The sequence below is a fragment of the Pristiophorus japonicus genome, chromosome 11, assembly GCF_044704955.1.
Source record: "Pristiophorus japonicus isolate sPriJap1 chromosome 11, sPriJap1.hap1, whole genome shotgun sequence".
Taxonomy (NCBI): domain Eukaryota; kingdom Metazoa; phylum Chordata; class Chondrichthyes; family Pristiophoridae; genus Pristiophorus; species Pristiophorus japonicus.
Genome location: NC_091987.1, coordinates 85613340 through 85757518, shown reverse-complemented (window position 1 = coordinate 85757518; position 144179 = coordinate 85613340). Strand labels below are relative to the sequence as shown.

Here is a 144179-nt window from a genome sequence, read left to right as displayed (position 1 = left end):
TAAAACTAGTTTCTTACACCGGTCATATAATGTTAACAGTGTGTTGGAGCATAACAAATTGCATGCTCTATCAAAAGCCCTTTCCTGGCTGTCCCCGCAGACCCAGTCATGACCTTTGCGCAGGAGCACGCGTAGCGGCTCTAACAGCGTGCTCAATTTGGGAAGAAAGTTGCCAAAAAAGTTCAGGAACCCCAGGAACAAACGCAGCTCCATTGTGTTACGGGGTCTGGGTGCTCTCTGGATCGCTTCTGTTTTGGACGCAGTAGGTCTGATCCCACCAGCTGCTACCCTCCTCCCCAGGAATTCTACCTTAGGAGCTAAGAAGATGCACTTCGCCTTTTTCAGTCGCAGCCCTACCCGGTCCAGTCTGCGTCGCATCTCCTCCAGGTTGTGGAGATGTTCTTCAGTATCATGACCCATGATGAGGATATCGTCTGGAAAAACCACCGTCCTTGGAATCGACTTGAGGAGGCTTTCCATATTTCGCTGAAAGATCGCGGCGGCCGAGCGAATCCCGAACAGACATCTGTTGTACTCAAACAACCCCTTGTGTGTCGTGATAGTGATCAGCTTCTTCGACTCACTCGCCAGCTCCTGGGTCATATAAGCTGAGGTCATGTCCAATTTTGAAAAAAGTTTGCCACCGGGTAGCGTCGCAAAGAGGTCCTCTGCTCTCGGTAGCGGGTACTGGTCTTGGAGTGACACCCGATTGATGGTGGCCTTGTAATGGCCACATATCCTGACCGACCCATCTGCCTTGAGCACCGGCACAATCGGGCTCGCCCAGTCACTGAATTCGACTGGCGAGATGATGCCTTCCCTCATCAGGCGGTCCAATTTGCATTCTATCTTTTCCCGCATCACGTACGGCACCGCTCTGGCCTTGTGGTGTACTGGCCTGGCATCCGGGTTTATGAGAATCAATACCTTGGTCCCCATGAAAGTGCCGATGCCGGGTTGAAATAATGAGTCAAATTTGTCTAGGGCCTGTGAGCATGATACTCGCTCCACAGAAGAAATTGCATTGACATCGCCCCATTTCCAGTTCATGACAGCAAGCCAACTCCTCCCCAGTAGTGCGGGACCGTCCCCCGGGACAATCCAGAGTGGTAACCTGTTCTCCGAATCTTTGTGGGTCACGACTACCGTGGCGCTGCCTAGCACTGGAATGATCTCCTTTGTATATGTCCGTAGAAGGAGGCAATAATTTTGGCCTCTTGGCCAAACTGTTTGATACTCATCAGGGACTAGCTGGCCCCCGTGTCCAGCTCCATTAATACTGGGATGCCATTGAGAAGCACTTTTATCATTATCGGTGGTGTCCTGGTATATGAACTCTACATGTGCTCCACATGAACTCGCTGAACTTCAGCTTCCAGCGATTTCCCCCAGTATTCATTTGGCCTCGTAGGGCTTACATCTGGCCTGTCCTCCTCGTACATCAACCTGGCTGCAGGCTTCCTGCACATACGCGCCAAGTGACCGCTGACGTTGCAGTTTCTGCAGGTATATTGCTGATACCTGCAAGCTCTGGCTGGGTGTTTGCCTCCACACCTCCAGCATGAGGTCGAGGCCCTATTGTTGGAAACAAAAGGTCATTACCAGTCGATCATCTCTGACTGTCTCTGTAACTGTCCTTAAGCGCAACATTAACAGATGTTGATGGCCCCATTACTGGCCGCATTGTCCATTGCGATGGCTAGCCATTGTCTCTGTTGAATTCCCCCTTTGGGTTCGACTGCATGCTGGGCCATGTCCGATTGCCCTTGTCTGCCTAGAGAACTGTGTGCCGCGTTAACAATGTTGACTCCCTGGTCGTTTGTCGCATTTGAGCCAAGATTTTTGCCATAAATCATTCTGGTCTCTTCCTCCCCTGAGATAAATGTCTGGGCTATCAGAGCCACCGCTTCCAAGGTCAATTCTTTGGTCTCAATCAGTTTCCTGAAAACCCCAGCGTGCCCGATGCCCTCAATAAAAAAGTTTCACAGCATCTCCGCTCTGCATGCATCTGGGAACTTACATAGGCTCGCTAGTCGCAGGAGATCTGCCACGAAGTCTGGAACGCTTTGCTCTTCTCACCGCCGGTGTGTGTAAAACCGGTGTCTCGCCATGTGCATGCTGCTCGCCGGTTTAAGGTGTTCCTCGATCAACTTACTGAGCTCTTCGAACATCTTATCCGCCGGCTTCTCTGGCACTAGAAGGTCCTTCATCAGGGAGTGCGTTCTGGATCCACAAACCGTCAGGAGATGAGCCCTGCGTTTGTCGGCCGAATCCTGTCCCAACCATTCCTTAGTGACAAAACTTTGCTGTAGTCTCTCAATAAAGTCGTCCCAATCATCACCAACACAGTACCTCTCTTCTGTGCTGCTAGTGGCCATGCTCGCGTGGTTTAATTCCCAGTTTCTCGTCGCCAATAATATGTCCTAACTATACAGTATAAATGCACACGAGGCCCATACTTGAGAGAAGGTCACTCTGTGACCAGTTACCTTTATTACCAAGCACTAAAAGAGACAGACAGTGGGTGGAGCTTCCCCTTTTATACCAGAAAGTCCAGGTTAGGAGGGTCTCCCACAAGTTTGCCCCCTGTGGTCAGTGTTCTCAAGGTGTACAACTTAGGTCAGCTTATACATGGGTTATAATGACAGTTGAATACATGACACAAACCTTCCGAATGCTTTCGAGGATATCCTCATACCAAAAGGTTTCTTGCAGACACATCAGGTCAGTGCCTTTAAAACACTGCAACAACTGCTGCAATTTCTTCTCCCCCTTCATAGAAACATAGAAACATAGAAACATAGAAAATAGGTGCAGGAGTAGGCCATTCAGCCCTTCTAGCCTGCACCGCCATTCAGTGAGTTCATGGCTGAACATGCAACTTCAGTACCCCCTTCCTGCTTTCTCGCCATAACCCTTGAACCCCCGAGTAGTAAGGACTTCATCTAACTCCCTTTTGAATATATTTAGTGAATTGGCCTCAGCTACTTTCTGTGGTAGAGAATTCCACAGGTTCACCACTCTCTGGGTGAATAAGTTTCTCCTCATCTCGGTCCTAAATGGCTTACCCCTTATCCTTAGACTGTGACCCCTGGTTCTGGACTTCCCCAACATTGGGAACATTCTTCCTGCATCTAACCTGTCTAAACCCGTCAGAATTTTAAACGTTTCTATGAGGTCCCCTCTCATTCTTCTGAACTCCAGTGAATGCAAGCCCAGTTGATCCAGTCTTTCTTGATAGGTCAGTCCCACCATCCCGGGAATCAGTCTGATGTATCTTCGCTGCACTCCCTCAATAGCAAGAATGTCCTTCCTCAAGTTAGGAGACCAAAACTGTACACAATACTCCAGGTGTGGCCTCACCAAGGCCCTGTACAACTGTAGCAACACCTCCCTGCCCCTGTACTCAAATCCCCTCGCTACGAAGGCCAACATGCCATTTGCTTTCTTAACCGCCTGCTGTACCTGCATGCCAAACTTCAATGACTGATGTACCATGACACCCAGGTCTCGTTGCACCTCCCCTTTTCCTAATCTGTCACCATTCAGATAATAGTCTGTCTCTCTGTTTTTACCACCAAAGTGGATAACCTCACATTTATCCACATTATACTTCATCTGCCATGCATTTGCCCACTCACCTAACCTATCCAAGTCACTCTGCAGCCTCATAACATCCTCCTCGCAGCTCACACTGCCACCCAAATTAGTGTCATCCGCAAATTTGGAGATACTACATTTAATCCCCTCGTCTAAATCATTAATGTACAATGTAAACAGCTGGGGCCCCAGCACAAAACCTTGCGGTACCTCACTAGTCACTGCCTGCCATTCTGAAAAGTGCCCATTTACGCCTACTCTTTGCTTCCTGTCTGACAACCAGTTCTCAATCCACTTCAGCACACTACCCCCAATCCCATGTGCTTTAACTTTGCACATTAATCTCTTGTGTGGGACCTTGTCGAAAGCCCTCTGAAATCCAAATATACCACATCAACTGGTTCTCCCTTGTCCATTTTACTGGAAACATCCTCAAAAAATTCCAGCAGGTTTGTCAAGCATAATTTCCCTTTCACAAATCCATGCTGACTTGGACCTATCATGTCACCATTTTCCAAATGCACTGCTATGACATCCTTAATAATTGATTCCATCATTTTACCCACTACTGAGGTCAGGCTGACCGGTCTACAATTCCCTGTTTTCTCTCTCCCTCCTTTTTTAAAAAGTGGGGTTACATTGGCTATCCTCCACTCGATAGGAACTGATTCAGAGTCAATGGAATGTTGGAAAATGACTGTCAAAGCATCTGCTATTTCCAAGGCCACCTCCTTTAGTACTCTGGGATGCAGTCCATCAGGCCCTGGGGATTTATCGGCCTTCAATCCCATCAATTTCCCCAACACAATTTCCCGACTAATAAAGATTTCCCTCAGTTCCTCCTCCTTACTAGACCCTCTGACCCCTTTTTATATCCGGAAGGTTGTTGGTGTCCTCCTTAGTGAATACCGAACCAAAGTACTTGTTCAATTGGTCTGCCATTTCTTTGTTCCCCGTTATGACTTCCCCTGATTCTGACTGCAGGGGACCTACGTTTGTCTTTACTTACTTTTTTCTCTTTACATACCGATCGAAACTTTTGCAATCCGCCTTAATGTTCCCTGCAAGCTTCTTCTCGTACTCCATTTTCCCTGCCCTAATCAAACTCTTTGTCCTCCTCTGCTGAGTTCTAAATTTCTCCCAGTCCCCGGGTTCACTGCTATTTCTGGCCAATTTGTATGCCACTTCCTTGGCTTTAATACTATCACTGATTTCCCTTGATAGCCACGGTTGAGCCACCTTCCCTTTTTTATTTTTACGCCAGACAGGAATGTACAATTGTTGTAGTTCATCCATGCGGTCTCTAAATGTCTGTCATTGCCCATCCACAGTCAACCCCTTAAGTATCATTCGCCAATCTATCCTAGCCAATTCACGGCTCATACCTTCAAAGTTACCCTTCTTTAAGTTCTGGACCATGGTCTCTGAATTAACTGTTTCATTCTCCATCCTAATGCAGAATTCCACCATATTATGGCCACTCTTCCCCAAGGGGCCTCGCACAACGAGATTGCTAATTAATCCTCTCTCATTACACAACACCCAATCCGTTCACATTAATCGAGACCAATGTAATCATTGCTCCTAATAAAAGAAGTGTGCCTGATAATCCCCCCATCATTTAACCTCTGGCACTTCCCTCCTCTCATGCTCCTTCCCAACTTTTTGAGCTGCTGTTGCTTTCTCCTGCAGTCTCCGGATTTTTTCACCTCCTGTTTGAACTTTCCCTGCAGTTTCAGACTCTTCCTTACATTAGATTTAGGCCATGGAACTGCCCCTTCTCCCTCCCTCCTACCCCTCACTAACCTTTCACCATTCACATGATGCCCCCCTACCCCCCAATTCCATGTCTCCATCCTCCTCTGACTCCTCACTCTCGAGCTCTTCTGTAATCTCCTGTCCCTGTTCCCTGTCAGGTACATAATCTCCCTTAGAGAGTCCTCCTGCTAACATGGTGTCTCCAACAGTGCCACTCCCTTCGGCCTCACCTCCACCGCTGACCCTTGCCGCCGTTTCTTCTCTCTCTGGAAAAATGGTGCATCTCCACCCATCTTGCTTCCTTTTGACATCTTTGTCTCCCCACTCCCCTCCAGCTGCCCCTTTAAGGCTCCTGCCTCTTGCACCATCTCCTTGTCTTGCCCCCTCCTTCTCCTTGAGATGTACAACTCCCTGTCTTTCTTTGAAGTACTTATGCTTACCCTGCACCCCCCCATGGACACCTGATTCTTTAGGGAGAGGTGAGTTATATCATGGCTCAACTCTGTCCTTGACCCGTGATGTCCACTGCTGACTTTGTCCTTTTCCCCCATACTTGGTGTGTTTTCCACCATCTCCCTCCTGTTTTCTGCTCTGCAATTTTCTGTCTCTTCTTGCATTCTTTCCTCATTCCATTCGATGGCTGTGTCCTCCACCTGCTCCGCTTTTCTGGCCACTCCACTCATACCTCCTGCTCCTTCTCCCATCCCCTCATCACTCAAGGGGCTTCCTTCTGCCTCACACTCACAGCGGATGGGCTTTTGTGGTAAACCGCAGAGCTCTCAGCCTTGTAGTTCCGAGCGATGTGTCCAGACTCACCACAGTTAGAACAGTACTGGTCTGAACAGCTTCTTACTAGATGGGCATGTCCAAGGCGGTAATAGCAAAGCTTCACCTGGTTATCATGAGTACCTGTAAGTACTGCACTCCTTCCATTGTCTCGAATTTAATGCTGTAGGGTAATGACTTCACCCCCTCTGGAAACCGCACCTTTACATAACGGGTTCCATCGGCTACCCGTGTTCCTGGATAGTATCTCCTCTTTATTACTGAGCAAAGTTTAATCTCCCAAGACTCCAACTTTTTAGCAACACATCGTCCTCAACATTAACCAGCTGGTTTAAGAATGAGTACATCGCCTCTTCATAATACAGCACAGATGCGTCAATATGAAGGGACTGAGTGTAACGTAGCCAAGTTTGCTGACGATACAAAGATGGGAGGAAAAGCAATGTGTGAGGACACAAAAAATCTGCAAAAGGACATAGACAGGCTAAGTGAGTGAGCAAAAATTTGGCAGATGGAGTATAATGTTGGAAAGTGTGAGGTCATGCACTTTGGCAGAAAAAAATCAAAGAGCAAGTTATTATTTAAATGGAGAAAGATTGCAAAGTGCTGCAGTACAGCGGGACCTGGGGGTACTTGTGCATGAAACACAAAAGGATAGTATGCAGGTACAGCAAGTGATCAGGAAGGCCAATGGTATCTTGGCTTTTATTGCAAAGGGGATGAAGTATAAAAGCAGGGACGTATCACTATTGGTGAGGCCACACCTGGAATACTGCGTGCAGTTTTGGTTTCCATATTTACGAAAGGATATACTTGCTTTGGAGGCAGTTCAGAGAAGGTTCACTAGGTTGATTCCGGGGATAAGGGGGTTGACTTATGAGGAAAGGTTGAGTAGGTTGGGCCTCTACTCATTGGAATTCAGAAGAATGAGAGGTGATCTTATCGAAACGTATACAATTATGAGGGGGCTTGACAAGGTGGGTGCAGAGAGGATGTTTCCACTGATGGGGGAAACTAGAACTAGAGGGCACGATCTTAGAATAAGGAGCCACCCATTTAAAACAGAGATGAGGAGATGTTTCTTCTCTCAGAGGGTTGTAAATCTGTGGAATTCACTGCCTCGGAGAGCTGTGGAAGCTGGGACATTGAATAAATTTAAGACAGAAATAGACAGAAATAAACGATAAGGGGATAACGGGTTATGGGGAGCGGGTGAGGAAGTGAAGCTGATTCCATGATCAGATCAACCATGATCTTATTGAATGGCGGAACTGGCTCGAGGGGCCATATGGCCTACTCCTGTTCCTATTTCTTATGCTCTTACGTTCTTATATCATTCTCACCAACCTTCAGGCTCAGTAAAAGCCTTTCCACCTCCTTTCGGCCACTGACCGTCACTTCGAATCCAACATTCGGCTTTGGTCAGCAAGCAAAACAACTTCCCTCATCATGTACTGCCTGAATGATATCCCAAGCTCGTATCTCCTTATCCTACCAGTGAAGTACCACCGTGTTTTCTTTTCCAAACCTTCTGGGGTCCCTGTCCAAATCTTTGGGCTGTTTATTCTGCCTTCTCAAAACATTTTCTCCCCTGATTAAATTCATCCTGGGAGCATTGTCCTTGGAGTCGCCTGGCACTCCAGGCCCCTCAGCAGTCATCTAGCTGATGTTTATGGGCCAAAAAGGCCCTAAAATTTGAAAGAAACCAACCCAAAACCCATCACCAACTTTTTACAAACTCACTCCTGCAGTAATCAGCAGCACCTGCTCACTCCTAGCCCCTCCCCCCTAGAGAGTGCTACCCACTGAACCACAGCTGACAGGGAGGACTTAAGGGAGCTGAGATGAGGGATATACCAGGGGGAATGACTAGGGTGAGAGACTATAATGATTTTAGTGGGGACAAGGGCATCAAAGGTGTTGGAGAGGGTGAGATTTAGTAAGTCAATAGCTGCATTGATATGAGGGAGAATAGTAAGCCGAAGGCTAGATTGTTGGGAATTAGAAAGTGCAGGGTAAGGGACTTGAGGGAGAGTTTTTTCCAGCCTGCCATCACAGATGGAGTTGGGATTTGCAGGATGATCGAACCCACTGGAATTCTCACCAATGCTGCTTCTGGCACCACCGCAGGCTGAAGTGGGGCCCACAGATTGTTGAAGGTAATTTTAATCTCGACAGCCTATTGCAAAGTGATTGGAGAATGGCCTTTCTGCAATAGGTCCAATTTTCTCTTCTTGGATATTCCATCTGCCCGATCTACAAGCAGTGATAGACAGCAGCTTGCCAACACTGCAATTTTTGATTCCATCCCCCACAATGTGCTGATACTGGCAATTATTGCCTTTATCTGTAAAATACCAGAACCTTGGCATTTCACAGGGGTTAGCCACATAACTGAATGGCAGAAGGAGGTCCTGCCAGCCATTGTTAAGACAGCAGCATGGGATTGTGGCTTATTGGATCCAGATAAACAGCAGGATTTGTACCATGGAGGATATTACAGCTGAGCATTACGTTGTTCTGAGCTCATTGAGGAGTGCTTCAACTAACTCAGCCCTCCCATTCCCAATTCACCAACAATTCCACAACTTTTGTCACTCTTTTACAACCAATTGCATTCCTTCAACACAAACTTTAATTGTCTTGGCCTCACTTCCAATAACAACACCAAATCCAAATTTAAAAATGCTTATCACACAAGTGATGTCAAGAATGATAAATAAATGACTAATCACCCTTGTGCAAGTTTTTAGTACCTGTCCTATGTGCTGGTTTTCCTATCTTGGTGCTCCTACCAGGTGCATTCTCAATGTCTACAGCTTGGAGTCTTCAACAACAGAACCAATTTGCAAACTCACCTTCCGGCGAGCTGGCACCTATGGCATCCCATCCTCCTGCACTAACTCCTGCGCACTTGTGCCCGTTTAGTCACCACGTGCAAATTCCACACGGTGTCGGTATGTGAGCTGGTGCTTGAGAATCAGATCAAGTGACAGTGAATCTTCAGGAATACTGTGCTCTTTTCCTCCACTGGCGGAGGGCCGTTGATATTCTCAGGAGCTGAAATAAAAGAGTGGGACACGGAAGAGAAGAAAGAAAGAATTGGAAGCTTCTGCAGAGGTCAGAAGAGACAAAGGGGTTTAGGTGTAAAGAAACCCAGCATGGTGACTCCTCCAGAATCGCCACTGGCCAGGGCCTCCACTCTGCTCCTTTCCATGATGCCCAGCACAGTTTCTTCAAGGAGGCAGATGGGCTCTACCTCATCCAATAGCAGCCTGTTGCCTTGTATTGTTTGTGACCTTCTCCTGCAGGAAAGAGTGAAGTGTGTTAGTGGGAGTCTTGTGACGAGCTTGAAGAATGTTGCTGTTGTGGTAAAATAGCTGACAGTGTAGTTGTGAAATGTTTTTATGTGGGCGAGACTTGTAATAGTTGTGAGGCTGTAAGCATGAGGAGCAGGATGTTTTGTGAATTATTGTGCACTGACTGCAGGACAGTGCGGGGTGGGGTATGGGGGGGTGTGGGGGGGAGGGGCAGTGCTGTGTGATGCCAGTGTTGTAATTAATGGGGCAGTGAGTGGTGCAGCTATGATGAGAAAGGATTTTAGCAGCCTTCTTACCTGGAGAGGTTTCTGCCCACTGGTGGAAAATGATGTCCCTCCTCCTTTCCACTGCCTGCACCAAGGCCTTTAGTGCAGCATTGGAGACCCTTGGTGCTCGCTCGCTCACTCCCACCATCAGTCATTTGCTCAGCAACAAATGTCTTTTAATTTCTCCAGAAAGCACTTTTTTTTTTATTCGTTCATGGGATGTGGATGATGTTTGCAAGGGCAGCATTTATTGGCTATCCCTTTAAGAGTTTGCATAAATAACTATTCATCACAATGGAATTCTTATCAACTGGCAGGATCGTTAAATAACAACCCGGCAGCAAAAAAACCTGAATGTTGCCGAGGTGTGAGCAGGCTATTTTGTTCTCTTTGGAGTGAGGTTGATTGTATGATAAAAGATCATTGACCAGAAACATTACCTGTTTCTCACTCCAGAGATGCTGACTGTTCTACTGATTGTTTTCTAGCAGATTCTGTTGTTATTTAAGCATTTATACAACTAGTTTAACTTGTCGAGTGTAACTGCCTAACTAACAGCCAACAGCATTAATCGTCAGGTGAATCTCAACCCGCTTTGCTTCAGCGGCAGGTCAGCTCTGATACCAGCTTTTGGCTGCATTGTATTGTACCTAAGCCCATGTGGTGGCTGATGTGCAATGGTCACCACACGTTAAAAAAATCCACACACAGGCATCTTCCACCCCCTCAATTGGAGTTCAGGACTGGAACATCGGGTCCTTCATTGAAACATCTGTGAACTCATGTGGAAGCAAGGCATCCTCGTTCGAGGGAGCGCCTATGATGTATGATTGTTCGTTTGTAAATGTACCCCTACAGCACCTGAAAACTATCATTTTGAAATTAACTTGTGTTTGGAGATAAATATTGAATTAAGACATAGAAACCAAACTTAATGCAAATTTGCTTCCAATCTGTTTGACAGGGACTTTATTTGGCACTTTCTCCAAAATGGTAAAACTCAGCAAAGTTTTTGAATTTGCCAATAATGCAACGATTACTGATTCTCAAACAATTTGAAGGTTGTGCATTGAATTCCACTCCAGAGATTCAAGCACAAAATCTAGGCTGAGAGCCCAGTGCAACACGGCCCGAGAGCTGCTCTGCTGGAGATGAGACATTAAACTGAGGCACTGCCTGACTCTCAGATAAACATAAAATATCCCATGGTAAGATTTTGAAGAACAGGGGAGTTCACCCTGGTGTCCTGCCCAATATTTATCCATCAATCAACATCTCTAAAACAGAGCATCTGGTCATTATCATGTTGTTCTTTGTGGGAGCTTGCTGTGCATAAATTGTCTGCTGTGCTTCCTACATTACAACAGTGACTACACTTCAAAATACTTCATTGGCTGTAAAGCACTTTGGGACATCCTGAGGTCATAAAAGACGCGAAAATGCAAGCTCTTTCTTTCTATTTTTGCAGGTTTAAGAAGCAGGCATTGTGGATCGGGTTGACAATACTGGTGCACTGTGAGCTCCAAGCATGGATGAACAACCCCCAAAAGAATCATTCCTTTCATGCTCGATTTTCCAGTTCATTTTCGGGCTGTTGGTGCTGATGACGTCGGTGATGATGATTCTAAATATTCATCACATAAAGGTGTGCAGAATAATAAAATAGCGTGTTCAAAGGTATGAAGGCAGAGTTGGCTAAAGTGGACTGGGAAAATAGACTAAAGAATGGGATGGTCGATGGGCTGTGGCAGACATTTAAGTAGATATTTCGGGCCCAAGTTTCCACACGATAAAAAACGGGTGCCCCTCCGAGCTGGGCGCCCGTTTTTCGCGCCTAAAACGGCGCCTAAAAAAAAATCGCGATTCTGGAGCGCCCTGCAGCTCCTTGTCTGCCTGGCGCGGCGCCCAGGGGGGTGGAGCCTACACTCGCGCCGATTTTGTAAGTGGGAGGGGGCGGGTACTATTTAAATTAGTTTTTTTCCTGCCGGCAACGCTGCGCATGCGCGTTGGAGCGTTCGCGCATGCTCAGTGTGAAAAAAACATTGGCACTCGGCCATTTTTGTAGTTCTTTGTAGCTGTTTAATGTTTGAACATTTTTTTAATAAAAGCACATTAGCACTTGCAGCCTTCTCACTGTCTCATTCCCCCCCCCCCCACCGCGGGAAAGAACGGGCGCCTCCTACCCCCCCGCGGGAAGAACGGGCGCCTCCACCCCCCCCCGTGGGAAAGAACAGGCGCCTCCTCTCCCCTCCCCCCCCCCCGCGGGCAGGACGGGTGCCTCCCCCCCCCCGCGGGAAAGAACGGGCGCCTCCCCCCCCCCCGGGGAAAGAACAGGCGCCTCCTCTCCCCTCCCCCCACCCCCGCGGGCAGGACGGGTGCCTCCCCCCCCCGCGGGAAAGAACGGGCGCCTCCCCCCCCCCCCGGGGAAAGAACGGGCGCCTCCCCCCCCGCCGGGGAAAGAACAGGCGCCTCCTCTCCCCTCCCCCCACCCCCGCGGGCAGGACGGGTGCCTCCCCCCCCGCCGGGGAAAGAACAGGCGCCTCCTCTCCCCTCCCCCCACCCCCGCGGGCAGGACGGGTGCCTCCCCCCCCCCCGGGGAAAGAACGGGCGCCTCCTACCCCCCCGCGGGAAAGAACGGGCGCCTCCCCCCACCCCGGGGAAAGAACAGGCGCCTCCTCTCCCCTCCCCCCACCCCCGCGGGCAGGACGGGTGCCTCCCCCCCCCACCGCGGGAAAGAACGGGCGCCTCCTCCCCCCCCGCGGGAAAGAACGGGCGCCTCCCCCCCCCCCGGGGAAAGAACAGGCGCCTCCTCTCCCCTCCCCCCACCCCCGCGGGCAGGACGGGTGCCTCCCCCCCCCCCCCCGGGGAAAGAACGGGCGCCTCAGGCTGACTGCAGCATTCTCCCTGCCTGAAGCACTTTCACACAGGTAGGAAGATGGTTTATTTAATCTTTTCTCTGCTTATAAATGTTTATTCAGGTTGGATTTATTTGTATAATATTTGTAGAAGTATAAATAAGGATTTATTGTAGAATTTAATGAGTTCCCTTCCCCCCCCTCCCCCCCACCTCGTTCTGGACGCCTAATTTGTAACCTGCGCCTGATTTTTTAATGTGTAGAACAGGTTTTTTCAGTTCTACAAAAATCTTCACTGGCTCCATTCTAAGTTAGATTGGAGTACGTTTTCACTGTGGAAACTTTGAAATCAGGCGTCAGTGGCCGGACACGCCCCCTTTTGAAGAAAAATTTCTGTTCCAAAGTAGAACTGTTCTACCTGACTAGAACTGCAGAAAAAAAAATGTGGAGAATTGCGATTTCTAAGATAGTCCGTTCTCCACCAGTTGCTCCTAAAAATCAGGCGCAAATCATGTGGAAACTTGGGCCCTTCATAACTCGCAACAAAAATAGATCCCATTGGGAAGGAAAAACTGTAAGAGAAGAGGTAACCATCCCTGGCTAACTAACAAAATAAGGGATAGTATCAAATTGAAAACGTGGCCAAGACTAGTGTGAGGCCAGAGGATTGGGAAACTTTTAATAGCTAGCAAAGAACAACTAAAAATATGATAAAGAGAGGGAAGATAGATTATGAAAGTATACTAGCACGAAATATAAAAACAGATAATAAGAGTTTCTACAGGTCCATAAAAAGGAAACGAGTGGCGAAAGTAAATGTTGGTCCCCTGGAGGATGGGACAGGGGAATTAATAATGGGGAACAGGGAAATGGCTGAGATGGTGAACAAATATTTTCATGGTCTTCATGGTAGAAGACACTAAAAATATCCCAATAGTAGATAATCAAGGGGCTATAGGGAGGGAGGAATTTAATACAATCACTATCACTAAAGAAGTAGTACTCGGTAAAATAATGGGACGCAAGGCGGACAAGTCCCCTGGACCTGATGGTTTACATCCTAGGGTCTTGAAAGAAGTGGCTGCAGAGATAGTGGATGCATTGGTTGCGATCTACCAAAATTCCCTGGATTCTGGGGCGGTGCCAGCAGATTGGAAAACCGCAAATGTAAGGCTCTTATTTAAAAAAGGAGGCAGACAAAAAGCAGGAAACTATAGACCAGTTAGCTTAACATCTGTCATTGGGAAAATGCTGGAGTCCATTATTAAGGAAGCAGTAGCAGGACATTTGGAAAAACAGAATTCACATAAGCAGAGTCAGCATGGTTTTAGGAAAGGGAAATCATGTTTGACAAATTTGCTGGAGTTCTTTGAGGATGTAACGAGCAGGGTGGATAAAGGGGGAACCAGTGGATGTGGTGTATTTGGATTTCCAGAAGGCATTCAATAAGGTGCCACATAAAAGGTTACTGCACAAGATAAAAATTCATGAGGTTGGGGCTAATATATTAGCATGGATAGAGGATTGGCTAACTAGCAGAAAAGAGAGAGTCGGGATAAATGGGTCATTTTCTAGTTGGCAAACAGTAATAGTGGGGTGCTTCAGGGATCGGTGCTGGGGCCTCAACTATTTACAATCTATATTAATGACTTAGAGGAAGGGACCAAGTGTAATGTAGCCAAGCTTGCTGATGATAAAAGATGGATGGGAAAGCAAATTGTTAGGACACAAAAAATCTGCAAAGGGATATAGACAGGCTAAGTGAGTGGGCAAAAAATTGGCAGATGGAATATAATGTGGGAAAATATGAAGTTATCCACTTTGGCAGAAAATATAGAAAAGCAAATTAGAATTTAAATGGAGAAGAATTGCAAAGTGCTGCAGTACAGAGGCACCTGGGTTCTTTGTACATGAAACACAAAAAGTGAGCATTCATGTACAGCAAGTCATCAGGAAGGCAAATGAAATGTTGGCCTTTATTGCAAGGGGGGTAGGTTATAAAAGCAAAGAAGTTCTGCTCCAACTGTAAGGCCACACCTGGAGTACTGCATCCAGTTTTGGTCTCCGTATTTAAGGAAGGATATATTTGCATTGGAGGCTGTTCAGAGAAGGTTCCCTCGGTTGATTCTGGAGACGAGGGGGTTGACATGTGAAGATAAGTTGAGTAGGTTGGGCCTATACTCATCAAAAGAATCAGAGGTGATCTTATCGAAACATATAAGATAATGACAGGGCTAGACAAGGTGGATACAGAGAGGATATTTCCACTCATAGGGGAAACTAAAACTAGGGGACATAGTCTCAGAATAAGGGGCCGCCCAATTAAAACTGAGATGAGGAGGAATTTCTTCTCTGAGGGTTGTAAATCTATGGAATTCTCTGCCCCAAAGAGCTGTGGAGGCTGGATCTTTGAATATATTTAAGGCAGAGTTAGACAGATTTTTAAGTGATAAGGGAATAAAGGTTTATGGGGAGTGGGCAGGGAACTGGAGCTGAGTCCATGATCAGATCAGCCATGGTCTTATTAAATGGCGGAGCAGGTTCGAGGGGCCAGGTGGCCTCTCCTGCTCATATTTCTTATATTCTTATAGTGAGGGGACGGGGAGGAAGAGAGAGAGAGAGAGAGAGAGATGGGGGTGGGGAAGAGAGAGTGATGGGGGGGGCGGTAGAGAGAGAGAGAGAGAGAGACGGGAGGGAAGAGAGAGAGAGAGACGGGGGGGAAGAGAGAGAGAGAGATGGGGGCGGGGAAGAGAGAGAGAGAGATGGGGAGGCGGAGAGAGAGACGGGGGAGAGTGAGAGTCGGGAAAGAAGAGAGAGAGATGCGGGGAAGAAAGAGAGAGACGGTGGCAGGAAAAAGAGAGAGACGCGGGAAGGGAAAGAGAGGGGAAGGGAAAAGAGAGAGAGACGGGGGCGGGAAAGAGAGAGAGATGCGGGAGGGGAGAGGGACAGCGGGCAGTGGGGTGGGGGGGGGGGGGCGCTGGAGGGAGAGAGAAAGAGAGACCGGAGGAGGTGGATATAGAAATAGGGAGCGGGGGGAGAGACAAAGAGAGACCGGAGAAGGGAAGGGGGGAGAGAAAGAGAGAGAAGGGCTGGTTATAGATTGAGAGAGACTGGAGGGCAGGAGGGTGTGGAGGAGAGAGAGTGACAGGGGGGTAGAGAGACAGAGACCGGGGGAGGTGGGGTAGAGAGTGAGACAGGGAGGTGAAGAGAGTGAGTGGTGGGGCGGGAAAGAGAAGCGTGGAAAAGAGAGAGGGGGGGGGACGAGAGAGAGACGGGGAGGATGGGGATAGAGAGACAGAGTGAGGAGTGGAATAGAGAGATGGGATGGGGGGTATAGAGAGACAGGAAGGGAGGGGGGATAGAGGGATGGGGATGGAGGGGGGAAGGAGAGAGAGAGACTGGGAGTAGAGAGACAAAGATGGGGTAGAGAGAGACTGGGGGCAGGTTAGAGAGAGAGTTGGATGGAAGAGAGAGAGAGAGATGGGGGGAAGAGAGAGAGATGGGGGGAAGAGAGAGAGATGAGGGGATGAGAGAGAGACGCAGGGGGAAGAGATAGCGAGAAAGGGGGCGAAGAGAGAGAGAGATGGTAAAACCTGGTGCAGCCCTTCCGGCAGCGGTAAGTTGGAAAACCTGAAAAAAAGGTAAGTTCAAGTTTTTTTTGCAGCGATTTGTTAGGTAAGGGTCTTGGTAATGTTTTTGGAATGTTGTTTTGAATGTTTTTTTCTCCCCTTCCAAGGCCTCTCTCGCAGCACTCCTGGCCCCGCACTAAACATAGAAACATAGAAAATAGGTGCAGGAGTAGGCCATTTGGCCCTTTTAGCCTGCACCACCATTCAATAAGATCATGGCTGATCATTCACCTCAGTACCCCTTTCCTGCTCTCTCTCCATACCCCTTGATCCTTTAAGCCATAAGGGCTATATTTAACTCCCTCTTGAATATATCCAATGAACTGGCATCAATAACTCTCTGCGGTAGGGAATGCCACAGGTTATCAACTCTGTGAATGAAGAAGTTTCTCCTTATCTCAGTCCTAAATGGCCTACCCCTTATCCTAAGACTGTGTCCCCTTGTTCTGGACTTCCCCATCATCGGGAACATTCTTCCCGCATCTAACCTGTCCAGTCCCGTCAGAGAGTACTCCACTAGCTGGTGCTGTCTCTCACTGAAACATTGGGGAGCAGTTGCAAGCAATTTCAGGCAACAAGGATTGCATATGTGAAAATTGCAAACTTAGTTGAAATAACTTCTATCTATTTAAATAAAAAAGTTTCTGTCCTTTTCCAATTACATGATTTGTTACTGATAACACACTCGGCAGCTTTACCATTCCATATCTCTGAGGCAGCCTCCCCATTGCCTCATAGTCCCAGGTTCCAGTCCCTCGCCCCAACCTTCCTCCCACTCCCAGGACACCCTTCCTCCCACGCACCGAGTTTCTTTTCTTTTGCCTATATGTTTTGCCGTGCTTCCTACATGTCAGTAACAGTTGGGTCAATTACTGTGGAACCATTCTGATAGTGACAGAAAGATCTTCTGGTCCCAGATCCTGGCCCTGATCCCTACTCTTCCCCTCACTGCAGTGCCTCCCTCCCAGTACCAGCTTCCAATTTCTCTCATTCATGTGTGTTGTTGTAGCTCTCAGGCCACTATCTCCTTTCTCCATCCAGACTTAGCTTCTCCCTGATCCTGCCATCAACATCTGACCCAGTCCATATTGTCAGCTATTTTGGTGTTTGTCCTCAGATTTAAAGAAGGTTACATTTACAAATGAAATAAATAAGTAAAGTGGCATGTATGACAGATATGCAAAAAGATGAGAGACGAACAATGGAAGGAAAAGAGAAGACTTACAGAATAGATCAAAGAAAATCTGTATGACATAGGTGGTGGCATACTCTTACTTGCCAGTTTGTCAATCTGTGCTTACTGTAAAATTCCACGATAAGATTTATGTCACTTTCCGTATCTTTGGCACGCTGTTGATTCTGTGGCTCGGCTGTGTGAAATGATGTCACACCTCCCAGTTTCATACCTGTTAACATCAGCAATATTGTGGCTTTATCTTTTTCTCTCTAAGTTAGGACAGTGAAGTTTAGTTAGTAGTCAAATAATGGCATGGCAGCCAACTCCTGTGCCATGTGGGAAGTCCAGGATGCTTCTCGTGTCTCAATGCAGGAAGTGCCATCAGCTGGAGGAGCTCAAGCTCTGAGTATTGGAGCTTGAACAGCGGCTGGCATCACTACAGTGCCTCCGCCAGGCTGAGAGCTACGTTTCAGGAGGTGGTCACTGTGCAGCTTAAGAGTTTACAAGCAGATAGGGAATGGGTGACCACCAGAAAAGGAGGACCTGGCAGGTTGTGCATGGATCCCCTGAGTGCATCTCAGTCTCTAACCAGTATTTGAGTACTAGTGAATGCAATGGTTCTTCTAGGGAATGCAACCGCGCCAAGACCACAGCATCATGGGTGGCTCAGCTGTACAGCATTGGAGGAAGAAGGTCAATAATGCAATAGTGATAGGGGATTCAATAGTTAGAGCAACAGACCAGCATTTCTGCAGCCACAGACGAGATTCCAGGATGATGTTGCCTCCATGGTGCCAGGGTCAAGGATGTCACTGAGCGACTGCAGGACATTGTGAGGGGGGGGCGGGGTGAACATCCAGAAGCCATGGTCCATATCGGTATCAATGACATAGATAGAAAGAGGGGTGCGGTCCTGCAGGAAGAATTTAGGAAGCTAGGGAAAAGACTAGTAAGCAGGACTTCAAAGGTAATAATCTCCGGATTACATTCGGGGTGCCACACGTGAGTGAGTACAAAAATAGGTAGATAGAGCAGATGAATGTATAGCTGGAGAGATGGTGCAGGAGGGAAGGCTTTAGATTCCTGAGGAATTGGGACTGGTTCTGGAGAAGGTGGGACCTGCACAAGTTGGACGGGCTGCACCTCAACAGGGCTGGGACCAGTATCCTCGCGGGCGGGTTTGCTAGTTTGGTTGGGGAGGGTTTAAACTAGCTTGGCAGGGGGATGACAATCTGAGCATAGATTTAGATGGAAATGGAAGGCAATAAATTAGTAAGTGAGTTTGGATGGCAGAGGAAGCAAAGGCTAGAAAATAGACAACATAAATCATAACAAATAGGAGCAGGAGTTGGCCATTTGACCCCTTGAGCCTGCTCCACAATTTAATAAGATCATGGCTGATCATGGATTCAGTTCCACTTCCCTGCCCGCTCCCCATAACCCTTTATTCCCTTATCACTCAAAAATTTGTCTATCTCCACCTTAAATATATTCAGTGACCCAGCCTCCACAGCTCTCTGGAGCAGAGAATTCCACAGATTTACAACCTACGTATCGATTGGTCAACTCAAATCGCACGGGGTAGCCTGGAGGAGGAATTCATAGAACGCATACGGGATTGTTTCTTAGAACAGTATGTTACAGAACCTACAAGGGAGCAAGCTATCTTAGATCTGGTCCTGTGTAATGAGACAGGAAAAATAAACGATCTACTAGTAAAAGATCCTCTCGGAATGAGTGATCACAGTATGGTTGAATTTGTAATCCAGATTGAGGGTGAGGAAGTTGTGTCAGAAACGAGCGTACTATGCTGAAACAAAGGGAACTAGAGTGGGATGAGGGCAGAGTTGGCTAAAGTAGATTGGAAACACAGACTAAACGGTGGCACAATTGAGGAACAGTGGTGGACTTTTGAGGAGTTCTTTCATAGTGCGCAACAAAAATATATTCCAGTGAAAAAGAAGGGCGGTAAGAGAAGGGATAACCAGCCGTGGATAACCAAGGAAATAAAGGAGAGTATCAAATCAAAGACCAATGCATAGAAGGTGGCCAAGGTTAGTGGGAAACTAGAGGATTGGGAAAATTTTAAACAACAACAAAGAATGACTAAAAAAGCATTAAAGAAAGGAAAGATAGATTTCGAAGGTAAACTTGCGCAAAACATAAAAACAGATAGTAAAAGCTTTTACAGATATATAAAATGGAAAAGAGTGACTAAAGTAAATGTTGGTCCCTTAGAAGATGAGAAGGGGGATTTAATAATGGGAAATGTGGAAATGGCTGAGACCTTAAACAATTATTTTGCTTCGGTCTTCACAGTGGAAGACACAAAAACCATGCCAAAAATTGCTGGTCACGGGAATGTGGGAAGGGAGGACCTTGAGATGATCACTATCACTAGGGAGGTAGTGCTGGACAGACTAATGGGATTGAAGGTAGACAAGTCCCCTGGTCCTGATGAAATGCATCCCAGGGTATTAAAAGAGATGGCGGAAGTTATAGCAGATGCATTTGTTATAATCTACCAAAATTCTCTGGACTCTGGGGAGGTACCAGCGGATTGGAAAGCAGCTAATGTAACGCCTCTGTTTAAAAAAGGGGGCAGACAAAAGGCAGGTAACTATAGGCCGGTTAGTTTAACATCTGTAGTGGGGAAAATGCTTGAAACTATCATTAAGGAAGAAATAGTGGGACATCTACATAGGAATAGTGCAATCAAGCAGATGCAGCATGGATTGATGAAGGGGAAATCGTGTTTAACTAATTGACTGGAATTCTTTGAGGATATAACGAGCATGGTGGATAGAGGTGTACCGATGGATGTGGTGTATTTAGATTTCCAAAAGGCATTCGATAAGGTGCCACACAAAAGGTTACTGCAGAAGATAGAGGTACGCGGAGTCAGCGGAAATGTATTAGCATGGATAGAGAATTGGCTGGCGAACAGAAAGCAGAGAGTCGGGATAAATGGGTTCTTTTACGGTTAGAAATTGGTGGTTAGTGGTGTGCCACAGGGATCGGTGTTGGAACCACAACTGTTTACAATATACATAGATGACCTGGAAGAGGGGACAGAGTGTAGTGTAACAAAATTTGCAGATGACACTAAGATTAGTGGGAAAGCGGGTTGTGTAGAGGACACAGAGAGGCTGCAAAGAGATTTGGATAGGTTAAGCGAATGGGCAAAGGTTTGGCAGATGGAATACAATGTCGGAAAGTGTGAGGTCATCCAGCTTGGGAAAAAAACAGTAAAAGGGAATATTATTTGAATGGGGAGAAATTACAACATGCTGAGATGCAGAAGGACCTGGGGGTCCTTGTGCATGAATCCCAAAAAGTTAGTTTGCAGGTGCAGCAGGTAATCAGGAAGACGAATGGAATGGTGAGGGGAATAGATAGGCATTTCTGCGGCTGCAACCAACTCCAGGATGGTATGTTGCCTCCCTGGTGCAAGGGTCAAGGATGTCTCGGAGCGGGTGCAGGACATTCTAAAAAGGGAGGGAGAACAGCCAGTTGTCGTGGTGCACATTGGTACCAACGACATAGGTAAAAAAAGGGATGAGGTCCTACGAAACGAATTTAAGGAGCTAGGAGCTAAATTAAAAAGTAGGACCTCAAAAGTAGTAATCTCGGGATTGCTACCAGTGCCATGTGCTAGTCAGAGTAGGAATCGCAAGATAGTGCAGATCAATACGTGGCTTGAGCAGTGGTGCAACAGGGAGGGATTCAAATTCCTGGGGCATTGGAACCGGTTCTGGGGGAGGTGGGACCAGTACAAACCGGACGGTCTGCACCTGGGCAGGACCGGAACCAATGTCCTAGGGGGAGTGTTTGCTAGTGCTGTTGGGGAGGATTTAAACTGATATGGCAGGGGGATGGGAACCAATGCAGGGAGACAGAGGGAAACAAAAAGGAGGCAAAAGCAAAAGACAGAAAGGAGATGAGGAAAAGTGGAGGGCAGAGAAACCCAAGGCAAAGAACAAAAAGGGCCACTGTACAGCAAAATTCTAAAAGGACAAAGGGTGTTAAAAGAACAAGCCTGAAGGCTTTGTGTCTTAATGCAAGGAGTATCCGCAATAAAGTGGATGAATTAACTGTGCAAATAGATGTTAACAAATATGATGTGATTGGGATTACGGAGACGTGGCTCCAGGATGATCAGGGCTGGGAACTCAACATCCAGGGGCATTCAACATCTTTCAGGAAAGATAGAATAAAAGGAAAAGGAGGTGGGGTAGCATTGCTGGTTAAGGAGCAAATTAAGGCAATAGTTCGGAAGGACATTAGCTTGGATGATGCAGAATACCAAAGGACAAAAAACGTTAGTGGGAGTTGTGTACAGACCTCCAAACAGTAGTAGTGATGTTGGGGAGGGCATCAAACATGAAATTAGGGGTGCGTGCAATAAAGGTGCAGCAGTTATAATGGGTGACTTTAATATGCACATAGATTGGGTTAACCAAACTGGAAGCAATACGGTAGAGGAGGATTTCCTGGAGTGCATAAGGGATGGTTTTTTAGACCAATATGTCGAGGAACCAACTAGGGGGGAGGCCATCTTAGACTGGGTGTTGTGTAATGAGAGAGGATTAATTAGCAATCTCGTTGTGCGAGGCCCCTTGGGGAAGAGTGACCATAATATGGTGGAATTCTGCATTAGGATGGAGAATGAAACAGTTAATTCAGAGACCATGGTCCAGAACTTAAAGAAGGGTAACTTTGAAGGTATGAGGCGTGAATTGGCTAGGATAGATTGGCGAATTATACTGAAGGGGTTGACTGTGGATGGGCAATGGCAGACATTTAGAGACCGCATGGATGAACTACAACAATTGTACATTCCTGTCTGTCGTAAAAATAAAAAAGGGAAGGTGGCTCAACCGTGGCTATCGAGGGAAATCAGGGATAGCATTAAAGCCAAGGAAGTGGCATACAAATTGGCCAGAAATAGCAGAGAACCCGGGGACTGGGAGAAATTTAGAACTCAGCAGAGGAGGACAAAGGGTTTGATTAGGACAGGGAAAATGGAGTACGAGAAGAAGCTTGCAGGGAACATTAAGACGGATTGCAAAAGTTTCTATAGATATGTAAAGAGAAAAAGGTTAGTAAAGACAAACGTAGGTCCCCTGCAGTCAGAATCAGGGGAAGTCATAACGGGGAACAAAGAAATGGCGGACCAATTGAACAAGTACTTTGGTTCGGTATTCACTGAGGAGGACACAAACAACCTTCCGGATATAAAAGGGGTCGGAGGGTCTAGTAAGGAGGAGGAACTGAGGGAAATCCTTATTAGTCGGGAAATTGTGTTGGGGAAATTGATGGGATTGAAGGCCGATAAATCCCCAGGGCCTGATGGACTGCATCCCAGAGTACTTAAGGAGGTGGCCTTGGAAATAGTGGATGCATTGACAGTCATTTTCCAACATTCCATTGACTCTGGATCAGTTCCTATGGAGTGGAGGGTAGCCAATGTAACCCTACATTTTAAAAAAGTGGGGAGAGAGAAAACAGGGAATTACAGACCGGTCAGCCTGACATCGGTAGTGGGTAAAATGATGGAATCAATTATTAAGGATGTCATAGCAGTGCATTTGGAAAGAGGTAATATGATAGGTCCAAGTCAGCATGGATTTGTGAAAGGGAAATCATGCTTGACAAATCTTCTGGAATTTTTTGAGGATGTTTCCAGTAGAGTGGAGAACCAGTTGATGTGGTATATTTGGACTTTCAGAAGGCTTTCGACAAGGTCCCACACAAGAGATTAATGTGCAAAGTTAAAACACATGGATTTGGGGGTAGTGTGCTGACATGGATTGAGAACTGGTTGTCAGACAGGAAGCAAAGAGTAGGAGTAAATGGGGACTTTTCAGAATGGCAGGCAGTGACTAGTGGGGTACCGCAAGGTTCTGTGCTGGGGCCCCAGCTGTTTACACTGTACATTAATGATTTAGACGAGGGGATTAAATGTAGTATCTCCAAATTTGCGGATGACACTAAGTTGGGTGGCAGTGTGAGCTGCAAGGAGGATTCTATGAGGCTGCAGAGTGACTTGGATAGGTTAGGTGAGTGGGCAAATGCATGGCAGATGAAGTATAATGTGAATAAATGTGAGGTTATCCACTTTGGTGGTAAAAACAGAGAGACAGACTATTATCTGAATGGTGACAGATTAGGAAAAGGGCAGGTGCAAAGAGACCTGGGTGTCATGGTACATCAGTCATTGAAGGTTGGCATGCAGGTACAGCAGGCGGTTAAGAAAGCAAATGGCATGTTGGCCTTCATAGCGAGGGGATTTGAGTACAAGGGCAGGGAGGTGTTGCTACAATTGTACAGGGCCTTGGTGAGGCCACACCTGGAGTATTGTGTACAGTTTTGGTCTCCTAACCTGAGGAAGGACATTCTTGCTATTGAGGGAGTGCAGCGAAGGTTCACCAGACTGATTCCCGGGATGGCGGGACTGACCTATCAAGAAAGACTGGATCAACTGGGCTTGTATTTCCTGGAGTTCAGAAGAATGAGAGGGGACCTCATAGAAACGTTTAAAATTCTGACGGGGTTAGACAGGTTAGATGCAGGAAGAATGTTCCCAATGTTGGGGAAGTCCAGAACCAGGGGACACAGTCTAAGGATAAGGGGGAAGCCATTTAGGACCGAGATGAGGAGGAATTTCTTCACCCAGAGAGTGGTGAACCTGTGGAATTCTCTACCACAGAAAGTTGTTGAGGCCAATTCACTAAATATATTCAAAAAGGAGTTCGATGAAGTCCTTACTACTAGGGGAATCAAGGGGTATGGTGAGAAAGCAGGAATGGGGTACTGAAGTTGCATGTTCAGCCATGAACTCATTGAATGGCGGTGCAGGCTAGAAGGGCCGAATGGCCTACTCCTGCACCTATTTTCTATGTTTCTATGTCTATGTTTCTGTGTTGGCCTTCATTGCGAGAGGGATGGAGTACAAAAGCAGGGAGGTCCTGCTGCAACTATATAGGGTATTGGTAAGGCCGCACCTGGAGTACTGCGTGCAGTTTTGGTCACCTTACTTAAGGAAGGATATACTGGCTTTGGAGGGGGTACAGAGACGATTCACTAGGCTGATTCCGGAGATGAGGGGGTTACCTTATGACGATAGATTGAGTAGACTGGGTCTTTACTCGTTGGAGTTCAGAAGGATGAGGGGTGATCTTATAGAACCATTTAAAATCATGAAAGGGATAGACAAGATAGAGGCAGAGAGGTTGTTTCCACTGGTAGGGGAGGCTAGAACTAGGGGGCACAGCCTCAAAATACGGGGGAGCCAATTTAAAACCGAGTTGAGAAGGAATTTCTTCTCCCAGAGGGTTGTGAATCTGTGGAATTCTCTACCCAAGGAAGCAGTTGAGGCTAGCTCATTGAATGTATTCAAGTCACAGATAGATAGATTTTTAACCAATAAGGGAATTAAGGGTTACGGGGAGAGGGCGGGTAAGTGGAGCTGAGTCCACGGCCAGATCAGCCATGATCTTATTGAATGGCGGAGCAGGCTCGAGGGGCTAGATGGCCTACTCCTGTTCCTAATTCTTTTGTTCTTATTATGTTCCTCCGAGAGAAGAAATTCCTCCTCAACTCAGTTTTACATGGGCGACCCCTTATTTTGAGACTATGCCCCCTCATTATAGTTTCCCCTATGAGTGGAAATATCCTCTCTGCATCCACCTTGTCGAGCCCCCTCATTATATTATATGTTTCGATAAGATAATCTCTCATTCTCCTGAACTCCAATGAGTACAGGCCCAACCTACTAACCTATCTTCATGTCAACCCACTCATCTCCGGAATCAACCTCATGAACCTTCTCTGAACTATCTCCAATGCAACTATATCCTTCCTTAAATACGGAGGCCAAAACTGTATGCAGTACTCTCGGTGTGGCCTCACCAATACCCTGTATAATTGTAGCAGGACTTCTCTGCTTTTATACTCTAACCCCCTTGCAATAATGGCCAATATTTCATTTGTCTTCTTGATTATTTACTGTACCTGCATACTAACGTTTTGTATTTCATGCGTAAGGACCCCCAGGTCCCGCTGTACGACAGCACTTTGCAATTGTTCTCCATTTAAATTATAACTTGCTTTTCTATTTTTTCTGTCAAAGTGGATAACCTCACACTTTCACACATTGTACTCCATCTGCCAAATTTTTGCCCACTCACTTAGCTTGTCTATATCCCTTTACAGATTTTTTGTGTCCTCCTCATAAGTTGCTTTCCCACACATTTTTGTATTATCATCAAACTTAGCTACATAATACTCGGTCCCTTCTTCCAAGTCATTAATATAGATTGTAAATAGTTAAGGCCCCAGCACCGATCCCTGCGGCACCCCACTAGTTACAGTTTGTGAACCGGAATATGACGCATTCATCCTGACTCTCTGTTTTCTATTAATTAGCCAATCCTCTATTCATGCTAATATATTACCCCCCCACCCCGTGAACTTTTATCTTTTGCAGTAACCTTTTATGTGACACCACATTGAATGCCTTCTGGAAATCCAAATACACCACATCCACTGGTTCCCCCTTATCCACCCTGCTCATTACATCCTCAAAGAACTATCCCTCCTCGTCCTTCTTGCCTTGTCTGCAGCCTTTGACACGGTTGACCACTCTATCCTTCTCCAATGCCTCTCCATTGTCGTCCAGCTGGGTGGGACTGCACTCCCCTGGTTCCATTCTTATCTACGTAATCGTAGCCAGAGAATCACCTTCAACGGGTTCTCTTCCCACCCTGGCATCGTTACCTCTGGTGTCCCCAAGGATCTAGCGGTTCCCTCCTTTATCTCATCTACATGCTGCCCCATGGCGGCATCATCTGGAAACACAGCATCAGTTTCCACATGTACGCTGATGACACCCAGCTCAACCTTACGACCACTTCTCTCGACCCCTCCACGATCTCTAAATTGTCAGACTGCTTGTCCGACATCCAGTTCTGGATGAGCAGAAATTTTCACCAATTGTATATTGGGAGGACCGAAGCCATTGTTTTTGGTCTCCGCCACAAACTCCGTTCATTAGACATTCACTCCATCCCTCTCCCCATCTCCTGTCTGAGGCTGATCCACACTGTTCCATAGAAACATAGACAATAGGTGCAGGAGTAGGCCATTCGGCTCTTTGAGCCTGCACCACCATTCAATAAGATCATGGCTGATCATTCCCTCAGTACCCCTTTCCTGCTTTCTCTCCATACCCCTTGATCCCTTTAGCCGTAGGGGCCATATCTAACTGCCTCTTGAATATATCCAATGAACTGGCATCAACAAGTCTCTGCGGTAGGGAATCCCACAGGTTAACAACTTTCTGAGTGAAGAAGTTTCTCCTCATCTCAGTCCTAAACGGTCTACCCCTTATCCTCAGACTGTGTCCCCTGGTTCTGGACTTCCCCAACATCAGGAACAATCTACCTGCATCTAACCTGTCCCGTCCCGTCAGAATCTTGTATGTTTCTATGAGATCCCCTCTCATCCTTCTAAACTCCAATGTGTAAAGGTCCAGTTGATCCAACCTCTCCTCATATGTCAGTCCGGCCATCCCGGGAATCAGTCTGGTGAACCTTCGCTGCACTCCCTCAATAGCAAGAATGTCCTTCCTCAGATTAGGAGATCAAAACTGAACACAATATTCCAGGCGAGGCCTCACTAAGGCCCTGTACAACTGCAGTAAGACCTCCCTGCTCCTATTCTCAAATCCCCTAGCTATGAAGGCCAACATACCATTTGTCTTCTTCACCGCCTGCTTTACCTGCATGCCAACTTTCAATGACTGATGAACCATGACACACACCCAGGTCTCATTGCACCTCCCCTTTCCTAATCTGCCGCCATTCAGATAATATTCTGCCTTTGTGTTTTTGCCCCCAAAGTGGATCACCTCACATTTATCCACATTATACTGCATCTGCCATGCATTTGCCCACTCACCTAACCTGTCCAAGTCACCCTGCAGCCTTTTAGCATCCTCCTTACAGCTCACACCGCCACCCAATTTAGTTTCATCTGCAAACTTGGAGATATTACACTCAATTCCTTCATCTAAACGATTCATGTATTTTGTAAATAACTGGGGTCCCAATACTGCGGCACTCCACTAGTCACTGCCTGCCATTCTGAAAAGAACCCGTTTATCCCGACTCTCTGCTTCCTGTCTGCCAACCAGTTCTCTTTCCACGTCAGTACATTACCCCCAATAACATGTGGTTTGATTTTGCACACCAATCTCTTGTGTGGGACCTTGTCAAAAGCCTTTTGAAAGTCCAAATACACCACATCCACTGGTTCTCCCTTGTCCACTCTACTAGTTACATCCTCAAAAAATTCCAGAAGATTTGTTAAGCATGATTTCCCTTTCATAAATCCATGCTGACTTGGACTGATCCTGTCACTGCTTTCCAAATGCGCTGCTATTTCATCTTTAATAATTGATTCCAACATTTTCCCCACAACTGATGTCATGCTAACCGGTCTATAATTACCCGTTTTCTCACTACCTCCTTTTTTAAACAATGGTGTTACATTAGCTACCCTCCAGTCCAAAGGATCTGATCCAGAATTGATAGACTGTTGGAAAATGATCACCAATGCATCCGCTAATTCTATGGCCACTTCCTTAAGTACTCTGGGATGCAGCCTATTAGGCCCTGGGGATTTATTGGCCTTTAATCCCATCAATTTCCCTAACACAATTTCCCGCCAAATAAGGATTTCCTTCAGTTCCTCCTTCTCACTAGACCCTCGTTCCCCAATATTTCTGGAAGGTTATTTGTGTCTTCCTTCATGAAAACAGAACCAAAGTATTTGTTTAACTGGTCTGCCATTTCTTTGTTCCCCATTATAAATTCACCTGAATCTGACCGCAAGGGACCTATGTTTGTTTTCACTGATCTTTTTCTCTTCACATATCTATAGAAGCTTTTGCAGTCAATTTTTATGTTCCCAGCAAGCTTCCTTTCATACTAAATTCACTAAATATATTCAAAAAGGAGTTAGATGTAGTCCTTACTACTAGGGGGATCAAGGGATATGGCGAGGAAGCACGATGGGGTACTGAAGTTGAATGTTCAGCCATGAACTCATTGAATGGCGGTACAGGCTCGAAGGGCCTAATGGCCTACTCCTGCACCTATTTTCTATGTTTCTATGTTTCTGTACTCTATTTCCCCCCTTCTAATTAAACCCTTTGTCCTCCTCTGCTGTATTACAAAATTCTTCCAGTCCTCAGGTTTGCTACTTTTTCTGGCCAATTTATATGCCTCTTCCTTGGATTTAACACTATCCTTAATTTCCCTTGTTAGCCACGGTTGAGCCACCTTCCCCATTTTATTTTTACTCCAGACATGGATGTACAATTGTTGAAGTTCATCCATGTGATCTTTAAATGTTTGCCATTGCCTATCCACCATCAACCCTTTAATTGTCATTTGCCAGTCTATTCTAGCCAATTCAAGTCTCATACCATCGAAGTTACCTTTCACCCAAGTTCAGGACCCTAGTCTCTGAATTAACTGTCACTCTCCATCTTAATAAAGAATTCTAACATATTATGGTCACTCTTCCACAAGGGACCTCGCCAATTAGTCCTTTCTCATTACACATCACCCAGTCTAGTTGGTTCCTCGACATATTGGTCTCGAAAACCATCCCTAATACACTGCAGGAAATCTTCCTCCACCGCATTGCTACCAGTTTGCTTAGCCCAGTCAATATGTAGATTAAAGTCACCCATGAAAACTGCCGTACCTTTATTGCACGCATCCCTAATTTCTTGTTTGATGCTGTCCCCATCCTCATTTCTATTGTTTGGTGGTCTGTACACAACTCCCACTAGCGTTTTCTGCCATTTGGTATTCCGTAGCTCCACCCTTACAGATTCTACATCATCCAAGCTAATGTCCTTGCTTACCATTGTGTTAATTTCCTCTTTAACCAGCAACACCTCCTTTTCTTTTCTGTCTATCCTTCCTAAATGTTGAATACCCCTGGACGTTGAGTTCCCAGCCTTGGTCACCCTGGAGCCATGTCTCCGTGATGCCAATTACATCATATCCATTAATTGCTATCTGCGCAGTGAATTCGACCACCTTATTCCGAATATTCTTCGCATTGAGGCACAGAGCCTTCAGGCTTGTCTTTTTAACACCATTTGCCCATTTAGGATTTTGTTATAATGTGGCCCTTTTTGCTTTTTGCCTTGGGTTTCTCTGCCCTCTTGGTGAACATCAGGTTTTTGCGCCGTGAATAACTGTGCAACGCCTCTCTTTGCGATGTGCATACCCCAAAGGCCGAAGGTTAGGCCTTAAACGGTAATGGAGCAAAAACAGTAATTTTCCCACACAGCCTCTGTTTTCGCTCCAAAACAAAGAAACACGAAAATCCAGTCCTTTGTGTTTGAGGCACAGGGACCTCCAAATCCCTCCATACTGCAGCATTTTGTAATCTCTCCCCATTTAAATAATAATTTGCTTTTTAATTTCTCCTGCCTAACTGGATAACCTCACACTTTTCCACATTATACTCCATCTGCTAAATGTTTGCCCACTCACTTAGCCTGTCTATGTGTCCTCCTCACAACTTGCTTTCCCACCCATTTTTGTATCCTCAACAAACTTGGCTACATTATATTCGGTCCCTTCATCCAAGTCTTTAATATAGATTGTAAATATTTGAGGCCCCAGCACCGATCTCTGTATCACCCCACTAGTTACAGTTTGCCAACCAGAAAATGACCCATTTATCCCGACTCTCTGTTTTCTGTTAGTTAGCCAATCCTCTATCCATGCTAATATATAACCCCGACCCCCGTGAGCTCTTATCTTGTGCAGTAACTTCTTATGTGGCAACTTCGCGAATGCCTTCTGGAAATCCAAATACACTACATCCATTGGTTCCCCCTTATCCACCCTGCTTGTTACATCCTCAAAGAACTCCAGCAAATTTGTCAAACGTGCTTTCCCTTTCATAAAACCATGCTCACTGCTTGACTGCATTATGCTTTTCCAAATGTCCTGCTACTGCTTCTTTAATCATGGACACCAGCATTTTCCCAATGACAGATGTTAGGCTAACTGGTCTACAGTTTCCTGCCTTCTATCTCCCTCCTTTTTTAAACAGAGGTTTTACATTATGGTTTTCCAATCCACTGGGACCTCTCTAGAATCCAGGGAATTTTGGTAGATTGCAACCAATGCATCCATTATCTCCGCAGCTATTTCTTTAAGACCCTAGGATGCAGGCTATCAGGTCCAGGGGACTTGTCTGCTTTTAGTCCCATTATTTTACCGAGTTCTTTTTCTTTAGTGATAGTGATTGTTTTAAGTTCCCCCTTCCTATATCCCTTTGATTATCTATTATTGGGATGCTTTTAGTGTCTTTTACCATGAAGACTGATACAAAATATTTGTTCATAATCTCTGCCATTTCCCTGTTCCCCATTATTAATTCCCCAGTCTCATCCTCTAAGGGACCAACATTTACTTTAGCTGCTACTCTCTTCCTTTTTATATACCTGTAGAAGCTCTCACTGTCTTTATATATTCCATGGTCCATCTTCCTTCCATTATTTTTTTAGTCATCATTTGGTGTTTTTTTTAAATTTCCAATCCCTTGGCCTCTCACTAATTTTGGCCACATTGTAAGCCATTGTTTCCAATTGGATACCATCCTTTAGAAGATAAGAAATAGGAACAGGAGTAGGCCATATGGCCCCTCGAGCCTGCTGTGCCATTCAATAAGATCATGGCTGATCTGATCATGGACTCAGCTCCACTTCGCTGCCCGCTCCCCATAACCCCTTATCTCCTTATCGATTAAGAAACCGTCTATTTCTCTCTTAAATTTATTCAATGTCCCAGTTTCCACAGCTCTCTGAGGCAGCGAATTCCACAGATTCACAACCCTCTGAGAGAAGAAATTTTTCATCATCTCTATTTTAAATGGGCGGCCCCTTATTCTAAGATCATGCCCCCAGTTCGAGTCTCCCCAATCAGTGGAAACGACCCCTCTGCATCGACCCTGTCAAGCCCCCTCATAATCTTATACGTCTCAATAAGATCACCTCTCATTCTTCTGAATTCCAATGAGTAGAGGCCCAACATACTCAATCTTTCCTCATGTCAACCCCCTCATCTCCGGAATCAATCTAGTGAACCTTCTCTGAACTGCCTCCAAAGCAAGTATATCCTTTCGTAAATATGGAAAGCAAAATTGCACGCAATATTTCAGGTGTGGCCTCACCAATACCTTATATAGCTGTAGTAAGACTTCCCTGCTTTTATACTCCATCCCCTTTGCAATAAAGGCCAAGATACCATTGGCCTTCCTGATCAAGTGCTGTACCTACATACTGTCCTTTTGTGTTTCATGCACAAGTACCCCCAGGTCCCACTGTACTGTGGCACTTTGCAATCTTTCTCTATTTAAAAAATAACTTGCTCTTTGATTTTTTTTGCCAAAGTACATGACCTCACACTTCCCAACATTATACTCCATCTGCCAAATTTTTGCCCATACCCTTAGCCTGTCTGTCTTTTTGCAGATTTTTTGTGTCCTCCTCACACATTGCTTTTCCTCCCATCTTTGTATCATCAGCAAACTTGGCTACGTTACACTCAGTCCCTTCCTCCAAGTCATTAATATAGATTGTAAATAGTTGGGGTCCCAGCACTGATCCCTGCGGCACCCCACTAGTTACTGGTTGCCAACCAGACAATGAACCATTTATCCCGATTCTCTGCTCTCTGTTAGTTAGCCAATCCTCTATCCATGCTAATATATTAACCCCAGCCCTGTGAACTTTTATCTTGTGCAGTAACCTTTTATGTGGCACCTTGTCAAATGCCTTCTGGAAGTCCAAATACACCACATCCACTTGTTCCCCTTTATCCGCCCTGTTTGTTACATCCTCAAAGAACTTCAGCAAATTTGTCAAATATGACTTCTCCTTCATAAATCCATGCTGACTCTGCCTGACCGAATTTTGCTTTTCCAAATGTCCTGCTACTGCTTCTTTAATAATGGACTCCAACATTTTCCCAACTACAGATGTTAGGCTAACTGGTCTATAGTTTCCTGCTTTTTGTCTGACTCCTTTTTTAAATAGGGGCGTTACATTTTCAGTTTTCCAATCTGCTGGGACCTCCCCAGAATCCAGGGAATTTTGGTAAATTACAACCAATGCATCCACAATCCCTGCCGCTACTTCTCTTAAGACTCTAGGATGCAAGTCATCAGGTCCAGGGGATTTATCTGCCTTGAGTCCCTTTATCTTACTGAGTACCACTTCCTTTGTGATTGTGATTGTGTTAAGTTCCTCCCCCGCATAGCCCCTAGACTACCCACTATCGGAATATTGTTAATATCCTCTGCCATAAAGACTGATACAAAATATTTGTTCAGAGTTTCTGCCATTTCCACATTACCCATTATTAATTCCCCGGTCCCATTCTCGAAGGGACCAACATTTACCTTAGCCACGCTTTAGTTAGCCAGGGATGGTTCTCCCTTCTCTTGAAGTGTTTCTCTTTCACTGAAATATATTTTTGTTGAGAGTTATGAAATGTCTGCCATTGCTTATCCAATCTTCTACTTTCATCTATTTTTCCAGTCCACTTTTCCCATCTCTGCCTTCATACCTTTATAATCTCCCTTATTTAAGATCAGGACACAGGTTTGAGAAAAAACTTTCTCACCCTCCAACTGAATTTGAAATTCAACCATGCTATGACCTCTCTTTCCTAGAGGATCCTTTACTAGGAGATCATTTATTAATCCTGTCTCATTAAACAGTACCAGATCTAAGAGAGACTGAGGGAGGGGGGCGGGGGAGAGAGACTGGAGAGGGAGAGAGAGACTGGGGGAGAGTGAGCGAGACTGGGGAGAGAGAGAGAGCGAGAGACTGGAGAGGGAGAGAGGAGCAGAGAAAGAGAGAGAGACTGGGGAAAGGGGGGAGATAGATAGACTGGGGAGGGGAAGAGAGAAAGAGAGAGAGATGGGAAGGGGGAGAGACTGGGGAGGCAGATAGAGAGAGACTGTGGGGGGGGGAGGTGAGATCATGACGGGGGAGGGGGGGCAGAGAGACTGTGGAGAGGGAGAGAGACTGGGGGAATGAGAGAGACTGTGGAGAGAGAGAGAGAGAGATTTGGGAGAGTTGTAAGTGGTTTTAATACCAGCCCAATATCTAGACGGACGGTTTGAATCACCCCTGCCTTATGAAAGTTCTCGACCCGGGAATTATTATTCAGAGTGTAAATGAAATGAGTCACAGACAGGAAGGCCCCAGTGAAAATTTGGTCTAACATACACTGGCTAAAACATGCACTACTAAACGACATCACTGTCTCAGTGGAGAATAAAATCCAGGTTACAAACAGCGTACATACAGTACAGAAATGAGACCTAGTAACATGCAGTACTTCCCTGGTGGGTTCTAACTTCACCCCTACCAATGAATTACCCAGTCGAAGCTCCCTCCCCAGAATAGCCCTGAAAAGCTTCACTTCTGAGAAAACCCTGAGCCCTTAGTCTCACCCAGCTTGGGACACTCGCGATCATGCTCACCACTACACACACAGTTGGTTTCCTCGCTCAGCTCAGCTGTGGGAAGTCACTGTCTGAGTTTCAGTCTCGGCGGCTTCTTCTGCGGAACTGTGGCTTCCTCCTGGTACATCGATCTTGGTGTAGCGAGAGCGAGAGGGAGAGAGAGCTCTCTCTAGATACAACCTGCAAGCTCCAAGCTCCAGGCTTCACTCCCACCTTCAAGCTACAAGCTTCAAGCTAAAAATAAAGTGGAAAAGGTCCTGTCTTTATGGGAGTTTTGCAATCCCTATCTTTCCCGCCAATCTTTAAAACCTCTTTGTTTCTAAGCACGGGTACTTAGTCAGTGATGGGCCATCCAACCCATATGCATTGGGCTGATGGCCCTTAATTCTGGGCATCTCTCCTAGTCTTTGTGTTGAGAAAGACCCGGCTCCTATATGGCTGGCCAGGCTAGTGGGTTCATTGTCCTGTTTTTCCTTCTGCGATGGAGGTGAGAAGTGCTTTTGCATATTAGAGTGGCATTGACAATGGCCCCCCCTTCCTGGCCGACAGCACTTTTGTCAATATTCGTGGCCCCCCTTCCTTTAGCTGTGACTGGTGGGCAAACCCGTTCTGGATAACTGACAGTTCTTTTGTCACAGCTAACTGCCATGCGGCCTCTGGAGTTTTAACAAAACAGCTTTTTCACTTCTCTGGGTGATCCCATCACAGGGAAAATATCCTCAGAAAAACCCATAAAATCCATGAAATATTCTCGACTGAGTCCATTCTTTAAACAGCAACTTTGCAATCTCTTCAACTCAGAGAGACTGGGGAGGAGGAAAGAAAGACTGGGGAGGAGGAGAGAGAACGACTGGGAGCGGGGGGCGCGGGCAGAAAGAAAATGACTGGGGCGGAGGGGAGATCGAGACAGGGGAGGGGAGAGACACTGCGGGGGTGTGAGCAAGACTGGGGGAGAGAGAAAGAGAGACTGGGGGCGGGGTGGAGGGGAAAGACAGACTGGGACGAGAGAGGGAGAGAGAGAGAGAGACTGTAGAGAGAGAGAATGGAGTGAGGGAAGAGATAGTGAGGGGGAGAGAGATATTGGGGAGAGTGAGAAAGAGAGACTGAGAAGGAGAGAGAGGGGGGCGGAGTGAGAGAGACTGAGGAGGAGAGAGAGAGAGAGAGGGAGACTAGGGAGGGAAAGGGGAGAGAGACTTGGATGGGAGGGGGGAGAGAGATTGTGGTGGGGGAGAGAGACTGGGGTTGGGGAGGGGGAGAGACTGGGGACGGGGAGAGACTGGGTAGGAGGAGAGAGTGGGGGGAGAGAGACTGGGGGTATGAGGAGAGAGACTGGGAGGAGAGAGACTCGGGGGAGAGTGGGAGAGTGAGAGATTTGGGGGGAGAGTGGAAGAGTGAGAGACTGGGGATTGAGAAACTGGCAGGGAGAGTCTGGGGGTGAGACAGAGAGAGACAGGGGGAGACAGGGGAGGCAGGGGGAGATTGGGATGGGGGAGAGAGACTGGGGATGGGGGAGAGAGACTGGGGAGGGGTAGAGAGAGAGAGGGAAACTGGGGAGTGGGGGAGAGGGAGACTCGGGAGGGGAGAGAGGATCTGGGGAGGGAGAGGGGCAGAGAGAGTCTGGGGAGGGGGGAGAGAGATTCTGGGAAGGGAGGGAGAGATAGAGACTAAGGGGGGAGAGAGAGACTGGGAAGGGGAGAGAGAGACTGGAGAGAGTAGGAGAGAGAGTCTGGAGAGGGGGCTGAGAGAGACTGGGGAGGGGAGAGAGAGTTAGAGAGACGGGGTGGGGGTGGAGAGCAAGAGAGACTGAGGAAGAGAGACTGGGAGGGGAGGAGAGAGACTGTGGTTGGGGGGTGTTACACTCATAATAAAGGGTGAAACTAAGTACTGTGTGTAATGGGCAAGTGTGACTTTAGCTCCTTTAATAAGATTCCAGAGTGCAGATACCTCTTGGGTGGCCTACTTACAAACTGTGCTCCCAAGGAATGCTGGGATCCCTTAGGACTCCAATAGGTGGGCCCTCTGGTGGTCAGGTGTCATGCAGGTTACAAAGGGTTAAATAAATAATGGGGGGCTGGGCGGAGAGACTGGGCTGGGGCAGAGAATTGTGCATGAAACACAAAAGGTTAGTATGCAGGTACAGCAAGTGATCAGGAAGGCTAATGGAATCTTGGCCTTTATTGCAAAGGGGATGGAGTATAAAAGCAGGGAAGTCTTGCTACAGTTATACAGGGTATTGGTGAGGCCACATCTGGAATACTGCATGCAGTTTTGGTTTCCATATTTACGAAAGGATATACTTGCTTTAGAGGCAGTTCAGAGAAGGTTCACTAGGTTGATTCCGGAGATGAGGGGGTTGACTTATGAGGAAAAGTTGAGAAGGCTGGGCCTCCACTCATTGGAATTCAGAAGAGTGAGAGGTGATCTTATTGAAATGTATAAGATTATGAGGGGGCTTGACAAGGTGGATGCGGAGAGGATGTTTCCACTGATAGGGGAGACTAGAACTAGAGGGCATTATCTTAGAATAAGGGGCCGCCCATTTAAAACAGAGATGAGGAGAAATTTCTTCTCTCAGAAGGTTGTGGATCTGTGGAATTCGCTGCCTCAGAGAGCTGTGGATGCTGGGACATTGAATAATTTAAGACAGAAATAGACAGTTTCTTAAACGATAAGGGAATAGGGGGTTATGGAGAGCGGGCAGGAAAGTGGACCTGAGTCCATGATCGGATCAGCCATAATCGTATTAAATGGCGGAGCAGGCTCGAGGGGCCGTATGGCCTACACCCGCTCCTATTTCTTATGTTCTTATAGACTAGAGAGTGGCGGAGAGAGATTGGGGATGGGGGAGAGACTGGGAAGGGCGAGACACTGCGGGGAGAGAGACTGGGGTGTAGAGAGGGAGAGAGAAAGATGGGGGAGAGAGACTGGGGCAAGAAAGAGAGAGAGAGAGAAAGAGAGAGAGACTTGGGGGGGAGAGAGAGATACTGGTGGGGGGGGGATAGAGTGACAGGGGAGAAGGTGAGAGACACTGGGGAGGGGGCTATAGAGGGTGAGAGAGACTGGGAAATGGGGAGAGAGACGGGGGGTGGGGGATAGTGGGACTGGGAAGAGGGTGAAAGAGATTAGGGAGGGGGAGGGACTGGGGAGGGGCTATAGAGGGACTGGGGAGAGGGTGCGAGAGACTGGGGAGGGGGGATAGAGGGACTGGGGAGAGGGAGAGAGAGACTGGGGATGGGGGAGAGACTGGGGAGGGTGAACGAGTGGTGGCAGAGAGACTGGGAGGGATGGGGAGAGAGACTGGGAGGAGAGACATTTGAGGGGAGAGAGGGAGGGAGAGAGAGACTGAGAGGGGGGGGGCGAGAGAGACTGAGGCGAGGTGTGCGAGAGACTGAGAAGAGTGGGAGAGTCTGGAGAGAGGGGCGAGAGAGACTCGGGAGGGGTGAGGGCATTAGAGAGACGGGGTGGGGAGAGAGGGTGGGAAATACTGGGGAGAAGGGGTAACGAGAGAGACGGGTGGGAGAGAGACTGGGGGCAGAGGGGGAGAGAGAGAGACTGGGGGGAGAGAGAGACTGGGGGGCAGAGGGTGAGAGCGTCGGGTGGGAGAGAGAGAGAGAGACTGGGGGGAGAGAGAGACTGGGGGGCAGAGGGTGAGAGCGTCGGGTGGGAGAGAGAGAGAGAGACTGGGGGGAGAGAGAGACTGGGGGGCAGAGGGTGAGAGAGTCGGGTGGGAGAGAGAGAGAGAGAGACTGGGGCGAGAGAGAGAGAGGCTGGGGCGAGAGAGAGAGAGAGAGAGAGAGACTGGGGGGAGAGAGAGCGAGAGAGAGAGAGAGACAAAGAGACTGGGGAGAGAGAGAGAGAGAGAGACTGGGGATTGAGAGAGAGAGAGAGAGACTTGATTTGTGAGAGTGAGAGACTGGGGGGTGGGGGAGAGAGAAAGAGAGAGAGACTGGGGGTGGGTGAGAGAGCGAGGTTGGGGAGGGAGAGAGAGAGAGAGAGACTGGGGAAGGAGGGGGAGAGACTGGGAGGGGAAGACTGGTGAGGGAGAAAGAGCCTGGGGAGGGTTAAGAGAGAGACAGATGGGGGCGGGTGGAGAGAAAGAGAGACTGAGGGGGCAGACTGGGATGGGAGAGATAGACTGGGAAGGGGGAAAGTGAGACTGGCAGGTGGTGGAGAGAGACTGGGAGAGGGGGGAGAGAGAACGGGGAGGGAGGGGGGAGAGATTGAGTTTGAAAAGGATGAGAGACTGTGGTTGGGAGAGACAGACTGGGGGTGGGGAGAGAGATACTTGGGAGGGGGCGAGAGAGACTGGGGAGGGGGTGAGAGAGACCGGGGAGGGGGCGAGAAAGACTGGGGAGAGAGGCTGAGAGAGACTGGCGATGGGTAGAGACTGGTGGTGAGTAAGAGAGATGGAGAGGAGGGGAGAGAGAGAGATTGGAAGGGGGCTGGAGAGAGAGAGATTGGAAGGGGGCTGGAAAGAGAGATTGGGAGTGTGAGAGAGCAAGAGAGACTGGGGAGGGAGAGCGAGGTAGACTGTGGAGGGAGGGGAGAGGCTGGGGGCAGACTGCGAGAGGTGAGAGACTGGGGAGGGGATAGAGAGAGAGACTGGGGAGCAGGTGCACACAGAGATAGATATGGGAGAGAGAGACTGGGGAGAGAGAGAGACTGGGAGGGGGAAGGAGAGAGGCTGGGGGAGGGTGGGGGAGAGACTGGGCGGGGGAGACTGGGGATAGGGGAGGGACTGGGGAGGGGGAGAGGGATAGAGAGACTAGGGCAGGGCAGAGAGAGAGAGAGACTGGGGAGGGGGTGCAGATAGAGATAGAGATGGAGAGAGAGACTGGGGGAGAGAGATTGGGAGGGGGAAGGAGAAAGACTGGGAAGGGGAGAGAGACTGGGGAGGGGGGTGGAGAGAGACTGGGAGGGAGAAGCAGTGAGACTGGGGAGGGGGGCAGAGAGACTGGGTGGGGGAAGAGAGACTGGAAAGGTTGGGTAGAGAGACTATGGAGGGGATAGAGAGACTGGAAAGGTTGGGGAGAGAGACTGGGGAGGTTGGGAAGAGAGACTTGGGGTGGGGGAGGGAGGAAGTTAGAGAGACTGGAAAGGTTGGGTAGAGAGACTGTGGAGAGGATAGAGAGACTGGGAAGGTTGGGGAGAGAGACTGGGGAGGTTGGGAAGAGAGACTTGGGGTGGGGGAGGGAGGAGGTTAGAGAGACTGGAAAGGTTGGGTAGAGAGACTGTGGAGAGGATAGAGAGACTGGGAAGGTTGGGGAGAGAGACTGGGGAGGTTGGGAAGAGGGACTTGGGGTGGGGGAGGGAGGAGGTTAGAGAGACTGGGAAGGTTGGGGAGAAAGACTGGGGACGGGGTAGAGAGACTGGGAAGGTTGGGGAGAGAGACTGGGGAGGGGGTAGAGAGACTGGGAAGGTTGAGGAGAGAGACTGGTGAGGGGATGTAGAGACTGGGAAGGTTGGGGAGACTGGGGAGGGGGTGTGGAGACCTACAGCTGCTGAGACCAATTGTAGCACGCTTACTGCTGCCTGGCTGAGACCAGCCAACTCAGCACTGACTGGAAATGGAACTTGTGCCTTTCCTGATCTGCAGTTCACGATATTGGGGAAGAAATTCTGTGGCAGCTTTACGCCTGCAGAAATGTAGAGGGATGGAACATCCGCCTGCTGACTTGCCACTGATCTCATCCCAAATCAAAGGGACAGGATAAGTTATATAAATATGGCAGTCACTTGCTCCTATAGCGACACATCAAAGACACCTGTCCCGCACAAGCAGCGGATCCCAGAGCGGCACGCTGCCGCTACGCGGGGGGCAACAGGAGGTCGAGATCGGGGTGACGACAAAAGACGTCAGGATTTCTTTTTAATATCAAAGGGCCATTTTAGAAATGGCATTGATTCCTTCTTGCATCAATTGCACATTGCTCTGCAGTTCAGGCCCCTCTTTAGCCCACAAGGGAACCTTTTCCTGCTCTCAGCACAAGTCGCTTGCACTGGGCTGATCAGGCGCTTTAGCCAGAAATCCTGGGGAAGCCCGGGAGCAGCCCTCACAATATAACAGGGATGTCAACATCACCCGGGAAACACGGAGCCAAGCAGCAGAAGGGCCAGGGGATGGCAAAATGGTGAGATTGTTGTTGCAGTTGCTTTGTGGGCCAGGAGGAGCAGGAGTGCACCTTTGGGTGTCCCCCGACTCGGCTTTCCCCTCCCCTCCCACGACTGTGACTGCCTCTGTTTCCACCACTGCCCATTCATTTTCTGGGTATTGTTCCAGTGGGTCTCCTGCTTTGTAGGACCACTCAATGGAACAATTTCTTTAGATGAATTGGCTGTCTCATGGCCTGTGAGCCGGCCTCTGGCATCCATGTGTCCTCAAATCTGCCCCCCAGTTTTACAGGAGCCAGTGATTCTGCTACTGGACCATGGAGAAAAAGACTCAACAACACAAATACCAGGCGGCAGTCCGCAGATGTTGGCACCTTGAGCCCCAAGTCAAAAGAAGGCAGTAAAAAAGCTTCCTCAAAATGCTTGGAGCAGACAGCAGGCTCCCTGCCCCCAGAAATAAAGATGGGCCAGCATTATAAGTCAGACTCCAGGGCTAGAAATATGTTCCAATAACAGGTAAACAGCGGTAATATTAACTTGATATCTTCCCGCAAACACTAATGCACCTCCAGTATCCCTACCTCTAAGCAAATGAGAAAGATAGCTCAGGTCTGCAGTTGCTACATGTGTGGCAGAGGGCTGCCCCCTGTTCCTGATGCTTGCAACATTCCAGGGAAGAATGCCAGAGATTTCAGAGTAGGAATGGGAGGTGGAATTTGGAAGTAATGAGCCACAGGGAGTTATGACTCACTCTTGCAGACAGAAAGAAGGTGTTCAAAAAAGTAATTACTGAAACTGCATTTCATTTATCCAAATCTAGCTGAGTGAATGCAATGTACGAGACCTGCCAACATACAGGTAAACTGCAATAATTGGTGCCCTGGACAATGTGTGGGAATGGGTGAATCAATTCTTCTTACATCTACTCAGGTTTCAGGGAGCGGTGTTGGGAAAGGCAGCTGGAAGATAGATTGGAAGAAGAATGAACGACTGTATCCCAGAGGGGACAAAGCACTTGATGGTGGGGGTCATGTCCTTAGGCAGCAGAAGTGACAGAAAATAATTTGGCATAGGGGAAGCTGGTGGGATGGAAGGTGAAGGTGAGGGGTCCCTGTTGCTATGAGAGGAGCGACAGGGGATGAGATCATAGGCTTGGGAAATGTGATAAATATGGTCATGAATCCTGTCAACTACAGCTGAGAGGAAACCTCATCGAAGCAATAGGTAGAGGGATTGAGTCAATGAATGCTCTTTTCCAGGCCTCGGTTCCTTCCTTCAACAATTTTCAAACATGTTCCCATCCAGCAAGATCCTGAACAACTTTCTAAGAATTGTTTCCCCTTTTTAATTCCATGCATCTTTCTTGGCTGGAGGTGGGTGTGATTTAGAAAGTGCACCTGAAGTACGAATATGTTAATTTTAAATAGTTGTTCCTTTCCACAGGGCAATAAATATTCAACCTCTGGATCAGAGGCAAATTGGAAGAGTTACCCAGCTCTGAAATCTGATCCCATAATAGAACACCCAAAGGACAAAACAACATCTCTTTGGACGGACCGACTGTTGCAATGTGGCTACCAGAATCAGCGCTTCACCCCTGAAGAAAGGTCAGAGGGGACAATCCTTATGAAAATGATTGAATGGCCAAAACCACCCAAGCCTGCTGTTCCCTTTCTGAAAAGCAGCGACCCATCACATGTTCACTTTGTTATTGTAAATTCTGGAAAGACTTTCTATGTTGGTGATCAGTTACAAGTGATGCTGCGTATGAATGATTTTGAAGGACACCCAAAGCAATATGGGGGTGACTATCTTCAAGGCCGGATCCACACCCCAGCTTTAAAAGCCGGTTCAGCAGGAACCGTTGTAGATAACCAAAATGGATTTTACTATATAAATTTTAATTTATCTTGGCCAGGGAAAGTTGAAGTGTCTGTTTCCTTGGTTCATCCCAGTGAAGGGATCCAAGCACTTGACAGGCTACGCAATGATTGGCCAGAGAGAGTGTATTTTAAAAGTACCTTCAAATCAGGGGATATCTCTGAGACCACTGTGTGTGATCTTTGTTTGCCTCAAACTGAACCGCTCTGTAACTTTACTGATCCCAGGACTGGGGAGCCCTGGTTCTGTTACAAACCACAGAAACTCCCCTGCTCTGCTCGTATCAACCATATGATGGGAGGCTATCAGCAGAAACTCTTAAAAGGAGAAGAAGGACATTATTTCCAAAGGTATGGCACTGAACATTCTCATTTATATGTTTGTTTTACTTTTCTTCACATCCCGAGCTCAGATTATGAGACAAGGATAAATTCACCAACCTCATGTTCCAGTGCAACTGAAGGGATCATGGGTTGGAGATGCGGCACTACAGTGTTGTAGCCTTATCTCCGATCCATACTCCTTTTCAGCATGGGATTGATGGATTCATTTTATAGAATCATAGAATGCTTACAGCACAGGAGGGGGCCATTCAGCCCGTCGAGCCTGTGCCTAGACTAGAACTAGGCCTATCTAAGCTGGAATGTCAATTTAAAAACTTGAACATGGAAAACTTCCGGCACTTGTCATAGCAAGTATTTGGAGATGAGTAGCTGTTGAGTGGGCAGCAAGCGGTTGTTAATTTAGTAATTATACAATGAGGGAGGAAATTTCAAAGGGTAAGTAATCCTCGGCCACTCTCGAACATTTCCAAGAGCTGTCTGAAGGGCATCATTACCCGATGCATTGGAATTGGTCAACTTCCTGTTTCCCAGACAGGGACTCTTATGTGGTACAGAGGGAGAGAGCTAAAACGCAGCAAAATCATAAAGTCTGAAACTTTTTTCTCGGGTGGTAAGTTAATGGGATAGATTTTTGTTTTTGTTCCAGACCCATGTGGGGTACCTCGCTCGTACTTCCCCTTATCCCACAATCTCTTCTGATGTACAAGCTGCACATGGTGCACCTTTAGCTTCCTCCCCTCTCCTCACCACAGTCCTCCCCTTGTGCCTTCCTCATTTCACACACCCAACAAATTCAACCTGTCCAGCCATTGGGTCAAGAAGACGGGGAGGAGAATGAAGCCGAGGAGAATGAATGGGGAGTGTGTGTGTGTGGGGAGTGTTGGGAGTGTGTGTGTGGGGAGTATGGATTGCCTCCATCCTTCCACTTCTTCCTCCTCCACATCCGTTTCCTCCTTTTCCGCTTCCTCCCATTCGCTTCTTCCACTTCCTCCTCCTTCTCTTCCTCCTCCACTTCTCTTTGCAAGCAGCTTGTTCCCTTTGCTGCCTCTGCTCCATCTCCATGCCGTGTTGTAGCCCAAGGGGGACTGGAGCCCCCAGGACTGGGAGCAAGTGGTGGTCTCAAGACCCCTCCTTTTAAGAGACAAAGGGAATGAAATTCCATTGCACCGCGTTTGGGGGGGTGGTAACATCCTGGAAGCTGGACATTTCGCGTCAGGTGCGGAAGACCTGCCCAACTCACAAAATTCAGTTTACCTCCCCTGAAAGTAAGTGCAGCACAAAATAAAGCGCTCCACTTCATTTCTGGGCTGGTAGTAAGTTGGACGGGAGCAGGCCGCAGCACTATGCACTGGGCCGTGTAGCGCTGCCGTATAGGAGGGGTTCTTCCTTTCATTGAAGGGAAGGGCCCAAGTTGCAAACTCTGCAGTGAAGAAACGGGTCTCCCTGGACCAGCGGGGAGCGGGGGTGCTGTGCCAACAGCCTGGCACTCAAGCAGAGTGGCGAGCTGACCAATCGCGGCATGGTCCCCGCGATCGAAGCGCCTAAGGGGCACAGATGATATTTGTCAGTTTTTAAATGGCCGCCACCTCCCCTTTCAGTATTGCCCGAGAGCGGCCTGCAGCATGGTTCACGTCCCCAGAAGCTGTTGCTGGCATTGCCTGGCGCAACTTCAGGGGGTGCTCCCCAATTTTTGTTCCGGGGCAATAACGGGGCACTGCGCACAGTGATGAGGTCATCAATACCAACGCAGTGGAGCGGGCCGCTATGGGTTACTGACGGCACTAAACTTCCGTGTAATTTAGTGGGAGTTGTTAGTGGTGCCACACCTGGGTGAAAAATCATTTACGGCCCGTTAGCAAACCACTGGGTGTGCTAACGGGAGGTGCAAATGACCCGAATTTCTCGGCCAAAGCCTTTCAAATGTCCAGCAGCATTCTCTCTGCACTTTAACAATGTTTTAAATGTCTTACAACCAAGACCCTACTCAAATAAACTGTACAGGAACCAGCATAAAAGCAACAATTAAAACTTACTTGAAAGTTGTGTGTGTCCCTTTAAGTAGCGTTAGTGTGGGTCCGTCATGCAGCTGAACACACCTTCAGATTTGTCTGCTTTGGAGAGGGCGAACATTCAAGCAGCGACGTCTAAAATAGCAGGTCGTGGCGACACAATCTGACTCGACAGCAAGCGCAGGCCACGGCTGCGCTGCCAACCTGCCCAAATTGGTGCCCGCACCGCTCCGCGCCAGAAACGGCTGGAAGCGAGAAAAACACTCCGATTATAACCTGGGTGGGCGGGGGCTGAAACTCACATACATAGCCAGTCATTCTACTGCCCAAAACTGGCAGGAAGAGGCAGCTGAGCAGTGGGTGGGAGCATAATCACAGACGAGAGGAATGGTCCTCAGCACTCGGGTATGTCATGGGAGGGGGTCAGGGAGAGCCTTGTGTTCCGCTGACCGTGTGCCCAAATAATACAATGCCACCTTGTATTGCTAAGCTTCCAGTCATTTGAAACTTTCACTTGTTACAATTCATGGATTGTGGCATAATGTACAATAATAATAATAATTTATTTTCAGTGGGGTCAATGTCAAGAAGCGCATATTACCCAGTGGTTCGGGTTATGTCATTGTTGAACCTTCACCTCGTACAGGTAAGAGCAATGTAAATTATTGCAGAATAGAGGTTTAGTATATTAGAGGGAATACAAGTAAGAAGAATGTTGCAATAATTCTTTGGTGCTGCAGATACTATCTTATATTCTAAATTTAATTTAATGTTTCATGCAGTTTCTTATTGAGTTAAGTCACATTTTGGGAGCAACCTTTTATTTAGTTCAAGTAGGATTTATTTTCTCACATGTCAGGTAAAAATCGGGTTGTGTTTCTGCTTGTCACAGGTTCACCTGAGTCAATAGCTCAAAGTGCTGGAAGTTCCAAGAGCAGGCTCTAAATAATGTTCTGATGTGAGTCCATTGGCCTAAATTGAATGTTATTTTTTTTAAATTTCAAAATATATACTTTATTCATATAAAAATTTGCACGATACATTGGAAGGCAGTTCAGTACATTTGGATGCTGATGGCAGTTCCGTTCAATACATTTGCTTGCTTTATATTTCAGGGTACAATTCAGTACAATCCAGGATACATTGAAATACAGTCATCAAATTACGTTACATGTGGCACTATACAGTACATGGAACGGGTGAGGGTACAGTTACATTTCTTTACAACATACATTACTAAACAGTTGCTGAACTTGCATTATACATGGCACTTCATAGGTTTTTTCAGATCAAAGGTTTACAAGTACAGCCCGAGGGGAGTTTGATACTGATTCCAGCCCCTGGGTTTACCGTGGTGGAAGGGCCTTAAACTGTGGCTCTTCACCACCGTGCCTTTGCGGCGACTGCACCAATATTTAGTGCATCCCTCAGCACGTACTCCTGGATCTTGGATTGCGCCAGTCTGCAACACGCAGACGTGGATATCTCCTTGCTCTGGAAGACCAGCAAATTTCGGCAAGACCAAAGAGCATCTTTCACCGAGTTGATGGCCCTCCAGCAGCAGATGATGTATGTCTCAGCGTGTGTCCCTGGGAACAGTCCGCAGAGCACAGAGTCCTGTGTTACGGAGCTGCTTGGGATAAACCTCGACAGCAACCACTGCATCTCCTTCCAGACCTGCCTTGCAAAGGGACAGTCCCAAAGGAGATGGCTGACAGTCTCGTCCGCACCACAGCCAACTTGGGGGCAGAGTGCCGTGTCTCTGAAATCCTGGCTGTGCGTGAAGGATCTGACGGGTAGGGCCCTTCTCACCACCAACCAAGCTACGTCTTGGTGCTTGTGTGAAAGTTCTGGCGATGAGACATTCTGCCAAACGAGTTCGACAGTCTGCTCGGGGAACCATCCGACAGGATCCATCATCGCCTTCTTTTGTAGGGTATCCAGGCCCTTACGTGCCGACCACTGCTTTATGGTCTTGTAAGTCAAAAGTGTTTTTCTTGAAGGACAGGTGCTGAGGCACGTTCCAACTGCTCGGAGCGTTCCACGGCAGCCTGGCCAGACCCATCCTTCACAACACCGGGGACAGATAGAATCTCAGCACGTACTGACACTTGGCGTTTGCGTACGAAGGGTCTATGCACAGCTTGATGCAGCCGCGCAATTGAATAAGTTATTGGCATATCAATAGCTTTCCCAGATAGCTTGGCCTGCTGTAACAGTGACAGAACAATGAACTATTGTTCTCAATCACACACTGGCAATATGTAGCCACCTTTGGATTTGGAGGTATACTGCAGGAAGGTGGCCCTATTTGAAACTCCAGTTAAAGCACAGGTGCCAGTTGCATGGAGGGCAATTGCCAACCAAGTCAATGCAGCCGCCCAGATCCTCGTACCCGCTGTGAACGTGGAAGAGATTTGCTGGTATGGGGAAGAAGGTAATGGTGAGTATGCGCCTCACTTTTGCTCACACTTCATGTGGCGTCTGTGATTCATTGCACAGCCCTGGAGAATTACTTCTGAGGTACCATTTAAAACACTATACCAATAATGATCTTTGCCCTATGCATTATTTCATTGTGCCAAAGCTGGATGCCACGCTCTTCTTGCAAATGAAGGTGATGACTGATGCTTAGGCTATAAGCCTGCTGTTAGGTGTCGAAGACACCGATTCAAGGCAAGAATCTTAACACAAGCAGGCCGTCAGATTGCTAGTTTATTTTTACTTGCATACAAGGGGAGAGTGCCCTAGACAAAGGCTAGGGTACCAACTCCGCAATCCACAGAAATTGGAACATATTTATACACCCGAGTAAACAACTCCTATCATATGTGATGGTTCCTCTTTTTTTTGTAATAGTGCAGAGTCCAGCAGTTTACTTAATTACCTCATCAGTGTTATCCAATGGATACTTGTCTTAGCTACCCTTTCCTTATTTTGGGCTAACCTCTCCTTGCCCCCTGTACACTCTGTCTAGTTTTTGGTTATCACATCCTCATTGTGATTATAATTAAACAGAAAAGACAGATGACCTCAGCTGCTGTAAGGTATTGCAACCCGTGGTTTCAACTGCTGACAGCTTGTTTGGTATAGTTGCTGAAGTAAGCTCTAATTCTTAGGTTGACCGAATATAATATCCCAGCAAGCCTTGCAATCTATGGTTGCTCCTTTTTCTGTCTTTCCACATTCCTCCCTTTTGTCCCTATAGGGACAATAACTTTTAGTCCAACTGAATTTTACAGAGTCTCTCCATCTTCATGGTTTCTTCCTTCTCTGAGGCTTCTGAGGTTGTGGCTACCATCATGGTGGCCACCCCCGCTGGTACGGCTGTAGCCCCTAGTGGCGCACAGCAGCATTTTATCAGGACTAATACCAAATATAAAGCAAAGATAATGACCTTGAATATGATCAGCCCTTGTACTATGGTTTGACCTATAGGCCCGAACCATCCGCCTGCCCAATCAAACATGCCCCAGGAACCTGGTTTCTTTAACTTTTCAACTTCCTTCCGGATGTGGTCCACTAAGTTACCTATTTCCTCAGAATTGTCAGGAATGTATGTGCAACACTCAGACCCTATTAGTGCACATGTTCCACCCTTTTCTGCCAGCAGATAGTCTAGAGCCATTCTATTTTGCAAAGCTACTGTTCTTATAGCCACCATCTCATCGTTTAATCCGCTTATAGCTTCTGCAGTGTCGTTTGCTACCTCTTCTAATATTCTAGCCACTTTTCTTATTTCTCTTATGGCAAATGCTACTACTAGAGGGGGAACAAGGATAGAAAAGAATCGTTGTGTTTCTGTAATGGCTCGGCTGGATCGATAATGCGGGTGATTTGCTAGAGAGGATAAGTGACGAATGGATGGTACCACATGTGCCAGGTAACATGATCCTGTCCAGCCCCTTGGCAACCAGGGGTCGGCCTTGTGGCCACAAACAAAGTATGTTCCAGTGTACGAGGTGGTTTTATCCACATCAAACCCTTAGCATACCAGGGAATCGTTGAAAGTACCTATCTGGTTGACATATGGGACATCCAGTGTACAACCATAAAACTGAGAGGACGTATAAAGGGGAAACTCGTCAAGAGTACCCACCACTGTAAGATTATATTCGCACTGACTCGTGCCTACGAATATTCCCCCGGTCAAGTTCCTTACTAAACATATTGTCCCCGTCAGCCTTCCCATACCTGTGGCCCTGGTAAGGGTGAGGAAGGGAGGCTATTGGGAGTGGTCATACCTCGATTGGTACCACCCTTCAAAGGTATTCAGACGATATCCACCCCCCTTTCCCAGGGCTCTGCAGATATGGGGTAAAATGATAAACTAGAGAATGCCACCATCTTCCCGTCGCCCGATGGTGGGTATACTACCACAGACGCAACTCTTATCATCCTAGGGAATTGGCGTGTGCTGTTCTGGTAGATCTACCATTCTACTACTTCTGACAGGTTAAGTGGGATAGGTCTAAGAGGAATCCCTCCTTTAGAGTGGAGAGGGGTTTGGGTACATATCCAACAACCTCCTTCCTTGTTGTTTTCCGTAGCGTATTTGTGGGACATATACAGAAGGTGTTTACATGCAATTCCGGCATTACAGGTATTATAAGTGTCACAAGGAAACATAGTCCTAATGTCCATTTCCCTTTACTGATGGGGTTGGTGATTCCTTTTCCTCGTGTTCTGGAGCTTTTTTGCAGTGTGAGGCGTGGTTCCATGTTGGTCTCTCCTTTATCTTCATGGCAGTATTGGTGGTCAACAGGATCTGGAATGGACCTTCAAACCTTGGGTGAAGACTATTTTTCCTCTTGAACACCTTCATGTACTCGAACTCGCCAGGCTCCAAGCTATGGCATCTTCCTTCGGCAGGATCAATTTGGGCTTCCTTTACCTGGGACTGAAAGCCAGAAATACATTTTGTTAAAGCAATGCAATAGTTTAGCATATTTTCTTCCATTTTGTGGATATCCATTTGTTTAGCAGTAAACGGTGCAGAAAAAGGAAAACAATGGGGACGTCCCATGACAATTTCATGTGGTGATAATCCTTCTATCGTTCTATTTGTTGCTGATCGTATTACCATTACTGCCAAAGGTAACAGTTCAACCCATTTGAGTCCAGTCTCATCACATAACTTTGCTAGTTTATTCTTCAACATTCCGTTGTATCTCTCCACCAATCCAGCTGGCTGTGGGTGATAACTGCAGTGGAAATGTTGGTCGATTTGTAACGCTTGACACATTTCTTTCACAACTGTCTCAGTAAAATGTGACCCATTGTCACTTGAGAGTTGTACAGGTATGTCAAATTGTGGCACAATTTCTTTTAACAAATGCTTAGTGACAGTAGTTGTGTCATTCTTTTTACATGGAAAAGCTTCAACCCATTTAGAAAACACATCTATAATTACTAATACATACTTAAATCCCATGCATGGGGGTAATTCAATAAAATCCATTTGCAAATGTACAAAAGGCCCCATTGGATTTGGGTGGGAGGCAGATTCTACCTTTTCCGTTTTACCTGGATTCATTGTCTGACAGGTAACACAATTTTCACAGATTTGTTTTACAATTGCCGAAATACCTGGTGCATACCAAGTTGCCAAGATATAATCTTCCACCCCACTTTTGTATTTGTATTTATTGTTGGATTACAAAATGTCAAATATGGTAATACTGTTTTTTTTTAAATCGGACTTCTCATTTATGCTTATAGTGATTCACGGATCATAGAATGCAAAGTACTTGTTTTATAATTGTGTGCCCAACTCCTGGTTTAGAAGCTGAACATTAAAAACTCCAATCTTTTACTATGTAACTTCAATTTTATGATACTGTCTCTCATAAATTACATCTTTTAAGCTTCAGCTCCTGACTCAGTAGTTATGTAACTTTATTAAAAGGCTTCCAAACTCACAGCATCCAAAATGTTTATCAAGGAGAATCACCTGAAATATCTCAAAATCCAAATTCAGATATTGTACTGCCAATCTTTTATTTAAAAATCTCTTTACTGAGCTAGAAGCTTTCGCATCAAGGTTTTACACAAAGGGCATGGGAGTGCAGCCTCGAGAGACCATGCAGGCTTTTAAAAAAAAATGCATTACAACTTCCCTTCTCTGTTCTTTATCTCATTCCTAGGCTAAATTTATGTCTTTCAACCCAATGTAATCAATGATTTGTGTGTTTTCTTTTTGACAAGTGGGCGTGTCAAAAATTTTTTTAAAAACCAACAGGACCACGCTTTTTAAAAATTTTTTGTTCAACAAACCTATCCTTTGTTCATTTCCTAGCTCCATAACTTATCATCCGAATAAATCCACACCTGCATTTCTAACTTAAAATGTAATTCAATAAGGTTCACACTCTTAAACTTCCCACATACAGGACAGCACAACGAAGGGTTAAAAAAAAATTCACTCTGTTTTAAAAAGTGAGTGAAGCTAAAACAGACAACTCCACCAATTTCCCAAACAGGCTTTCATTCATTCCGCAGTCAAAATCACACAAGTACTCTCATTTAAAAACAGACATTCACAAAAGTCTTTCTACATTCAACAAAGCTTATTGTTTGGCCAACTCTATTTTTGGATCCATATACATGATTGATTTACTTTCTCTGTTAATTTTACGTGGGCTTGAAGAATCTGAACCCAGGCCTCTTTTCTTTTTGTTACTTTTTTCCCCTGGGTCTCTGTTTATAAGACACTCCTCTACATGTTGTTCTCTCTAAATTAAATGAACCATCAGGTGGAAATGGCCTATTTTCACTCTTAGTCCACTTTACCCATTTTTTTTTCAGGTGATCAATTGAAGACTGACCACAATTCTGGAGCATGAAATAGGCTGGTGTGCCCTTTGGTGGTGTTTTGCTTGCTCCGGCACCCATATTTAACTGGTTGAGATATCACAGTTCTCCGTATCACAGTTCTCTCGCTCCAAACGAGTTCTCTACACCCAATTCACCTGGCCGTCACGTGACCCATTTGGGCTCTTAATTCGGGCTCAGTCTGGGTGTTTGAGATATTGTTGGACACGAGTCACTCGCTGCTGATCAACCGATCACTGTTTTGTCTCAACCAATTTATACGTTTCTGAAACACAACCTCCCCTGTTGATTTCCCTGTTATGTCTTCCTAAGAGCTCATAGACAAATGTTATTTTAAACCTGAAATGGATCTTACAGATCACAGTACTTTTTGCCGAGAAAAACAGACTACACTCATGCACTGTCCAAGGAAGGGCCCCTTTAGCAACAAAAATGTCACCGATAACTGGCCAGTTAGGGTCCTTCCCTCGAGAGTCACCGTGTTCTTGTCCGTTTACTCACCGGCAAGTAGTATGCGATCTCGGTGGAACCTCCAAGGAATACTGTCGAAGACACCGATTCAAGGCAAGACTCTTAACACAAGCAGGCCGTCAGACTGTTAGTTTATTTTTACTTGCATACAAACGGAGAGTGCCCTAGGCAAAGGCTAGGGTACCAACTCCGCAATCCACAGAAATTGGAACATGTTTATGCACCCGAGTAAACAACTCCTATCATATGTGATGGTTCCTCTTTTTTTTGTAATAGTGCAGAGTCTAGCAGTTCACTTAATTACCTCTTCAGTGTTATCCAATGGATACTTGTCTTAGCTACCCTTTCCTTATTTTGGGCTAACCTCTCCTTGCCCCCTGTACACTCTGTCTAGTTTTTGGTTATCACATCCTCATTGTGATTATAATTAAACAGAAAAGACAGATGACCTCAGCTGTTGTAAGGTATTGCAACCCGTGGTTTCAACTGCTGACAGCTTGTTTGGTATAGTTGCTGAAGTAAGCTCTAATTCTTAGGTTGACCGAATATAATGTCCCAGCAAGCCTTGCAATCTATGGTTGCTCCTTTTTCTATCTTTCCATATCGGGTATTTCTCAGTGATATTAGCCCTGGCCTCTCAATTACCATCCACCTGGTGTTTCTTTTTCTTCAAGTAATGCAGACATCCTGGACTGCTGCATAATAAAGGCTGTTTCCTGAATGATGGTGATTGACGTTACATATTCCTCTAATTCCAGCACTTTATTCCTGATGTGCTTAACAATTGTATAATTATTTTTGGGCCTATCTTCGAAACATTCTCTCAATCATTTGATCTTTCTGCTATTAACTTTGATGTTTTATGGTTATGTGTTCAGATACCACCCTAATATTATTGCAAATTCTTTCTGATTACGTAAACCATGAGGCTAATATGAGGAGCCCTATCGGTCACATGAGTGTCACTAACAGTGCACTATATCTCAGGAAACTTTGCCTTTTGCTCAAAGCTTTGTACTGTCCAGGTGATGCCTCCTTTCCATGGGGAAAGTGATGAACATATTGCCTTCTTGCAAACATAACTTTCATTTCTAAGGAAAAATGTGCCCCTCTTCCAGATAACATAAGAACATAAGAACATAAGAATTAGGAACAGGAGTAGGCCATCTAGCCCTTCGAGCCTGCTTCGCCATTCAACAAGATCATGGCTGATCTGGCCGTGGACTCAGCTCCACTTACCCGCCCGCTCCCCGTAACCCTTAATTCCCTTATTGGTTAAAAATCTATCTATCTGTGATTTGAATACATTCAATGAGCTAGCCTCAACTGCTTCCTTGGGCAGAGAATTCCACAGATTCACAACCCTCTGGGAGAAGAAATTCCTTCTCAACTCGGTTTTAAATTGGCTCCCCCGTTGTCGGCAGGTCATTGTGCAGCAGATGGCGCATCTTGGTAGCAGTATTTCTTGTGACGTGGAAGCAGCAAAGATGGCTATCCTCTGACATATTGAAATATGCATAGAACGGTCTATAAATGGAGGTCTGGGGTAGGGGCCAATGCAGAGAAAATGCCACAGGTATTGTTGTGGTGTATCACAAAGGTACTCAACACAGGTCTATTTCGGAGAAAAGAATCGCTTATTATAAAGAACTTGATCAAGGGAGAAGCGGCTCTACACGAGTTCAGTAACTCTGTGTTCCAACCAGCCGTTCTTGCCGAGCAGCTTCGGGGCTGCTATTTTTATACATTCAAAATACATACAAAATCATGAAGCATATGCGCGAAGGTTTTCCATTGGTTGTTTCCCCTAACATGTCACAAGTCCTCATCTAGTTACGGCAATTTCATTGGTACATACAATTTCATTATGCCATTTCCGTGCGCCCCTTAGCTGATTAGTTATGTGCTACATCATTATTTTTCTATGGTTAAGCAACTTCTGTGAACTTCTTGTCATACAAATGTTTGTTTTCTACTACTATCTCGTCCTTGACTAAATCTTCTGTTAATTGACAGACAAAGCTGGGGTGTCTCAATCATTCTTTGTATAACGATCTTGTACCATGCCAATTAATTACTAACTGTTCTTGCAGCTTGTTTTTATAAGATTAATTCCCTTACTTTCCCTTAATTTGTCGAGTTTCGCCACGATAAATGTGTTTTTCAATTCCATCTGCCAGATACTCTCTTCTTGAGAGTTATGCTTTACGGTCCTACACTCAGCTAAGCTCAGCTACAAACCTTTTAGAAAATACTAACGTTTTTAACCCTTTCAGGTATCATTGCATCTGTATTTGTTGTCTGCTTCTGAACTCTCCTTCCTATCTAGGTCATGGGGTGCTATGCAAACCCCAAAAGAATTTCCATCAATAACTTTCATTTGTATAGCTCCTTTAACATAGAAAAAAGTCCCACAGCACTTCATGGAAGTATAATCGGACAAAATTTGATACTGTATCCCTATTACCCTGATGCGGAGGTATTCTAGGATATTGTCATTATCCTTTACCTCCTAATAAAAGTTTAAGGAATTTGAAACATTGACAAAGTCTGACTAATACACTTTATTAAATTAAATCAATAATATAATAAAACACAACTACTTGGCCATGCAGTGTATATGAGATAGAAGTACCATTACACATACCAAGGACTCGTTCAGGAGATCGCAAACGTGCCGTCCTGACTGCATATGCTGCCCTCAGCAAGACTAGATTGAAGTTCCGCAGGAGCTTCAGTGTGCTGTATCTTTTATAGGTTTATTTACATCGGATAATTGTGGGTCCCCATTGTCATCACATTCTATGTCCATGCTGTTGATATCTAAACTCGTTTAATGGTAAGGTTAGCTACGACCATTCATGTGCATGCCTTTGATGCCTTGGGTAGTTTATTACACTTCGGACATTCATCACAACTTATTAGTTTTCTGTAGCATTCCAAGTCTCATGTACCCATTGCAGAATGAGTGCTAATATGTGGATATATATTTTAAAAGCTTACTATGGCTATTAGAACATAAGAAAATAAGAATTTAAGAAATAGGAGCAGGAGCAGGCTATATGGCCTCTCGAGCCTGCTCCGCCATTTAATACGATCATGGCTGATCTGATCATGGACTCAGGTCCATTTCCTTGCCCGGCTTCCATAACCCCTGATTTCCTTATCATTTAAGAAACTGTCCATTTAAAATGTATTCAATGTCCCAGCTTCCACAGCTATCTGAGGCAGCGAATTCCACAGATCCTCAACTCTGAGAGAAGAAATTTCTCCTCATCTCAGTTTTAAATGGGCGGCCCCTTATTCTAAGATTATGCCCTCTAGTTCTAGTCTCCCCTATCAGTGGAAACAACCTCTCTGCATCCCACCTTGTCAAGCCCCCTCATAATCTTATACGTTTCGATAAGATCACCTCTCATTCTTTTAAATTCCAATGAGTAGAGGCCCAACATACTCAACCTTTCCTCATAAGTCAACCCCCTCATCTCTGAAATCAACCTTGTGAACCTTCTCTGAACTGCCTCCAAAGCAAATATATCCTTTCGTAAATATGAAAACCAAAACTGCATGCAGTATTCCAGGTTTGGCCTCACCAATACCCTGTTCAACTGTAGCAAGATTTCCCTGCTTTTATACTCCGTCCCCTTTGTAATAAAGGCCAAGATTACATTGGCCTTCCTGATCACTTGCTGTACCTGCATACTAATCTTTTGTGTTTCATGCACAAGTACCCCCAGGTCCCGCTGTACTGCAGCACTTTGCAAACTTTCCCTATTTAAATAATTACTTGCTCTTTGATTTTTTTCTGCTAAAGTGCATGACCTCACACTTTCCAACATTATACACCATCTGCCAAATTTTTGCCCACTCACTTAGCCTGTCTATGTCCTTTTTCAGATTTTTTGTGTTCTCCTCACACATTGCTTTTCCTCCCATCTTTCTATCGTTGGCAGACTTGGCTATATTACACTCGGTCCCTTCCTCCAAGTCGTTAATATAGATTGTAAATAGTTGGGGTCCCAGCACTAATTCCTGCAGCACCCCACTGGTTACTAATTGCCACCCGAGAATGAACCATTTATCCCTACTCTCTGTTTTCTGTTCGTCAGCCATTCCTCTATCCATGCTAATATATTACCCCCAACCCCGTGAACTTTTATTTTGTGCAGTAACCTTTTATGTGGCACCTTGTCAAATGCCTTCTGGAAATCCAAATACACTACATCCACTGGTTCCTCTTTATCCACCCTGTTCGTTACATCCTCAAAGAACTCCAGCAAATTTGTCAAACATGACTTCCCCTTCATACATCCATGCTGACTCTGCCTGACCAAATTTTGCTTTTCCAAATGTCCTGCTACTGCTTCTTTAATAATGGACTCCAACATCTTTCCAACCACAAATGTTTGGCTAACTGACCTATAGTTTCCTGCTTTTTGTCTGCCTTCTTTTTTAAATAGGGGCATCACATTTTCAGTTTTCCAATCTGCTGGCACCTCCCCAGAATCCAGGGAATTTTGGTAAATTACAACCAATGCATCCACTATCCCTGCCGCTACTTCCCTTTAGACCCTAGGATGCAAGCCATCAGGTCCAGGGGATTTGTCCGCCTTTAGTCCCATTATTTTACTAAGTACCACCTTCTTCGTGATTGTGATTGTGTTAAGTTCCTCCGCCCCCCCTATAGCCCCTTGACTATCCACTGTTGGAATATTATTAGTGTCCCCTACCGTAAAGACTGATATAAATATTTGTTCAGAGTTTCTACCATCTCCATGTTCCCCATTACTAATTCCCCAGTCTCGTCCTCTAAGAGACCAACATTTACTCTAGCCACTCTTTTCCTTTTTATATATGTATAGAAATTCTTGGTATCTGTTTTTATATTTCATGCTAGTTTACTTTCATAGTCTATCTTCCCTTTCTTAATCATTTTTTGTCATTCTTTGTTGGCTTTTTGACCAGGTCTGCCTGTACTTAGATGAATGCCTGATCTTAATCATAGTGACAAAGAACTTTATGATCTTGTTGCAGGAGGTAAGGGTGGAGGGAGCAGATATGCAGGTATGAGAAGTTCATGGAAGCAGTTGAGTGGAATTCAAGCCACTTAGTTGGTTTGCAGTTGGCTTCATCTCACTACAGTGCTTTTCGGTCTGCCTTCTGAAAGATAATAGAAATATATGAGGTTGTGTTGCATTAATCACGCACCCAGTAAATACAACGGTGAGGAGGGCAGGGATGGTGGGGTTGGTGCAGATTCATAGGCCTAAAAATTTGTTTGGCCCCCAAAACGGGCGCGGGATTCGCAATCTGCTAACAATCCGAGCTCGTTCAGAGGCCTGCAGGCAACATGCGAACTTTGTGATGCCTGCTTATTTCCCTGATTGTAGCGTTCAGCCTAGCGCTGAACACACTTTTGTCTGACTGAACGCACAGCTGGAATATTATTCCACAGGTGACAGAAACCTTCAAGTAATTTACTCAATAGGCCGTGTTTTGTATGTGAGACTAGGGTTTAGCAAATTAGTTGATGGTGGCATCTTCGCTGAGGGCAATCCTAATTTTGACTTAGCTGCTGCCTGTTTAGGTGCATCTGTCATTAGGGATCACTGGATATTTACTAGAAGTGGTAACTTTGGTTGACTCATTTATTATTTTTTTTGTCAGTGGGACCTGGCTAAAATTGACTAATTATTCAAAATGAAATATGGTGTCTTCCTAATTAGTTTGGCTCGGTATTGTTTGGCTCAGCATTGCATCAAACATTTCAAATTTAGTCACAAAAATGAGTGATGCTATTCGACCCATCTAGCTCACCCTTCCATAGTGATCCCCTATCACAGCATCCAACAACCTTTTCAATGGTTCCACAGATTTTGTCCCCAAGACCCTAGTCAGAAGACCTTTTAATCATTCATTGTAGAAAAAGTGATTCCTGTCCTTGGTCCCGATGTTGCCTTTTGCCTGATTGTATCTATGGGGCCGAACTTGGTCAAGGCCTCCGCCCGCCCAAGTGCCGCCCAAAGTGCTGCCGATGTGCCGCCGAGGTACCGGACAGTACTTTCGGCAGGGTTTTCATTGCCTCAAAGGTCGGCGGGCGGCAAATCAACGACGTTCGCCGCCAGTCTGGGCAGCAGCGGGCGGATGGACTCATTCTCAGCAGCAGAGGCGCTTGTCACCCAAGTAACGCCGCGGACGATGGAGTTGGGCCCACGGAGGGTCGAAGAGGTAAAAATAAAAATCACCACCAACCAAAAAAAACATCTGAGGACCTTCAGGGGCCCCATCCAGGTAAGTACCTGTAAAAAAATAATTTAAAAACATTCCAGTTACCTTTTTTACAGGATCTTGACCATTCAGGACAGAGCAGTCTCCACGCAGTGGTCCATCGCTGACCTGCCGTCGACTCCAGCTGACTCCCACCCGCACCAATCTGACATCTCAGCGGGTGGGAGTCTACTTACGTGCCGGCTGTCCTCTGACGTCAGTGGGCGCTTCCCGGCGGCTCTCCCTTCCCGCCCGCTGCAGGCCACGTCGAAAGTGGCACCGGGCACTTCGAGCAGAGGAATATCGGCAGTGGGCAGCAGTGGGCGGTATGTTCATCAATTGTGGCCCCAAAGTGTCCATGAACTTCATTTGTTATTTAACTTGCAATAGTGCACAAAATTAACCGTTCCTATTCCATTTAAAAAGAAAGACTTGCAGTAATATAGCGCCTTCCATGACCTCCAGATGTCCCAAAGTGCTTTGACAACCAATTTTAGAAATTTAGTCACTGTTGTGAGGGATAAATATTGGCCAGGACATCAGGGAGAACTCCCCTGCTCTTCTTCGAAATAGTGCTATGGGATCATTTATGACCATCTGAGAGGGCAGATGGGGCACAGTTTAACTTCACATCTGAAAGGTGGCAACTCCGGCAGTGCAGCACTCCCTCAGTACTGCACGGGATTTTCAGTTTAGGATTTGTGCTCAACTCTTTTACCAACTTGTATACCTCCTCTAATGTCCCCTTTTCACAATTTCATTCAATGCTCAAGAGTCCATGTTTCATTAATCGTTCCCGATTACATAGTCCTCTAATACCAGGCATTGGCCTTGTGGTCTTTCTGAGTACACCTTCCAGGAATTGATAGTTTTCCTTCTGCCTTTTTGACCAGAACTGAATGCAGAAATGAGAGAATATTGTTCACAATATTGTCATTTAACTAGAACATAAGAAAATTTTAATTAGGTGCAGGAGTGGTCCATACGGTGTCTCAAGCCTGCTCCACCATTTAATAAGATCATGGCTGACATTCAACCTCAACTCTACCTTCCCACCCGATCAAAAAATCCCTTGATTCTCCTAGAGTGCAAAAATCTATCTGTCTCAGCCTTGAATATATTCAACAATTCAGCATCCACAGCCCGTTGAATTAGAGAATTCCAAAGATTCACAACCTTCTGAGTAAAGAAATTCCTCCTCATCTCACTCTTAAATGGCCGACTCCTAATCCTGAGACTATGCCACCTAGTTCTAGACTCTTCAGCCAGGGGAAACAACTTCCTTAACTAAGGAGACCAAAACTGTGCACAGTACTCCAGATGTGGTCCCATGAAAGCCCTGTACATTTAACAGAGAAACATAGAAACATAGAAAATAGGTGCAGGAGTAGGCCATTCATCCCTTCGAGGTTGCACTGCCATTCAATGAGTTCATGGCTGAACATGCGACTTCAGTACCCCATTCCTGCTTTCTCGCCATACCCCTTGATCCCCCTAGTAGTAAGGACTACATCTAACTCCTTTTTGAATATATTTATTGAATTCACCTCAACAACTTTCTGTGGTAGAGAATTCCACAGGTTCACCACTCTCTGGGTGAAGAAGTTTCTCCGCATCTCGGTCCTAAATGGCTTACTCCTTATCCTTAGACTGTGACCCCTGGTTCTGGACTTCCCCAACATTGTGAACATTCTTTCTGCATCTAACCTGTCGAAACCCGTCAGAATTTTAAAGGTTTCTATGAGATCCCCTTTCATTCTTCTGAACTCCAGGGAATACAAGCCCAGTTGATCCAGTCTTTCTTGATATGTCAGTCCCGCCATCCCGGGAATCAGTCTGGTGAACCTTCGCTGCACTCCCTCAATAGCAAGAATGTCCTTCCTCAAGTTAGGAGACCAAAACTGTACACAATACTCCAGGTGTGGCCTCACCAAGGCCCTGTACAACTGTAGTAACACTTCGCTGCCCCTGTACTCAAATCCCATCGCTATGAAGGCCAACATGCCATTTGCTTTCTTAACCGTTGCTGTACCTGCATGCCAATCATCAATGACTGATGTAACATGACACCCAGGTCTCGTTGCACCTCCCCTTTTCCTAATCTGTCACCATTCAGATAATAGTCTGTCTCTCTGTTTTTAACCACCAAAGTGGATAACCTCACATTTATCCACATTATACTTCATCTGCCATGCATTTGCCCACTCACCTAACCTATCCAAGTCACTCTGCAGCCTCATAGCATCCTCCTCGCAGCTCACACTGCCATCCAACTTAGTGTCATCCGCAAATTTGGAGATACTACATTTAATCCCCTCGTCTAAATCATTAATGTACAATGTAAACAGCTGGGGCCCCAGCACAGAACCTTGTGGTACCCCACTAGTCACTGCCTGCCATTCTGAAAAGTACCAATTTACTCCTACTCTTTGCTTCCTGTCTGCCAACCAATTCTAAATCCACGTCAGCACACTACCCCCAATCCCATGTGCTTTACCTTTGCACATTAATCTCTTGTGTGGGACCTTGTCGAAAGCCCTCTGAAAGTCCAAATACACCACATCAACTGGTTCCCCCTTGTCCACTCTGCTAGAAACATCCTCAAAAAATTCCAGAAGATTTGTCAAGTATGATTTCCCTTTCACAAATCCACACTGACTTGGACCTATCATGTCACCTCTTGCCAAATGCGCTGCTATGACATCCTTAATAATTGATTCCATCATTTTACCCACTACCGATGTCAGGCTGACCGGTCTATAATGCCCTGTTATCTCTCTTCCTCCTTTTTTAAAAAGTGGGGTGACATTGGCTACCCTCCACTCCATAGGAACTGACCTAGAGTCTATGGAATGTTGGAAAATGACTGTCAATGCATCCGCTTTTTCCAAGGTCACCTCCTTAAGTATTTCCTTAAGTGCAGACCATCAGGCCCTGGGGATTTATCGGCCTTCAATCCCATCAATTTCCCCAACACAATTTCCTGACTAATAAGGATTTCCCTCAGTTCCTCCTTCTTACTAGACCCTCGGACCCCTTTTATATCTGGAAGGTTGTTTGTGTCCTCCTTAGTGAATACCGAACCAAAGTACTTGTTCAATTGGTTTGCCATTTCTTTGTTCCCCGTTATGACTTCCCCTGATTCTGACTGCAGGGGACCTATGTTTGTCTTTACTAACCTTTTTGTCATTACATATCTATAGAAGCTTTTGCAGTCCGTTTTAATGTTCCCTGCAAGCTTCCTCTCGTACTCTATTTTCCCTGCCCTAATCAAACCCTTTGTCCTCCTTTGCTGAGTTCTAAAATTTCTCCCAGTCCCCGGGTTTGTTGCTATTTCTGGCCAATTTGTATGCCACTTCCATTGCTTTAATACTGTCCCTGATTTCCCTTGATAGCCACGGTTGAGCCACCTTCCCATTTTTATTTTTACGCCAGACAGGAATGTACAATCGTTGTAGTTCATCCATGCGGTCTCTAAATGTCATCCACTGTCAACCCCTTAAGTATCATTCGCCAATCGATCATAGCAAAGTCAGGCCTCACACCTTCAAAGTTACCCTTCTTTAATTTCTGGACCATGGTCTCTGAATTAACTGTTTCATTCTCCATCCTAATGTAGAATTCCACCATATTATGGTCACTCTTCCCCAAGGGGCCTCACGCAACGAGATTGCTAATTAATCCTCTCTCATTACACAACACCAAGTCTAAGATGGCCTCCCCCCTAGTTGGTTCCTCGACATATTGGTCGAGAAAACCATCCCTTATGCACTTCAGGAAATCCTCCTTCACCGTATTGCTTCCAGTTTGGTTAGCCCAATCTGTATGCATAATAAAGTCACCCATGATAACTGCTGCACCTTTATTGCATGCACCCCTAATTTCCTGTTTGATGCCCTCCCCAACATCAGCACTACTGTTTGGCGGTCTGTACACAACTCCCACTAACGTTTTTTGCCCTTTGGTGTTCTGCAACTCTACCCATATAGATTCCACATCATCCAAGTTAATGTCCTTCCTAACTATTGCATTAATCTCCTCTTTAAACAGCAATGCTACCCCACTTCCTTTTCCTTTTATCCTATCCTTCCTGAAGGTTGAATACCCTTGGATGTTGAGTTCCCAACCCTGATCATCCTGGAGCCACGTCTCTGTAATCCCAATCACATCATATCTGTTAACATCTATTTGCACAGTTAATTCATCCACTTTATTACGGATACTCCTTGCATTAAGACACAAAACCTTCAGGCTTGTTTTTTAACACCCTTTGTCCTTTTAGAATTATAATGTAGTGTGGCCCTTTTTGTTTCTTGCCTTTGTTTACTCAGCCTTCCATTATTGCTTTTTACCTTTCTACCATCTGTTTCTGACTCCATATTACTTTGCCCTCTCTCGTTGCATAGGTTCCCATCCCCCTGCCATATTAGTTTAAACACTCCCGAACTGCATTAGCAAATGTTACCCCCAGGACATCAGTTCCAGTCCTGCCCAAGTGCTGACCGTCCCTTTTGTACAGGTCCCACTTCCCCTAGAACTGGTTCCAATGTCCCAGGAATTTGAATCCCTTCCTCTTGCACCACTGCTCAAGCCACGTATTTATTCTAACTATCCTGCTCCCTCTACTCTGATTAGCACATGGCACTGGTAGCAATCCAGAGATTACTACTTTTGAGGTCCTACTTTTTAATTTAACTCCTAGCTCCCTAAATTCAGCTTGTCGGACCTCTTCACGCTTCTTACCTACATCGTTGGTACCTACATGTACCACGACAACTGGCTGTTCACCCTCGCTCTCCATAATGCTCTACAGCCACTCCGAGACATCCTTGATCCTTGCACCAGGGAGGCAACATACCATCCTGGAGTCTCGGTTGCAGCCGCAGAAACTCCTATCTATTCCCCTTACAATAGAGTCCCCTTTCATTATAGCTCTCCCACTCTTTTTCCCGCCCTTCTGTGCAGCAGAGCCACCCATGGTGCCATGAACCTGGCTGCTGGTACCTTCCCCTGGTAAGTCATCTCCCCCAACAGTATCCAAAATGGTATATCTGTTTTGGAGGGCGATGATCGCAGGGGACTCCTGCACTACCTTCCTGCTCTTGCCTTGTCTCTTGGTCACCCATTCACTATCTGTCCTAACCCTTACCTGCGGTGTGACCAACTCACTAAATGTGCTATCCACACAATCTCAGCATCACGCATGCTCCAGAGTGAGTCCATCCGCAGCTCCAGTGCCGTCATGCGGTCTGTCAGGAGCTGCAGCTGGACACACTTCCCGCACACATCGTATTCAGGGACACTGGAAGTGTGCCTGACTTCCTACATAGCACAGGAGGAGCATGACACGGGTCCGAGCTCTCTTGCCATGACTTAACCCTTAAATTAATTTACTTACTAAAATTTACTTAAACACCAAACAGCTACTTAGTAGTTCACTGCCAATTAAACCAATCTAAAAGTCAGTCTAAAAGAGAGTTATACTTACCAGTCGAAGAGCCAACCACTTACCAGTTTGGCTGTGACATCACCTCTTGATTTCGCACCCCTCTATCTTTGTCTGCAGCTGGTTGGACTGGTCTCTGGGCCTCCATCTCCTACTCTTGCACTCCTTATCAGCTGCTCTAGTGTCAACACTGGTAGGAAAAACAAGACAAAACAGCACCTGCCACCCCCACTTGCCCGAACTCACCCATTTACCAAACTCACGAATGCCACTCTTTGCTGCTGCAATTGTAAAAGAAAGAAAGACTTGCATTTATACAGCGCCTTTCACGACCGCCGGACGTCTCAAAGCACTATACAGCAATGAAGTACTTTTGGAGTGTAATCACTGTTGTAATGTGGCAAGCACAGCAAGCTCCCACAAACAGCAATATGATAATGACCAGATAATCAGTTTTTGTTATGTTGATTGAGGGATAAATATTGGCCAGGAAACGAGAGATAACTCCCCTGTTCTTCTTCGAAATAGTACCATGGGATCTTTTACGTCCACATGAAAGAGCAGACAGGGCCTCAGTTTAATGTGTCATTCAAAAGACGGTACCTCCAATAGTGCAGCACTCCCTCAGTCCAGCACTGGAGTGTCAGCCTAGATTTATGTGCTCAAGTTTCTGGAGAGGGACTTAAACACACAAGCTTCTGACTTAGAGGCGAGTGTGCTGCCCACTGAGCCATAGCTGACACTTCCGGATTCTGTGGCAAGACTTCCGTACTCTTGTACTCCAACCACCTTGCAATAAAAGCCAAAATTAATTTGCCATCTTAATTGCTTGCTCACTTGAGGATTAAAAATTCATGTACATATCGTCACTCCATAATGCCATGAAATGGCGATAAAATGGCAGCCGCTACTTTTTCACTCGCTGGTGGTGGGTCCCGCAGCAGCCGCTGTATTCCACTCCCCCTTTGCACTGCCAGTAACTGTCAGCACTCTGTGTAAAAATGTTCTTTTAAATGGCGGCGTAGTGACGTCAATCGATGCAATGCTGACTTAACGTCACCAACGTGAACTTTGACCACAACACTGAATTCAGCCCTGGGTCCTAGGCACATCAGGTTAACCTCGTGTGTAAGCAGGCTGACAGTGGCGATGGCTGAAGCTCTTAAAAGAGATACGTACTTCATTCAGATAAGTTTGAATTTAAAAGTGTTGACTGTTTTTTCAATTTTATTGAACTGCTGGCTTGCTGCAATAGATGTGAAAAGTTTTTTAAATGTGTAGACAGTGCTGCTGGACACTTGCAAGGGCTCGCATGGTAAAGGAAGGCCTTGAGAAGACAGAAAATGCTGCAAATACTCAGGATTTCACACAATATCCGTGGAGAGTAACACAGAATTCACGTCTCAGGTTAACATGCTGCCTGACCCATTGAGTATTTTCAGCATTTTATGCTATCATTTCACATTGACAGCATCGAGTTGCAGAGCCAAGAGGAAGACGCAGAAGAGGACTAAGCCGAATAGGAGGAATCAGACCGAAGGATGCATCCCAGATAGCCCCTTTGTAGCCGGGATAACTGGGATGGAATCATCTGCCTGATGTCCCATTGGCTGGGAAAACTGCTTCTTCCTGTTAACCCATTGGCTGGACAGGATGCCTCCTTTGAACCACTGGCTGGGCAGGCTGCATTTCTTGGGTGTGTGAAATGTTGAAGACACAAGGGTGGAGTTGTGCTGATGGGAGGGCGGGAAAGCAAGCGGTGAATGCCAGAAGGAGGATAACGTAAGAGGATACCCGCATCATATACTTTCAGTGCCGTCACTGGCCAAGGGTGCAACCATGCCACTGCCAACAATATCCTGCATTGTCTCCTCCAAGGGGGTGAGGTGAGGCTAGGAATGGGAGATGTGCAACATCATTGGTGCAGATTGTTGGTAGGTGAGTGACTGGGGGTTGTTCATTGAGCAGTGTGTGATTCTAATGGTGTCATTGGTAGGAGAAACATTCATTGACCTGGACTAGTAGTGTGGCATCATGAAGATTCTTTGGGCACTGGAGCCAGCTGGTGTGTTGACACTGCTAGCAGTGATGGCCTTAGTGATGTACTTTCACATCATCCTTTCTGGAGGGCCTTCTGACCTCTGTGGGTAGAGGGCTGGGCTTGCAGTGTTGACCCCATGCACAAAGCTGGAGTACTGAGTGTGAGACCCTTGGTTCCACTTCCCTAGCTTGCTGAGCCATTTGTGTTAGTGCTGAGGCCGTTTTCCCATTTGTTGAGGATAGGAAGGTAATTCAGCATTACCAGCGAGTTATTCACATTTGGAATTTCTTTTAAATATTGAATATTTCTTAAAAGGCAAAAAGGGCTGAAAAATGTATTGATTCACTGCAGTTTATCTTGTATTGCTTCGGTGTGCATGGCCCCTTTAAAATTCAGACCTCTTCACTGCCCACAATTCCTTGCGAGCTTCGCGCACAGAAACTTCATCCCGGATCCCTCCAGCAACGATACCAGGATGGCATTGCATGGAAGGTCATGTATTCACGCCGGTAGTGTCTCTCCACCATATTTCAGTGCCTCAGCTGGGATTCCATCCGCTCCCGTAGCCTTGTTGCTCTTGAGCTGTCTAATGGCTTTTTCTACCTCGTGTAGTGTTGGGGTTTTACTGAGGTGGTGGCGGGTAGCATACTGTGGGATGAACTCGAGAACACTCGATTCAAAGGCAGAGTCTCGATTGAGGAGATCTTCGAAGTGCTCCTTCCAGTGGGCCCTGACTGCCTCGGTGTCCTTGATGAGTGTTTTCTCGTTCTTGGCCAGCAGTGGGGTGGGGCCTTGGGTGTTTGGACCGTAGGTGGCCTTGAGTGCGATGAAGAATCCTCGCACATCATGGTTGCCAGCCAGCTGCTGTATCTCCTATGCTTTCTCCATCTACCACCTGTTCTTTAGGTCCTGGGTTTTTTGTTGGACCTCAGCCTTGAGCCGTCTGTAATGCTGATTTGCTGCTCCCGAGTTATGTTGTTGTTTAAGGCTCAGAAATGCCATGCCCTTGTGATCATTCTCATCAAACCAGTCCTGATGTTTCCTGGTTGAGTGACCGAGCGTCTCTTTGCAGGTACTGGTTATGGAGACCTGGAGGGCAGACCAAGCACTGTGGGCATTCTGCGTTTCTGGGTCATCAAGGCACAGCAGGTTAGCTATGAGGCGATGACTGAATCGGGCTCTCTTAGATGGGTCTTTAAGTGCCCGCCATTGACTTTTTTGCAGCACTGCTTCTGCTGCCCCCTCCGCTTTGGGGCTATCTGGAGGGAGAAGAGCATGCTGGGAGATCTCAGTGATGCTGTGATCATGACCATCTTTAAAAAAGGGGACAAGTTCGACTGCAACAACTACAGAGGAATCTCCCTGCTATCAGCCACTGGGAAAGTCGTCGCTAGAGTCCTCCTCAACCGTCTTCTCCCTGTGGCTGAGGAGCTCCTCCCAGAGTTACAGTGCGATTTCGTCCCCTATGGAGCACAACAGACATGATTTTTGCAGCGCAACAGTTGCAGGAAAAATGCAGGGAACAGTGCAGCCCTTATACATGTCCTTCTTTGACCTTACAAAGGACTTTGACACTGTCAACTGCGAGGGTCTATGGAGCGTCCTCCTGCATTTCGGATGCCCCCAAAAGTTCGTCACTATCCTCCGCCTGCTCCATGCCGACATGCAGGCCGTGATCCTTACCAACGGATCCATTACAGACCAAATCCACGTCCGGACTGGGGTCCAACAGGATTGCATCATTGCCCCAACCCTCTTCTCAATCTTCCTCACTGCCATGCTCCACCTCACAGTCAACATGCACCCCGCTGGAATGGAACTAAACTACAGAACCAGTGGGAACCTGTTTCACCTTCGCTATCTCCAGGCCAGGTCAAAGACCACCCCAATTTCTGTCGTCGAGCTACAGTATGCGAAAGACGTATGTGTCTGCGCACATACAGAGGCTGAACTCCAGGACATAGTTGACGTATTTACTGAAGTGTACGAAAGCATGGGCCTTATGCTAAACATCCGTAAGACAAAGGTCCTCCACCAGCCTGTCCTCGCCGCACAGCACAGCCCCCCAGTCATCAAGATCAATGGTGCGGCCCTCGACAATGTGGACCATTTCCCATACCTCGGGAGCCTCTTATCAGCAAGAGCAGTCATTGATGACGAGATCCAACATCGCCTCCTGTGCGCCAGTGCAGCCTTCGGCCGCCTGAGGAAAAGAGTGTTTGAAGACCAGCTCCTCAAAACTGTCACCAAGCTCATGGTCTACAGGGCTGTCGTAATACCCACCCTTCTCTATGGCTCAGAGACATGGGCCATGTACAGTAGACACCTCCAGTCGCTGGAGAAATACCACCAACGATGTCTACGCAAGATCCTACAAATCCCCTGAGAGGACAGACGCACCAATATTAGCGTCCTCGACCACGCCAACATCCCCAGCATTGAAGCACTGACCACACTTGATCAGCTCCGCTGGGCAGGCCTCATTGCCTCATTGTCCGCATGCCAGACACGAGACTCCCAAAGCAACCGCTATACTTGGAACTCTTTCACAGCATAGGAGCCAAAGGTGGGCAGAGCAAACGTTAAAAGGACACCATCAAAGCCTCCCTGATAAAGTGCAACATCCCCACTGACACCTGGGAGTCTCCGACCAAAGACCGTCTTAAGTGGAGGAAGTGCATCCGGGAGGGCGTTGAGCACCTCGACTCTCATCGCCGAGGGCATGCAGAAATCAAGCGCAAGAAAAGGAAAGAGTGAGCGACAAACCTGTCCCACCCACCCTTTCCCTCAAAGGCTATCTGTCCCAACTGTGACAGGGAGTTTGGTTCTCGTATTGGACTGTTCAGCCACCTAAGGACTCATTTTAACAGTGGAAGCAAGTCTTCCTCGATTCTGAGGGACTGCCTATGATGACGATGTATGGAAGGTGAGTGCTGCACCACCTATCTCCATGCCCCCAGACCAATTTCACTCGCTTAACTTTGTGGCCATATCCAGTGGCCGTGAACTACAGTTGCTGGTGACACTGGCAACTTTGGCGAACACAAGTGTTTCCTCCTCTGTGTTTCCCGTACTAGCATGCCTAAATCTCAATGAACACCAAGATTTAATAGTTTCTCATAAGTTAAAAAATATTCTGTTTTTCAATTCTTCCCACCTCACTGTTCCCTACCTATTTCTCTTTAATTTTTCTGCTTAACTTTCATAACTACAGAAGGCCCTTTGGGATTGGTCATTGTCCCAGAAACCATGATTACCGAAATGAAAAATCCTTGGATAACATATGTGTATGGTGCAGTGCATTGGTATTTGTGTATCTCAATTCCTTTCTCTTTATTTTCAGGCACGGATCTTGGAAAATGTTTCCCTGGCAAGCCTCTGCTTTCACCATCTGGATTTTATTATCAGGACCAGTGGATGGCAAAAACCTGTAACATTCAGCGCTTCGACACACCTGCAAGTATTACAGACTGCCTTCGAGGAAAAAAAGTTTTCATTTTTGGAGATTCCACTATACGCCAGTGGTTTGAATATTTGATAGGATTTGTGCCAGGTTAAGTTTAATTATTTCTCATTATCTATTTTCGTGTGATCTGCTTTATATTACGTATACTCCAGTCCAGATGCAGTTTTGTATACTTAGCAAGCGATTTTTTCTTCCTTGAACATGAATATATAGGTCGCCATTTCTACACAACACAACTGAAGCAACTGGAAAATGGAAATTTCCACAGGGTGAACGTCTTGCTGGAGGGAGCCCATTCTTGATATTCATGCCAGTGCACTCTGAGAAGATTATTACCAATAAAACATTCACATGGATCTTATTTTCATCACAAACCAGCAAATGTGATAACTATTAAAATAAAAATAGGCAGATTAAAACTAGTCAAACAGAAAGATTGGGAACTTGGGGAAACGAGAAGATTGGGAAAATTTTAAACAACAGCAAAGAATGACTAAAAAAGCAATAAAGAAAGGAAAGATAGATTACGAAGGTAAACTTGCGCAAAACATAAAAACAGATTGTAAAAGCTTTTACAGATATATAAAAAGGAAAAGAGTGACTAAAGTAAATATCGGTCCCTTAGAAGATGAGAAGGGGGATTTAATAATGGGAAATGTGGAAATGGCTGAGACCTTAAACAATTATTTTTCTTCGGTCTTCACAGTGGAAGACACAAAAACCATGCCAAAAATTGCTGGTCACAGGAATGTGGGAAGGGAGGACCTTGAGACAATCACTATCACTTGGGGGGTAGTGCTGGACAGGCTAATGGGACTCAAGGTAGACAAGTCCCCTGGTCCTGATGAAATGCATCCCAGGATATTAAAAGAGATGGCGGAAGTTATAGCAGATGCATTCGTTAGAATCTAACAAAATTCTCTGGACTCTGGGGAGTTATCATCGGATTGGAAAGCAGTTAATGTAACGCCTCTGTTTAAAAAAGGGGGCAGACAAAAGGCAGGTAACTATAGGCCGGTTAGTTTAACATCTGTAGTGGGGAAAATGCTTGAAGCTATCATTAAGGAAGAAATAGCGGGACATCTAGATAGGAATAGTGCAATCAAGCAGACACAGCATGGATTCATGAAGGGGAAATCATGTTTAACTAATTTACTGGTATTCTTTGAGGATGGCGGGACTGACCTATCAAGAAAGACTGGATCAACTGGGCTTGTATTCACTGGAGTTCAGAAGAATGAGAGGGGACCTCATAGAAACATTTAAAATTCTGACGGGGTTAGACAGGTTAGATGCAGGAAGAATGTTCCCAATGTTGGGGAAGTCCAGAACCAGAGGTCACAGTCTAAGGATAAGGGGTAAGCCATTTAGGACCGAGATGCGGAGGAACTTCTTCACCCAGAGAGTGGTGAACCTGTGGAATTCTCTACCACAGAAAGTTGTTGAGGCCAATTCACTAAATATATTCAAAAAGGAGTTAGATGAGGTCCTTGCTACTAGGGGGATCAAGGGGTATGGCGAGAAAGCAGGAATGGGGTACTGAAGTTGAATGTTCAGCCATGAACTCATTGAATGGCGGTGCAGGCTAGAAGGGCCGAATGGCCTACTCCTGCACCTATTTTCTATGTTTCTATGTTTCTATAACAAGCATGGTGGATAGAGGTGTACCGATGGATGTGGTGTATTTAGATTTCCAAAAGGCATTCGATAAGGTACCACACAAAAGGTTACTGCAGAAGAGAGAGGTACGCGGAGTCAGAGGAAATGTATTAGCATGGATAGAGAATTGGCTGGCGAACAGAAAGCAGAGAGTCAGGATAAATGAGTCCTTTTTGGGTTGGAAATCGGTGGTTAGTGGTGTACCACAAGGATCAGTGCTGGGACCACAACTGTTTACAATATACATAGATGACCTGGAAGAGGGGACAGAGTGCAGTGTAACAAAATTTGCAGATGTCACAAAGATTAGTGGGAAAGCAGGTTGTACAGAGGACACAGAGAGGCTGCAAAGAGCTTTGGATAGGTTAAGTGAATGGGCTAAGGTTTGGCAGATGGAATACAATGTCGGAAAGTGTGAGGTCATCCACCTTGGGAAAAAAAACAGTAAAAGGGAATATTATTTGAATGGGGAGAAATTACAACATGCTGCGGTGCAGAGGGACCTGGGGGTCCTTGTGCATGAAACTCTTTTAGAGTCTACCTGCAAAACATAAAACATTTATCCGTGCCACCCGACCTGGATGACACACCAGACATTTACAAGGCCCTTTTTTTTGGGCACTAAAATCTAATTTTTTCCTTTTTCCAGTGCCCCCTATAAAAGGGAGGGGGGGGGACACTAAAAGCACCGGCAATTAAAACAAATTAAACTTTAAAACGTAAAATCAAATTAAAATTTGGTTGCCGGGCGTGATGATGCACTCCAGTCCCTCCGGTGCCCACCTCTCGCGGAAGGCCGCGAGCGTACCGGTGGACACCGCGTGTTCCATCTCCAAGGACACCCTGGACCGGATGTAAGAGCGGAAGAGAGGCAGGCAGTCAGGTTGAACGACCCCCTCGACCGCCCGCTGCCTGGACCGGCTGATGGCACCCTTGGCCGTGCCCAGGAGCAGTCCTACGAGGAGGACTTCGGACCTACCTGCTCCCCTCCGCACAGGGTGCCCAAAGATCAGGAGAGTGGGACTGAAGTGCAGCCAGAATTTCAGGAGCAGCCCCTTCAAATAATAAAACAGGGGCTGCAACCTTGTGCATTCCATAAAAACATGGAACACGGACTCTTCCAGACCGCAGAAATTGCAGGCGGCCTAGGAGTCCGTGAACCGGCTTAAAAATTTGTTGCACGGCACTGCTCCGTGCACCACCCTCCAGGCCAAGTCCCCGATGAATAGTGGGAGGACTCCCGCATAGAGTGCCCTCCATCGGGGACCCCCGCCTCCTCCGGACGGCAAGATGGTACGCCATGGCGTGTCCGGACGGCCGACGAGGATGGCAAAGTTGAGAGTGTGCAGGAGCAGCCCCTACATGAAACCCCTCCGCGCGGAACTGAAAGGCACGGAGGGGATTTCCCCGAGGCGGCTCAAGTTGTGAGGCGCCGGCCCCCGAGGGAGGTTCCGGGATTTGGCGCCAATGAGGAATTCCGTCCGGACGGGGGTCAGTTCGGACGGGATCTCCCCACATGCTTTAGCCTTCTCGATGCACCTAACGGAGTCAGGGCCCAAACCTGTTTTTAGCGACTCGATGGCTTCGGCCGCATGGCGGACGTCGGCTGAATTTAGGCGCCGCGCCAGCGTGCCTGGCGCCATCCAGCCCGCTCCTCCGCCATCGAGCATGTCCCTGACCCTGGTCACCTCACCAGCCACAGCCCTCTCTTCCGACCGCCACATAAAACCTCGGTCGTGGAGGTACGGATTCCCGAGCAGCAGCTCCTGCAGGACAGCCGCCACTCCAGCCGGCGGAGAGCTGCGCTTGGTGGAGACTTTGTTCCAGACCCTGATGAGGTCCCTGTAAAAGACAGGCAGCTACCGGAGGGCGGTCCTGACACCCCCAAGTTCACAAACAGGAGCTGCGTGTCGTAGTTGAGGTCGCGCTGCTGGCGGAAGAAATACGTCGCCAGAGCACACCACCTAGGAGGGGGCTCGACGTAAAGGTATCTCTGCAGGGTCTGAAGACGGAAAGTCGCGAGCTGGGCGCTGAAGCACACCAACGTCTGACCGCCCTCCTCAAGCGGGAGACTCAAGACCGCAGCAGAGACCCAGTGCTTCCTGTTGTTCCAGAAGAAGTCCACCAGCTTCTTCTGTATCTTGGCGACAAACGCAGGGGTAGGGGTCAAAGTGACCAGCCGGTACCACAACATTGCGGCCACCAGCTGGTTTATGACTAGCGCTCGACCCCTGTAGGACAGCACTCGGAGCAGTCCTGTCCAGCGCCCCAGGCGAGCGGCGACCTTGGCCTCCAGCTCCTGCCAGTTCGCCGGCCAGGCTCCCTCGTCGGGGCTAAGGTAGACTCCCAGATAGAGGAGATGGGTCGTGCTCCAGGCAAAAGGCCTGAGCTCCTCCGGCAGGGAGTCCACCCGCCACTGACCCACCAGGAGTCCGGAACATTTCTCCCAGTTGATTCTGGCGGAGGATGCGGCCGAGTAAATCTCTTGGCACTCACGCATCCTCCGCAGGTCAGCGGGATCCTCTACCGCGAGGAGCACGTCATCGGCGTAAGCCGAGAGGACGACCTCCACGCCCGGCCCGTGCAGAGCCAGTCCCGTCAACCTCGTCCGCAAGAGGCGCAGGAAAGGCTCCACGCAGATGGCATATAACTGGCCGGACATGGGGCATCCCTGGCGCACCCCTCTCCTAAAGCGAAGGGGCGCCGTCAAGGACCCGTTAACCTTAATCAGACACTCCGCGGCGGCGTACAAAAGTCGGATCCGGGCGACGAAATGCGTCCCGAACCCGAAAGCGCGCAGAGTTCCGAGCAGATAGTCGTGATCCACCCTGTCGAACGCCTTCTCTTGGTCGAGAGATAAGAAGGCGACCGACAGACCAGCCTCCTGGGAATGATGGATGAGGTCCCGGACCAGATGGATGTTGTCGTGGATTGTCCGGCCCGGGACCGTGTAGGACTGGTCGGGGTGGATCATGTGGTCCAGCACGGCACCAAGGCGAGCAGACATCGCCCTGGCGAAGATTTTGTAGTCCGTGCTGAGGAGGGAGACCGGGCGCCAGTTCTTAAGGAGGCGGAGATTGCCCTTCTTAGGCAGCAGGACAATGACTGCCCTGCGCCAAGAGAGGGGCATCTCCCCGGTCGCCAGACTTTCCCCCAGGACCCGCGCGTAGTCACCCCCCAGGACGTCCCAGAACGCCCTGTGGAACTCCACGGTCAGCCCGTCCAGCCCCGGGGATTTTCCCCTCGAGAGCCGGTCGAGGGCACCGGTCAGCTCCGCCAGGCTTAGCGGAGCTTCCAGATTTTCGCCGCCCTCTGGGCTGACCTTCGGCAGGTCCTCCCACAAAACTCTACGCGCTTCCTCGCTGGACGGATCCGGAGGGAACAGAGCCCCGTAATATTCACGGGCCCTGTTGTTGACGCCCTCCGGATCCGAGACGAGAGAGCCGTCGTCGGCCAGCAGCGTCAAGAGCTGCTTACGGACACTCTGCCTTTTTTCCAGAGAGTAGAAGAAGGGGGAGCCGCGGTCCAGATCCCGCAGGAACCGGATCCGCGACCTCACGAACGCGCCTCGGGACCCGACGAACTGCAGGTCCTTCAGCGCGGCCTTCTTCGCTTCGTACACCGTCCGCAGGGCCGGGTCCTGGACGACTTGACTGAGACGGGATTCCAGGTCGAGCACCTCTTTTTCTAGGCGCCCGACTCTGGCTGCCCGCCTCTTGGTCGACCCCCTCGCGTACTCTTGACAGAAGACGCGGACGTGAGCCTTGCCCACGTCCCACCATAGCCTCAAGGAGGGGAAGCCCCCCTGCTTCCTTCTCCAGTCGGACCAGAATCGACGGAACGAGTCCTGGAACCGCACGTCCTCCAGCAGCCGGTTGTTAAAGTGCCAGTACGCGGACCCCGTCCTCGCGCGGAGCGAAATGAGCTCCGCCCACACCAGGTGGTGGTCCGAACACGGCACCGGCCGCATGGAGGCCGCCGGGACGCAGGAAACGTACGCCTGAGACACGTAAAGGCGGTCGACTCTAGACCATCCTACTCCAGGCCTCACCCAAGTAAAGGCGCTGGAGTCGGGGTGGAGATTTCGCCAGACGTCCACCAAGTCGAAGGACCCGACCAGGTCCCTCAACTTCTCCATCGCCGTCATGCACTGCGGGGCACCGGAGCGGTCCCTCGCCTCGAGGGTGCAGTTAAAATCCACCCCGAGGACAATGCAGTCGCCGATGTCGACGGAGCCAAGGAGAGCGGACACCTCTTCAAAGAAGCGCGTTTGCTGCGGGCCAGGCTGAGGGGCGTACACGTTCACGAGATGGAGCGGCACGTCCCCCAGGCGAACCGTTACGTGCAGCAAGCGGCCTGGCACGGGCTCCTCGACCCCCAAGATCTCCGGCTGAAAATGCGGGGCCAACAAGATGGCCACCTCACTAGAAATGGCGGTGAGGTAGCTCATGCGGACCTCTCCTTGCCATTCCAGGAGCCACGTGGCTTCATCTCCCGGAACGGTGTGGGTTTCTTGCAGGAAGCACACCGCATATTTCCCCTCCCGCAGGAGCGATAAATTGTCAAATCTACGGCGTGCCCCTCTGCCGCCGTTGATGTTGAGGCTGGCTATGGTTATCTTCATGGCAAAAGCATAGTGCAACCTCTACCTTAACCTATTGTGGGGGGAGGAGCGGAGTCTTTTGTTGAACTCCACTCCCTCCGCAGCCCAGCGAGGAGTCCCTCGAGCTCGCGCTGCTCAAGGTGTTGCGCCTTTGTCAAGGGCCCGCCCGCGGCCAAGGTTTTAGCGGCGGCGCGGACAGACCCCTTGATCAGCTCTGGCTCGGACCATTTTTCCAGGGCCAGTCGGGCTTGGTTGCAGCGACCCCGGCTCTGGGCCAAAAAGTCCCGGAGTTCCTTTGCAGGAATGAGGATGGTCTCAGCGGCGGCCGCGAGCAGATCCACCGCCTCGCTGGCGGTGGTCTCTAGATTTTCTCCCGCGTCCCCCACCGAGTCCCCGTCCTCCTCCGGGAGGTGGCCGCCAGCAGCCGGCCCATCGACCGCACAAGGTACGGCAAATGACCCGGCCGCTCCAACCGGCCCTGGTTCTGCCTCGATCCCACCCCCAGGATCGTCGGCAGAGGAGTCCCCACTAGGCTCTTTTAAAAATGGTGCTGGGTCGGGAAACGACAGCGGAAGGGGTTCCCCCTCCGCCCCAGGAACCGGGGAACAAGGAGAGACCCGGCCATAGGTAATCCCCAGGCCCTCCAAGTGCTCCAGCTCCAAAGCAGGGGGCGAGGGTGGGTGTTCCTCCCCCTCCCCGCTGCCACCCCTCGGCCCAGCATTTACAGTGTCATTAAAATTATTAAGAATTTGTGTTTCTTCCGGGTCGAGCAAATCCCGGGGGAAGTTGGATATTGGCTGGGCGGGCTCAGGTTCGGCCTTTTCGGCCCCGCCCGCCTCAGTCCCCGGGACGCCCGGCCCGGCGGCAATGCATTCCTCCGTGATCCCCACGCCCCCCACGACAGGCAGATCTTCCATGCCATCCCCGGGAGGCAGAGGCTGGGCAGCCTCGACTGTCTCACCCTCCCCGCGGACAGACTCCTCCCGCCTACGGCGCTGCTTGAGGGGCGCTGGTGGGGGACGCGGGACACGCGGCGGGCACCGACTCCTCCGCGGAGGGATGTTGTTCCCTCTCCGCCTCAACGGAGCGGCGCCTCCTTTTGTTGCTGGGGGTGCACTGAGGCAGGGAGACCTCCATGTCTGCCGAGGCCTCCCGCTCCGCCCCCCCCTTTTCCTTTTCTTGCCCGCGCCTGGGCCCCTCTGTGGTGTTGTTCAAGGGCTCAGGCACGGGCTCAGGGCACCCCGCGCTCGCCGGTGACTGGGTTGGGCCGAGCGCGGTGGTCAAACTTTCTGACGCACTGAGGGGGACCCGCCTCTAGATGTTTCGCCTTGTTCCGCGCCTTCTTTCCGGTCAGACGCTCTCCCTCCCCCCCCGCCGGAGGCCCTGAAAACAAAGGCCTCCGAAGATGCCCGCGCACCTACGGCTCCCGGCACGCGGACGCAACTAGGGGGAAGGGTGGCGGCGGCGCCAGCCTTGGCCGCCTTCGGTGGTTTGGCGGCCTTGGAGGCGGGCCAGTTCTTACGAACATGCCCCACCTCCCTACAGGCATGGCATCGCACGCCGTCCGACGTCCAGAAGACGCGGTAGGCAGTCCCCTCGTGCACCACATTAAAATGCCCTTCCGTCGTGTCCTCCCGCGCCAACCAGACAAAGAGCTGGCGGCGGAAGGAGAACACGTGGCGCAGGCTGTTCTCCCTGAGGCCGAGCGGTATGGGGTTGATCCCCGACCTTACCTCCCCCAGTTGGTGTAGGTGAGGGAGGAGGAGCTCAGCAGGAACAAAGGGCGGGACGTTTGACACGATAACCCTCTGCGCGGTGGCCTCGAGAGGGTCCACCGGCAGGAACGTCCCGCCCACCGTGAGCCCCTTTTCGAGGGCCAGGGACACCCCCGCTCCGGCCCCAGGAAGAACACGGCCTTCCCAGACATCTTGGAGGCTGCGACAATGGCCGAGGGGCCGACTACCCCAACCATCGCCCGCACGCACTCCTCGATGCTCATTGTGGGGTGAGTGTCGCTCTTGACCCCGTGTTTCTTCGTTATTAGTGTAAAAGGTGGCAGGGCAGCGGGTGGCGCAGGAGGTGCCATGGATGTGGACACCGCCTGCGCATATGTCCTTGCTGGCCCCGCCACCGGCGTGGATGGGGTCGCCATCACGGGGTCCCTTTAAGGGCTACACCCACCCCAAAGTCACATGCCTTAATGGTCTTGGTTGGCCTCGTTTAATATGACTGAGCAGAGGAGCACTTAACGAGGCACACCTCTCCCCTAGTTGGCAATTGGGGAGGGGCCTTGCTCCCTCTGCTCAGTTGTCTCAATTGTTTTGTTTTTTTTCCAATTTGGGAGGAAGGGCTCTCAGAGAGAGAGGGGAGAAACAGAGAGTAACAGAGAAAGAGAGAGGGGGGTGGGAACGGGGGGGGACCTGCGAGGGCAGGTCTCCCCTCGCAGCTGTGGGTGGGTTCAATCCCCAGATGGCAAAACACAAATAGTCTTTGGGGTGGTCTTCGGGTGAGGGGAGAAGATGTCTTCACCTGGGGCAGCTAGAGCCACCCAGGCACACACTCCCAACGATGTTTAACGGGTGATTGAAGAAATCTTCAGCCTGGTAGCTCCAGCTACCCCAGGCTAGGCAATGGGGGGGGGGGGTTCAATTGTGTGTGGGGCCTAGTTATAAGCAAGGCCCCCACACACACTATCCACACACACACACCCCCCGCGATGTTCCGGCCCTCAGTGGTCTTCTTTCCTCCCCCCCACCGATACAACAAAGTCTATTGGGGACTGCACCAATACACCCACCTGTAGAATAGTAGAGTCTCCCTCCTTCCACACTGGATGTTGTTGTTGGTCTTTCCCCCTCTCTCCAACTCTTTGTAGAAATGGTAAAAAAAAAAGTTTTCTGCTTTCCTCCTCTCCCTCCGGGTGAAAGTTGGTGGTGAAGCCCCTTCCTTCCTTCCTTCTCTTCCTGGGCTAATTCACAGGCCCAGCCAGGAGCAAAAGCAGGAGCTCCTCTCCTCACTGCTCACTCAGCCAACTGAGCAGGACACGCCTCCACTGCTCCACCATTGGTGCATGAATCCCAAAAAGTTAGAATGCAGGTGCAGCAGGTAATCAGGAAGGCGAATGGAATGTTGGCCTTCATTGCGAGAGGGATGGAGTACAAAAGCAGGGAGGTCCTGCTGTAACTGTATAGGGTATTGGTGAGGCCACACCTGGAGTACTGCGTGCAGTTTTGCTCACCTTACTTAAGGAAGGATATACTGGATTTGGAGGGGGTACAGAGACGATTCACGAGGTTGATTCCGGAGATGAGGGGGTTATCTTATGATGATAGATTGAGTAGACTGGGTCTTTACTCGTTGGAGTTCAGAAGGATGAGGGGTGATCTTATAGAAACATTTAAAATAATGAAAGGGATAGACAAGATAGAGGCAGAGAGTTTGTTTCCACTGGTCGGGGAGACTAGAACTAGGGGGCACAGCCTCAAAATACGGGGGAGCCAATTTAAAACCGAGTTGAGAAAGAATTTCTTCTCCCAGAGGATTGTGAATCTGTGGAATTCTCTGCCCAAGGAAGCAGTTGAGGCTAGCTCATTGAATGTATTCAAGTCACAGATAGATAGATTTTTAACCAATAAGGGAATTAAGGGTTACGGGGAGCGGGCGGGTAAGTGGAGCTGAGTCCACGGCCAGATCAGCCATGATCTTGTTGAATGGCGGAGCAGGCTCGAGGGGCGAGATGGCCTACACCTGTTCCTAATTCTTATGTTCTTATGTTCTTATGTTCTTATGGTGTTCCTATACAACTGTTGGCCTTGTCCTTTAAGGTGATAGGGGTCGCGGGTTTAGGAGGTGCTGTCGAAGAAACCTTGGCGAGTTTCTACAGTACATCTTGTCGATGGTGCGCACTGCAGGCTTGCTGCGCCAGTGGTGGAAGGGATGCCAGTCAAGTGGGCTGCATTATCCTGGATGGTGTCGAGCTTCTTGAGTGTTTTTGAAGCTGCACTCATCCAGGTAGGTGGAGCATATTCCATCACACTCCTGACTTGTGCCTTATAAATGGTGGAAAAGCTTTGGGGAGTCAGGAGGTGAAACAATTGCCGCAGAATCATCATCATCATAGGCAGTCCATCGAAATCGAGGAAGACTTGCTTCCACTCTAAAAGTGAGTTCTCAGGTGACTGAACAGTCCAATACGGGAATTACAGGCTCTGTCACAGGTGGGACAGACAGTGGTTGAAGGAAAGGGTGGGTAGGGAGTCTGCTTTGCCGCATGCTTCTTCCGCTGTCTGCGCTTGTATACTGCATGCTCTCGGCAACAAGACTCGAGGTGCTCAGCGCCCTCCCGGATGCTCTTCCTCTACTTTGGGTGGTCTTGGGCCAGTGACTCCCAGATGTCAGTGGGGATGTTGCACTTTATCAAGAGGCTCCGAGGGTGTCCTTGAAACATTTCCTCTGCCCACCTGGGGCTCGTTTACCATGTAGGAGTTGCGAATAGAGCAATTGCTTTGGGAGTCTCGTGTTGGTCATGCGGACGATGTGGCCCGCCCAACAGAGTTGGTTGAGTATGGTCAGTGCATTAATGCTGGGGATGTTGGCCTGATTGAGAACACTGACATTGGTGCGTCTATCCTCCCAGGGGATTTGCAGGATCTTGCGGAGGCAGAGTTGGTGATATTTCTTCAGCCTTTGACCTACTGTTGAAACCACAGTTTACTTTCTGGCCAATGGTGACCGCCCAGAATGTTGATGTTGGGGGATTCGGCAGTGGTAATGCCGTTGAATGTCAAGGAGCGGTGGTTAGGCACTCCCTCTTTTTGGAGCTAGTCATTGCCTGGCACTTGTGTGGCGCTAATGTTACTTGCCACTTATCAGTCCAAACCTGAATGTTGTCCAGGACTTTCTGCATGTGGGCATGGATTGCTTCAATATCAGAGGAGTTGCAAATGGAACTCAACACTGTGCAATCATCAGCGAACATCCCCACTTCTGACCCTATTATGGAAGGGAGGTCATTGCGAAAGCAGCTGAAGATGGTTGGGCCTTGGACACTGCCCTGAGGAACTCCTGCTGTGATGTGCTGGGGCTGTGATGATTGACCTCCAACAAGCACAACCATCTTCCTTTGTGCTAGGTAGGACTCCAGACAGTGGAGTGTCTTTCCCCGAATTCCTAATCTTAATAGGGCTCCTTGGTGCCACACTCCATCAAATGCTGCTTTGACGTCACCTCACTTCTGGAATTCAGCTCTTTAGTTCATGTAATGAAATCTGGAGCCGAGTGGTCCTGCCGGAACCCAAACTGAGCAGGTTATTGGTGAGTAAGTGCCGCTTGATAGCAATGTTGACGACAGCTTTCATCACTTTGCTGATGATTGAGAGTAGATTGATGCAGAGTTAATTGACCGGATTGGATTTGTCCTGCATTTTATGGAAAGGACATACCTGGGCTGTTTTCCACAACGTAGGGTAGATACCAGTGTTGTAGTTGTATTGGCACCTGGGAATCCCTGGCCCAAGACTGTCCAAAATGGAGGAAGAGCATCCGGGAGGGCGCTGAGCACCTCGAGTCTCGTCGCCAAGAGCATGCAGAAATCAAGCGCAGACAGCGGAAGGAGTGTACGGCAAACTGGTCTCCCCACCCACCCTTTTCTTTAACGACTGTCTGCCCCACCTGTGACAGAGACTGTAATTCCTATATTGGACTGTACAGCCACCTGAAAACTCACTTTTAGGGTGGAAGCAAGTCTTGCTCGATTTCGAGGGACTGCCAATGATGATGATGTTTGGAACAGCTTGGCAAGAGATGCAGCTAGTTCTGGAGCACAAGTCTTCAGCACGAGAGTCGGAATGTTTTCGGGGTCCATAGCCTTTGCTGTATCCCAGTGCGCTCAGCCATTTCTTGGTATCATGTGGAGTGAATCGAATTGGCTGAAGATTGGTTTCTATGATGGTAGGAACCTCAGGAGGAGGCTGAGATGGATCATCCACTGGAACTTCTGGCTGAAGATGGTTGCAAACATGTCAGCCTTGTCATTTACACTCCAGTGTTGGACTCTGCCATTATTGAACCTGGAGCCTGAGTTCATGGAGCCGCCACCTCCCGTTAGTTGTTTAATGGTCAACCGCCATTCATGACTGGATGTGGTAGGACTGCAGAGTTTTGATCTGATTCATTGGTTGAGGGATCGCTAAGCTCTATCTATAGCATGCTGCTTCCGTTGTTTAGCATGCATGTAGTCCTGTGTTGCAGCTTCCCCAGGTTGGCACCTCATTTTTAGGTACATCTGGTGCTGCCTCTGGCTTGCTCTGCTGCACTCCTCATTGGACCAGTTTTGGTCACATGGCTTGATGGTAATGGTAGAGTGAGGGAAATACCGGGCCATGAGTTTACAGAATATGGTGGAATACAATTCTGCTGCTGTTGATGGCCCACAGCTTCTTATGCCCAGTTTTGAGCTGCTAGATCTGTTCTGAATCTATTCAATTTAGCATGGTGTTAGTGCCACCTTTTGACCTTAGTGACGGAGGGTGTGCTCGGTGTGAAGATTGGATTTCGTCTCCACAATGACTGTGCGGTGATCACTGCAACCAATACTGTCATGGACAGATGCATCTGCAACAGATAGATTGGTGAGGACGAGGTCAAGTAGGTTTTTCCTTTGCGTTGGTTCTCTCACCACCTGCTGCAGGCCCAGTCTGGCAGCTATAAGAACATAAGAAGTAGGAGCAGAAGTAGGTCATACGGCCCCTTGAGCCTGCTCCGCCATTCAATAAGATCATGGCTGATCTGATCATGGATTCAGCTCCCCTTCTCTGCCCGCTCCCCATAACCCCTTATCCGCGTATCATTTAAGAAACTGTCCATTTCTGTCTTAAATCTATTAATGTCCCAGCTTCCACAGCTCTCTGAGGCAGCAAATTCCACAGATTTACAACCCTCTGAGAGAAGAAATTTCTCCTCATCTCTTTTGAATGGGCGGCCCCTTATTCTAAGATCATGCCTTCTAGTTCTAGTCTCCCCCATCAGTGGAAACATCCTCTCTGCATCCACCTTGTCAAGCCCCCTCATAATCTTATACATTTTGATAAGATCACCTCTCATTCTTCTATGTCCTTCAGGACTCGGCCAGCTTGGTCAGCAGTGGTGGTACCGAGTCACTCTTGCTGATAGACATTGAAGTCCCCCATCCAGAATACATTCTGTGCCCTTGCTACCCTCAGTGTTCCTTCCAAATAATGTTCAACATGGAAGAATACTAATTCATCAGCTGAGGGAGGGCGGTATGTGGTAATCAGCAGGGAGTTTCCTTGCCATGTTTGACTTGAACCGATGAGATTTAATGTGGCCCAGAGTCAATGCTAAGGACTCCCAGGGCCACTCCCTCCTGACTTTATACCACTGTCCCGTCATCTCTGCTGGATCTGTCCTTCTGGTGGGACAGGCCATACCCAGGGATGGTGATGGAAGATTCTGGGATGTTGGCTGAAACTAGCAGGATGTGAAAAATCAAATTGTTAAAATAATTTTGAAGTTGGTTCCAGCTGCTCTAATCACATTCACAAATGACATCCTCTTTGAATGAGACTATGGTAAATTATCCTTCCTTATTCTTCTCACCCTCTCTACACCCTTTCATACTGATGTCCAACCCATCTCCCAACCCCCTTGAGAACATCTGCTCTGTGAGACCACCCTTACTTGGTTCCACTCTTACCTATCTAATTATAGCCAGTGCATTTCCAGCAATGTCTACTCTACCCAGCCTTCATATTTAACTCCGGAGTCTCCCAACGCCTTATCCTTGACCATCTCCACTTCCTCATCTACATGATGCCGCATGAAGACATGGGGCCAGCTTCCACGTGTATGTTGATGACAGCCATCCCGACCTCTGTAACAGCTCTTGCAACTTCTCTGCTGCCTCTGCTTATCTGGCATCAGTCCTGAATGAATTGCATTTTGTTCCACTTAAACATTGGGAAGTCTGAAGCCATTTCCTTCGGCTACTTCCACAAAACTCCATATTGTTGCCATCTATCTCATCTCCCTGCCCGACCACTGTCTCAGGTTGAAGCAGACTGTTGGCACTCTGTATGACCCAAAACTGAAAGTCCAACCACACATCCCCCCCATCACAAAGACTGCCTATTTCTACCTCAGCAACATCTCCCCTGCTTTAACCCATCTGCTGCCAAAACACTCATCCATTCCTTTGTCACCTCCAAATTCTACTCTACCAATGCCCTCTTGGCAATGCACACACCCACTCGGCCGAGTGGTTCTTAGCCCTTCTGTTTACCTATTTGTGAGAGTGCTTCCTGCGTAACTGCTGGTTCCCATCCACTTTCAGCTCCTCCAGAAATGTGCTGCCCTGTCCTAACTCACACTAAGTTCCACTCAATCATTACCCCTGTGCTCATTGACATTTCTTGGCTTCCGATCCAACAATTACCTCGAATTTGAAATTCTAATCACTGTGTTCAAATCCCTTCATGGCCTCCTCTAATCTTATCTCTGTAACCTTCTCCATCCCTAAACTCTCTTAGAAATCTGTACTCCTCTGGCTTCTTGTGCATCTCCCACTCTCTTCACCCCACCATTGGCAGCATTGCCTTCAGAATCAAGGCCCAAATTCAGCCATTTCCTCCCTAAACCTCTCTGCCACTCCACTTCCCTCTCATCCTTTGTAAAACTCTTTAAACCCCACCTCTTTCACCAAACATTTGGTCACCACCCTAATATCTCCTTTGTCTCAGTAATTTTTGCCTGACTACAAGTATTGGCTTAGGAGGTTTTTTGTCTGTTAAAGTCACTATATGACTGTGGGTTGTTTTCACCTATCTGAAAAAGTCCCTTCCTCTGGCCATGCTCCCTCTGATGTGTATTATCTCTTGTTTGGGGAGGGTGGAGGCCCCATCCTAAAGAATGCCCTGCAGAAACTGCCCCATCCAACTACAAGGCCTCCTATATCATGTATCCACTTGCTTGCCCACCTCCAGTGCATTGTTCTGCTCTGGGTGCCTCCGAATCTGATAGCTGACACGGCCCTTGAGCCTGAATGGTTCTTACAGATGTGACTTTAGTTTTGATGCACTGACATTCTCAATGATCGGTCATTTCATGGCTAATAATAATTATCTGCAGAATTATGACAGCATCATCTGACATCTTTTGTTTTAGATCTCAGGAAGTTTGATCTTGGCAATTCTCGAAAGACCGGCCCTCATCTCGCTTTGGATATCAACAAAAAGATCAAGGTGGAATATTATGCTCATGGCAAACCAATTCGAATTGCACCCATTTCACTTCAGGACCTGCCATTCATGGCAAATAAACTGGATGACATTAAAGGAGGAAAGAGCACAGTTATAGCCTTCACCATTTGGTGCCATTTCAACACTTTTCCAGTAGAAACATACATCCGAAGGCTGCAGAACATCCGGAGATCAATTTTGCGATTGCTGGATAGGAGTCCAGATACACTGATTGTAATAAAGACTGCCAACGTCCAGGCCCTTCCACGGCAGGCCAGTCTCTACAACAGTGACTGGTACTCCTATCAGCTTGATTTACTGCTCAGAAAGATGTTTGAAGGCATCAAGGTGGCATTTGTAGATGCTTGGGAGATGACGATAGCACATTACCTGCCACATAACTTACATCCCAAGCGAGTCATTATAAAGAATGAAGTAGATGTGTTTCTTTCATATGTGTGTCCTTTGAAAAAGGATTAAAGGCTGATTTAGATCGGTGCCAACCAGCTTTTGGCAATCATGAGATTCATAATATGACAGAATAAAAAGATTAGCAATCGAAATTCCAAGCTTTTTAAATGAATGTACTGTTTTAAAACAAAATGTTGACAATCTACAAACTGTACTGTTTTAAAAATTAGTCATACGCCAAGTTGTGGAGTATGCATTGGTGCATAGTTATCCTTGTTGTAAACTAGATGACATTAAAGGAGAAATGCACAGTTACAGCCTTCACCATTCGGTGCCATTTCAATACTGTTCCAGTAGAAACTTTTCTTTATCGGCAGTCCCTCGAAGTCGAGGATGACTTGCTTCCACACTAAAAATCAGTTCTCAGGTGACTGAAAAGTCCAATGCAGGACCTACAGTCTCTGTCACAGATGGGGCAGATGGTGGTTGGAGGAACGCGAGGTTGAGTTGCCGCAAGCTCCTTCCGCTGACAATGCTTGGCTTCAGTTTGCTCTTGGTGAAGAGACTCGAGTTGCTCAGCATCTTCCTGGATGCTCTTCTTCCAATTTGGCTGCTCTTGAGCCAGGGAATTCCAGGTGCCAGTGGGGATGTTGCACTTTATCAAGGAGGCTTTGAGGATGTCCTTGAAATGTTTCCTCTGCCCATCTGGCGCTTGCTTGCCATGTCGAAACTCCGAGTAGAGCGCTTGCTTTGGCAGTCTCGTGTCAGGCATGCGGATGATGTGGCCTACCCAACAGAGCTGATCGAGCGTGGTCAATGCTTTGATACTGGGGATGTTGGCCTGAGTGAGAACACTGATGTTGGTGCGTCTATTCTGCCAATGGATTTGCATGATCTTGTGGAGGTATGCTGGTGATACTTCGCCAACATTTTGAGATGTCTGCTGTATATAGTCCACATTTCTGAGCCATATAGGAGGGCGGGTGTCACTACTGCCCTGTAGACCATAAGTTTTGTGCCGGGTTTGAGGTCTTGGTCTTCAAACACTCTCTTCCTCAGGCGACCGAAGGCTGCACTGACACACTGAAGCCAGTGTTGGACCTTTTTGCCGATGTCTGCCCTTGCTAACAGTAGGCTCCTGAGTTATGGAAAATGGTCCACGTTGTCCAATGCCTCGTCATGGATTTTGATAACCCGGGGCAGTGCTGTCTGGTGGGGTCAGGTTGGTAGAGGACCTTTGTCTTACGGATATTTAGTGTAGGCCCATGCTCTTATATGTCTCGGTGAAGGTGTTAACGATGGCTTGGAGTTCGGCCTCCGAGTGTGCGCAGACGCAAGCATCGTCTGCTTACTGTAGTTCAATGACAGAAAATGAGACCACCTTGGATGTGGCCTGGAGGCAGAGGTGGTTGAACAGATTCCCTTTGTTCTATAATTTAGCTCCACTCCAGCAGGGAGCTTGCTGAGGGTGAGCTGGAGCATTGCAGCAAGGAAGATCGAGAAGAGCGTTGGTGCGATGATGCAGCCTTGCTGGACCCCGCTCCGGATATGGATTGGGTCTGTGGTGGATCCGTTGGTCAGGATCATGGCTTGCATGACATCGTGGAACAGATAGAGGATGGTGACAACCTTTTGAGGGCAGCCGAAACGGAGGAGGACACTCCATAATCCCTCATGGTTGACAGTGGCAAAGGCCTTTGTGAGGTCAAAGAATGCCATGTACAAGGGTTGGTGCTGTTCCCTGCATTTCTCGGCGAGGATTCCATCTGTTCCTGATGCCTTGCTGTTCTTCAGCTGTCAGATGGCCTTTTCTACCTTGTGCTAGGCTGGGGCTGTGCTGAGGTGGTGGCGGGTAGCATGCTGCGGGATGGAGTCGAGGACACTCGCGTTGAAGACAGAGTCTCAGTTAAGGAGATCTTCGAAATGCTCCTTCCAACGGGCACTGACTGCCTCTCTGTTCTTGATGAATACTTCACTCTTCTTGGCCAGCAGTGAGGTAGGGCATTGGGTGTTTGGGCCGTAGGTGGTCTTGACTGTGCCGAAGAATCCTCGCACGTCATGGTTGTCGGCTAACTGCTGGCTTTCCTGCACTTTCTCCACCCACCATTTGTTCTTTAGGTCATGGGTTTTTTGTTGGACCTTGGCCATCATCTGTCTGTAGAGCTGCTTTCTTGATCTCGAGTTGGGTTGTTTTTTCAAGTTCAGAACATCCGGAGGTCAATTCTACGATTGCTGGATAGCAGTCCAGTTGTAATAAAGACTGCCAATGTCCCGATCCCTCTACGGGCCAAGATGCCTGCAGGAAGGGTGTTATGTGGTTAGGTATTATTGTTTCTTTACCTTAACACCATTCCTCTAATGAAGGATTGACACAATTCCTGATTCATGTTTCCATGGGTACCATGCCAGCCCGTACCTCAGCCAAGTGACATTTAGACGTGTGTGAACCTTGAAAAAAAATAATGTTTTAAGAGGATTGGGCACACAATTAATGTGGGTGACAGTGGATTTTGGGGTGGGATTAGACACCGAAGCTCTGTCATATTTGATAAATGCTGGAGGTTACTGGGCAGGGTGTGGGAAACAACAACAATAACTTCTATTTATATAGTGCCTTTAACATAATAAAATGTCCCAAAGCATTTCACATGAGTGTTAACAAAATAAATTTTGACACTAAACCATATAAGGAGATGTTGGGGCAGATAATCAAAAGCTTGGTCGAAGAGGTAGACTTTAATGGCATCCTAAAGGGGGAAAGAAAAGTGGGGATGCAGAAAGATTTAGAGAGGGAATTCCAGAGCTTAGGACTTACACAGCTGAAGGCATGACTGCAAATGGTGGAGCATTTGAAATCGGGGACATTCAAAAGGCCAGAATAGGCAGGGCACAGGGATCTTAGGGCATTATAGGGCTGGAGGAGATTACAGAGATAAGGTGGGGTAAGGCCATGGAGAGTTTTGAAAACAAGGATGGGTATTTTAAAATCGAGGTGTTGCTTAACTGGGAGCCAACGTAGATCAGCAAGCACAGGGGAGATGGGTGAGTGGTACTTGGTGTGATTTAGCACACGAGCAGCAGAGTTTTGGATGACCTCAAGTTTATGGAGGGTAGAACTAGAGAGGCTGGCCAGGAGTGTATTGGAAAAGTCAAGTGTCGATGTGATAAAGGCATGGATGAGGGTTTCAGCAGCAGATAAGTTGAGGTAACAGCAGAGGTGGGAGTGTTACGAAGGTGGAAATGTGCTGTCATTGTGATAAAACGGATCTGAGGTAGGAAGCTCAATGGTGATCCAATCTGACACCAAGGTCATGAACAGACTTGATCAGCCTTGTATCTTTGCCGGGGAGAGAGATCGATTCAGTGGAAGGGGAATGGAGTTTGTGGTGTGAACCGAAGACAATGGCTTCGGTCATCCCGATATGTAATTGGAGGAAATTTCTACTCATCCAGCAATGGATGTCGAACATCATCATCTTCATAGGCAGTCCCTCAAAATTGAGGAAGACTTGCTTCCTCTCTAAAAGTGAGTTCTCAGGTGACTGTACAGTTCAATGCGGGAATTACAGTCTCTGTCACAGGTGGGACAGACAGTGGTTGAAGGAAAGGGTGGGTGGGGAGTCTGGTTTGCCGCATGCTCCTTCTGCTGTCTGTGCTTGGTTTCGGCATGCTCTCGGCGACAAGACTCGAGGTGCTCAGCGCCCTCCCGGATGCTCTTCCTCCACTTTGGGCAATCTTCCCAGGTGCTGGTGGGGATGTTACACTTCATCAAGGAGGCTTTGAGGGTGTCCTTGAAACGTTTGCTCTGCCCACCTGGGGCTCGCTTGCTGTGTAGGAGTTCTGAGTAGAACACTTGTTTAGGGAATCTTGTGTCGGGCATGCGGACGATGTGGCCCGCCCAATGGAGCTGGTCGCATGTGGTCATTGCTTCAATGCTGGGGTTGTTGGCCTGAGCGAGAACACTGACATTGGTGCATCTATCCTCCCAGTAGATTTGCAGGATCTTGTGGAGGCAGCACTGGTGATACTTCTCCTGCGCTTTGAGATGTCTGCTGTATATAGTCCACATCTCTGAGCCATATAGGAGGGCAGGTATCATTACTGCCCTGTAGACCTTCAGCTTGGTGCCAGATTTGAGGTCCTGGTCTTCAAATACTCTCTTCCTCAGGTGACCAAAGGCTGCGCTGGCACACTGGAGGCAGTGTTGGACCTCGACACTGATGTCTGCCCTTGCTGATAGTAGTCTCCGGAGGTATGGAAAATGGTCCATGTTATCCAAGGCCGAGCCGTGGATTTTGATGACCGGGGGGCAGTGCTGTGCGCCTTCACCGAGGCGTATGAAAGCATGGGCCTTATGCTAAACATCCGTAAGGCAAAGGTCCTCCACCAACCTGACCCCGCCACACAGCACTGCCCCCCGGTCATCAAATGTCGAACAAGCAGTCTGATAGTATAGAGATGTGAAGGGTCGAGAATGGTGGAGGAGAGGTAGAGCTGGGTATCATCAGGGTACATGTGAAAACTCACATTGTGGTGCTGGATGATGTCACAGAGGGAGAGCATGTAAATGAGAAATAGGAGGGGGCAAGGATTGATCCTTAGGGGACACCAGAGGTGACAATGCGGGATTGGGAAAAGAAGCCATTTCAGGTGATTCTATGGTTATGGCTGGAAAGATAGAAATGAAACCAGGCGAGTGCAGTCCCATCCAGGTGGATGACGGCGGAGAGGTGTTGGAGCAGAATTTTGTGGTCAACCATGTCAAAAGCCGTAGCTTGGTCCCGAAGGACAAGAAGGGATAGAGTTTCAGTCAATTAGGATATCATTTGTGAGCTTGGGAAGAGCAGTTTCAGTACTGTGGCAGAAGCCTGATTGGAGGAATTCAAGCAAGAAGTTTGGGAAAGTTGGGCATGGATCTGGGAAGTGACAACACATTCAAGAACTTTGGAGAGGAAAGGGAGGTTGGATATGGGGCGATAGTTTGCAAGGACAGAGAGGTCGAGGGTTAGTTTTTTGAGGAGAGGGGTGATGGTGGCAGATTTGAATGAAAGGGGAACAATACCAGAGGAGAGAGAACTATTAACAATATCCGTTAACATGGGAGCCAGGAAGGAAAGTTGGGTTCTCAGCAATTTAGTAGGAATAGGATTGAGAGAGCAGGAGGTCGGTCTCATTGTAAGATGAGCTTTGAAAGGGCAAGAGGGGAGAGAAATTAGTAAAATATACAAATTTAGGGTTTGAGCCGGGGCAAAATGGAGAGCAAGTATGATCTGGGGGGATAAGGGGAAGGGAGGGAATTGAAAGCAGACGCAGTTGAACGGATGTTGGCGATCTTTTTAACAAAGAAGTCCATGAGCTCCTTATAATTATTGTTGGTGGTGAGGGAGGAGGAGGCGGGAAAAGTGGTTTGAGAAGACAGTTATTGGTGGAGAAGGGAAGCCTGGTGTTATATTTGCCATCCTGGATAATCTTAGAATAGTGGACAGTTTTAGTGGAGAGCAGGACCTGGTAGTGCCTAATATCTGGTCTAGCCAAATCGGGTGAGGGATAATTAGATCACTTGTCCGCCAAAGACGTTCAAGTTATTAACCGATAAGTGAATAAGAGGTTATGGGGAGAGGACAGGGAAGTGGACCTGAGTTCATGATCGGATCAGCTATGATCATATTGAATGGCGGAGCAGGCTCGAGGGGTTATATGGCCTACTCCTGCTCCTATTTCTTATGTTCTTATTATGTTCTTATGTCTGCGTCCCTTGGACTTAAGGTATCAGGGGGAATGACCAGGGTGAGAATGTGTAATGATTTTAATGGGGACAAGGGCTTCAAAGTTGATGGAGAGGGTGTGATTTAGTAAGTCGGTAGCTGCAGAGATATCGTGGAGAATAGCAGGCCAAAGGCTAGATAGTTGGGAATTAGAAAGTGCAGTGGTAAGGGATTTAAGGGAGAGTTTTTTCCAGCCTGCTATCACAGATGGAGTTGGGATTTGCAGGATGATCGAACCCACTGGAATTCTCACCAATGCTGCTTCTGACACCACCGAAGGCTAAAGTGGGGCCTACAGTTTGTTAAAGGTAATTTTCATCACACCGGCCGACTAAAAAGTGATCGGAGAGTGAACTTTAAGAACATAAGAACATAAGAAATAGGAGCAGGAGTAGGCCATTTGGCGCCTTGAGCCTGATCCGTCATTCGATAAGATAATGGCTGATCTGATCTTGGCCTGAACTTCATTTTCCTGCCCGCTCCCTATAACCCTTGACTCCCTTGTCAAGTATGGAAGAACTCCAGAAGACTGTACTGTGAGCTAAAACTGATGTGACCTTAGTCGCTTTAATACAACTCCAGAGTGCCTAAGTGTGCAGGTGACCCTTGGGCCTCCAACAGTTGTGCCCTCTGGTGGCAAGTCTTACACAGTTACAATGTTTACATACATAACATCACTCCTGCGCCCCCCCCTCCCTCCAAAGTCTTTGATACAAATTATTTACAAGTTGAGACCATCTGGGGCCCTACGCTCCCTGGCTGATCGTCTGAGTTCAAACTCTGGCATGGGTGAGTTGATCGGACAATTGCTGCACTGAAGTACGGCTGGTCTGACAGGACTGTTGGGAATGGTGAGTTTGTTGTGGGTGAATTTGAGATTGAATAATCTGACTCACATGCACAGTCTGTTGAGAGTAAAAAGTACACCGTTTATTACCTAAAACTTGGGCCAAGGGAGAAGGTACAGAGTTCCGCAGCTAGCTGTTACCAACTCAGCCTTTTGTTTGCCAACATACAGAATTTAAAGCTAAAATCCACAATCCGCATGCATCACTTGTTCCATCAACTGACCACAATATCCTTTTGACAGTTACAACGTTTCTAGTGATATTGGGGGCTTTCCACTTTAGCTACGAGGCAACAAAGGCTGTTAGCCTGTTATTTCAGGCCTGGCATCACATGACATTTACAAATATTTCCACAGCCATCTCCAATTTGCACATATAAGCAGGTGTGAACTATATTTTTTGACCACGGTTGCTACAACGGTCTGTTAGCCTAATTACACCCACTCAGTCTGGGTTGCAGTTTCTAGCAGCTGTGCTTAGCTGTGTGCAAAGTTTAGCTACATGCTATGTTTTTGATTGGTTCTTGCTTATTGTTACTAGGCAGACAGACCTTGACTATATTTGCTAAGCCAGAAGGCCAAATTATAGAGGGATTCTAAAATCCTTCTTCAGGGTTCATCCTTTTGATTGACAGCGAGGTCGATTACTGGTTGGGTGTGTGTTGGTGAATCGATGATTGTGTTGTCCTCTTCAGATTGTTCCTGTTTGTCGGTGAACCACAGTTTGGTCTGATCCAAATGCTTTCTACACGTTTGTCCATTCAATAGTTTGACTATAAAAACTCTATTCAATTCTGTTGTGTACGGAGAAAGAGTCAGACTGAACACTGTGAGCTCAAAGTAAAGTGTGACCTTAGTCTTTTATTGCAGGTCTCCAGAGTGCCTCTCCAACCTGTGAAGCCGCCTTAAATACCTGTGCTCCCAAGGGATTATGGGATTCCTTGCGACTCCAGGGGATGAGCCCTCTGGTGGCTGTACAGAGTAAATACAAGTCCTCATATAAAACAACACTCCCCTCGCCCCACCCCATGTCAATAGTGTAACTATTTACAATGTGAGTTGATCTGGGGCCCTTCTTGCCCTGGTTGATCGTCTCGGTGTGAAAGCTGGTGTTGGTGAATCATTTGTTGGGCCCTCGCTGGGCTGCTGTGCAGCTGGCCTTGCTGGGCTGCCTGGTGTGTTGGGCCCTGCAGGGCTGCTCTGGATGATGGGTTCTGCTTCGTGGCCAACCGTGGTGCCGGTTGCCACTGGTGTGTATGATGGGGGATCAAAAAAGGTAGGGTCCAAGGTGGGTTGCTCAGGATAGTCCGTGAATCTGAGTTTGATTTGGTCCAAGTGTTTCCGGTGAATGAGTCCATTTGAAAGTTTGACACAAAACACCCTGCTCCCCTCTTTGGCCATGACAGTGCCGGGAAGCCATTTGGGACCTTGTCCATAATTTAAAAGAAATACAGGATCATTGATTTCAATCTCTCGTGACACATTTGCGCTATCATGGTATGCACTTTGTTGAAGCCGCCTGCTCTCTACCTGTTCATGTAGATCAGGGTGAACTAACGAGAGCCTTGTCTTAAGTACTCTTTTCATGAGCAGTTCATCAGGTGGGATCCCAGTGAGTGAGTGGGATCTCATGCGGTAACAAAGCAGGACTCGGGATAGGCGAGTCTGCAGTGAGCCTTCAATTACCCTCCTCAAGCCTTGCTTGATGGTTTGCACTGCTCTCTCCGCCTGACGATTGGACGCTGGTTTAAACGGGGCAGATGTGACATGTTTGATCCCGTTACGGGTCATGAATTCTTTGAACTCAGCACTGGTAAAACATGGCCTGTTGTCGCTCACCAGGACATCGCTTAAGCCGTGTGTGGCAAACATGGCTCGCAGGCTTTCAGTAGTGGCAGCGGACGTGCTAGCCAACATTATCTCACATTCAATCCACTTGGAGTACGCGTCTACAACCACAAGGAACATTTTACCCAAGAACGGGCCTGCATAGTCGACGTGTACTCTAGGTTTGGAAGGCCAAGACCATAAACTTAGCGGCGCCTCCCTGAGTACAATGCTTAACTGCGAGTATGTATTACATCTGTGAATGCAGGACTCTAAGTCTGCATCGATACCGGGCCACCACATGTGGGATCTGGCTATTGCTTTCATCATTACGATGCCTGGGTGGGTACTGTGGAGGTCACTGATGAAGGTTATCTCTGCCCTTCTTGGGGACCACTACTCGATTGCCTCACAGAAGGCAGTCTGTCTGTATCGACATTTCATCCTTGTGCTGCTGGAACGGCTTTATCTCTTCCTGCATTTCCACTGGGACACTGGACCAACTCTCGCGAAGCACACAGCTTTTGACTAGAGATAATAAGGGGTCCTGGCTTGTTCAGGTTTTGATCTGCCGGGCAGTGACGGGTGATTGCTCACTCTCAAATGCTTACATAACCATGGCTAGATATGCCGTCTGCACCATTTCCACCCCCGTGGTGGGCCATGGCAGCCTACTGAGAGCATCGGCGCACTTTTCTATCCCTGGCCTGTGGCCGATGGCATAGTTGTATGCGGACAATGTGAGCGCCCATCTCTGGATGCGGGCCGACGCGTTGGTATTTATCCCTTTACTCTCGCAAAATAGGGATATAAGTGGCTTATGGTCAGTTTCCAATTCGAATTTTAGCCCAAACAGGTATTGATGCATTTTCTTTACCCCATAGACACACGCTAATGCTTCTTTTTCAATCATGCTGTAGGCTCTCTCAGCCTTAGATAGACTCCTGGATGCATAAGCAACCGGTTGTAGTTTCCTGAAATCATTAGCTTGTTGCAATACACATCCGACGCCATATGACGACGCATCACATGCTAGTACCAAACGCTTACATGGATCATACAACACAAGCAATTTGTTTGAGCATAACAATTTTCTCGCTTTTACGAAGGTATTTTCTTGGCTTTTGCCCCAAACCCATTCGCCCCCTTTTTATAGTAAGACATGTAGTGGTTCTAGCAGCGTGCTGAGACCTTGTAAGAAGTTATCAAAGTAATTCAAGAGTCCCAGAAACGACCGCAGCTCCATCATGTTCTGTGGCCACGGTGCATTCTCGATTGCCTCCACCTTCGTGTTGGTGGGCCTGATGCCGTCCATCGCAATCCTCCTTCCCAAGAACTCCACTTCTGGTGCCAGGAAAACGCACTTTGAGCATTTTAACCTGAGCCCCACTTGGTTGAGTTGACTAAGAACCTCCTCCAGGTTCTGCAGGTGCTCGACTGTGTTCCAACCTATGACCAAGATGTCGTCCTGGAAGACCACGGTGTGCGGGACCGACTGCAGTAAACTTTCCATGTTTCTCTGGACGATCGCCGCCGCTGATCGGATTCCAAACGGGCATCTGTTATAAACAAAAAGACTCTTGTGTGTGTTGATGCAGGTGAGGACCTTCGATGATTCCTCCAGTTCCTGCGTCATGTCGGCTGAAGTCAGATCCAGCTTCGTGAATGTCTTTCCTCCCGCCAGCGTTGCAGAGCGGTCGTCAGCTTTTGGTAGTGGGTATTGGTCCTGCAGAGAGAAACGATTGATAGTTACTTTGTAATCGCCACAGATTCTGATGGTGCCGTCTCCGTTGAGGACTGGGACAATAGGACTGGCCCACTCGCTGAACTCGATCGGTGAAATGATGCACTCTCTTTGCAGCCGATCTAGCTCGATCTCTACCCTATCACTCATCATGTACCGTACTGCTCTCACCTTGTGATGGATGGGTGGCGCCTCCGGAATTAGGTGGATCTGCACTTTTGCTCCTTGGAATTTCCCGATGCCTGGTTAGAACAGCGAAGGAAATTTGTTTAAGGCTTGGGCACACGAAGTGTTGTCAGCGGGCGATAGCGCTCGGACGTCGTCCCAGTTCCAGTGTATCTTTCCCAGCCAGCTCCTGCCGAGCAGCATGGGACCATCGCCTGGTACCACCCAGAGTGGCAGCTTATGCACCGCTCCATCGTACGAGACCTTTACGGTCGCACTGCGATTACAGGAATCAGTTCTTTCGTGTAAGTTCTTAGTTTCGTGTGAACTGGAGTTAAGACTGGCCTTGAGGCCTTGTTGCACCACAACCTTTCGAAAGTCTTTTTTGCCCATGATGGACTGGCTCGCCCCTGTATCCAGCTCCATGGACACCAGGATTCCATTTAGTTCAACATTCAGCACTATCGGGGGACAACTCGTGATGAATGTGTGCACCCCATGTACCTCTGCCTCCTCTATCTGAGATTCTGGTTCAAATGTGATCCTCTGTGGATCTGTCCTCCTCTGCAACATGGTGGTTTTCAGGTTTAACAGGCATAGCAGCTCGCCTGCACACTCGTTGCAGGTGTCCCATTGTTTCACTGCTCTTGCAAATGTACCCTTTGATTCGGCATGAATGGAAACGATGATCACCCCTGCAGCGCCAACAAGGTGTTAATAGCCTTGCATTCATCACCCTTGATGGTGGACTCAGTCATCTGCGGACGTGCAGCTGCAGGTATGTGTGACCTGCCCTGTACGTTACGATTTGAAAACAACATCACTTTGTTCACAGTACTTGTAACAGCACTTGTGTGCTGAGAGATTTGCTTCGTATTGTCACTGGTGGGAATGAACACCTGGGCTATCGCTATGGCCTTACTCAAGGTTGGGGTCTCTTCAGTCAAAAGTTTGCGAAGTATGGCTTCGTGATCAATGCCAAGTATGAAAAAGTCTCTGAGCATGTGCTCCAAATGTCCTTCAAATTAGCAATGGCCTGCAAGGCGTCTTAGCTCTGCGACATAACTCGCCACTTCCTGACCTTCAGGCCTTTTGTAGGTGTAGAACAGTTACCTCCCCATCAGAACGCTTTCCTTCGGGTTCAAATGCTCTCGGACCAGTATGCAGAAATTGTCGTACGATTTCTCCATGGGTTTCGCTGGAGTGAGCACATTCTTCATGAGGCCATACGTTGGTGCCCCACAGACGGTAAGGAGGATCGCCCTTGGTTTGCCAGTGCTCTCTTCCCCATCTAGCTCATTGGCCACAAAGTATTGGTCGAGTCGCTCCACAAAAGTTTCCCAATCATCTCCCTCTGAAAATTTCTCCAGGATGCCCACTGTTCTCTGCATCTTTGGGTTCGCTTTCTGTATCTCGTCGCCAGTTGTTGTGTGTGGAGAAAGAGTCAGACTGAACATTGTGAGCTCAAAGTAAAGTGTGACCTTAGTTTTTTATTGCAGGCCTCTCCAACCTGTGAAGCCTCCTTAAATACCTGTGCTCCCATGGGATTATGAGATTCTTTGGGACTCCAGGTCATGAGCCCTCTGGTGGCTTTACAGAATAAATACGAGTCCACATATATAACACCTTCCTTGGCCAAGACAATGTCAGCAACCCATTTAGGACCATGACCGTAATTAAGGACAAACACAGGTTCGTTAACCTCAATTTCAGGCGATACAGCTGCGTGATGGTGGTACATGTTTTGCCGGTGACGCCGGGTTTCCACATGATCATTTAGATCTGGGTGGACTAGGCAGAGCCTGGTTTTGAGTGCTCTCTTCATTAACAATTCTGCAGGGGGAACCCCAGTGAGTGGGTGAGGTTGCGTACGATAGCTGAGCAGAACCCGAGATAAGCAGGTCTGCAAGGAGCCTTCTGTCACGCATTTCAATCTCTGCTTGATAGTTTGGACTGCCCGTTCCGCTTGACTGTTGGATGCGGGCTTAAACGGGGCAGACCTCACATGCTTGATGCCATTGCGGGTCATAAACTCGTTGAGTTCCGAGCTGGTGAAACATGGTCCATTGTCACTGACAAGGACTTCGGGCAAGCCATGGGTGGTGAACATAGCCCGGAGGCTTTCAATGGTGTCAGTGGATGTGCTGGATAACATGATTAGGCATTCAATCCATTTCGAGTAAGCCTCTACTAGAACTAAAAACATCTTTCCGAGAAAGGGGCCAGCAAAATCTACGAGGATCCTGGACCACGGTTTGGAGGGCCATGACCACAGACTCAATGGAGCCTCTCTTGGTGCATTGCTCAATTGTGAACATGTGTTGCACTGGTGTACGCATGACTCTAAATCCGAGTCAATGCTGGGCCACCAAACATGCGACCTGGCTATAGCCTTCATCATGATTATGCCTGGGTGGGTATTGTGTAGGTTGCGTATAAACATTTCCCTGCCTTTTTTTGGCAAAGCCACGCGATTACCCCATAAGAGACAATCCGACTGGATGGACATTTCATTTTGCATCGGTGAAACGGCTTAATTTCATCTTGCATTTCCCCGGGAACGGACGACCAGATCCCATTGAGGACGTAACTTTTTACAAGTGATAGGACAGGGTCCTGGCTGGTCCAGGTCCTGATCTGGCGAGCAGTGATGGGTATCTCCTTGCTCTCAAAAGCATCCATGACCAGAAGCAAGTCTGCAGGCTGCGCCATTTCCACCCCGGTCGTGGGCAATGGTAGCCGACTGAGGGCATCAGCACAGTTCTCCGTGCCTGGTCTGTGGCAGATAACATAGTCATAGGCGAACAATGTTAGTGCCCATCTTTGGATGCGGGACGAAGCAATGGTGTTTGTACCTTTGCTTTCTGAAAACAGCGAAATGACCGTTTTGTGGTCGGTTTCAAGCTCAAACCAAAGTCCAAATAGGCATTGGTGCATTTTCTTAACCCCATATACACATGCTAACGCCTCTTTCTCGACCATCCTGTAGGCTCTTTCAGCCTTAGACAGACTTCTAGACGCGTATGCAACCGGTTGAAGTTTGCCCGATACATTGATTTGCTGTAACACACAGCCGACCCTGTACGAAGATGCATCACAAGCTAACACTAATCATTTACACAGGTCATACAGTACAAGTAACTTATTAGAACAAAGTAGGTTTCTGGCCTTCTCAAAGGCTGTCTCTTAAGATTTACCCCAAACCCAGTCGTCATCCTTACGTAGCAACATGTGCAACGGCTCCAGCAAAGTGCTTAACACGGGTAGAAAGTTACCAAAATAGTTGAGGAGTCCCAGGAACGAACGCAGCTCCATCACATTCTGGTGGTCTGGGTGCATTCTTGATGGTCTCTGCTTTTGAGTCCGTGGGTCTGATGCTGTCTGCCGCAATCTTTCTCCCCAAAAATTTGACCTCTGGCGCCAGGAAAATACACTTGGAGCGTTTCAGCCTGAGTCCCACTCTGTCTAGTCGACTTAGAACCTCTACCAGGTTGCGCAGGTATTCGGTGGTGTCACGACCGGTGATCAGGATGTCGTCTTGAAACACAATGTCATGCGGAACCGATTTCAGCAGACTTTCCATGTTCCTCTGGAAGATGGTAGCAGCCGAGCAAATCCCAAAAGGGCACCTGTGGTATATAAACAGTCCTTTGTGCATGTTGATGCACATCAATCTTTTCGAAGATTCAGCCAGCTCCTGTGTCATGTAGGCAGAAGTTAGGTCCAACTTGGTGAACGACTTCTCCCCCGCTAACGTTGCGAACATGTGATTCGGCTTGGGTAGCGGGTACTGGTCCTGTAACGAGACACTGTTGATCATTACCTTGTAGTCTCCACAGATTCAGACCGTGCCATCGCTTTTCAACACCGGGACAATCGGTCTGGCCCACTCATTGAACTCGGCTGGTGATACGATTTTCTCGTAGTCTGTCCAGTTCAATCTCGACTTTCTCCCTCATCATATATGGAACCGCTCAAGCCTTGTGATGAATGGGTCTTGCATAGGGGACGAGATGGATCTGCACCTTGGCGCCTGTGAAGTTGCCAATGCCTGGTTCAAATAGCGATGGAAACTTGCTCAGCACTTGGGCGCACGAAGCATCATCCACTGAAGATAGTGCTTTGATGTCGTTCCAATTCCATCCATGTAGGCCGGGCCGAAAGGGCCCCCCACCGGCTCACACCTACCCCGGGCCGAAAGGACCCTCCACTAGCTCACACCTACCCCGGCCCGAAAGGACCCCCCACCGGCTCACACTTACCCCGGGCTGAAAGGACCCCCCACTGGCTCACACCTACCCCGGCCCGAAAGGACCCTCCACCGGCTCACACCTACCCCGGGCCGAAAGGAACCCCCACCGGCTCACACCTACCCCGGGCCGAAAGGACCCCCCACTGGCTCGCACCTACCCCGGGCCGAAAGGACCCTCCACCGGCTCACACCTACCCCGGGCCGAAAGGAACCCCCACCGGCTCACACCTACCCCGGGCCGAAAGGACCCCCCACTGGCTCACACCTACCCCGGGCCGAAAGGATCCTGCATCGACCTCAGGGCCTGGCTGACTCGCTGACCTCGGGGCCTTGTCGATTTGCCGACCTGAGGGCCTTGCTGACTCCCCAGGACAATGCAGGAGACCACATCCTTACTCAACAACAGACCCAGAAATAACATGAGGATTGGACCACTGGGACTCCGGGATCGCTGTTGAGGCCGGCTCCGAGCTGGCCGAAGGGACACTGTGGCCGGAGTTTAACCGGTCGAAGGGACACCAGGACCGGCGTCTAACCTGACAGAAGGGACACCAGGACCGGCGTCTAACCTGACAGAAGGGACACCGGGACCGGCGTCTAACCTGACAGAAGGGACACCAGGACCACCGTCTAACCTGACAGAAGGGACACCAGGACCGGTGTCTAACCTGACAGAAGGGACACCGGGACCGGCGTCTAACCTGACAGAAGGGACACCAGGACCGGCGTCTAACCTGACAGAAGGGACACCAGGACCGGCGTCTAACCTGACAGAAGGGACACCAGGACCACCGTCTAACCTGACAGAAGGGACACCAGGACCGGCGTCTAACCTGACAGAAGGGACACCGGGACCGGTGTCTAACCGGCCGAAGGGACTCTGGGGCCGGTCCAGGACAAGAGATGGCTGGCGGCACCCATAGAGCCGGGTGGAGTAACCTGACTTACACCTCAGACTTTTTATTTTAAACAACTTTTAATCTTTTTTAAAAAATTTTAATCAACCTGAGTAACTTTTTAAACAATTTGTAAAACTTTTAAACTTTTAAACTTTTAAACAACTTGGAAACTTTGGAGAAACCTTTAATAACTTTGGAAACTTTGGAAAAACGTTTTAAAACATCCCTTGGACTCCTAATCAATCTTAACCTTTTAAACAATTGGAGAAACTTTTATAACCTATTATCGATCTACATCTTAGACTTTTTAACAACTCTTAGAAACTTTTGAAACAAATTGGGAATTTTTATCAACTTTTAACTCTTAAATTAACTTTGGAAGTGACCTTCCTAATGCCAGCCCCTCAACCAAGCCTCGAGCCATCTACCATCAATGGCGCTACTCGGTGCCGAGCTTGCGGCCAACACTGCTCCGTAGGCTTATACAGCTGTGCCTGGTCTCCAGTTGACTTGGACCCCCTTGCCACTGGACCAAGATCTTGTTCAGCTAAGCCCGCGTGATTGCCGGTGTGCAGCGGCCACCCCACGTTAAAAGAACTCACGCACAGGCATCTTCCACTTCGTCAGGACCTGGAACGTCAGGACCTTCATGGACAATCCCAACAGCAACAGGCCGGAACGCCGCACTGCCATAGTTGCCCGGGAACTCAGACGTTTTAACATTAACACTGCAGCCCTAAACGAGACCTGGCGGGCAGGGGAAGGCCAGTTGAAGGAACATGGTGGAGGTTATACCTTTTTCTGGAAAGGAAAACCAGAGGCAGAATGCCACCTTCATGGAGTCAGCTTTGCCGTCAAGAATGAGCTGGTCGACCGCCTCAAAAACTCCCCCTGTGGGGTTAACGAACGCCTCATGACTCTTCATCTCACCCTATCCCGGAACCAATGCGCCACAGTCATCATGCAACGGATGAGGCTAAAGAGGGTTTTTATTCCAGCCTCGAGACATCCTTGTCCCGTGTCCCCACGGGCGACAAATTGATCCTCCTGGGTGACTTTAATGCCAGGGTCGGCAAAGACAGCCCTTTGGGGAGGCGTGATTGGCAGAGAGGGGGTAGGGAAAGCCAACTCCAGTGGTACACTACTCTTGACAAAATGTCGAGAACATGAACTCCTCATTACCAACACCCTGTTCCACCAGAGGAACAAATACAAGGCATCGTGGCAACATCCTCGCTCCAAACACTGGCATCTGCTTGACTATGTCATCGTCTGAACCAGGGATCGCAAGGATGTGCGCATCACCCGCGCCATGACAGGAGTTGATGACTGTTGGACGGACCACTGATCCATCCGATCCATCATCAACATTAATATAGCCCCAAAGCAGAGGGGACAACAGAAGCAGTTCCGCTAAAAAGTTAATGCCGGGGCACTGAGAGACCCAGCTGAGAGAGCCCGATACAGCCAGCACCTCACAGCCAATCTGGCGTGTCTCGATGACCCTGAGATGCTGAATGCCCACAGTGCTTGGTCTGCCCTCCAGGCCTCTATAACCAGTGCCTGTAAAGAGACACTTGGTCACTCAACCAGAAAACATCAGGACTGGTTTGATGAAAATGATCAGGAGATCGAAGAACTAATAGATCGCAAACGCAAAGCATTTCTGAGTCTCAAGCAACAACCCACTCGGGAGCTGCAAAACAACATTATCGATGGCTCAAGGCTCAAGTCCAACAAAATACCCGGGACCTAAAGAACAGGTGGTGGATGGAGAAAGCACAGGAAATACAACAACTGGTCAACAATCATGATATATGACAATTCTTCATTGCAGTCAAGGCCACCAAACTCCAAAGGCCCCACCCCACTCCTGGCCAAGAATGGGGGAACACTCATCAAGGACACCGAGGCTGTCAGGGCCCGATGGAAGGAGCACTTTGAAGATCTCCTCAATCGAGACTCTGCCTTTGACTCGGGTGTTCTCGACTCCATCCCGCAGCATGTGACCCGCCACCACCTCAGTAAAACCCCAACGTTGCACGAGGTAGGCAAAGCCATAAAACAGCTCAAGAATAACAAGGCTACGGGTGCGGATGGAATCCCTGCTGAGGCGCTAAAGTATGGCGGAGAGGCGCTGTTGGCGCGGATACATGACCTCATCTCTCTCATCTGGAGGGAGGAGAGCATGTCGGGAGATCTCAGAGATGCAGTGATTGTGAACATTTTTAAAAAGGTGGACAAGTCCAACTGCGGCAACTACAGGGAAATCTCCCTGCTATCAGCCACTGGGAAGATTGTCGCTAGAGTTTTCCTCAACCGTCTTCTCCCTGTGGCCGAGGAGCTCCTCCCGGAATCACAGTGCAGATTTCCTCCCCTCCGGGGCACAACGGACGTGATCTTTGCAGCGCGACAGCTGCAGGAAAAATGCAGGGAGCAGCGCCAGCTCTTTTATATGGCCTTTTTAGATCTTACAAAGACCTTTGAAACTGTCAACCGCGAGGGTCTATGGAGCGTCCTCCTCCGTTTTGGATGCCCCCAAAAGTTTGTCAACATTCTTCGCCTGCTTCATGACGACATGCATGCCATGATCCTTACCAACGGATCCATTACAGACCCAATCCACGTCCGGACTGGGGTCAAACAGGGCTGTGTGATCGCTCCAACCCTCTTCTCAATCTTCCTCGCTGCCATGCTCCACCTCACAATCAACAAGCTCCTCGCTGGAGTGGAACTAAACTACAGAACCAGTGGGAAGCTGTTTAACCGACGCCGCCCCCAGGCCATGTCCAACTTCACCTCAACCTCTGACATTGAGCTGCAGTACACGGACGATGCCTGCGTCTGCGCACATTTTGAGGCTGAACTCCAGGATATAGTCAATGTATTCACTGAGGCATATGAAAGCATGGGTCTTACGCTTAACATCTGTAAGACAAAGGTCCTCCAGTAGCCTGTCCCTGCTGCACAGCACTGCCCTCCAATCATCAAGATTCACGGCACGGCCCTCGACAACGTGGACGATTTCCCATATCTCGGGAGCCTCTTATCAACAAAGGCAGACATTGATGTGGAAATTCAACATCACCTCCAGTGCGCCAGTGCAGCCTTCGGCCATCTGAGGAAAAGAGTGTTTGAAGACATGGCCTTCAAATCTACCACCAAGCTCATGGTCTACAGGGCTGTAGTAATACCTGCCCTCCTGTGTGGATGTGAGGCATGGACGATGTACAGAAGGCACCTCAAGTCGCTGGAGATATTTCACCAACGATGTCTCTGCAAGATCCTGCAAATCCCCTGGGAGGACAGGCACACCAACATCAGTGTCCTCGCCCAGGCTAACATCCCTAGTATTGAAGCACTGACCACATCCGATCAGCTTCGCTAGGAAGGTCACATAGTTCGCATGCCAGATACGAGACTCCCTAAGCAAATGCGTTATGCGGAGCTCGTTCATGGTAAACGAGCCAAAGGTGGGCAGTGGAAGCGTTGCAAGGACACCCTCAAAGCCTCCCTGGTAAAGTGCGACATCACCACTGACACCTGGGAGACCCTGGCCGAAGACCGCCTGTGGTGGAGAAAGTGCATCCGGGTGAGCGTTGAGTTCTTCGAGTCTCAACGCAAAGAGCGTGAAGAAGTCAAGCGCATTCAGCGGAAGGAGCACGCGGCAAACCAACCCCACCCATCCCTTCCCTCAACGAATGTCTGTCCCACCTGTGACAGGGTCTGTGGCTCTTGTATTGGAATGTTCATCCACCAGAGAATTCACTTTGGGAGTGGAAGCAAGTCTTCCTCAATTCCGAGGGACTGCCTATGATGATGATGAGTTCCATCAAATCTTTCCCAGCCAGCTTCTGCCGAATTGCCTGGTGCAATCCAAAGTGATAAATGGTGCACAGCTCCATCATATGATAACTTAACTGCCGCACTGCCAATGACTGGTATGAGCTCTTTGGTGCAGGTGCGCAGCTTTGTCTGAATCGGGCTCAGTCTGGGCCTTTGTGCCTTGTTGCCCCACAGTTTCTCAAAAGCCTTCTGGCTCATAATTGACTGACTTGCCCCCATGTCCAACTCCATTGATACCGGAATACCGTTCAATTTGACTTTCAGCATGATAGGAGGGCTCTTGGTGGTGAAGGTGTGTACCTCATACACTTCTTCCTAGGGTTGAGTTGCCTCTCTTGTTTGTTCTGCATGATGCGTGCCGGATCGATCATCCTCTTACGACTTTGCCACGTGGTGAGTCGCAGCATCCCTTAAGTATCATTCGCCTGTCTATTCTAGCCACGTCTCATACCATCGAAGTTACCTTTCATAGAAACATAGAAACATAGAAAATAGATGCAGGCCATTCGGCCCTTCGTGCCTTCACCGCCATTCAATGAGTTCATGGCTGAAGATGCAACTTCAGTACCCCCTTCCTGCTTTCTCGCCATAACCCCTTGATCCCCCTAGTAGTAAGGACTACATCTACCTCCTTTTTGAATATATTTAGTGAATTGGCATCAACAACTTTTTGTGGTAGAGAATTCCACAGGTTCACCACTCTCTGCGTGAAGAAGTTTCTCCTCATCTCGGTCCTAAATGGCTTACCCCTTATCCTTAAACTGTGACCTCTGGTTCTGGACTTCCCCAACATTGGGAACATTCTTCCTGCATCTAACCTGTCTAAACCCGTCAGAATTTTAAATGTTTCTATGAGATCCCCTCTCATTCTTCTGAACTCCAGTGAATACAGGCCCAGTTGATCCAGTCTTTCTTGATATGTCAGTCCCGCCATCCCGGGAATCAGTCTGGTGAACCTTCGCTGCACTCCCTCAATAGCAAGGACGTCCTTCCTCATGTTAGGAGACCAAAACTGCACACAATACTCCAGGTGTGGCCTCACCAAGGCCCTGTACAACTGTAGCAACACCTCCCTGCCCCTGTACTCAAATCCCCTCGCTATGAAGGCCAACATGCCATTTGCTTTCATAACCGCCTGCTGCACCTGCATGCCAACCTTCAATGACTAATGTACCATGACACCCAGGTCTCGTTGCACCTCCCCTTTTCCTAATCTGTCACCATTCAGATAATGTCTCTCTGTTTTTACCACCAAAGTGGATAACCTCACATTTATCCACATTATACTTCATCTACCATTAAGTTCAGGACTCTCGTCTCTGAATTAACCATGTCACTCTCCATCTTTATCAAGAATTCTATCATATTATGGTCACTCTTCCCCAAGGGGCCTTGCACAACAAGATTGCTAATTAGTCCTTTCTCATTACACATCACCCAGTCTAGGATGGCCAGCCCTCTAGTTAGTTCCTCGACATATTGGTCGAGAAAACCATCCCTAAATCTTCCTGCACCATATTGCTTCCAGTTTGGTTCATGAGGTCGATTCCTGAGATGAAAGGGATGTCATATGTTGAAACGTTGTGCAGGTGGCCCTATACTCACTGGAGATTAGAAGAGAGAGGTGATCTTATTGAAACATATAAGATTCTGAGGGGCCTGGACAGGTTAGATGCAGAGAGGATGTTTTCTCTCGTGGGGGAATCTAGAACTAGCGTGCATAGTTTCAGAATAAAGATTTGCCCATTTAAAATGGAAATGAGGAATTTCTTCTCTGAGAAGGTCGGGAATCTTTGGAATTCTCTACCCAGAGAGCTGCGTAGGCTGGGTCATTGAATATATTTAAGGTGGAGATATACAGGTTTTTGAACGATAAGGGAGTCACGGGTTATGGGGAGCGGGCGGGGAAGTGGAGTTGAGACCAGAATCTCATCAACCGTGATCTTACTGAATGGTGGAGCAGGCTCGAGGGCCTACCCCTGCTCCTATTTCTTATATTCTTATGTTATGACCCAGGTGGCTCTCGAGCCAGGCCCACATTTCAGGCCTGCAGCTGTGTATCAAGTTCCAAGATCGGGACCTTTTCACTACTGATGGAGGCATCAAAAGCCACAAAACATCCTGGGTTATACAAAACCTTAAGAACTGAACTTTACCTGCCTGACTTTGCCCTATCCCTGGGACTCCCACTAACATTCCGGTCGGAGTTGTCCTGGGGCAGAGCTTATCTTCGTGTTTCACTGGGTGTCCAGTGAACGTTCCTCCGGGAAAGTGAGGTGGGAGGCTGGGAATCCCGTCTCCTGCTTCAGTAGCAGGCCCATCGCAGGTGTGCATTACTGCAGGCACAGACCCAGCTCCTCTCACCGGGGAAACATAGAAACATAGAAAATAGGTGCAGGAGTAGGCCATTCGGCCCTTCTAGCCTGCACCGCCATTCAATGAGTTCATGGCTGAACATTCAACTTCAGTACCCCATTCCTGCTTTCTCGCCATACCCCTTGATCCCCCTAGCAGTAAGGACCTCATCTAACTCCTTTTTGAATATATTTAGTGAATTGGCCTCAACAACTTTCTGTGGTAGAGAATTCCACAGGTTCACCACTCTCTGGGTGAAGAAGTTCCTCCGCATCTCGGTCCTAAATGGCTTACCCCTTATCCTTAGACTGTGACCCCTGGTTCTGGACTTCCCCAACATTGGGAACATTCTTCCTGCATCTAACCTGTCTAACCCCGTCAGAATTTTATATGTTTCTATGAGGTCCCCTCTCATTCTTCTGAACTCCAGTGAATACAAGCCCAGTTGATCCAGTCTTTCTTGATAGGTCAGTCCCGCCATCCCGGGAATCAGTCTGGTGAACCTTCGCTGCACTCCCTCAATAGCAAGAATGTCCTTCCTCAGGTTAGGAGACCAAAACTGTACACAATACTCCAGGTGTGGCCTCACCAATGCCCTGTACAACTGTAGCAACACCTCCCTGCCCCTGTACTCAAATCCCCTTGCTATGAAGGCCAACATGCCATTTGCTTTCTTAACCGCCTGCTGCACCTGCATGCCAACCTTCAATGACTGATGTACCATGACACCCAGGTCTCTTTGCACCTCCCCTTTTCCTAATCTGTCACCATTCAGATAATAGTCTGTCTCTCTGTTTTTACCACCAAAGTGGATAACCTCACATTTATCCACATTATACTTCATCTGCCATGCATTTGCCCACTCACCTAACCTATCCAAGTCGCTCTGCAGCCTCATAGCATCCTCCTCGCAGCTCACACTGCCACCCAACTTAGTGTCATCCGCAAATTTGGAGATACTACATTTAATCCCCTCATCTAAATCATTAATGTACAGTGTAAACAGCTGGGGCCCCAGCACAGAACCTTGCGGTACCCCACTAGTCACTGCCTGCCATTCTGAAAAGTACCCATTTACTCCTACTCTTTGCTTCCTGTCTGACAACCAGTTCTCAATCCATGTCAGTACACTACCCCCAATCCCATGTGCTCTAACTTTGCACATCAATCTCTTGTGTGGGACCTTGTCGAACGCCTTCTGAAAGTCCAAATATACCACATCAACTGGTTCTCCCTTATCCACTCTACTGGAAACATCCTCAAAAAATTCCAGAAGATTTGTCAAGCATGATTTCCCTTTCACAAATCCATGCTGACTTGGACCTATCATGACACCTCTTTCCAAATGCACTGCTATGACATCCTTAATAATTGATTCCATCATTTTACCCACTACCGATGTCAGGCTGACCGGTCTATAATTCCCTGTTTTCTCTCTCCCTCCTTTTTTAAAAAGTGGGGTTACATTGGCTACCCTCCACTCCATAGGAACTGATCCAGAGTCAATGGAATGTTGGAAAATGACTGTCAACGCATCCACTATTTCCAAGGCCACCTCCTTAAGTACTCTGGGATGCAGTCCATCAGGCCCTGGGGATTTATCGGCCTTCAATCCCATCAATTTCCCCAACACAATTTCCCGGCTAATAAGGATTTCCCTCAGTTCCTCCTCCTTACTAGACCCCCCGACCCCTTTTATAACCGGAAGGTTGTTCGTGTCCTCCTTCGTGAATACCGAACCAAAGTACTTGTTCAATTGGTCCGCCATTTCTTTGTTCCCCGTTATGACTTCCCCTGATTCTGACTGCAGGGGACCTACATTTGTCTTTACTAACCTTTTTCTCTTTACATATCTATAGAAACTTTTGCAATCCGTCTTAATGTTCCCTGCAAGCTTCTTCTCATACTCCATTTTCCCTGCCCTAATCAAACCCTTTGTCCTCCTCTGCTGAGTTCTAAATTTCTCCCAGTCCCCAGGTTCGCTGCTATTTCTGGCCAATTTGTATGCCACTTCCTTGGCTTTAATACTATCCCTGATTTCCCTTGATAGCCACGGTTGAGCCACCTTCCCTTTTTTATTTCTATGCCAGACAGGAATGTACAATTGTTGTAGTTCATCCATGTGGTCTCTAAATGTCTGCCATTGCCCATCCACAGTCAACCCCTTAAGTATCATTCGCCAATCCATCTCAGCCAATTCACGCCTCATACCTTCAAAGTTAGCCTTCTTTAAGTTCTGGACCATGGTCTCTGAATTAACTGTTTCATTCTCCATCCTAATGCAGAATTCCACCATATTATGGTCACTCTTCCCCAAGGGGCCTCGCACAACGAGATTGCTAATTAATCCTTTCTCATTACATAACACCCAGTCTAAGATGGCCTCCCCCCTAGTTGGTTCCTCGACATATTGGTCTAAAAAACCATCCCTTATGCACTCCAGAAAATCCTCCTCCACCGTATTGCTTCCAGTTTGGTTAGCCCAATCTATGTGCATATTAAAGTCACCCATTATAACTGCTGCACCTTTATTGCACGCACCCCTAATTTCCTGTTTGATGCCCTCCCCAACATCACTACTACTGTTTGGAGGTCTGTACACAACTCCCACTAACGTTTTTTGCCCTTTGGTGTTCTGCAGCTCTACCCATATAGATTCCACATCATCCAAGCTAATGTCCTTCCTAACTATTGCCTTAATCTCCTCCTTAACCAGCAATGCTACCCCACCTCCTTTTCCTTTTATTCTATCCTTCCTGAATGTTGAATACCCCTGGATGTTGAGTTCCCAGCCCTGCTCATCCTGGAGCCACGTCTCCGTAATCCCAATCACATCATATTTGTTAACATCTATTTGCACAGTTAATTCATCCACCTTATTGCGGATACTCCTTGCATTAAGACACAAAGCCTTTAGGCTTGTTTTTTTAACACCCTCTGTCCTTTTAGAATTTTGCTGTACAATGGCCCTTTTTGTTCTTTGCCTTGGGTTTCTCTGCCCTCCACTTTTCCTCATCTCCTTTCTGTCTTTTGTTTTTGCCTCCTTTTTGTTTCCCTCTATCTCCCTGCATTGGTTCCCATCCCCCTGCCATATTAGTTTAACTCCTCCCCAACAGCACTAGCAAACACTCCCCCGAGGACATTGGTTCCGATTCTGCCCAGGTGCAGACCGTCCGGATTGTACTGGTCCCACCTCCCCCAGAACCGGTTCCAATGCCCCAGGAATTTGAATCCCTCCCTGCTGCACCATTGCTCAAGCCACGTATTCATCTGAGCTATCCTGCGATTCCTACTCTGACTAGCACGTGGCACTAAGCCCTGGAAATCCTGGGGCAATTAAAAGGACCATAGACCTATCAAAACGGATTGCCGCCCATTGTTCCTGCTCTCTGCACTCGGAGAAATGGTCATTCCTTCAGGTGAAAGTGCAAAACAATCTACCATATTAAGTCCAAGCTCTGACGAGACCTTCAAATAAAAGTATTAATAAAGATAATCAAAAGACAGAAGGCAATGTTATCGTTAAGTTTAAATCATGTTATTGTGTAATGTATATTTTTATATTTCATACTTTATTTTGAGCCATTAGTCAGTGGAGTAAGAGGATAAAATGGCAGACCAAAACTATTTTCTAAAAGTATTGTGCTTTATTTGATTGGTTCACCTTCGCCTGTCACTTAAGATCGGTTGTTTTCATAAGTAAGTCATAAGTAAGAGGTTTCTCATCAGTAGTTTCTGAACTACTTTTCTTGGTTCAAATTTGTACTTGAGCCAATTATAAAAGCATAATTGTCAAATTTCAAGGGGTAGAAATTCGTTAGCTAAGCACCCCTGGAAAGGGTCGGAATAGGGCGGGAAAGGGATTCAGAATCGCGAGTGTTGCTCGGAACATTCAGTGTGGTGGTGCCGGCGGCGCTGGCCAGTACCGCCCGGGGGTGTCGAGCAAACCAGTTTCTCCATTGCAAGGATTTTGGTTTACCATCGACCTGCAATGCCCCATAGCGCCCCTAATGGAACCACCTGAAAAAAGAGGCGGTCAGAGCTGTCCCGGCGGTGGTGAGGAAAGGAATGAATACGTCAGCTAAGTGTGATTGCTTTTATTTTTGCGATTTGTGTTTGTGGGTGATCAATGTATTGGGAATGCTTTTTGTGCTTTTTGGGAGATTATTTTTTTTCCAGGGATGCCGCTCTTAGGGTGCTCTGAGGCTGGCTCTTTAGCTCGGGATTTTCAGTTACTCAGCCGGCCTAGCGCCCAAAGAGAGGAACACCTCCCTTAGCGCTCCACTCCACACTTAGGGCCCAGCTGATGAATCTTGTGGCTGAAGACGCAAACTGGGCACAAAATTTATTTTCCCATTGTCATTCGCGCCCTAATTTGTCTCAAACCAAATTTCCACCCCCAAGTATTGCATATACATTTAATGTGTGATCCATGCTACTAGATAGACAGAGACAGAGACAGATAGAGACAGAGACAGACAGAGACAGAGACAGCAACAGACAGAAAGAGACAGAGAGAGACAACGACAGACAGAGACAGAGACAGACAGAGACAGCAACAGACAAAGACAGAGACAGAGAGAGACAACGACAGACAGAGACAGACAGAGAGAGACAGAGACAGCAACAGACAGAAAGAGACAGAGAGAGACAACGACAGACAGAGACAGAGACAGACAGAGACAGCAACAGACAAAGACAGAGACAGAGAGAGACAACGACAGACAGAGACAGAGAGAGACAAAGACAGACAGATAGAGACAGAGACAGCAACAGACAGAAAGAGACAGACAGAGACAGCAACAGACAAAGACAGAGACAGAGAGAGACAACGACAGACAGAGACAGAGAGAGACAAAGAAAGACAGAGACAGACAGAGACACTAACCTGGCACAAGTGCAATCAAATATTCAAACCACTGACATAGTGGAATCTCCAATCAGATAAACTACTTTTCTACGAAGACAGTCTGTAATTCTTGCAGGAGTGTCAAAGCGGCGAATATTGCAGGTCGTTGACTTCCACTGGTCCTTATAATAAAAGCCAGATGGTGATATCAAAGGTTTTCCACGGACACATTCTCCCAGAACTGTGGCTGAAAATAAAGAGATCCAAGATACAGAAATCATGATGCATTATACCTTAGGTTATCAGTATATTTTCAATTAAGAACATAAGAATTAGGAGCAGGCCATAAGGCCCTTCGAGCCTGCTCTGCCATTCAATAATATCATGGCTGATCTTTGACCTCAATTCCATTTTCCCGCCCGATCACCATAACGCTTGATTTGCTGAGAGACCAAAAATCTATCGATCTCAGCCTTGAATATACTCAATGATTCAGGCCGGGACTTTGCTCACCTCGGCCGGTCCGGGGCAGGCGATGTTGGTGGTGGTTCATGGCTTCAATGCTGGCTCCAGCTCGCTGCCTAAAATGAATTTATGTTGATAGGGTTTGATAAGTCCACCCAACGTGTTTCCTGGTCCAATTAGAGGAAGCAGGTCTGGTGACGTCATTCATGACGCGTCATTCATAACACTGAGCACCTTGATTCTTGTTGCTGAGAGCATGCGGAAAACAAGCACAAGCAGCGGAAGGAGCATACGGCAAACTAGACTCCCCACCCACCCTTTCCTCCAACGACTGTCTGTCCCACTTGTGACAGAGACTGTAATTCCCATATTGGACTGTTCAGTCACATGAGAACCCACTTTTGAAGTGGAAGCAAGTCCCCCGATTTCGAGGGACTGCCTATGATGATGATGATGATGATGGTCAGTTTCCTTAAAGAAACTGTGGCCAACTTTCTTTTGACATTTGTGTTGTCAGTGCTCGACAGCAGCACTGACAATAACTGCACAGAGGCTTATGGAGTGAGTCAGAGCATGAAGGGAGCTCCTCTTCCCTTCTGATGGATGGAAGACATCTCCCCAGGAGACCAAATCAGCCTGGTTGCACATTGCACAGGAGGGCACAAGCAGGCATATCGTCAGGATGACCTGGGTGCAGTGTCGCAAGCGTTTCAATAATCTCATTAGATCATGAAAGGTTAGTACAAAGCTGCAATCAACCTCATCCTGCTGTGCCTCTCATCACATCCCTATTACTCTGCCTTCCCTACCTTACTGCATAGATTTACTCACACCAACTTACCTTGCACCTCCAGCCATCCCTCTCTATCTACATTATCACATCCCCATCTCACTCGAAAGTCCTCACACTCACCCTCATCCTTGTGCAATCATACCAACTAACAACACACAAGGGTCATCACTTAGACAAATTTGCCCGCACATTTGGAAGTGGCTTAGTGAGTTGCATTGAATGGTGAGACATAATGGTACCCCGCAATGGTAATGAGTGTGAAAGGAATGGCTTGGGAATTGTAGGGTTGCTTTATGATCTTGGTATGAGTGGTGCCAACCTGGCACATCAAGTGGCAGCCAGGGTGTGCAGCGTCAAATGTAGAAAATCTGGCCATGATGAGGCCATCCTGGCCTCTTGGGCAGCAATATGGTTGGGTGCTGATGCCCTCTGTCCTGTGCAGCATTAGATGATTGCGGAGAAGGCCGGTGTTGTTGTTGGTGCTGATGATGTTGAGGCTCATTGTGGTCCAATTCTGAGGACCAAGGCACGACAGTATAAATGGCACCCATGCTGATGGAATAAATGGCAGATGAAGTACAGATGACAGAAGCGATCTGGCAATGGTGAGAGAGGTAATGAGGTGAGACTAGATGGAGACTTGTGGTAAGACTTGCAGCATGCTGAATCTGTTGTGGAAATGTGGAATTTAAATACAGTTAATTCAATAAATCTGGAATAAAAAGCAAATATCAGTAATGGTGACCATGAAACTATCAGATTGTTATAAGACCCATCTGGTTCACTAATGTGCTTTAGGGAAGGAAATCTGCCAGCCTTACCCGGTCTGGTCTATTTGTGACTCCAGACCCACAGCAATGTGGCTGACTCGTAACTACCCTCTGAAATGGCCTAGCAAGCCACTCAGCTGAAAAAAACCCCACGATGAAAAACAATATGAAGCATAAAACCGGACGGACCACCCGGCATTGACCTCGGCACTGGCTACGGACATGACAATGGCACACTCAGCCCAGTCGACCATGCAGTGTCCTTCTCATGAACAGCTGGGGACTTGTGCCAAAATTGGGAGAGCTGTCCTACAGACTAGTCAAGCAGCAGCCTGCTTTAATCATACTCACAGAATCATACCTTTCAGCAAATATCCCAGACTCCTCCATCACCATCCCTGGGTATGTAATGTCCCACCTGCAGGATAGACCCAGCAAAGGTGGCAGCACAGTAGTATACAGTTGGGAAGGAATGGCCCTGGGAGTCCTCAACAATGAATCCAGACTCCATGAAGTCTCATGGCTTCAGGTCAAGCATGGACAAGGAAACCTCCTGCTGATTATCACCTACTGCTCTCCCTCAGCTGATGAATCAGTACCACTCCATGTGGAACACGACTTGAAAGAAATACTGAGAATACCAAGGGCACCGAATGTCCTTCGGGTGGGGGGCTTCAATGTCCATCACTAAGAGTGGCGCGGTAGCACCACTAAAATAGAAACATAGAAACATAGAAAATAGGTGCAGGAGTAGGCCATTCGGCCCTTCGAGCCTGCACCGCCATTCAATGAGTTCATGGCTGAACATGCAACTTCAGTACCCCATTCCTGCTTTCTCGCCATACCCCTTGATCCCCCGAGTAGTAAGGACTACATCTAACTCCTTTTTGAATATATTTAGTGAATTCGCCTCAACAACTTTCTGTGGTAGAGAATTCCACAGGTTCACCACTCTCTGGGTGAAGAAGTTTCTCCTCATCTCGGTCCTAAATGGCTTACCCCTTATCCCTAGACTGTGACCCCTGGTTCTGGACTTCCCCAACATTGGGAACATTCTTCCTGCATCTAACCTGTCCAAACATGTCAGAATTTTAAACATTTCTATGAGATCCCCTCTCATTCTTCTGAACTCCAGTGAATACAAGCCCAGTTGATCCAGTCTTTCTTGATATGTCAGTCCCGCCATCCCGGGAATCAGTCTGGTGAACCTTCGCTGCACTCTCTCAATAGCAAGAATATCTTTCCTCAAGTTAGGAGACCAAAACTGTACACAATACTCCAGGTGTGGCCTCACCAAGGCCCTGTACAACTGTAGCAACACCTCCCTCCCCTGTACTCAAATCCCCTCGCTATGAAGGCCAACATGCCATTTGCTTTCTTAACCGCCTGCTGTACCTGCATGCCAACCTTCAATGACTGATGTACCATGGCACCCAGGTCTCGTTGCACCTCCCCTTTTCCTAATCTGTCACCATTCAGATAATAGTCTGTCTCTCTGTTTTTACCACCAAAGTGGATAACCTCACATTTATCCACATTATACTTCATCTGCCATGCATTTGCCCACTCACCTAACCTATCCAAGTCACTCTGCAGCCTCATAGCATCCTCCTCGCAGCTCACACTGCCACCCAACTTAGTGTCATCCGCAAATTTGGAGATACTACATTTAATCCCCTCATCTAAATCATTAATGTACAATGTAAACAGCTGGGGCCCCAGCAGAGAACCTTGCGGTACCCCACTAGTCACTGCCTGCCATTCTGAAAAGTACCCATTTACTCCTACTCTTTGCTTCCTGTTTGACAACCAGTTCTCAATCCATGTCAGCACACTACCCCCAATCCCATGTGCTTTAACTTTGCACATTAATCTCTTGTGTGGGACCTTGTCGAAAGCCTTCTGAAAGTCCAAATATACCACATCAACTGGTTCTCCCTTGTCCACTTTACTGGAAACATCCTCAAAAAATTCCAGAAGATTTGTCAAGCATGATTTCCCTTTCACAAATCCATGCTGACTTGGACCTATCATGTCACCTCTTTCTAAATGTGCTGCTATGACATCCTTAATAATTGATTCCATCATTTTACCCACTACTGATGTCAGGCTGACCGGTCTATAATTCCCTGTTTTCTCTCTCCCTCTTTTTTAAAAAAGTGGTGTTACATTGGCTACCCTCCACTCCATAGGAATTGATCCAGAGTCTATGGAATGTTGGAAAATGACTGTCAATGCATCCGCTATTTTCAAGGCCACCACCTTAAGTACTGTGGGATGCAGTCCATCAGGCCCTGGGGATTTATCGGCCTTCAATCCCATCAATTTCCCCAACACAATTAACCGCCTAATAAGGATTTCCCTCAGTTCCTCCTTCTTACTAGACCCTCTGACCCCTTTTATATCCGGAAGGTTGTTTGTGTCCTCCTTAGTGAATACCGAACCAAAGTGCTTGTTCAATTGGTCTGCCATTTCTTTGTTCCCGTTATGACTTCCCCTGATTCTGACTGCAGGAGACCTACGTTTGTCTTTACGAACCTTTTTCTCTTTACATACCTATAGAAACATTTGCATTCCGTCTTAATATTCTCTGCAAGCTACCTCTCGTACTCTATTTTCCCTGCCCTAATCAAACCCTTTGTCCTCCTCTGCTGAGTTCTAAATTTCTCCCAGTCCCCAGATTCACTGCTATTTCTAGCCACTTCCTTGGCTTTAGTACTATCCATGATTTCCCTTGATAGCCACGGTTGAGCCACCTTCCCTTTTTTATTTTTACGCCAGACAGGGATGTACAATTGTTGTAGTTCATCCATGCGGTCTCTAAATGTCTGCCATTGCCCATCCACAGTCAACCCCTTAAGTATCATTCGCCAATCTATCCTAGCCAATTCACGGCTCATACCTTCAAAGTCACCCTTCTTTATGTTCTGGACCATGATCTCTGAATTAACTGTTTCATTCTCCATCCTAATGTAGGATTCCAACATATTATGGTCACTCTTCCCCAAGGGGCCTCGCACAACGAGATTACTAATTAATCCTCTCTCATTACACAACACCCAGACTAAGATGGCCTCCCCCCTAGTTGGTTCCTCGACATATTGGTCGAGAAAACCATCCCTTATGCACTCCAGGAAATTCTCCTCCACCGTATTGCTTCCAGTTTGGTTAGCCCAATCTATATTCATGTTAAAGTCACCCATGATAACTGCTGCACCTTTATTGCATGCATCCCTAATTTCCTGTTTGATACCCTCCCCAACATCACTACTACTGTTTTGAGGTCTGTACACAACTCCCACTTACGTTTTTTGCCCTTTGATGTTCTGCAGCTCTACCCATATAGATTCCACATCATCCAAGCTAATGTCCTTCCTAACTATTGCATTAATCTCCTTTTTAACCAGCAATGCTACCCCACCTCCTTTTCCTTTTATTCTATCCTTCCTGAATGTTGAATACCCTTGGATGTTGAGTTCCCAGCCCTGATCATCCTGGAGCCACATCTCTGTAATCCCAATCACATCATATCTGTTAATATCTATTTGCACAGTTAATTCATCCACCTTATTATGGATACTCCTTGCATTAAGACACAAAGCCTTCAGGCTTGTTTTTTTAACAACCTTTGTCCTTTTAGAATTATGATGTAGTGTGGCCCTTTTTGTTTCTTGCCTTTGTTTACTCGGCCTTCCACTATTGCTTTTTACCTTTCTACCATCTATTTCTGACTCCATATTACTTCGCCCTATCTCGCTGCATAGGTTCCCATCCCCCTGCCATATTAGTTTAAACACTCCCGAACTGCATTAGCAAATGTCACCCCTAGGACATCAGTTCCAGTCCTGCCCAAGTGCAGACCGTCCCTTTTGTACAGGTCCCACTTCCCCCAGAACTGGTTCCAATGTCCCAGGAATTTGAATCCCTCCCTCTGAATGAGCTGGCTGTGTCCTGAAGGACATAGCTTCTAGACTGGGCCTGCAGTGAGAGAACCAACACCAGGGAAAACCTAATTGATCCCATCCTCACCAATCTATCTGTCACAGATGTGTCTGTCCATGACAGCATTGGTAGCAGTGACCACTGCAGAGTCCTTGTTGAGACGAAGTCCAATCTTGACCCCGAGGACACCATCCAATATGCTGTGTGGCACTACCACCATGCTAAATGGGACAGATTCAGAACAGATCTAACAGCTCAAAACTGGGCATCCATTAAATGCTGTGGGCCAGCAGCAGCAGAATTGTATTCCACCACAATTTATAACCTCATGGCCTGGCATATCTCCCACTCTACCATTACCATCATGGGACCAAACCTGGTTCAATGAGGAGTGCAGAAGAGCATGCCATGAGCAGCACCAGGCATACGTAAAAATGAGATGCCTGTCTGGGGAGGCTGCAACACAGGGCTACTTGCATGCTAAATAATGGAAGCAGAATGCTATAGACAGAACTAAGCAATCCCAAAGGCAACGGATCAGATCAAAGCTCTGCATTCCTGCCACATCCAGACATGAATGGTGGCAGAAAATTAAACAACTAATGGGAGGATTTGGCGCCATGAATTTCCCATCATCAATGATCACAGATTCCAGCACACAAGTACAAAAGACAAGGCTGAAACATTTGCCGCCATCTTCAGGCCGAGGTGCCAATTGGATGATCCTTATCGGCCTCCTCCTGAGGTCCCCACCATCACAGAAGATAGTCTTCAGTCAATTCAATTCACTCCATGTGATATCAAGAAACGACTGAGAGCACTGGATACAGCAAAGGCAATGGGGCCCTGACAACATCCCGAATGTCACGCTGAAGACTTGTGCTCCTCTAACCAAGCTCTTCCATAACATCTACAACACTGGCAACTACCAGACAAGGTGTAAAATTGCCCAGGTATGTCCTGTCCATGAAAAGCAGGACAAATCTAATCTGGCCAATTACTGCCCCATCAGTCTACTCTCAAATCATCAGCAAAGTGATGGAAGGTGTCATCAACAGTGCTATCAAGCGGCACTTACTCACCAATAACCTCCTCACTGATGCTCAGTTTGGGTTCCGCCAGGACCACACAGCTCCTGACCTCATTACAGCCTTGGTCCAAACATGGACAAGAGAGCTGAATTCCAGAGGTAAGGTGAGAGTGACTGCCCTTGACATCAAGGCAGCATTTGACTGAGCAGTTGGAATCAAGGAACCCTAGTAAAACATCTGTCATTGTGAAAATGCTGGAGTCCATTATTAAGGAAGCAGTAGCAGGACATTTGGAAAAGCATAATACGATCAAACAGAGTCAACATGGTTTTATGAAAGGGAAATCATGTTTAAAATATTTGCTGGAATTCTTTGAGGATATAATGAGCAGGGTGGATAAGGGGGAACCAGTGGATGTGGTGTATTTGGATTTCCAGAAGGCACTCGATAAGGTGCCACATAAAAGATTACTACACAAGATAAACGGGGTTGGGGATTATATATTAGCATGGATAGCGGATTGGCTAACAGAAAACAGAGAGTCGGGATAAATGGATCATTTTTCAGTTGGCAAACGATAACTAGTGGAATGTCACAGGGATCAGTGCTGGGGCTTCAACTATTTACAGTCTATATTAATGACTTGGATGAAGGAACCATGTTTGCTGATGAAACAAGCAAGTAGTGAGGAGGACACAAAAAGTCTGCAAAGGAATATAGACAGGCTAAGTGAGTGGGCAAACATTTGGCAGATGTCGTATAATGTGGGAAAGTGGGACATTATCCACTTTGGCAGGAAAAATAAAAAAGCTAAATATTATTGAAATGGAGAGAAATTACAAAATGATGCAGTACAGAGGGACCTTGGGGTCTTTGTGCATGAAACACAAAAAATTTAGTATGCAGGCACAGCAAGTAATCAGGAAGGCAAATGGAATGTTGGCCTTTATTGCAAAGGGGATGGAGTATAAAAGCAGGGAAGTCCTGCTACAACTGTACAGGGTATTGATGACACCACACCTGGAGTACTACGTGCAGTTTTGGTCTCCTTATTTAGGAAATTATATATTTGCATTGGAGGCAGTTCAGAGAAGGTTCACTAGCTTGATTCCTAAGATGAAGGGGTTGACTTAAGAAGAAAGGTTGAGCAGGTTGGGCCTCTACTCATTGGAGTTTAGAAGATTGAGAGGTGATCTTATTGAAACGTATAAGATTCTGAGGGGGCTTGACAAGGTAGATGCAGAGAGGGTGTTTCCCGTCATGGGGAAATCTAGAACTATGGGGCATAGTTTCAGTATAAGGGGGTCGCCCATTTTAAACTGATTTGAGGAGGAACTTTTTCTCTTAGAGGGTCGTAAATCTGTGGAATACCCTGCCCAGAGAACTGCGGAGGATGGGTCATTGAATATATTTAAGTTGGAGAGATACTGATTTTTGAGCGATAAGGGAGTGAAGGGTTATGGGGAGCAGGCAAGGAAGTGGAGCTGAGCCCAAGATTAGATCAGCCATTATCTTATTAAATGGCAGAACAGACTTGAGGGGCCAAATGGCTACTCCTGCTTCTATTTCTTATGTTCGTATCAGGGGGAATATTGTCCGCTGGCTGAAGTCATATTTAACACAAAGGAAGATGGCTGTGGTTATTGGAGGTCAATCTTCACAGCCCCAGGAAATATCTGCAGGAGTTCCTCAGGGCAGTGTCCTCGGCCCAAACATCTTCAGTTGCTTCATCAATGAACTTCCCTCCATCATATCGTCAGAAATGGGGATGTTTGCTTTTGTCTGCACAATGTTCAATGCCATTCGCAACTCCTCAGATCATGAAGTAGTCCATGCTCGCATGCAGCAAGACCTGGATGACATTGAGGCTTGGGCCGATAAGTGGCAAGTTACATTCGCACCACACAAGTGCCAGGCAATGACAATCTCCAACAAGCGAGAGGCTAACTACTGCTCCTTGACATTCAACAGCATTACCATCACCGAATTCCCCAACATCAAAACCCAAGGGGTCACCATTGACCAGAAACTTAACTGCATCAGCCACATAAATAATATGGCCACAAGAGCAGGCCAGCGGCTGAGTATTCTGTGGCGAGTGACTCACCTCCTGACTCCCCAAAGCCTTTCCATTGTCTACAAGGCACAAGTCAGGAGTGTGATGGAATATTCTCCACTTGCCTGGATGAGTGCAGCTCCAATAACACTCAAGAAGCTCAACACCATCCAAGACAATGGAGCACGCTTGCTTGGTACCCCATCTACAAACTTAAACCTTCACTCCCATCACCACCGGCATACCGTGCCTGCAGTGTGTACCATCTAAAAGATGCACTGCAGCAACTCACCAAGGCTTCTTCAACAGCGACTCCCAAAGCCATGACCTCTACCACCTAGAAGAACCAGGGCAGCTGGCGCATGGGAAGACCATCAACTGTAAGTTCCCATTCAAGTTACACATCATCCTGCCTTGAAAGAATATCGCCGTTCCTTCATCGTTGTGGGTCAAAATCCTGGAACTCCCTCCCTAACAGCACTGTGGGAGTACCTTCACCATACAGACTGCAATGGTTCAAGAAGGCAGCTCACCATCACCTTCTCAATGACAATTAGGGATGGGCAATAAATGCTGGTCTTGCCAGCGACACCCACATCCCAGGAATGAATAACAAAGTGAGGAACAGCTTGTGGCTGAGGAAAGTGATTTCTGTCAGGTGGAAGCTTTTACTGTACATTTCTAAAATGCATTCAGGAGAACTTTTTTTAGCAAGTGTGTAGCAAGCCCAACACGGGAGGGGACAGTTCTGGATTTAGTTTTAGGGAATGAAGCTGGGCAGGTGGGAGGGGTATCAGTGGGAGAGCATTGAGGTACTGGTGCCCATAATTCAGTTAGATTTAAGGTAGTTATGGAAAACGACAAAGATAGACCAGGAATAAAAGTTCTCAATTGGGGAAAATGCCAATTTTGCAAAGCTGAGATGGGACTTCGCCAAAGTGGACTGGAAACAGCTACTTGAAGGTAAATCAGTGTCAGAGCAGTGGGAGGCATTCAAGGAGAATCTAGAGCCCCCTGGATGTCGAGGGATATGCAGTGTAGGATAAAGCAAAAAAGGGAAGCTTATGACAGATATCGAGGGCTAAATACTGCAGAATCTCTCGAGGAGTATAGAAAGTGCAGGGGTGAAATTAAAGGGAGGGGGGCTTACAGTGGCCTAGAAACTGCGGTTAATGTAGAGGTCCTGCCGAAATTAACGGCAGGAACTCGTGATTTCTTTCTGTTTCCCAGTGAGCAGCCGAACAGATTGAGAGGCTGGCTGGCTGCTCGGCAGGAAAGCCTGCGCTGGAAGTGAGTTGGTGAGAGATCGGAGCATGGGTTGTGGAAGGGGAGGGAGGGGGTTCGGAATGTGGGGTGGGGGCGATGATCGGAGCGAGATTGGGGTGTGGGTCCGGGGAGCTCGGGGTGTGGGTCGGGGGAGCTCAGGCTGTGGGTCAGAGGGGGAAGGGGAGATCGGGGAGTGGGTCGGGATAGCTCGGGGCGTGGGGAGTGTCGGGGCATGGGTCAGGGCGTGGGTCGGAGCGAGGTCGGGGTGTGGGTCGGGGCAGGCGGCCCGTGGGTCAGGCCGTGGGTCGCAGCGTGTGTCGGAGGGAGGATGGGGCGTAGGTCGCGGGGAGGTCGGGGCGTGGGTTGGGGGAGGTATTTCCAGAAGTTTATTTGTGTCTTCCTTCGTGAAAACAGAACCAAAGTATTTGTTTAACTGGTCCACCATTTCCCCATTATAAATTCACCTGAATCTGACTGCAAGGGACCTACGTTTGTTTTCACTAATCTTTTTCTCTTCACGTACTTATAGAAGCTTTTGCAGTCAGTTTTTATGTTCCCGGCAAGCTTCCTCTCATACTCTATTTCCCCCCTCCTAATTAAACCCCTTGTCTTCCTCTGCTGTATTACAAAGTTCTCCCAGTCCTCAGGTTTGCTGCTTTTTCTGGCCAAGTTATATGCCTCTTCCTTGGATTTAACACTCTCCTTAATTTCCTTTGTTAGCCACGGTTGAGGCACCTTCCCCGTTTTATTTTTACTCCAGACAGGGATGTACAATTATTGAAGTTCATCCATGTGATCTTTAAATGTTTGCCTTTGCTTATCCACTGTCAACCCTTTAAGTATCACTCGCCAGTTTATTCTAGCCAATTCACATCTCATACCATCGAAGTTACCTTTCCCCAAGTTCAGGACCCTAGTCTCTGAATTAACTGTGTCACTCTCCACCTTAATAAAGAATTCTACCATATGGTCACTCTTCCCCAAGGGACCTCGCACAACAAAATTGTTACTTAGTCCTTGCTCATTACACATCACCCAGTACACGATGGCCAGCCCTCTAGTTGGTTCCTTGACATATTGGTCTCGAAAACCATCCCGAATATACTCCAGGAAATCCTCCTCCACCGGATTGCTACCAGTTTGGTTAACCCAGTCAATATGTAGATTAAAGTCGCACATGATAACTGCTGTACCTTTATTGCACGCCTCCCTAATTTCTAGTTTGATGCTGGCCCCATCCTCATTACTACTGTTTGGTGGTCTGTACACAACTCCCACTGGCATTTTCTGCCATTTGGTATTCCGTAGCTCCGCCCATACAGATTCCACATTATCCAAGCTAATGTCCTTCCTTACTATTGCATTAATTTCCTCTTCAACCAGCAACGCCACCCCACCTCCTTTTCCTTTCTGTCTATCCTTCCTAAATGTTGAATACCCCTGGATGTTGAGTTCCCAGCCTTGGTCACCCTGGAGCCATGTCTCCGTGATGCCAATTACATTATATCCGTTAATTGCTATCTGCGCAGTGAGTTTGTCCACCTTATTCCGAATACTCCTGGCATTGAAGCACAGAGCCTTAAGGATTGTCTTTTTAACACCCTATGCCCCTTTAGGATTTTGCTGTAATGTGGCCCTTTTTGCTTTTGTGAAATGGGCCTTCACGATGTATTCAGTCTTACAAGGCTGGCGAATGTAGCAAGATCCATTCTGCGCATGCACGTTTTTTTTTCAAGCAAAGACCTTTTCCCTCGATTCGGGTGGTCAGGCATCATTGGTACATGCTCAGAAGGTAAAGGAAGGGAGAGAGAGAGAAGGAGGTTTTTCAATGGTGGATTTTGAAGGAGTGCTGAACCTAAAATGATGGAGATGTCCCAGGAGGATTCGGGAGAGAGTCTGCAGGAGGTTGCAGGGAGGAGGGCGAAAACCTTTTCAGATGAGGTTAATGAGGCCTTATTCAACGAGGTGGAGACTTGGTGGGACCAATTAACCCAGGGTGGGTGTGGGAAACCTCCACCCTGGATTTATCAAAAAATATGGGCGGATATCGCTGCCCTTGTTTCATCGGTGGCCCACGCTAGGTGTGAGGCAGACCAGTGCCGCAAGCACTGGAAGAGTCTTGTCACATCGACAAGAGTAAGTATTAAATTATTAAATTTAAAATTGTAATGATGCATTGACTCATTAATTAGAATGTAAATTTGCCAGATTGTAATTAAGCTGGGTTATCTTGAGTAGCTTCCCTGTTAAGATTTGGATTGGGGTCGGAACCTGTGCCCTTTAATTCTAATTTTGCTGTGATGCTTTAAATTTAATCGACAGTATGAATTATTATTTAAAGACTTTGATAGAAAATTGTGGCCAAGGAATGACTGGAAACAGACAGACCACAAACGCTCGGCATTTCTACCACTTTAGTTTAGAAGGAGAATTATTAAATTATATCTTTGTTTATGTGCTGTGAGCAACTCTTTAACTTGGGCACCGTCTCCTTTTTGGTTAGGTTGGAGGATGGGGCACGACTGAGCACTAAGGGGTCTGGTCAGCTTTACCCAGACTGTGTGAGTCTCTCCGACTGCTGTCAGTCACAGTGACCCAGCCTGGACTGGGAGAGAGCTGCCCTGGCTCACTGTCTGCCCTGGGACACTTTGGAACATTAGCTCCGGCCACACGGAGGTCTCCGAGCAGAGTCCATGGACACAGTGCCCCTTCCCATTATGGTCCTGTCATTGCCAAGCTCAACGGCGGTCCTGATCCCCCCTGCCCACCCCCTCGGGGACCTCCATCAATTTCAATAAACCGCCTCCCTCCCCTCAGGTGCCAAATGGTACGGCCCGTGGCTGGGGCCATTCCTGTCGATTGTATGCCAGATGTTTGGTGTCAAGCATTAGTTCCTAAACCCACTTATTAAATATTTTCTCTGAAAGTAGATGTTATAACCATGCATCCATTGGATACAAACCATATTAGCATATATCATCATCATCATCATCATAGGCAGTCCCTCGGAATCGAGGAAGACTTGCTTCCACTCCCAAAGTGAGTTCTTTGATGGCTGAACAGTCCGATACGAGAACCTTATCGAGGAAACAGCCCAGTAACAAAGGAACAGGCTGAAGACATGATTTTGCTCTTTCAGTTGGACTGCCTCAGGTGAATGACAATTGAACTTTTGGTGTGAGAAGAAGCATTTTGCAGATATATGAGTGGCAGGTTTTGGCTGCCATCTCACTCTCTCTTTCTCCTCTTCGACGCTTACTTGCTTCATTCAGCGCACCAGGACTGAGCACTCGATCTGGGATGGAGAGAAGAAACACCATCTACGAGCAAAGAGAGCCTTGCTATTTTGACAGTCAAGCTGACCTTGAGACTAGACTTGAATACCAGATTGGTACAGAATCAGAAGGTATGCCTCATCGGGAGAAGCAGCGAGTAAGCCAGAGGGTTAATTGATGAGCATTTATCCCATCCCACACATCTTTAAGACCACCGCATAGTGTGAAGGAATGTCGTGTGTCCCAACCAAGCCTCAGGGGTTTTAGTGGGGAGGTTTTTGCAGGGATTATAAGCGTACGCACAATTCTGTTGGACAGATCTGGTGGTGCAATTTTGAATCCGAGCAGAGGTGTTTTAGTCGTGAGTACTTTGCATTAGGGGCCTGTTCAGATGGGCCAGGGTTGTGTGTTAGAACATAACAACATAAGAAATAGGAGCAGGAGTAGGCCATACGGCCCCTCGAGCCTGCTCCACCATTTAATATGATCTTGGCTCATCCAATCATGGATTCAGGTCCACTTTCCTGCTCCCCATAACCCCTTATTCCCTTATCGGTTAAGAAACTGTCTATCTCTGTCTTAAATTTATTCAATGTCCCAGCTTCCACAGCTCTCTGAGGCAGCGAATTCCACAGATTTACAACCCTCTGAGAAAATAAATTTCTCCTCATTTCAGTTTTAAATGGGTGACCCCTTATTCTAAGATTATGCCCCCTAGTTCTAGTTTCCCCCATCAGTGGAAACATTCTCTCTGCATCCACCTTGTCAAGTCCCCTCATAATCTAATACATTTCGATAAGATCACCTCCCAATCTTCTGAATTCCAATGAGTAGAGGCCCAACCTACTCAACCTTTCCTCATAAGTCAACCCTCTCATCTCCGGAATCAACCCAGTGTACCTTCTCTGAACTGCCTCCAAAGCAAGTATATTCTTTTGTAAAATGTGGAAAAGAAAACTGCATGCAGTATTCCAGGTGTGGCCTCACCAATACCCTGTATAACTGTAGCAAAACTTCCCTGCTTTTATACTCCACCCCCTTTGCAATAAAGGCCAAGATTCCATTGGCCTTCCTGATCACTTGCTGTACCTGCATACTAACCTTTTGTGTTTCATGCACAAGTACCCCCAGATCCCACTGTACTGTAGCACTTTGCAATTTTTCTCCATTTAAATAATAACTTGCTCTTTGATTTTTTTTCTGCTAAAGTGCATGACCTCACACTTTTCAACATTATGCTCCATCGACCAAATTTTTTCCCATGCACTTAGCCTGTTTATGTCCTTTTGCAGATTTTTTGTGTCCTCCTCACACATTGCTTTTCCTCCCATCTTTGTACCGTCAGCAAACTTGGCTACATTACACTCTGTCCCTTCTTCCAAGTTGTTAATAAAGATTGTAAATAGTTGGGGTCCCAGCACTGTCCCTGCGGCACCCCACTAGTTACTGATTGCCAACCCGAGAATGAGCCATTTATCCCAACTTCTGTTCTCTGTTAGTTAGCCAATCCTCTATCCATGCTAATATATTACCCCGACCCCGTGAACTTTTATCTTGTGCAGTAACCTTTTATGTGGCACCTTGTCAAATGCCTTCTGGAAGTCCAAATACACCATATCCACTGGTTCCCTTTTATCCACCCTCTTCGTTACATCCTCAAAGAATTCCAGCAAATTTTTCAAACATGACTTCCTCTTCATAAATCCATGCTGACTCTGCCTGACCGAATTATGTTTTTCCAAATGTCCTGCGACTGCTTCTTTATTAATGGACTCCAACATTTTCCCAACCACAGATGTTTGGCTAACTGGTCTATAATTCCTGCTTTTTTCTGGCTCCTTTGTGTTGTACTGTGTTTGTTTTGTTTTACACCAATTGGATTTGTTTTACTGAGTTCAGATCTTTGCTTTAACTTGAATAAAAGCATTGTGATGGTTGAGACCGAAAGATCTGGCTATAACTGTGTATTTCTGTTCACCTCTATAATTCTGCTGTCCAGAACTGTTGTAAGAGGGGTGATTCGATACCACCAAGGGCAAAACCACTTACATGTCCTCCTCCTCATCCACCTCCCCTCTCTCAGTCCAATCTGGCAGTCCGATCTGGCAATTGCTGTCCTCTCCTGATAGATAGGTTATGCAATATGCATCACACCACAATGAACACAGTGAACTGCTCTGGGTGGTAATTTAGGTTGCCTCCTGAGTGGTCCAGGCTCAGAACTCCAATTGTCTTTTTGACGATATTGCTTGTGGCTATATGGCTTTCGTTGTAGTGCTTCTCAGCTTCTGTTTGGGGCTTACGCAGGGGGGTCATGAGCCAGCTGGAAAGGCCATATCCTTTATTCCCCCAGCATCTGTATTGTATGGGGTTAATCACATACTGTTAATTATGATATTTAGTCATTCACAGTGTGTCTCTGCTCCATGCTTCGTGGATTGTTGTTGCTATATAGAGAGAGAGAAAAAGCGACCTTGGGACGCACAACAGCTTGTTATGAGACCGTCCGTGGCTCGCGATCTCATGCTTTGTGGTCAAGCACCTGGGGCCTTACAGATTAGGAGTTGGCCATAAGCCACATGCACCCATGTTTTGTTCAATAGTATGTTTATTTGACAGTATAAATGTACAGCACTGTCCCGTAGCTCTTTGAACTTCACCTTGGACCGTAATTCGCGAGCGGTGCCGGGACCCCCAATGCTCCAGACCAGCCGCCGCTGTGGAGTTCCCGATGGGCTGAAGGCCGTGAGCATTGTTGCATCTTATCATACTTCTCTTTTCTTCGTAAACTATATTATTATGTTTCTTTTCTCTCTGTAAACGGTATCTTATTCTTTACTTCATTTGTCTTGTCTCTTATTTAACATTCATCCAGATCCCGAACCTGGGTCTATTATTATCGATCCAAAACAGCATCCAACCCTGACCTTGTGGCTGACTCTTAAACAGGTCAGAGACAGTGCTCTCAAACAAGATGTGCGCATCATGAATGCTCCCTGGAAAATTTGCATTTACTGCCATGATCATTTGCTTGTGGTCAACAACGAGCTACACATTTAGGAAGTGGAATCCCTTTTGGTTCCGAAACACCTCTGCATCCTGTAAAGCTGCTCACAGGGCGATATGCGTAGAGTCTATTGCTCCCTGCACCTTGGGGAAGTTTGCTATTCTCGAGAACCCTAAAGCCCTCTCAGTCTGTGCCTCCCTGGTCATAGCAAAGTTTATAAAGTCCATCGTGCGTGAGTAAAGGGCTTCAGTCACCTGTCGAATGCAGCGATGTGTGGAGTGCTGAGAGATACCTCAAATGTCACCAGCTGAGGCCTGAAAGGAGCCTGATGCGTAGAAGGAAAGTGCTGCAGTAACCTTTACCTCTATGGGCACTGCGCTCCTGCTGGTGCTGGTAGGCTGCAGATCTCCCTTAATTATCTGGCATAGCGCGCTGATGACCTCCTTTCGGAATCGCAGCCTTCTAACGCACATGTTATCGGACAAGTCCAGGTATGATCGCTTATCCCTGTAAGTGCATTGGCTGTAATGTCTCCTCCACCTCAGCAGTCTGCCACCTCTTTGATTGGGCACATAATGCTCTTCAATGAACCTTCTCCCATCTCCATTCTGCAGCATGTGAGTAGTCATCAATACTGGTTTTGAAATTACAGGCCCCATCACTATAAACCACTATAACTGCCCTAATCTATCTTCTTAAATTGTCCTCAACAAATACAATATAAACTGGAAATTAACCACAATGTGATTAGATGATTGGCAAGATTCAAAAACGCCCTTAAAATCACTCACAAATTGCTTCTTCTTCCCACTACTTCAAGCAGCCTTTCATTAAAGATCCTCCGAGTTACAAGATGGTGTCCGTATTGCCGAGTTAAAGTTAGGTGAGTGCAGTTTTTCTTGAGTGTCTTTTTGGGCCAGCGATCATTTGGGCGAATTATGGGTGAAATGCCGAAAATAGCGCTCGGCGATAATCTGGGCGATAATCGGGCTCTAGTTTCCATTATAAACAGTATTCTGGGCCTTGCACGAGGATGATGTCATAAAAAATAAGCTGGGTGATGCAGCTCATATCTGTATGCTGAAAGTTGCGCTGATGATAAATGGGCTATTATCAGCACTAGTTTCCATTTTTCATCAGAAATGGGCGATAGCCTGAATCTCAGCATTTATATGGGCGCTAAATGGGTGTTAAATGGGCAATGATGTGCCGAAAGTCTAGCCCTATAGAATCATAGAAATTTACAGCATGCAAGGAGGTCGTTTAGGCCCATCATGTCCGTGCCAGCCGACCAAGAGCGAACCAGCCTAATCCTACTTTCCAGCTCTTGGTTCACAGCCCTGTAGGTTACGGCACTTTAAGTGCACATCCAAGTATTTTTTAAATGTGGTGAGGCTTTCTGCCTCTATCACCCTTTCAGGCAGTGAGTTCCAGACCCCCACCACCCTCTAGATTAAGAAATTTCCCCTCCTATCTCCTCTAAACCTCCCCCAATTATTTTTACATCTGGTTATTTGAAATTGCCAATCGTTTGACAGTGGTGTCGTACACAACCTTATTACTTCCACCGGCTGAAAGAAACTCGTGTTCAGTGATTCCATGATTTTAGAACTGATTTCAGTCTCCTAAAAAAAATGACTAGATTGTCCAATTCAACAATTATTTAATTAGGCATTTGGGTAATAAAGAGTTCAGCAAATCTTATTTTGTTGCTGTTGATACCATGGGCAGTGGACAGAGGAATACGTGAACCTGCCCGATTTTCCCTCCACCCATTTTAATGGACAGTTAATTGAGCAAAGCTGGGCAATGGCCCAAACAACACATGGGCAACTTTCCAAGCCTCTCCCCCCAGAACACAAAGGCAGATAATTATCCAAAATATAAATCTACTCACATTTGTAAATAGATAGAAGCTCGCTAATTACAACAACAACATGCATTTATATCTCACCTTTAAAGTAGTGAAATGAAGGAACAGCGATATATTTCCAAGTCAGCATCATGTGTGAGTTCGAGGGGAACTTGCAGGTGGTGGTGTTGTGTAAGAATACACCATTTTCTGCTTTTAAGATTGCCGAACCTGTAAATTGACGAACTCCTGATAACCCAGTATACATTGCAGGCCAACAGACCTTTTTGTTGAACTTTAATTAATGCAGGCACGTGAAGTAACTGTCCCACAGATTGATAAGACTGTAAGATAACAATCCCTGCCTCAGTAACACTCCCACGGATTGATAAGACTGTAAGAGAACAATCCCTGCCTCAGTAACACTCCCACGGATTGATAAGACTGTGAGAGAACAATCCCTGCCTCAGTAACACTCCCACGGATTGAGAAGAGAACCAACCGAGCCCACAGAAGTTACATCGGACTGGAACATAACATTAAAGAATAACAAACTGCAGACCTTTTTGATAGTCTGGATAGTTTGGAACACACACGTAATAGGCCGATAGCCAATTTTCTAAGTTTAATTACAGTGCAAAGTCTCTTGTCCACTGCTGCAATCGAGAGAATTGGTAACCTGATTGGTAACTAAGGGAATCAGGGAGTTTCTGATAGCTGATCACAGCTGGAATTAGCTCTGTGTGAGTATAGAAACATAGAACATAGGTGCAGGAGTAGGCCATTCGGCCCTTCGAGCCTGCACCGCCATGCAATAAGATCATCGCTGATCATTCCCTCAGTACCCCTTTCCTGCTTTCTCTCCATACCCCTTGATTCCCTTAACTGTAAGGGCCATATCTAACTCCCTCTTGAATATATCCAATGAACTGGCATCAACAACTCTCTGCAGCAGGGAATTCCACAGGTCAACAACTCTCTGAGTGAAGAAATTTCTCCTCATCTCAGTCCTAAATGGCCTACCCTTATCCTAAGACTATGTCCCCTGGTTCTGGGCTTCCCCAACATCGAGAACATTCTTCCCGCATCGAAGCTGTCCAGTCCCGTCAGAATCTTATACGTTTCTATGAGATCCCCTCTCATCCTTCTAAACGCCAGTGAATAAAGGCCCAGTTGATCCAGTCTCTCCTCATATGACAGCCCAGCCATCCCTGGAATTAGTCTGGTGAACCTTCGCTGCACTCCCTCAATAGCAAAAACGTCTTTCCTCAGACGAGGAGACCACAACTGAACACAATATTCCAGGTGAGGCCTCACTAAGGCCCTGTACAACTGCAGTAAGACCTCCCTGCTCCTATATTCAAATCCCCTAGCTATGAAGGCCAACATACCATTTGCCTTCTTCACCGCCTGCTGTACCTGCGTGCCTACTTTTAGAGACTGATGAACCATGACACCCAGGTCTCGTTGTACCTCCCCTTTTTCTAGTTTGCCGCCATTCAGATAATATTCTGTCTTCATGTTTCTGCCACCAAAATGGATAACCTCACATGTATCCACATTATCCTGCATCTGCCATGTATTTGCCACTCACCTATATCTGTCCAAGTCACCCTGCAGCCTCTTAGCATCCTCCTCACAGCTCACACCACCACCCAGTTTAGTGTCATCCGCAAACTTGGAGATATTACACTCAATTCCTTCATCCAAATCGTTAATGTATATTGCACTGAGCCCTGCGGCACCCCACTAGTAACTGCCTGCCATTCTGAAAAGGACCCGTTTATTCCTACTCTCTGCTTCCTGTCTGCCAACCAATTCTCTATCCTCGTCAGTACATTACCCCCAATACCATGTGCTTTGATTTTGTACACCAATCTCTCGTGCAGGACCTTGTCAAAAGCCTTTTTTAAGTCCAAGTACACCACATCCACTGGTTCTCCCTTGTCCACTCTACTAGTGACATCCTCAAAAAAATTGAGAAGATTCGTCAAGCATGATTTCCCTTTCATAAATCCATGCTGACTCGGTCCGATCCTGTCACTGCTTTCAAAATGGGCTGCTATTTCATCCTTAATGATTGATTCGAACATTTTCCCCACTACTGATGTCAGGCTAACCGCTCTATAATTACCCACTTTCTCTCTCTCTCCTTTTTTAAAAAGTGGCGTTACATTAGCTACCCTCCAGTCCATAGGAACTGATCCAGAGTCGATAGATTATTGGAAAATGATCACCAATGCATCCACTATTTCTCGGGCCATTTCCTTAAGTACTCTGAGATGCAGACTATCAGGACCAGGGGATTTATCGGCCTTTAATCCCATCAATTTCCCTCACACAATTTCCCGCCTAATAAGGATATCTTTCATTTCCTCATTCTCACTCGACCCACTGTCCCCTAATACATTTGGAAGGTTATTTGTATCTTCCTTTGTGAAGACAGAACCGAAGTATTGGTTCAATTGGTCTGCCATTTCTTTGTTCCCCATTATAAATTCACCTGAATCCGGCTGCAAGGGCCCTATGTTTGTCTTTACTAATCTTTTTCTCTTCACATATTTATAGAAACTTTTGCAATCAGTTTTTATGTTCCCTGCAAGCTTCCTCTCATACTCTATTGTCCCCTTCTTAATTAAACCCTTAGTCCTCCTCTGTTGAATTCCAAATTCCTCCCTGTCCTCAGGTTTGTTGCTTTTTCTAGCCAATTTATATGCCTCTTCCTTAACACTATCCTTAATTTCCCTTGTTAGCCATGGTTGAGCCACCTTCCCAGTTTTATTTTTACTCCAGACAGGGATGTACAATTGCCGAAATTCATCCATGTGATCTTTAAATGTTTGCCTTTGCTTTCGATTACTCACTTAAGGGATAGGCAATGTTAACCATTATAAGGGATTTAACCAGATAGGTTGATACGAGCTAATAATTAAGAAATTATTGTGCATTTAATAATTGTAAAGTGTTAATATTTCCACAGAAGCAGTAGTCACAAAAGTCAGTTCTGTTAATGACTTCTTTCCTGAAGCCAGACTTGTTAATGTTTTCACGGAGTCGACTATTGTAATTGTGTTTGATAGTTAATGGCTTCTTTTCTATAAAACACAGATACCAGTTTTTGTAATGACTTTATACAGAGGCCTTGGGCCCTAATTTGATGAACCTACCGTTGGCTGCCGCTGAGTTTTCTCGGCGGTCTCCCTGTTTTTTCAGTGCTCTCCCCTCCGAGCGAGTTTGGTGGGGCCCTCACGTGGGCGGGGAGAGAAGACCGCTGGGGAGCATCCGCTGGTATGCCGGTGTGCAACGCCAAGAAAAATCCTCCCGTTCCCTCCCGAGATTGGTCCGAGCGGTCCTCTGCTCCAGCAGCAGAAAAGATCTCTGCGTGGAGGCAGGTCTTACCTGGACGGTAGGTGTGAAGACCTGCAAGAAAAGGTTAGTGAAATGGTTTGTTTTATTTATTTTGCAGCGATTTTGTTTGATAGGGTCCACTGAAGGATTTGTAATGGTTTGTTTTTCATTTGTTGAAGATTTTGTTTTCTGTTCCCCCCTTCCTGGGCCCGACTCTAGCCTCGCTGTTACTTTGCCGAGGATCACATTTGCCACCCAGAATCCATCTGCTGCTACCCAGAATCAGCATGTAATGCCCATTTTTTCTGCCAGGTGTATTTTTTTTCATTTTTCCACAAAACTTCTGCCCAAAGTACCGTCAGGATCTTAGCGGTCTGTTCCGATGGTAAATGGGCGGAACTTAGGTTTGACCAAACTCAGGCCCCCTGTCTTTACTGTCAGATATGTTAATGGACTTATGAAAATGGCTATTGGAATTATGCGCACTGGTTAATGCTCCCTGTCTGGAAGATACAATTACAAATGACAGAGAAGATGAGAACAGATCGTAAGATTAGAACACGATAATTCAATCATCAACAGAATGAGGCCAAGCTCAGACACCCATTAACAAGGAACGTATATTGAAGAAAGTTAATATCCAGACCCCATGCCATACGGAGCAGATGACTTCAAGGAAGGAAGAAGTGTGAGTGTCCAGTGAAGCATCCCACATCAGCGCGTTTCATCATCCTTGGTTGTATGGGAAGTAAAGCCTGTATTTTAACCAAGTCTTTACTGTCCAAGATTGTATAATGCATGCTATGTGTGTTTAATAAACTGTTCTGGTTTACCAAAGCGAGTATCCTTGTCATCATCGTTTATGCCAGTCGAATCTAAGCAAATAAGGCCACTTAAAATACCATACAGATTGGCGACCATGGCAGGACTTGTGGTGACAACTTTGGATTGCTTGTTGAAGTATTCTAGAATCTCGGAAGTCACGCGTTTGGTCAATATGTGTGCTTTGGGAGGAGAAACCGGTTACAGGTGTGCAGAGTCTCGTGTGAAATCCACCAGAGATTGAAAAGCGTTCGTGAAATGGGCGCCAAACAAGTGGCATCGGTGTATAAGGAAAAGTTCAAAAAGTTGCCTGTGGGAGATTTAAAGGAACATTTGGTAGAATGTTTAAATAAGGGAATGAGTACACCCTCCGAAGAAGTAATAATGTTTATCCAGGAACAGGTAGACAGGAAAAAGTTAAAAGTTAGTAAGGCAAAAAAACTTTTAACTTATGGAGCACTCTACTATGTGCAGAGAGAGACGATGAATTGTTCAAAGAGAAAGAAAAAGAGATCGAGAGTCTTAAGCAGCAGTTACAGGAGGTTAAGTTGCACAAAAAACAACATTTACAGGAGATTAAGTTACACAAAGACAAGAGGTCGACCGGCTCAGCCAATTAGTTCGCGCACTCGAGCTGGGGGCTGCCCGCTGCTGTTGCTGCAGCAACAAAGTCTCTCACGTTTAAATGTGGGAGCTGTCCTGGTTGGGGCATATCAGACCTAACAGGAGTTGGAAAAGTATAAAAAGGAAAATACACAGATTAAACAAGAATTGGAGAATGTGAGAGGGCCGCTGAGAGAGGCGGTCAAACAGCCCCATCAGGGAGGGGGGGGGGGGGGAGGAGCTCACAGGGGGAGAGGAGCTCACGGGGGGGGGTGGTGGGGCGAGAGCAGCTCGGAGAGGTGGGAGAGAAGCTTGGAGAAGGGGATAAGGTCATGAACCCGGGGTAGAAGTTCAGGAACTTGTTTGGGAGAAAGCACTGTGAGAACAGTGGGGAGGGAGGAAGAATGTGATCCAGGGCTAAAGTGGGAGGGGGGATGAGAAGATAAATCATGTTCTCCCTCCCTCTCATAGGCCTGGATCACATTCTTCCACTTTTACCCCCTTTACACCTGCACCATGATCCCCCTCTCATCCCCACCCGCCACCCCCCACCCACCGCCCATGCTCCCAGACCGCAACGGTTCAAGAATGTAGTTCACTACCACATTCTCAGGGGCAACTGTGGGGGGGCAATAAATAAAAGAACTTTAAAAAATGAGAGACTATTCTGGGTTGGTCCTACAACATGCATAACATTCTAATTATGTGTCATTTGCCGGACTCGACTATTCCAATGTTCTCCGACCCAGCCTCCCATCTTCCACCCTCAATCAACTTGAGTTGATCTAAAACTCGGTGTATCCTAACATGCAGCGAGTGCCATTTACCCATCACCCTGTGTTCGTTGCCCCATGGTCCAACAACAATGTTCCTGCTAAGCTGCACAGCCATGCAGCTGTCTGGAGGTCCCATGCAGGCTGCTTACAGGTTTTGGAATGGGAGATTGTGCATTTGCGCAAAAAGTTAAATGGGCTGCACAGCATGTTAGTGAGACCACGCACCAAAAAGAATTCGGGGGAACATTGTCCACCAACACCATGGGCTAGAAATTCTGTAGCTCCCCGTTTGTAAAGTAGAAATTGTAGCGCCAGGCGCAAATGATTTTCTCCTGCCGGGAAATTCAGCTTTAGCACTCCAAGAGGGCAGTGTAGCGCTAAGTCAAGTACTGATCACTTCTCTGAGGGCGCTAAAGTCCGAGAGCGGGGTGGCAGCAGTAGAGAGCTGAACAATGTGAAGCGAATTGCAAACGGCCTCAGAGGCAGCTTCCCTCGCTTAAAGCGAAGGGCCAATGATGGGGCACAACCTACTTGTTGGCAGTTCTGCGTTGCAAGGTGACCTGTGCGACTGGCATTAAAGCCCCCAACACTCTCAGAAAGTGCAGCCATGAAACATCGAAAACTTTCAGCAGGCAAATAATAAAGTTTGGCCTACATGAAAACCCATCCCTTTAATTCGCGCTCCCCAAGCGGCCAGCCAAGTTGACAACGCCTCCTCTTCCTGCTGTTGTTCATGCCCGGCGATACAGCAGGGGGTGTGAGGCAATTTCACGTCCGGGGCAGTAATGGGGAGCTGCGCACTTTATGATGTCATGATCTGCGAGGTGCTAAAATCTCAGGTGGAAAGAGTTAGCGCCAGCGCTGTAGCAGCACTGAAGTTCGCGGGGATCGCTGAATTCACCGCGCTCAGTCACTGACCCCTCAGCATCCCTTTATCATCTCCCCCACACACTGCCGGCACTAACGGGAGGTGCTAAGCAGCTGAATTTCTCCCCCCACTTGTTTTAAAATTCTCATCCTTATGTTAAAATCCATCCATGGCCTCACATAGAAACATAGAAACATAGAAAATAGGTGCAGGAGCCGGCCTTTCGGCCCTTCGAGCCTGCACCACCATTCAATAAGATCATGGCTGATTATTCCCTTAGTACCCCTTTCCTGCTTTCTCTGCATACCCCTTGATCCCTTTAGCCGTAAGGGCCATATCTAACTCCCTCTTGAATATATCCAATGAACTGGCATCAACAACTCTCTGCGGCAGGGAATTCCACAGGTTAACAACTCTCTGAGTGAAGAAGTTTCTTCTCATCTCAGTCCTAAATGGCCTACCCCTTATCCTAAGATTGTGTCCCCTAACTATCTGAATTCGGCAACGATTGGAGGACCGGAGGAGCGGGCGAGGGTCAGCAACAATTGGGGCTGTTGCAGATGATCAGAGGGCCGGAGGAGCAGGGGCAATGGAGGAGCATCAGAGGGCCGTGAACAGCCTGGGGAATGGGAGGTGTGGGAGGCTGGATGACCATCGGAGGGCCGTGAACAGCCTGGGGAATGGGGGGTGTGGGGGCCTGGATGACCATCGGAGGGCCCCGACCAGCCTGGGGAATGCGGGATGTGGGGGCCTGGATGACCATTGGAGGGCCCCGAGCAGCCTGGGGAATGGAGGTTGTGGGGGGCTGGATGACCATCAGAGGGCCGTGAACAGCCTGGGGAATGGGGGGTGTGGGGGGCTGAATGACCATCGGAGGGCCCCGAGCAGCCTGGGGAATGGGGGGTGTGGGGGGCTGGATGACTATCGGAGGGCCATGAACAGCCTGGGGAATGGCGGGTGTGGGGGGTTGGATGACCATCAGAGGGCCGTGAACAGCCTGGGGAATGGGGTTGTGGGGGGCTGGATGACTATCGGAGGGCCGTGAACAGCCTGGGGAATGGGGGGTGTGGGGGGTTGGATGACTATCGGAGGGCCCCGAGCAGCCTGGGGAATGAGGGGTGTGGGGGGTTGGATGACTATCGGAGGGCCCCGAGCAGCCTGGGGAATGGGGGGTGTGGGGGGCTGGATGACTATCGGAGGGCCGAGAAGCAGGGGTGGTGGGGTGAGCACCGGAGGGCCGCGAACAGATCGGGGGCCAGGAGCATCCCAGTGGGTGTGGGGTTTAATGCCTCGTGGTGGGGATCGGAGTCTGGGGATGGGATTGGAGGTCTCCAATCGTGCTGCATGAGTTAGGCAGCGACGTTGGATCCAGGAGGTTAAGTGTAAAGGCACTTACCTCCTGGACCCAGTAATCCTCGCCTTCTCTTAGCTGTCGGGTTCCACGGTGCCTGCAAAACCTGACCAGCTAAAGTTACATTTAAAATGGAGGTTAAATATGGGACACGGCAGCCTTATTATAATAGTTAAATAATCGACCCCGTCTCCTGGCAACGGGTTGACTGCCTGCCCCCCATCCCGCCTCCATTAAAACCAGAAGTGGGTGGGTTGGAGACGGGTTCTGGTCGGGAATCACACTTTTAACACTTTAACTTCCCGTCCGACCTAAATCCATCTGTTCTTTTGGGTTAAAGATCCCTCCTGAATATCGGCAGGCTTTTCAGTGGTGCAGCATGTCACAGCTGAACCTGGTTTTGTTGTTTTTCTTGGCTTTTATCCCTCAGGAATATTTTCACGTTACACATCTTTTATCGCAGTTGAAATGAATCAAAGAATTGCAAACAAGTCTCAGCCAGTGCTACTGTGTCACCTCTCAAAGGTATATTAGAGTAGCCCAGTGTGACTGGCACTGTTTCTCCTGGTGCCTTTCCTGACCTTGCTCGCCACCTTCTCTCTCCCTTTCTCTTTGTGGAGATGCACACGTCCTGCAATCAGCACCTACCGCAGTCTGACAGGGACCAGAATTCACTCTGAGGGGAATTGTGAGTGCAATCCCATGTCTCACAACACTGTGCCGTCCCCTTCTATGTCATTTAGAATTGGCAATACTTGAGGCAAAAATAAAAATTCTATTTTATAAAAAATGCCCCAGTAATCATGAGTCAGCTTGAACTGATTTCCTGACGTAGCAAAAATCACAAAAGTTATGTTCTTTCACTTGAAAACCGATGTCATGTTATAGTGAGTGAAGGAATATGCTGAATATCCCCACCGAGCTGTGTGACTAAATGGCCAGAAATACCCAAATCTGATCAGACACAAGAATATTTTCTTTGTAGAAACTGTTGCAGCAAATTGTGACTGACCGATAAACAATTAGTTAAAAGCACCCCAGCCAACAGTTCAGTGACACAGAGGAATTATATTTCTGATGTAATTATGTGGTGTAAATAAGGACTGATGATCATGGCAGGGAGGGGTTGGAAAACACTGGTAGAAGTTCCTGGTTTAGTCCAGACATTTTTAGAAATGCATCAGTCTGGGACAGCGATGAATGTTTGTAAATTACAGCTAATTCAACACTGCCGGGGAAACATTGTTCAGGCTTCTAGTTAAAAAGGTAACATTTTTATTACTTTTCAACATGTTTATAAAATATATCTCATGAAGGCTTTCGACAAGGCCCCAAGCAAGAGATTAATGTGCAAAGTTAAAGCACATGGGATTGAGGGTAGTGTGCTGACGTGGATTGAGAACTGGTTGTCAGACAGGAAGCAAAGAGTAGGAGTAAATGGGTACTTTTCAGAATGGCAGGCAGTGACTAGTGGGGTACCGCAAGGTTCTGTGCTGGGGCCCCAGCTGTTTACATTGTACGTTAATGATTTAGACGAGGAGATTAAATGTAATATCTCCAAATTTGCGGATGACACTAAGTTGGGTGGCAGTGTGAGCTGCGAGGAGGATGCTATGAGGCTGCAGAGTGACTTGGATAGGTTAGGTGAGTGGGCAAATGCATGGCAAATGAAGTATAATGTGGATAAATGTGAGGTTATCCACTTAGGTGGTAAAAACAGAGACAGACTATTATCTGAATGGTGACAGATTAGGAAAAGGGGAGGTGCAACGAGACCTGGGTGTCATGGTACATCAGTCATTGAAGGTTGGCATGCAGGTACAGCAGGCAATTAAGAAAGCAAATGGCATGTTGGCCTTCATAGCGAGGGGATTTGAGTACAGGGGCAGGGAGGTGTTGCTACAGTTGTACATGGCCTTGGTGAGGCCACACCTGGAGTATTGTGTACAGTTTTGGTCTCCTAACTTGAGGAAAGACATTCTTGCTATTGAGGGAGTGCAGCGAAGGTTCAGCAGACTGATTCCCGGGATGGCAGGACTGACATATTAAGAAAGACTGGATCAACTGGGCTTGTATTCACTGGAGTTCAGAAGAATGAGAGGGGATCTCATAGAAACGTTTAAAATTCTGACGGGTTTAGACAGGTTAGATGCAGGAAGAATGTTCCCAATGTTGGGGAAGTCCCGAATCAGGGGGCACAGTCTAAGGATAAGGGGTAAGCCATTTAGGACCGAGATGAGGAGAAACTTCTTCACCCAGAGAGTGGTGAACCTGTGGAATTCTCTACCACAGAAAGTTGTTGAGGCCAATTCACTAAATATATTCAAAAAGGAGTTAGATGTAGTCCTTACTACTAGGGGGATCAAGGGATATGGCGAGAAAGCAGGAATGGGGTACTGAAGCTGCATGTTCAGCCATGAACTCATTGAATTGCGATGCAGGCTCGAAGGGCCGAATGGCCTACTCCTGCACCTATTTTCTATGTTTCTATGTTTCTAAGTTCAGTTGAACTCAGCTGTCTACAAAAACAAATCCTTTCACTAAAACTGTCAGTTTGAGCTCTTGAGATTCAACCAATCGATGAAGGATCGGTTAAAGTGAATGTTATTCAATGCATATTGGACAATATTTATTATTTACTGTGAGTCAGTTGATAGCACTCCCGCTTCTGAACCGGAAGGTTGTGGGTTCAAGTCTCACTCCAAAGACTTTAATTTATTCATTCACGCAATTTGGCAGTCACTGGCAACGCCGGTATTTATTGCTTATCTCTCATAAGATCACAGAAGAACTTATTTTTAATTTCTTCACTGGGTTTGGGCGTCACTGGCAAGGCCAACTTTTATTGCCCATCCCTAATTGCCCTTGAGAAGTTGGTGGTGAGCCACCTTCTTGACCTGCTGCAGTCCGTGAGGTGAAGGTGCTCCCATAGTGCTGTTAGGGAGAGAGTTCAAGGATTTTGACCAATGTCATGAAGGAATGGTGATATCTTTCCACTGCAGTCACGGTGCACCAGTGGTGGAGGAAGTGAATGTTTTGATGTGGTGGATGGGGTGCTTTGCCTGGATAATGTCGAGCTTCTTGAGTGTTGTTGGAGCTGCACTCATCCAGGTAAGTGGAGTGTATTCCATCACATTTATGACTTGTGACTTGTTGACGGTGGAAAGGCTTTGGGGACTCAATTGCTGCAGAATATCCAGCCTCTGACCTGCTCTTGTAGGCACAGTATTTATGTGGTTAGTCCAGTTAAGATTCAGTTCAATGGTTATATCCAGGATGTTGATGGTGGGTGATTCGGCAATGGTAATCCCAGTGAAGTGGCTGGGCCCTCTCTTGTTGGAGATAGTCATTGCCTGGCCTTTGTGTGGTGTGACTGTGTAATGTATGTATGCCTGGGTTTACGTGCCACCAGGGGGAGCGACCGTCGGAGGTCATTGGGCCACAGACACACACGTGCAGCCCTTGAATATAAAGAAAGCCTCCATGTTTAATCCTGACTTTGAAAGCTCATAAAGTAGAGTCAGGTCACACCTGATTGAGTTCACGGTACTAAGCGTATTGAGTTATTGCATACGCAACATTTGGCGACGAGGCACAATACGAACTTTCACGCACACAAAAAAAACTGAGCACCGTTGGAATCCTGGAACGATTCGTGGAGGGAGAAGACTGGGAGGATTTTACAGATCACCTTGACCAGTACTTGGTGGCCAACAAGATGGATGAAGACGCTGACGCAGTTAGGCGCAGGCCGGTTTTCCTCACGGTTTGTGGTCCAAAAATCTATGGCCTCATAAAGAATCTGCTCTCACCTGCACGTCCAATGGAAAAGACCTATGAGGAATTGTGTGCTGTAATTCAGGACCATCTCAAACCTAAAGAAGGCAGCATTATCTCGAGATATCGCTTTTACAAGCATGTTCGTTTTGAGGGCCAGGACGTGGAGGAATTTGATGCTGACCTGGGACGTCTCGCTGGGCCGTGCATGTTTGGAACCGCATTGGAAGACATGCCGCGCGTCGTCTTTGTAATAGGCATAAACCACGAGGTGATCCTGCGGAAGCTGCTGGCTGCGGGGATGCTGGATCTGAGCAGAGCCATCACGATCACCCAGGCTTGCCTGACCACAGTCAATTGTATGAAGCAGATATCCTTGCAGATTCGCAACTCCATGGCAAGTACCGTGCACCAGGTTGTGTCATCGGTTGGCAGAGCTGCACCTGGCAGGGCCTTCCCAAATGTGTTTGTGAAACCTGTAGCTGCTCGAAGTCCGCCATTGGGCACGAATCCGATTTCACCCTGTTGACATTGTGTGGGCAATCATCGGCCTCTTCAGTGCCGTTTCTGACAGTATATTTGTAGAGGCTGTGCGAAAATGGGGCACCTTCAGCGGATGTATCCGCAGCTCAGCAAGTGTGCTGCGACACACCACGTGGATGATGATGACCGATCTGGAGTGGATCCGGCAATGCAACCCGAGATAACCGAGGAGGAAGTGTATAGTGTACATTCGTTCCTGACAAAGAGCCAACCAATAATGATTGAAGTAAAATTGAATGGCGTGTGGTTATCTATGGAATTAGACATGGGTGTGAGTCAGTCAATTATGAGCCAGAGGACTTTCGCAAAGCTATCGTACACCAAGGCCGTGAAACCCAAGCTGAGTCCAGTAAATGCAAAATTGCATACCTACACCAAAGAGCTCATACCAGTGATTGGCAGTGCAGCAGTCAAGGCATCGTACAATTTGGAGGTTCATGATCTATCACTGTGGATCATTCTAGGCAATGGTCCAACACTGTTCGGCAGGAGTTGGCTCGAAAAAATAAAGTGAAACTGGAACGATATTCAAGCTTTGTCATCGGTGGATGATGCTTCGTGTGCTCAAGTGCTGAGCAAATTTCCCTCGTTGTTTGAACCGGGCGTCGGCAACTTCACGTGAGCCAAGGTGCAGATCTACCTGGACTCGGATGCAAGACTCGTCCATCACAGAGCTTGGGCGATCCCGTACATGATGAGGGAGAAGGTCGAAATCAAACTGGACAGACTCCAATGTGAAGGGGTCATTTCACCGGTCGAATTTAACGAATGGACTAGTCCCATTGTTCCTGTGCTGAAGAATGATGGCACTGTCAGGATTTGTGGAGACTACAAGGTTACGATAAACCGAGTTTCGAAACAGGATCAGTACCCGTTACCAAAGGCTGATGACCTGTTTGCCATGCTAGCCGGGGGAAAGTCGTTCACTAAATTGGATCTGACGTCGGCCTATATGACATAGGAGCTTGTCGAATCGTTGAAGAAACTTATGTGCATCAATATGCATAAAGGGCTGTTCATTTACAACAGGTGTCCTTTCGGAGTTTGCTCGGCTGCAGCCATATTTCAGAGAAACATGGAGAGTTTACTGAAGCCTGTCCCTAGAACCGTGGTGTTCCGAGATAACATTCTGATCACAGGTCGTGACACTGCCGAACACCTGCACAACCTGGAAGAGGTTCTGCTTCATCTGGACAAAGTGGGGCTCAGGCTGAAATGTTCAAAGTGCATCTTTATGGCACTGGAAGTCGAATTCCTGGGAAGGAAGATTGCTGCAGATGGCATCAGGCCGAGGGACTCGAAAACAGAGGCCATCAAAAATGCACCCAGACCCCAGAATGTGATGGAACTGTGTTCGTTCCTTGGTCTTCTCAACGATTTTGGTAAATTCTTACCTAAATTGAGCACATTATTAGAGCCACTGCACATGCTGCTCAGAAAAGGCGACAACTGGGTTTGGGGTGTATCTCAAGTCAGGGTCTTCAAGAAGGCTAAAAATCTTCTTTGTTCCAACAAATTGCTGCTACATTATGACCCGTACAAGCGTTTAGTATTGGCCTTTGACGCTTCATCACATGGGGTAGGTTGCGTGTTCCAACAACCCAATGAGTCGGGCAAACCCATTGCATACGCGTCGAGAAACATGTCGAAAGCGGAAAGAGCCGACAGCATGGTAGAGAAAGAAGCTTTAGCCTGCGAATATAGGGTTAAAAAGATGCACCAGTATCTGCTTGGGCTTCGTTTCAAACTTGAAACTGATCATAAGCTGCTCATATCTTTGTTTTCAGAGCACAGAGGTATCAATACCAACGTGTCGTCCCACATCCAGAGGTGGGTGCTGACATTATCTGCCTATGATTATATCATTCGCCATAGACCTGGCACCAAGAATTGTGCCGATGCATTGAGCCGTTTACCGTTGCCCACGCTGGAGGTAGAAACACCACAGCCCACAGACCTACTGTTGGTCATGGATGCCTTTGAGAGTGAAGGGTCGCCTGTCACTGCTCAACAAGTTAGGACCTGGACCAACCAGGATCCGATCTTATCGGTTGTAAAACGTTGTGTTCTTAGTGGTGAATGGTCGGCCATTCCCAGGGAAGTGACAAGACCAAACCTTACAACCGTCGCAAAGACGAACTATCCATTTAATCTGATTGTTTGCTATGGGGCAAGCGTGCTGTTATGCCCAAGAAAGGCAGGGAGAGATTTGTATGGGATTTACACAGTACGCATTCCGGTAGTGTGATGATGAAGATCATTGCCAGTTCTCACGTTTGGTGGCCTGGCATTGACTCTGATTTGGAATCATCTGTGCATCAG

The 144179-nt window shown here is 47.5% G+C and overlaps 1 protein-coding gene across 1 annotated transcript; it reads left to right on the top strand.

The window, feature by feature from the left end:
• The first annotated feature begins 41487 nt into the window (after positions 1-41487).
• Positions 41488-84832, top strand: LOC139275551 (NXPE family member 3-like). Its single transcript, XM_070892719.1, has 4 exons — positions 41488-42308; positions 44884-44957; positions 68714-68923; positions 84279-84832. The coding sequence occupies exons 1-4, from the start codon at positions 41488-41490 to the stop codon at positions 84830-84832; spliced, it is 1659 nt and encodes a 552-aa protein (XP_070748820.1).
• The last annotated feature ends 59347 nt before the right edge of the window (positions 84833-144179 follow it).

Bases quoted from the DNA above. Each gene is read 5' to 3' on its own strand.
- LOC139275551 (XM_070892719.1), top strand. From the start codon at position 41,488: ATGTTAATTTTAAATAGTTGTTCCTTTCCACAGGGCAATAAATATTCA. The intron at 44,958-68,713 runs GTAAGAGCAATG...CTTTATTTTCAG, and splicing joins TGAACCTTCACCTCGTACAG to GCACGGATCTTGGAAAATGT. The intron at 68,924-84,278 runs GTTAAGTTTAAT...CTTTTGTTTTAG, and splicing joins TTTGATAGGATTTGTGCCAG to ATCTCAGGAAGTTTGATCTT.